The following is a 144,179-nucleotide window of genomic DNA, read 5'->3' on the forward strand; positions in this document are numbered from 1 at the left end:
GTAAGTACTGCAAATAAAGATAAGAATTAAGTAAGAATTTCAGGAAAATCAATATAATGGAATATGTAAATATATGGGAGTCGTTTTTTCATTCAATATTCCCAAATGCCCTTGATAGCAATTGTGTAGTAGAGAATGCTTTGTGGTTAACAGTGAATTGAAGTTGTGTCTAAGAGAATGCTAATTATCTCGCTCACATGGATATCAAAGGTCCTGCTTTGGGTGTAAATTACCCTAGAGTCTTAGCATTCTTCTGCTTTGTATTCATACAGCGGAAATACTTTCACAATAGATAACTCTTCTTCACATTCTGCTTTGGGTTGATATCCATGCTGTGCAAGCCTGACTTCAGTATTTCGTGGGACTAATTTGAAGGCATATGGCCATATGGTTTGAATATGTGAGGTATGCTTACAGTTCATGCTATTTCACCTGCTTGTAACTTCCTGAATCACCTTCCCTCACCACAATGTATTATTAATGAGCCCCATTTACCGCAATCCTATTTGATGGTCCTGAAGTGCGAACTGTGGTGCACCACCAGTTGAGGTAAAACAAATGCACCCCTTGTTTTCAGGTGTTTGTGGGATGGCCATCCTAAGACTGACGCTGAAGAGATGGAGAGCAAGTGGCAAGTGCAGTACAGTAAGTACATAGCCTTGTCCATGCCAGAACAGCCTATAAGCCAGCAGCCTATCTCCTGTTTCTGTAGCGTGAGGCAGCTTAATGCACAAGTATACCCTCTGGACAGGACGTTAGTGCAGTGAGTGCAGTGTGGTGCAACAAAATGGTGTTGATTTCTTTACTCTGTGTGGCATGGTCTGTTTGTCTCTGATAGCATATTCCATGTGGACTGAGTTGCAAGACTATAAACCAAAACGATAAAAATTATCAATATGAAGTAAGGAATCAATATTTAAAAAGAATTCATGCTTCAAGTTGGAGGTAGCTCCTTGTAGATGCATCATTAGCCTGCCTCTCAGAGTCTATACACATGTTTGAGGAAGAATAAGGGGAAAATAGAGGGAATATGATGGTTGATATGTGAATCTGAGAGCCAGGCTACTCTGATCCAATAGCCTTATAACTATCTCTTCGATAGGGTTTGCTCTTTATGAAAAGCATACTAATGTTTGAATCCAGGCTGACTCTTAGGATAGAGGATAGAAAACCTGTTTGACAAAATGGAGCCTATAGACATGGTTACCTTGTTCATGGCTCCTAAGCAACTTTGCAGATTTTTTTTTCTGGTGTGTTATTTCTCACATTATTAGCTCAGAACGTCCTTTGCACTATTACATACAGACGGAAATAACTTTTGGATATTAGAGTGGTGGTAACTCACCAGGATTTCAACCAGAAATACGAATTTCCTGAATTAGACCCTTTGTTCGTACCCCCCAAGGCAATTCCACTTATCCCAGAGACTGCTCCAAGTACAAGCATTTTGCTACACCCGCAATAACATCTGCTAAAAAGGTGTATGCGACCAATAAAATGTGATTTGATTTTGATCTACACTCAACATTCTTGACATCTATCCTGTCTACATCTTAGTGTATAGGTTGGTCGGTCAATCTACAAAACCCAACATTAGAGACTCTGTCCTTGAAACAAACTGTCCTGTAGTAGCAACACGTTGGAAGAGACAGTAATGAAATGTGATGACTGTGAGGAATCAGCTAAGTGACAGTCCATCATATCAGCTAAGTAATAATGACTTCTGTGAGTTCTGTCCCTCAGTACCTTTAAATAAAGTAGGATCACAGTATAATACACAGCTGTCAAGAAATTCTATTTGACAGGGAGAACATACACTGAGTGGACAAAACATTAAGGACACCTTCCTGATATTGAATAATAATAATAATAATAATAATAATAATAATAATAATAAGCTATTCCAAGACATTTAAATGTTTCCCTTTATTATTTTCTCTCTAGTGGTTTAAGGGGAAACATTTAAATGTCTTGGAATGGCCTAGTCAAAGCCCAGACTTCAATCCAACTGAGAATCTGTGATATGACTTAAAGTTAGATGGGTTCCACTGGTGTACAGCAAACTTGAAGGAGCTGGAGCAGGTGCCGCTTGCTTGGTGGTGCCCCTTGCTTAGTGGTGTTGCAGACTCTGGGGCATTTCAGAACAGGTGTACATATACTGAGATCATGTGACAGTTAGAATGCACACAGGTGGACTTTATTTAACTAATTATGTGACTTCTGAAGGTAATTGGTTGCACCAGATCTTATTTAGGGGCTTCATAGCAAAGGGGGTGAATTCACATGCACCACTTTTCCGTTATTTATTTTTTTGAATTTTTTGAAATAAGTTATTTTTTTCATTTGACCACCAATTTGGACTATTTTGTGTATGTCCATTACATGAAATCCAAATAAAAATCCATTTAAATTACAGGTTATAATGCAACAAAATAGGAAAAACGCCAAGGGGGATGAATACTTTTGCAAGGCATTGTATTTCCTGAATTTACTGTGTTTCCTTGGAATGGCAATTTCATCATGACCACCTCTCCCATCAACTGCAAATCATCAGTTCTCTTAGCTAAAGATTGTTATACCAGATAATGTGATCTAACCAAAGATGTTTGGTATCCATTTCTGGGAGTTACAGGATAGGTACTGTTTGGTGTAGCAAAGATAATTTTTGACCAATCTTTGTGATGCTGTCTTCGTCCTCGATTTGGGGAAACAGGAGTCTCATAAAATGTCTGTGTCCAGTTACATGGTGTCAGTTTGAATTTAGAAAATGTACCGTTATACTTTTTTGCTCCATAAAGTAATCCAACAATATGGGCGCCGCCATCGTGTCTATTTCAAGTCTTCTCACTCGTTGATCGAGACAGGTCTCTGTCATCATGACATGCAGCACTTTGGGGTGGACACTCACCTGTCTCGATCAATGAGAAAATACTTGAAATAGTCAAGATGTCGGCAAAAAACTTTGGATAAATCACATTATGTTTTATCCACATGTTACTTTTACCATATAACATTGTTGTTGAATACCCAGTTATCTTGCTAGCATTAAATAGTGTACACTCTCCTGTATTATAGATTTGGACAAATAAACAAACATTCTTTGGATATCTGAATGTCTAGCATCTGTTTGATAATACAAAACCCTGTACAGCTCATATACAGTTGAAGTCGGAAGTTTACATACACTTAGGTTGGAGTCATTAAAACTCGTTTTTCAACCATTCCACAAATGTCTTGTTAACAAACTATAGTTTTGGCAAGTCGGTTAGGACATCTACTTTGAGCATGACACAAGTAATCTTTCCAACAATTGTTTACAGACAGATTATTTGACTTATAATTCACTGTATCACAATTCCAGTGGGTCAGAAGTTTACATACACTAAGTTGACGGTGCCTTTAAACAGCTTGGAAAATTCCAGAAAATGATGTAATGGCTTTAGACGCTTCTGATAGGCTAATTGACATAATTTGAGTCAATTGGAGGTGTACCTGTGGATGTATTTCAAGGCCTACCTTCAAACTCAGTGCCTCTTTGCTTGACATCATGGGAAAATAAAAAGAAATCAGCCAAGACCTCAGAAAAAAAATTGTAGACCTCCACAAGTCTGGTTCATCCTTGGGAGCAATTTCCAAACGCCTGAAGGTACCACGTTCATCTGTACAAACAATGGTACGCAAGTATAAACACCATGGGACCACGCAGCTGTCATACCGCTCAGGAAGGAGACGTGTTCTGTCTCCTAGAGATTAACGTACTTTGGTGTGAAAAGCACAAATCAATCCCAGAACAACAGCAAAGGACCTTGTGAAGATGCTGGAGGAAACAGGTACAAAAGTATCTATATCCACAGTAAAACGAGTCCTATATCGACATAACCTGAAAGGCCGCTCAACAAGGAAGAAGCCACTGCTCCAAAACCGCCATAAAAAGCCAGACTACAGTTTGCAACTGCACATGGGGACAAAGATCATACTTTTTTTTAGAAATGTCCTCTGGTCTGATGAAACAAAAAATAGAACTGTTTGGCCGTAATGACCATCGTTATGTTTGGAGGAAAAAGGGGGTTCTTGCAAGCCGAAGAACACCATCCCAACCGTGAAGCACAGGGGTGGCAGCATCATGCTGTGGGGGTGCTTTGCTGCAGGAGGGACTGGTGCACTTCACAAAATAGATGGCATCATGAGGAAGGAAAATTATGTGGATATATTGAAGCAACATCTCAAGACATCAGTTAGGAAGTTAAAGCTTGGTCGCAAATGGGTCTTCCAAATGGACAATGACCCCAAGCATACTTCCAAAGTTGTGCCAAAATGGCTTAAGGACAACAAAGTCAAGGTATTGGAGTTGCCATCACAAAGCCCTGACCTCAATCCTATAGAAAATGTGTGGGCTGAACTGAAAAAGTGTGTGCGAGCAAGGAGGCCTACAAACCTGACTCAGTTACACCAGCTCTGTCAGGAGGAATGGTCCAAAATTCACCCAACTTATTGTGGGAAGCTTGTGGAAGGCTACCCAAAACGTTTGACCCAAGTTAAACAATTTAAAGGCAATGCTAACAAATACTAATTGAGTGTATGGAAACTTCTGACCCACTGGGAATGTGATGAAAGAAATTAAAGCTGAAATAAATCATTCTCTCTACTATTGTTCTCACATTTCACATTCTTAAAATAAAGTGGTGATCCTAACTGACCTAAGACAGGGAATTTTTACTAGGATTAAATGTCAGGAATTGTGAAAAACTGAGTTTAAGGGTATTTGGCCAAGGTGTATGTAAACTTCTGACTTCAACTGTAAATATCTTCTGTAAATCCATAAGGGCAGACAAATTTCGAAGATTGATAAAAAATATCCATATTTATTTTATAGTGGTTATACATCAGGGCTCTCCAACCCTGTTCCTGGAGAGCAACCATCCTGTAGGTTTTCACTCCAACCCTAATCTAGCACACCTGATTCTAATAATTAGCTGGTTGATAAACTGAACCAGGTTGGAGCAAAAACCTACAGGAGAGTAGCTCTCCAGGAACAGGGTTGGAGACCCCTGTTCTTCATGGTCTTATGCTGAGCCACACTGGCTGCGTTTACACAGGCAGCCCAATTCTGAACTTTTTTCCACTTATTGGTCTTAATCACATCAGATCTTTTTCAGAACTGATCTTATTGGTCAAAAGACCAATTAGTGAAAAAAAATATCAGAATTAGGCTGACTGTGTTAACACAGCCATAGTCCTTTATCTAGCTTTGGTACACTGGCAATGGTGGGCTGGGGAAGCTGAGACTCTTTGTGCTTATGGCAATGGGCTTGTCCTGTCTGCGTTGAATGGCCAGCTGGATAAGTAAAATCAAATCAAATCACATTTTATTTGTCATATGTGCCGAATACTACAGGTGTAGACTTTACTGTGAAATGCTTACTTACAAGCCCTTAACCAACAATGCAGTTTTAAGAAAAATAAGAGTTAAGAAAAATATTTTTTAAATAAACTATTTTGGACCCAGACTTGGCGTTCCCATACCGCTTGCCGTGCGGTAGCAGAGAGAACAGTCTATGACTAGGGTGGCTGGAGTCTTTGGCAATTTTTAGGGCCTTCCTCTGACACCACCTAGTATAGAGGTCCTGGATGGTAGGAAGCTTGGCACCAGTGATGTACTGGGCTGTACGCACTACCCTCTGTAGCGCCTTGCGGTCGGAGGCCGACCAGTTGCCATACCAGGCAGTGATGCAACCAGTCACGATGCTCTCGATGGTGCAGCTGTAGAACTTTCTGAGGATCTGAGGACCCATGCCAAATATTTTCTCTTGAGGGGGAATAGGCATTGTCGTGCCCTCTTCACGACTATATTGGTGTGTTTGGACCAATGGCAACCCGTCCAAAAAAATTTTTGGGGGGGCTTGCCTGTTTGGCATTAATACGTGTCACATATCAGTTTGCAAACAATGTAAAAATATATATATATATAATTAGGCTGAATTAACTGTTTCGCTGCCAGACAAGGCTCCGCTGATAGCCAGGTGTAGCAGTGGTAAGGTGTTGGGACTGCTGTTGGGACTCTGCTGTTGGGACAGCTTTATGCAGGCCCTAACAGTTTCTGGGCACTGTTTGTCACCATTATAGTGCAATTAATGTGTTGTTTAGTGTTGTGTAGTGGCTTTGCTGGCATGCATCCCACAATTTTTGTTTTAGCCCCACCAAGATTTACATGCCAAAATCGCCACTAGTTTGGACCATGATAGTTTATTGGTGATGTGGACACCAAGGAACTTGAAGCTCTCAACCTGCTCCACTACAGCCCCATCGATGAGAATGGGGGCGTGCTCGGCCCTCTTTTTCCTGTAGTCCACGATCAACTCCTTTGTCTTGATCACATTGAGGAAGAGGTTGTTGTCCTGGTACCACACTGACAGGTCTCTGACCTCCTCCCTATAGACTGTCTCATCGTTGTCAGTGATCAGGCCTACCACTCTTGTGTCATCGGTAAACTTAATGATGGTGTTGGAGTCTTGCTTGGCCATGCAGTCTTGGGTGAACAGGGAGTACAGGAGGGGACTAAGCACGAACCCCTGAGGGGCCCCAGTGTTGAGGATCAGCGTGGCAGATGTGTTGTTGCCTACCCTTACCACCTGCGTGCGGCCCATCAGGAAGTCCAGGATCCAGTTGCAGAGGGAGGTGTTTAGTCCCAGGGTCCTTAGCTTAGTGATGAGCTTTGAGGGCACTATGGTGTTGAACGCTGAGCTGCAGTCAATGAACAGCATTCTCACGTAGGTGTTCCTTTTGTCCAGGTGGGAAAGGGCAGTGTTGAGTGCAATAGAGATTACGTCACCTGTGGATCTGTTGGGGCGGTATGCAAATTGGAGGGGGTCTAGGGTTTCTGGAATTATTGTGTTGATGTGAGCCATGACCAGCCTTTCAAGGCACTTCATGGCTACAGGCATGAGTGCTACGGGTCGGTGGCCATTTAGGCAGGTTACCTTGAAGTTCTTGGGCACAGGGACTACGGTGGTCTGCTTGAAACATGTAGGTATTACAGACTCAGCCAGGGACAGGTTAAAAATGTCAGTGAAGACACTTGCCAGTTGGTCAGCGCATGCTCGCACTACACGTCCTGGTAATCCGTCTGGCCCTTCGGCCTTGTGAATATTGACCTGTTTAAAGGTCTTACTCACATCGGCTACGGCGAGCATGATCACACAGTTGTTCGGAACAGCTGGTGCTCTCCTGCATGCTTCAGTGTTGCTTGCCCCTAAAGCAGGAAGCACCAGTGACTCGCTCAATACAGAAGTGGTCAGATGACTCAGATGTTAAGCTACAGACTGGAATATGTTCTGTATACCACATCAGTCACCGGCTTCATCAATAAGTGCATCAATGACGTTGTCCCCACAGTGACCGTAGGTACCCCAACCAGAAGCCATGGATTACAGGCAACATCCGCACTGAGCTAAAGGTTGTTTAGCTCATCTGGTAGGCTTGTGTCACTGGGCAGCTCGTGGCTGGGCTTCCCTTTCAGTTCGTAATAGTTTGCAAGCCCTGCCACATCCGACGAGCGTTGTAGCCGGTGTAGTATGATTCAATCTTTGTCCTGTATTTATGCTTTGCCTGTTTGATGGTTCGTCTGAGGGCATAGCGGAATTTCTTATAAGCGTCCGGGTTAGAGTCCCACTTCTTGAAAGCGGCAGCTCTACCCTTTAGCTCAGTGCGGATGTTGCCTGTAACCCATGGCTTCTGGTTGGGGTACGTACGGTCACTGTGGGGACAACGTCATCGATGCACTTATTGATGATGCCGGTGACTGATGTGGTATACAGAACATATTCCAGTCTGTGCTAGCAAAACAGTCCTGTAGCTTAACATCTGGGTCATCTGACCACTTCTGTATTGAGCGAGTCACTGGTACTTCCTGCTTTAGTTTTTGATTGTAAGCAGCAATCAAGAGGATTGAATTATGGTCAGATTTGGCTAATGGAGGGCGAGAGAGAGCTTTGTACGTGTCTCTGTGTTTGGAGTATAGGTGATCTAGAGTTTTTATTCCTCTGGTTGCACATGTAACATGCTGGTAGAAATTAGGTAAAACAGATGTAAGTTTGCCTGCATTAAAGTCCCCGGCCACTAGGAACGCTGCCTCTGGATGAGCATTTTCTTGTTTACTTATGGCTTTATACAGCTCGTTGAGTGCGGTCTTAGTGCCAGCATCGGTTTGTGGTGGTAAAAAGACAGCTACAAAAAATATAGATGAAAACTCTCCTGGTAAATAGTGTGGTCTACAGCTTATCATGAGATACTCTACCTCAGGCGAGCAAAACCTTGAGACTTCCTTAATATTTGATTTTACGCACCAGCTGTTATTGACAAATAGACACAGACCGCCACCCATTGTCTTACTGGAGGCAGCTGTTCTGTCTTGCCGATGCACGTAAAAACCAGCCAACTGTATATTATGCATGTCGTCGTTCAGCCACGACTCTGTGAAACATAAGATATTACAGTTTTTAATGTCCCGTTGGTAGTATAGTCTTGAACGGAGCTCATCCAGTTTATTCTCCAATTATTGTAAGTTGGCCAATAGGACGGATGGTAGAGGCGGGTTACCCTCTCGCCGATTAATTCTCACAAGGCACCCGGACCTGTGTCCCCTGTATCGACGTCTTTCCTTCATGCGAATGACTGGGATTTGGGCCTGGTCCTGTATCTGGAGTAAATCCTTGGTGTCCAACTCGTTAAAGAAAAAGCTTTGTCCAGTTCGTGGTGAGTAATCGCTGTTCTGATATCCAGAAGCTCTTTTCGGTCATAAGAGATGGTGGCACAATTGGTTAGGAGCCCGTAAAACAGCAGCCATCTCCTCCGGCGCCATTCTAATCCTCTGTCCTCTGTCTAAAGTCTCTGCCGAAAGTGGTGTAGGGTTTCTTAACAACCAACTGTTTGGTCCTCTTGCAGAAGATTTGCTGGTACTGCGCATCTCTTGGAAAGACATGGTTGTGGTGTGGTGTTAGCATTTTGCACTTTTTGTGGATGGGATGTAGGGCAACACGCCTTTGTTGGTAAAGGTATCAACCGAATTGGACCGGCTAACGTATTGTTTAGGGACAATGAGGGGACATTGGGAGCTGCTTTTGAGAGGAAAGATCAGTCAACAAAGTGAAGGTGTGAAAAGTCTTAGGAAGGCACTTCTAAATGGCTGTGTATGGGAGATTGAGGAGAAATGGCAACTCAATCGCTCTCATACACAATACATTTACTGTCTAAGCACAACCCTGCACAACCAAAAACCCCTTCCTCATCTCAAAGTACTGTCTGTAAACCTCCCCCAGCCCATTGGCTTTGACAAATCATTCTTGTCAATAGTAGCCCTTTGAAGGGGAATTTTGTAGACATGTTTTGTATTGTGTTTTGAGAATCTGCAGAGAATAATAAGGTGGTTGTGTCATTGCTGTTGTAGTCTTGACTTTATACCTTTCAGTGATCCTTTCTGGTTTCTGTCCCACAATCTTGGTGTGCTCCATAACTCTCTCATGCTTGTGTACCCAAAATAACCCTGGTTTGGGATATTTTTCAGCAGGGCACTGTGGAATGACTCCAGTTAACCTGAGTTTTACAAAACTTAAAGGTCAAAAGAGAAGAGGGGTTGACTAAATTGATTACATGGTCTGGAAGGTACTCTGTGTACCTCAGGCTACCTCTAACCACCTGTAACCCAATAACACAAACACAAACGATACAAACACTACCCAATTCATGTTTATACCGTGCTTACTGTAAATTGAGCTACTTAGCCATCAACTTGTAAATATTTTGGCCAACTTACCGTCACCTTGTGCAGAGCTAGGAATTGGAAGCACATGTTGGTGGAATCAGATTCTGTTACACCTACAACAAAATATTTACATTTACATTTACATCATTTAGCAGACGCTCTTATCCAGAGCGACTTACAAATTGGTGCATTCAACTTATGATAGCCAGTGGGACAACCATTTTTATTTTTTTATTTTATTATATGGGGGGGTAGAAGGATTATTATTCCAGGTATTCCTTAAAGAGGTAGGGTTTCAAGTGTCTCTGGAAGGTGGTCAGTGACTCCACTGTCCTGGCGTCGTGGGGGAGCTTGTTCCACCATTGGGGTGCCAGAGCAGCGAATGGCTTTGACTGGGCTGAGCGGGAACTGTGCTTCCGTAGAGGTAGGGGGCTAGCGGGCCAGAGGTGGATGAACGTAGTGCCCTCGTTTGGGTGTAGGGTCTGATCAGAGCCTGAAGGTAAGGAGGTGCCGTTCCCCTCACAGCTCCGTAGGCAAGCACCATGGTCTTGTAGTAAATGCGAGCCTCAACTGGAAGCCAGTGGAGTGTGCGGAGGAGCGGGGTGACATGAGAGAACTTGGGAAAGTTGAACACCAGACGGGCTGCAGCGTTCTGGATAAGTTGTAGGGGTTTAATGGCACAGGCAGGGAGCCCAGCCAACAGCGAGTTGCAGTAATCCAGACGGGAGATGACAAGTGCCTGGATTAGGACCTGCGCTGCTTTCTGTGTAAGGTAGGGTCGTACTCTGCGAATGTTGTAGAGCATGAACCTGCAGGATCGGGTCACCGCTTTGATGTTAGCGGAGAACGACAGGGTGTTGTCCAGGGTCACGCCAAGGTTCTTTGCACTCTGGGAGGAGGACACAATGGAGTTGTCAACCGTGATGGCGAGATCATGGAGCGGGCAGTCCTTCCATGGGAGGAAGAGCATCTCCGTCTTGCTGAGGTTCAGCTTGAGGTGGTGATCCGATATCCACACTGATATGTCTGCCAGACATGCAGAGATGCGATTCACCACCTGGTTATCAGAAGGGGGAAAGGAGAAAATATATTGTGTGTCGTCTGCGTAGCAATTAAAGGAGAGACCATGTGAGGATATGACAGAGCCAAGTGACTTGGTGTATAGAGAGAATAGAAGAGGGCCTAGAACTGAGCCCTGGGGGACACCCGTGGTGAGAGCACGTGGTGCGGAGAAAGATTCTCGCCACGCCACCTGGTAGGAGCGACCTGTCAGGTAGGATGCAATCCAAGAGTGAGCAGCGCCGGAGATGCCCAACTCGTAGAGGGTGGAGAGGATGATCTGATGGTTCACAGTATCAAATGCAGCAGATAGGTCTAGAAAGATAAGAGCAGAGGAGAGAGAGTTAGCTTTAGCAGTGCAGAGAGCCTCCTTGACACAAAGAAGAGCAGTTTCAGTTGAATGACCTGTCTTGAAACCTGACTGGTTTGGATCGAGAAGGTCATTCTGAGAGAGATAGCAGGAGAGTTGGCTAGAGACGGCACGCTCAAGAGTTTTGGAGAGAAAAGAAAGAAGGGATACTGGTCTGTAGTTGTTGACATCGGAGGGATTTGTAGGTTTTTTGAGGAGGGGTGCAACTCTCGCTCTCTTGAAGACGGAAGGGACATGGCCAGCGGTCAAGGATGAGTTGATGAGCGAGGTGAGGTAAGGGAGAAGGTCTCCGGAAATGGTCTGGAGAAGAGAGGAGGGGATAGGGTCAAGCGGGCAGGTTGTTGGGCGGCCGGCCGTCACAAGTCGCAAGATTTCATCTGGAGAGAGAGGGGAGAAAGAAGTCAAAGCATAGGGTAGGGCAGTGTGAGCAGGACCAGCGGTGTCATTTGACTTAATAAATGAGGATCGGATGTCGTCAACCTTCTTTTCAAAATGGTTGACGAAGTCATCCACAGAGAGGGAGGAGGGAGGGGGAGGAGGAGGAGGATTCAGCAGGAAGGAGAAGGTGGCAAAGAACTTCCTAGGGTTAGAGGCAGAGGCTTGAAATTTAGAGTGGTAGAAAGTGGCTTTAGCAGCGGAAATGATGACAGGTCTGCAGGGAGTCTAGTTTTCCTCCATTTCCGCTCGGCTGCACGGAGCCCTCTTCTGTGAGCTCGCAATGAGTCATCAAGCCACGGAGCAGGAGTGGAGGACTGAGGCGGCCGGGAGGATAGGGGACATAGAGAGTCAAAAGATGCAGAAAGGGAGGAGAGGAGGTTTGAGGAGGCAGAATCAGGAGATCGGATGGAGAAGGATTTAGTAGAGGGAAGAGATGATAGGATGGAAGAGGAGAGAGTAGCGGGAGAGAGAGAGCGAAGGTTGCGACAGTACGTTACCATCTGAGCAGGGACAGAGTGAGTAGTGTCGAAGGAGAGCGATAGAGAAAAGGATACAAGGTAGTGGTCGGAGACTTGGAGGGGAGTTGCAGTGAGTTGAAGAACTCACTACCTTGTATCCTTTTCTCTATCGCTTGATGAGGTCAAGCGTATTGCCTGCCTTGTGAGTGGGGGGGAAGGGGGGGGGGGAGAGGGTGAGATCAAAAGAGGAAAGGAGTGGAAAGAAGGAGGCAGAGAGAAATTAGTCAAAGGCAGACGTAGGGAGGTTAAAGTCACCCAGAACTGTGAGGGGTGAGCCATCCTCAGGAAATGAACTTATCAAAGCATCAAGCTCATTGATGAACTCTCCAAGGGAACCTGGAGGGCGATAAATGACAAGGATGTTAAGCTTGAATGGGCTAGTGACTGTGACAGCATGGAATTCAAATGAGGAGATAGACAGATGGGTCAGGGGAAAAAGAGAGAATGTCCACTTGGGGGCGCTGACCAGATGCTCTCGGGGTATGTGAGAACACGTGATCAGACGAGGAAAGAGCAGTAGGAGTAGCAGTGTTTTCTGTGGTAATCCATGTTTCCGTCAACGCAAAGAAGTCGAGGGACTGGAGGGTAGCATAGGCTGAGATGAACTCTGCCTTGTTGGCCGCAGAACGGCAGTTCCAGAGGCTGCCGGAGACCTGGAACTCCACGTGGGTCATGCGCGCAGGGACCACTAGATTAGAGTGGCAGCAGCCACGCGGTGTGAAGCGTTTGTATGGCCTGTGCAGAGAGGAGAGAACAGGGATAGACAAGACACATAGTTGACAGGCTACAGAAAAGGCTACAATAATACAAAGGAGATTGGAATGAAATTAACTAAACATCTGGGAAAGCGAGAGAGCGGGGCCTCCCTCACTTAAGTTTCAATGAAACACTCAAATATAACTCTCTCAACTTCCACTTTAGAAATTATAATTGTTGTAAACTACAGCGGTTCAATGTTTTCTAGGAATAGACTTAGCTTATTCAGCTAGCTAACTTGGTACAGTATTCTTCCGTGAAAACCGCCCAGGGCACTGTATCCTATGACGCCATAGCTAACTAGCATGCTCGCTTCCAATAACACGGTTTAGCACCAATACTCGGTTACAACAAACTACCAATAGTGTGTTAACACACTAAACAGATCATTTGTGTCTGTGTCTAACGTTGTGTAAAGTTTTGGGGTTAGTTTTGACAATACACAATCTAACACAATTTAACCACCCCACTAATTGTATTGATCACTATTAGACTGGTTAGCTAAGCATACCTAACATGGACATTTCAATATTGTCAGCTTGATGTTAGCTAACGTCAGTCAAAGATAGAATGAACAAACAAACATGTTTACTCTGCTAAAGGTAGCTAGCTACCAGTCTAGCAGTGACTACCATGGCGGCATAGGCAAAATCGATTGACAGTGTGTATACCAAAAGATAGCTATATGATTTAGCTGATGGCTTTCAGAGTTCAATACAAAATACAGGACTGTAACATTAGCTAGCTAGCTAAATTACCCAGATAGGCTAGCAAGCGAGCTAACGTTAGGTTATCTCTAATTGTGAATCTTCCATTTTGTTGTGAAGGAAAAATAATCTATGGTATTGCATCACTTCTCAGCTGTCATCGAAATGGAATTCCCCTTCAATTCAGCCTGAAAATCCCTCTGATAATCTTTTGTCACCGCATCATTCTTGATAGCCGCAAGCAGCAGAATCGGGGTAAATCTCTGATAGGTAGAATGGTGAAAGATAACTCATTTTCACAGTTGTTGTTAATTAGCACCGGCAGGCACAGAACACCACACGGGCATGAAGACAAACAGTAAAAAACTACAAATTTCAAAAAAAATTTGCCTAGAGAAATTCGGAGATTACTGTGTGTTGGTTGTTCGAAGTTAACAATGCCATTATACAAGTTTATGGGCACGCCCCCTCTACCTAGCGGGCGATATCAGCATTTGCTATGAATGCCAGACTTTGTGGTTCACTATGAGCAGACGAATACACAGGGAGTCTACACTTCCCGATTCCACCAGTGATATTAAAATGTGCTAGTTCTAGCTTGTGGTTTGGATAATTGTGATGTTTATGATTAAAACTGAATGTTGTTAACATAGTAATGACTATATGCCGTGGCAGAGCCAGGGGGAAATTCCCCTTTAAAGATCTCACTTTAAAGACCACATCACTAAGAGGTTCAAAAGAGCACAGAATCTACTCTATGTATTGAACCTGCTTTGCCGCACATGCACTCTAATATACAGAGTTTCAGGTAAGCAAAGCGAATTTTGGCCCATGGTGAGTGGTGGTAGCAGGATACTTCAGATCTTTTCTCAGTGGTGCCAATTCACATTATTCATGTAACTCTCCCCCCCGCCCCCCGACTGAGTTTGCCCCCCAGCTCTGTAGGCAGCTGTGTGGTATGCCAGCCGGAGTCAGGGCTGGGGCCTTTCAGGCTGGAGAGAGCTTCAGTGGGGAAAAAAAGTATTTAGTCAGCCACCAATTGTGCAAGTTCTCCCACTTAAAAAGATGAGAGAGGCCTGTAATTTTCATCATAGGTACACGTCAACTATGACAGACAAATGGAGAAAAAAAATCCAGAAAATCACATTGTAGGATTTTTAATGAATTTATTTGCAAATTATAGTGGAAAATAAGTATTTGGTCACCTACAAACAAGCAAGATTTCTGGCTCTCACAGATCTGTAACTTATTCTTTAAGAGGCTCCTCTGTCCTCCACTCGTTTTTCTGCAAAGGGACCAGGACGACTGATCCGTGTAAAGGAAAGAATGAATGGGGCCATGTATCGTGAGATTTTGAGTGAAAACCTCCTTCCATCAGCAAGGGCATTGAAGATGAAACGTTGCTGGGTCTTTCAGCATGACAATGATCCCAAACACACCGCCCGGGCAACGAAGGAGTGGCTTCATAAGAAGCATTTCAAGGTCCTGGAGTGGCCTAGCCGGTCTCCAGATCTCAACCCCATAGAAAATCTTTGGAGGGAGTTGAAAGTCTGTGTTGCCCAGCGACAGCCCCAAAACATCACTGCTCTAGAGGAGATCTGCATGGAGGAATGGGCCAAAATACCAGCAACAGTGTGTGAAAACCTTGTGAAGACTTACAGAAAACGTTTGACCTGTGTCATTGACAACAAAGGGTATATAACAAAGTATTGAGAAACTTTTGTTATTGACCAAATACTTATTTTCCACTATAATTTGCAAATAAATTCATAAAAAATCCTACAATGTGATTTTCTGGATTTTTTTTCTCCATTTGTCTGTCATAGTTGACGTGTACCTATGATGAAAATTACAGGCCTCTCTCATCTTTTTAAGTGGGAGAACTTGCACAATTGGTGGCTGACTAAATACTTTTTTCCCCCACTGTATAGGGTCTGAGATAGCCCTCAGAGCTACAGTACAGTAGGGTCACCCTAGATCCTACAGTGGCTTTCTGACTTCTCATCTTCTGGCTCTTGAAGATGACAGCTTGGCAACAACCTGCCAACTTCGCCCTAATGGGAGGTTATAGCGAAAGCTCCCATCTGCTGTCAGCACTGGTGACATCCCTCACACTGATGTCAGTGACTCCTGACACTGAGCTACCGATGTGTGAAGAGACATGGGACACAATACTCAACACAACAGTGACATAGTCAAGGAGAAAGTGGTGGTTCGTCAGGCCATGCTTTGATCTAAACCATAAGGTGACAGGTTACACAAGCACTATGCACTGCATTAGCTACCTGCCAGCATGTATTCTAGAGATCTGTGGAGTTATAAGGAAAAATTGTGTGAAGATACCAACTGCCAGGCCGTGGGCAAGGAGAGCCCATGCCTGAATCAGACTTATTATGCAAATGTTCATCACAACTCCCTCCCTGCGTTTTGGGGTCAAGTGAATGACCTCAAAAATATATTTTTGGTCTGAAGTCTGACAAAACACCATCCATGAGTCAATGAGGAATAGAATACAAGAGAAATAAAATGGAAAGGATCAAAGTTGTGCTCTAAGCGTGAGAAACTGAGAGTCCAAACAGGAGAGTGCTGCTGCTAAACTGTCAGGAAATATCTATGCGTGGCCCCTTGACTTGAAAGGTTCATGTTTCAGTACCTTTTCACTCCCAGGGACAGAGATAGAGTGTATGTGGTGTATGTACTCTATGAAAGGGTCTCTGTGGGATCAGGCTGTTTAGACATGAATCGTTTTGGAGTCGCTGTGTTTTCTACGTTTGATGCCGGGGCTAGCTCCTGCTATGTCAGCAGAGGAATCCGTTACGTTGAGAGAGTCTCAATTGCATAATCCTCATGTCCTCTGTCCTCGCCTCCTTCTCAAAACCCATTGGAGGAGAAGGAGACGAGGAGAGCGGACGCAAGGAGTTTGCAATTGAGATCTTTCCAGTGGCTGCATTCCACTCGCCAGTTTTCATCAGTGTGTTTTTTGTTCCCCTTGCACATTTCAATTCCTAATGGGATCTGGATCCCCTTGCAAAGAATGGGGACAACAACAACAAAAATCAGCTTTCTCTGAAAAGACCTATCACAATAACCTGGTTATTTGCAGTCATGGAACATGGAGTGCAGTATATTATCGGTGATATTCACCCCCTGTTAGACAGCATCCATTGCCCCTGAATGTCACTTCTGAATTCTCAGAGACTTATGACCTACAGTAGGTTCTGATTCATGTCTGTAAGCAATGATGAATGTGTCACAGGGTCCATCCTTCACATGAGCTTGGTTCTGTGGCTCGTTTAGAACATAAAACGATTTCCGCCTACTCCTTCAGTGGAAAAGTCTGTTTTTGTCGCAATCCCAGACTCCAGAACTTGCAGGAGCAAAGCATTATGCAATACCATCCTGAGAGAAGCTTTGACCTTCAATTCCCAATGAAATATTTAGAGGTAGGCCGAGTTCATATGTAACTAGTTAGCGCAAAGCATGCATACTTATCATACCATATTATGGGGTGCAGGTCTGTCAGGGTCTATGGCCCCGCTCATCTGTTAGAGTCACGATAGCTTGCTCATTAAAGTAGCACTCCACTTTCTCCCGGAACCAAGAGATAGAAGTCAAATAAGAGCATTTTAAGCCTACAATCACAGTAAGTTATTGCTTGATTATGTCTTAAAGTGTTTCATGCAATGTTCTGTTTTCTGAGGAAAACCGAAGAGATATTATACAGAACTGATGAAAACACTGTCAGTAATAAACCTACTAAAATGTCCTCTGTACCCTCTTTGGATCTCTGACACCAATTAATTATTACAGGACTTTACCCCATCGCGCTCCGTTGACTGGAGTGTCAGCGGGAGTCATGAATAAATCACCCTTTTCCCTCTGTGAAATGAATTCCAACTCCTCGTGAGCTTAATGAACACATCCTCCACTCACTGTACTGGCCCTCACTAGCTCCCAATTACGCAAAGAGTTTGCCTGTTGAGAATCAAGAACCCTGGCTCTCCTAATTCTCAGGGCAAACTCCAACCTCATCCCCTTCATTAATTCAGAAGCGCTCAGTCAGGTCCTCTCCTTGGTCTCTGCACTCTCTGCACTCCAAGTGTGCACGTCTTCCAGTGCTGACACGAGGCTAAACTCTTTGAAAAAAAGGTGCTGTCTAAAACCTAAAAGAGTTATTTGGCTGTCCCTTTAGGAGAACCCTTTGAAGAACCCTTTTTGGTTCCAGGTAGAACCCTTTTGTTCCAGGTAGAACCCTTTTGGGGTCCATGTAGAAGCCTTTCCACAGAAGGTTCTACATGGAACTCAAAAGAGTTCTACCTGGAACCTAAAATAGTTATTCTATGGGGACTGTCGAAGAGTGTACAGCGTGAAGTCTTCTGCCAACTTGAGAGAGAAAATTGTGATGAAAGCGTTGTCGAGGAGATCAATTCAAAGAGACTGTTTTTGTGTCAGAACAGTGCCAGTTCATATCAGCAACTTGCACATGCACAGGCTGTCGAATCACCACCGCTGTCTGAGACTGTCCAAGTACCAAGACTCAGGCGAACAGGGTAGTCATGATTTTCAATCACAGCACCAGTTCTTTCATCATAGAAAGAACAATAATCTCAAAAGTTACAGTTAAGTTGTCACTGCTGAGACTGCTTAATTAGAGTTGTTTGTTTTATGGGGACCTCAAGCCTGAGACATAGCAATTACAGTACCAGTCAAAAGTTTGGACACACCTACTCATTCCAGAGTTTTACTTTATTTTTACTATTTTCCACATTGTAGAACAATAGTGAAGACATCAAAACGATGAAATAACACATATGGAATCATGTAGTAACCAAAAAAGTATTAAACAAAACAAAATATATTCTATATTTTAGATTCTTCAAAATAGCCACCCTTTGCCTTGATGACAACTTGGCACACTCTTGGCATTCTCTCAACCAGCTTTATGAGGAATGCTTTTCCAACATTCTTGAAGGAGTTCCCACATATGCTGAACACTTGTTGGCTGCTTTTCCTTCACTCTGCGTTCCAACTCATCCCAAACCATCTCAATTCGGTTGAGGTCGGGTGATTGTGGAGGCCAGGTCATCTGATGCAGCACTCCATCACTCTCCTTCTTGGTAAAATAGCCCTTACACAGCCTGGAGATGTGTTTTGGGTCATTGTCCTGTTGAAAAACTAATGATAGTCTCACTAAGCGCAAACCAGATGGGATGGTGTTTCACTGCAGAATGCTGTGGTAGCCATGCTGGTTAAGTGTGCCTTGAATTCTAAATAAATCACTGACTGTGTCACAAGCAAAGCACCCCCACACCATCACACCTCCTCCTCCATGCTTCACGGTGGGAACCACACATGCAGAGATCATCCGTTCACCTACTCTGGAACCAAAAATCTCACATTTGGACTCACCAGACCAAAGGACAGATTTCCACCCTTCTAGTGTCCATTGCTCATGTTTCTTGGCCCAAGAAGGTCTCTTCTTCTTATTGGTGTCCTTTAGTAGTGGTTTCTTTGCAGCAATTCGACCATGAAGGCCTGATTTACACAGTCTCCTCTGAACAGTTGATGTTGAGATGTGTCTGTTACTTGAACTCTTGAAGCATTTATTTGGGCTGCAATGTGAGGTGCAGTTAACTCTAATTAACTTATCCTCCTGTGGAGGTCCTCATGAGAGCCAGTTTCATCATAGCGCTTGATGGTTTTTGCGACTGAACTTGAAGAAACGTTCAAAGTTCTTGAAATTTTCCGGATTGACTGACCTTCATGTCTTAAAGTAATGATGGACTGTCGTTTCTCTGTGCTTATTTGAGCTGTTCTTGCCATCATATGGACTTGGTCTTTTACCAAATAGGGCTATCTTCTGTATACCACCTCTACATTGTCACAACACAACTGATTGGCTCAAACGCATTAAGAAGGAAATAAATTCCACAGATGAACTTTTAAGAAGGCACACCTGTTAATTGAAATGCATACCAGGTGACTACCTCATGAAGCTGGTTGAGAGAATGCCAAGAGTGTGCAAAGCTGTCATCAAGGCAAAGGGTGATTCCATATGTGTTATTTCAACATTTTGAATCTTCAAATCAAATCAAATCAAATTTTATTGGTCACATGCGCCGAATACAACAGGTGCAGACATCACAGTGAAATGCTTACTTACAGCCCTTAACCAACAGTGCATTTATTTTAAACAAAAAAAGTAAGACTAAAACAACAACAACAAAAAAGTGTTGAGAAAAAAAAGAGCAGAAGTAAAATAAAGTGACAGTAGGGAGGCTATATATACAGGGGGGTACCGTTGCAGAGTCAATGTGCGGGGGCACCGGCTAGTTGAGGTAGTTGAGGTAATATGTACATGTGGGTAGAGTTAAAGTGACTATGCATAAATACTTAACAGAGTAGCAGCAGCGCAAAAAGGATGTAGAAAATGTACAATGTAGAAAATAGTAAAAATAAAGAAGAACCCTGGAATGAGTAGGTGTGTCCAAACTTTTGACTGGTACTGTATCTATATTTCTTATTGTTTTGTGTTTGTCAGTGGGGACCAACTATGTGTCCCAACTGGAAAGCCAGGGGCCACAGTAGTTAGAATTCTGGCAGCAGAACTGTCACGAAAACTGTAAACACGGCTTTCTGCTAGAAATGCCATCTCTTACTATGTACAGTGGAGTCTTTTGAGAAACAGCGGGGAGTTGATTACTGTTGCGTGGGCTTTCAAAGTGTATTGAAACCGTGAAATGGGAGCTTATGTGTTGCTTTGGGCTTTTTGGCCCACACATACAAGGCTGAAACACAACTGTGGGAAGATAGTGTAAGCCCTGTTTAAGGGGCGGGGGGCGCAACAACAGATAGTCCCCCCCAAAAAATCTACTGGCACCAGGGGACCTTCAGACGAGTCCCAAGATCCTTGTGGGGGTCTTAGAGCAAAACTGAGAACCACATCGTGTTAGTGAGAGTCTCATCTTTCCATAGAGGTTTCATAATAGTTTGTAGGTCGTTCGGACGCTACAGACGATATTGTGAGAAGACCGATTTCTGGGATGTCTCTTGGTCTGACAAACATTGCTCTAGCTTTGTCACCTTTCACTGCAGATGCGGAAGTGAGACATAGGCAGATGCGGTGGATTGAGACCAGAGTATTTGAGCAGGAGTTGAGCGGTTGAAAATCTCGCTCAATGCTCATGGAGTGAGCTCCAGCACTCCATATCCTTTCCTACCACTTCAATAAAAACTGCTCCATGCTCACAGGAAAAAAAACTCCCACTCCAAATTCGCTCCTTTCATTAAAATCACAATTTAACCAACACTCATATATTTTTGTGACTACCTGGACCTACCAATTGTTTTTTAAGTATTGAAACTAAACCATATGGATTTGAATGAAAAGTATTTGAATACACATCAAAAGGTGAATGTAAGAAGCAAACATCATTTCAAATAGGCTACATGTCATATTGAACAGCATATAAACACTCTAAAAAGGTCAGGAGTCAGACAGGGAGCCTAAGAAGGAACGAAAATGAATTTCAAGGCTATAGCCTACAAATAAATACATTGTGAAGCATTTGCGAGTGCGACACAATAGGATGGTAGGGACATTAAGTGTGCAGCATTTAAACAACATTTTGTTGTATTAAATCATTATAGTCTATAAGTTGCACATATAGGCTGTGATTTACTTAGAATTAAATACACTTTTTTTTATGTGATGGTGCCTGGAGAGCTGGCCAGCAGCAGAGAATATCCTCTCCACACTTGCAGAGCCATTGGGGATGCTAAACCCCCTTTTGGCCACTCTTTCCAGGCAAGAGCCTTTAAGCCTTTAGGTAGGCTTAAAGGTTTTTAGGCAAAATAACCCAATCAAAACGGAAAGCTCCTTGAACGTGGAAATATGCCAGGCCTATTGGGCCAAAATCAATAATGGCCTATTGTATAGGTAATAGAACGAAAATGAATGAAACGTTTAAGAGATCTGATATTCAGTTTATAAATACTTTGCTACAATGACACACTTAGTTATCTACCCACCTCATTCCTTTCTTTTAGCATGTGCACATAGTAAGTACACCATCATACTTTTGGAATACGTGTCTTTTCAGATTTCACAATGATTCTTTAGTTGTGGACGCTACATCACCGCACTACCTCTCTTGCTCTTGGTCCTCATCTTTGTAAGTCACCTTGATTTAGCACCTGTGTGTTTTATCAGTTTCTTTATGAAAATATTTAGCGAATTCCATGACAGTAGCTAAAACAAGGGGCTATTAGCAGCACACAAGTAGACTACAAATGCATGCTGGGCCGGGCATGCCCTGACCTAGTGAAGTGAGAGCTACTGGAGTGAAATTGGAGCGAGAAGGCCTAGGCTCCAGCCTTTGGGAATCTCGCTCCATGCTCCAGTCGAATTGGGCACGTTCCACTTCACTCACATACTCTGATTGAGATGCATCCAATGCAAAAAAAACAGATACCTCTAGTTTTAGCTGATGGGTTTTTATTGGGATTTTTTTATTATGCTAATTCAATTTCTGTGGGGACGCGGACATCAACCTTAGGGGGATAAAGGTCAAGTCCTGAAAAAAGGCACTCAGCTATTTTGTTGAGAATAAGTCGGAAAAAGGTGGTCCTATTTAACCAAAATGCCCAACATTTTCTAATTGTGTTAGACATTATTTTTAAAGAGTTAGTTGAAATGGTGACACCATTCATAAACCAAGGAAAATGAAAACAATGATGAGCATAATGGTCCGAAAATGCTGAGCTTACATAAAGTTCTATACCCCAAGTCCATTCTGTCTTCTTTTACTCTTTCTGGGCATTATATAAGAAGATGCTGAAGACTCATTAAACATTTTATTTGCCAAAGAGAATATCAGAGGAAAAATGTAATAGATCTGCCTGAGACTTAAAATAATGATTCCAACTTCGACATTAACATGGAAATGGAGTGTCACTTTGGTCCAGAGGGGCTGTTCAAATTGCTACGCTGTTAGGATTAAGAATGTATTTCTTTAAAGTTATTTCAGTAATGTGTGGCTCAGTTGGTAGAGCATGACCCTTGCAACACCAGGGTTGTGGGTTCAATTCCCATGGGGGACCAGTATGAATATGTATGCAATCGTTACTGTAAGTATGGATAAGAGTGTCCGCTAAATGACTCAAATATAAGTATTAAAGATATCTCGTTTTTAGACGAGCACAATACAGGCATTTAAAATGTTGAAACTTATTAAAACCGAAAAATAGCTGAGTGATGATGTTATGCAAGCCACAATTTACATAAACACTAACCTTCGACCTTTGTTGTCATGAGTGAGATGCCCTTGTGAGTTATAGAGGCCTAGTCGGAACAGGCACGTTAAAGCTTAAAAAAATTATGTGTTGCAGCCTTTGTATGACTCTCTGGAATACTAAACTAGCCTTCAGTTGACTTTTTTAGCTGAGTGCAGTTGCCATACTCTGGAACACAGTGCAATGGTTTTGAACAAAGAAAAGTTTGTACATTGCCAGCTTTCAGAGATTCTAGGTCAAAGAGCAGTGCGTGTCTGCATGACACTCAGGACCTGGGGAAACTAGTGCTGGCAGATGTACACATGAAGATTAGCTAAGCTAGCCCTAGACATTCCGTCCTGTTGAGGTGTTTCATGTGAATGGAGCAGTTAAAGGATTTTCAAGGATCTCAAAAAGGCCTGGTGAGAAAAGGGTATGACAGAACAGAAAACGGGATAACTTTCACTATGATTGAATCAAAGCTGCATTTATGATTCATGTAACTCAACTCGGCTGTACCAAAGGAGGCATAACTGAAGTATTCTAAGATAACATGACCTGTGTCTCCCTAAAAAGTCTTAAACTCAAATGAAGCTTTTGATTGCAATTGATCAAGCAATTGATCAAACTGAAATAAAAAGTGCCAATTATTAACCTAGTTCCCTACCATCATTCTCTACATGAATTCTCACATTTATTCCCCAGTTATTACCTGACTTCATTTAATTTCAATCTCTCTGTATGTGATTTATGGAATGGGCCTGGACTTGACCTAGTATTATTTTTCAGACCTCTAGTATGAATTGTTTGTGGATTGATGACCTTGATTTTGCCAGGTTTCCAATTTCTATTCTAGAAATTGGTTTCTTTGTTGGATGTGTTCATAACACAACCTCCAAAAGGAAATAAATGTGTATTCAAAATACATTGTTTAGCAAACTGTCACAGAAGTCAATCAAACTTCTCAACTCGTCAAAATTATGAAATTACAGTGGGGGAAAAAGTATTTAGTCAGCCACCAATTGTGCAAGTTCTCCCACTTAAAAAGATGAGAGAGGCCTGTAATTTTCATCATAGGTACACGTCAACTATGACAGACAAAATGAGAAAGAAAAATCCAGAAAATCACATTGTAGGATTTTTTATGAATTTATTTGCAAATTAAAGTGGAAAATAAGTATTTGGTCAATAACAAAAGTTTCTCAATACTTTGTTATATACCCTTTGTTGGCAATGACACAGGTCAAACGTTTTCTGTAAATCTTCACAAGGTTTTCACACACTGTTGCTGGTATTTTGGCCCATTCCTCCATGCAGATCTCCTCTAGAGCAGTGATGTTTTGGGGCTGTCGCTGGGCAACACAGACTTTCAACTCCCTCCAAAGATTTTCTATGGGGTTGAGATCTGGAGACTGGCTAGGCCACTCCAGGACCTTGAAATGCTTCTTACGAAGCCACTCCTTCGTTGCCCGGGTGGTGTGTTTGGGATCATTGTCATGCTGAAAGACCCAGCCACGTTTCATCTTCAATGCCCTTGCTGATGGAAGGAGGTTTTCACTCAAAATCTCACGATACATGGCCCCATTCATTCTTTCCTTTACACGGATCAGTCGTCCTGGTCCCTTTGCAGAAAAACAGCCCCAAAGCATGATGTTTCCACCCCCATGCTTCACAGTAGGTATGGTGTTCTTTGGATGCAACTCAGCATTCTTTGTCCTCCAAACACGACGAGTTGAGTTTTTACCAAAAAGTTATATTTTGGTTTCATCTGACCATATGACATTCTCCCAATCCTCTTCTGGATCATCCAAATGCACTCTAGCAAACTTCAGACGGGCCTGGACATGTACTGGCTTAAGCAGGGGGACACGTCTGGCACTGCAGGATTTGAGTCCCTGGCGGCGTAGTGTGTTACTGATGGTAGGCTTTGTTACTTTGGTCCCAGCTCTCTGCAGGTCATTCACTAGGTCCCCCCCGTGTGGTTCTGGGATTTTTGCTCACCGTTCTTGTGATCATTTTGACCCCACGGGGTGAGATCTTGCGTGGAGCCCCAGATCGAGGGAGATTATCAGTGGTCTTGTATGTCTTCCATTTCCTAATAATTGCTCCCACAGTTGATTTCTTCAAACCAAGCTGCTTACCTATTGCAGATTCAGTCTTCCCAGCCTGGTGCAGGTCTACAATTTTGTTTCTGGTGTCCTTTGACAGCTCTTTGGTCTTGGCCATAGTGGAGTTTGGAGTGTGACTGTTTGAGGTTGTGGACAGGTGTCTTTTATACTGATAACAAGTTCAAACAGGTGCCATTAATACAGGTAACGAGTGGAGGACAGAGGAGCCTCTTAAAGAAGAAGTTACAGGTCTGTGAGAGCCAGAAATCTTGCTTGTTTGTAGGTGACCAAATACTTATTTTCCACCATAATTTTCAAATAAATTCATTAAAAATCCTACAATGTGATTTTCTGGCACACAGGGAAATATCCCGGCGATACAAAATACAGAGCTCCACTGAGCTTTACTAACCTCCACAATAAAAAATCACACACAAAGACAAGGGGGCAGAGGGAACACTTATACAGGTACTGATGAGGGGATATGAACCAGGTGTGTGTAATAAACAAGTCAAAACAAATGGAATGATGAGATGAGGAGCGGCAGTGGCTAGAAGGCTGGTGATGACGAACGCCAAAGCCTGCCCGAACAAGGAGAGGTGGCAGCTTCGGAGGAAGTTGTGACAGTACCCCCTCCACCCCCTTGACACGCAGCTCCAGCAGCGCGCCAACACCGGCCTCGGGGACGGCCAGGAGGACACGGAGCAGGGCGAGTCAGATGGCGATGGTAGAAATCCCGCAATAGGGAGGGATCGAGGATATCCCTCACCGGAACCCAGCACTGCTCCTCCGGACCGTACCCCTCCCACTCCACGAGGTACTGAAGGCCCCCCACCCGATGCCTCGAATCCAGGATTGAACGGACGGGAGTACACCAGGGCCCCCTCGATGTCCAGTGGGGGCGGAGGAACCTCCCGCACCTCAGACTCCTGGAGCGGAACAGCCACAACCGGCCTGAGGAGAGACACATGGAACGAGGGGTTAATGCGGTAATCTGGAGGGAGTAATAACCTACATGTAACCTCGTTTATCCTCCTCAGGACTTTGAACGGCCCCACAAACCACGGGCTCTGCTTCCGGCAGGGCAAGCGGAGGGGCAGATTCCGGGTCGAGAGCCAGACCCGATCACCCAGTATGAGACCGGGGCCTCACTGCGGTGGAGGTCAGCGTTGGCCTTCTGGCGACGCACGGCGCGCTGGAGGTGGACGTGAGCAGCGTTCCACATCTACTCCGCGTGCCGAAACCAGTCATCCACCGCAGGAGCTTCGGTCTGGCTCTGATGCCACGGTGCCAGAACCGGCTGATAACCTAAAACACATTGAAAGGGCGATAGGTTAGTGGAGGAGTGGCAGAGAGAGTTCTGGGCATATTCTGCCCATGGCAAAAACACTGGCCACTCCCCCGGCTGGTCCTGGCAGTAGGACCGCAGGAACCTACCCACATCCTGATTCACCCGTTCCACCTGCCCATTACTCTCGGGGTGAAAATCAAAGGTCAGACCCCCAAACGTTCCATGAACGCCTTCCAGACCCTGGATGTAAACTGGGGACCACGGTCAGACACTATATCCTCTGGCACCCTGTAGTCCTGGAAGACGTGAGTAAACAGGGCCTCCGCAGTCTGCAAGGCAGTGGGGAGACCGGGCAGAGGAATGAGGCGGCAGGCTTTTGAAATGTGGTACACAACGACCAGGATGGTGGTGTTACCCTTAGAGAGGGGAAGATCAGTGAGAAAGTCAATACACAGGTGGAACCATGGCCGTTGTGGAACTGGTAGGGGCTGTAACTTACCCGCTGAGAGGTGCCTAGGTGCCTTACTCTGGGCGCACACCGAGCAGGAGGAGACATACACCCTCATGTCCTTTGCCAAGGTAGGCCACCAGTAATTTCTGGTCAGGCAGCGCACTGTACGACCGATACCTGTGTGACCGGAGGAGGGGGACGTGTGTGCTCAATAGATCAGACGGTCACGGACAAGAGATGGCACGTACTGCAGCCCAGCGGGACACTGAGGTGGAGATGGCTCTGTGCATAATGCCCACTCTATGTCCGCGTCCATCGCCCATACTACCGGCGCCACAATACAGAAGGCTGGGAGTATGGGGGTGTTGTCTATGGGCCTCTCCTCTGTCGTACAGCCGTGACAGTGTGTCTGCCTTCACGTTCTTTGTACCTGGGATGTATGATAGTGTCAAATCAAACCGGGTGAAGAATAGGGCCCACCTGGCCTGGCGAGGGTTCAGCCTCCTCGCTGCCCGGATGTACTCCAGGTTACGGTGGTCCGTCCAGATGAGGAAAGGGTGTTTCGCCTCCTCGAGCCAGTGCTTCCACACGGTCAGGGCTCGGACAACAGCCAACATCTCCCGATCACCAACGTCGTAGTTCTGCTCCGCCGGGCTGAGCTTCTTGGAGAAGAAGGCAGAGGGGTGGAGCTTGGGTGGCATGCCCAAGTGTTGAGACAGGACAGCGCCTATCCCTACCTTGGACGCATCCACCTCCACTACGAACGGTAGTGATGGATCGGTATGGGCCAGTACCAGGGCTGAGGTGAACAGAACCCTCAGGTTACTGAAGGCCCGGTCAGCCTCAGCAGACCAGCGGAGCTGGGACGGCCCACCCTTCAACAGAGATGTGATGGGAGCTGCGACCTTGCTGAAGCCCTGGATAAACCTCAGAAAGTAGTTGGCAAAGCCAATAAAGCGCTGCACCTCCTTAACCGTGGTTGGAGTCGGCCAATTACGCACGGCTGAAATGCGATCTCCCTCCATCTCCACACCTGAGGGGGTAATGCGGTATCCAAGAAAGGAGACGGACTGTTGGAAAAACAGACACTTTTCTGCCTTGGCATAAAGGTCAAGTTCCAACAGTCGGGCCAGCACTTTGCGAACCAGGGACACATGCTCGGCGTACGTAGCGGAGTACACCAGAATGTCATCGATGTAAACCACTACACCACGACCAAGCATGTCCCGAAACACCTCGTTCACAAAGAACTGGAAGACTGATGGAGCATTCATCAAACCGTACGGCATCACCAGGTATTCGTAATGCCCCGTGGTTGTGCTAAATGCTATCTTCCACTCGTCTCCCTCTCGGACACGCACCAGGTTGTATGCACTACGGAGATCAAATGTTGTGAAGAAGCGCGCCCCATGCATTTACTCGATCACAGATGGAATGAGGGGTAGAGGATAACTATAACGTATTGTTCCCTTGTTCAGTGCTCGGTAATCAATGCAAGGGCGCAGACCTCCATCTTCTTCACAAAAAATTAACTAGAGGAGGAGAGCGAAGTGGAGGGACGTATGAACCCCTGACGCAGGGACTCGGAGCCGTATGTCTCCATCGCCTCCGTTTCAGCCTGCGACAGGGGATACACGTGACTCCTGGGAGGCACAGCATCTACCCGGAGGTTTATCGCGCAATCCCCCGCCCGATGAAGTGGTAATTTGGTAGCCTGAGTTTTGGAAAACGCGTGTCGCCAAATCGAGGTATTCCTGGGGAATGTGCATGGTGGAGGTAGTGTCTGGCCTTTCCACTGTGGTTGCACCAACGGAAACACCTAGACACCTACCCTGACACTCTCGCGACCACCCCGTGAGAACCCTCTGCGGCCATGAGAAAGTGGGGTTGTTTAGTGCTAACCAGGGAAGACCTAACTCAACAGGGAAATCAGGATACTCAATAATAAAAAAGGTGACTTGCACTCTATGGTTCTCGTGTGTAACCACAGTGACTGGTGCTGTAACTTCCCTAACGAACCCGGACCCTAGTGGTCGACTGTCAAGTGCTCTGATGGGGAGTGGAATGGATAGGGGAACCAATGTAATGCCTAGACTATGTGCAAATGACCTGTCCATAAAGTTCCCAGCTGCGCCTGAATCAACCAGCGCCTTACACTGGGAAACTACTGTGTTATCGGGAAAGTGGATGTGTAGGGTATAGTGCGCAGCAGAGGGCTCTGAACGAGTGTGGGTGTTCGATACCTGAGGTGACGCGAGAATGACCTGCCTGCCGCCTCCAGACCCAAAAGAATGCCGACAACAGCGTGCAGGAGAATGTCCTCTCGTGCCACTAGAGTGCCACTGGCGCTGTCGTCCTCCGCTCTCCCGGATCGCCGCTCCACCCAGCTCCATCAGCTCGTGATCCAGGTTGGGGGCCAGCAGGTTGTCCAACCGGATGGCCATGTCCACCAGTAGATTGAAGGACAACATGGTGTCCCGGCAGGCTAGCTCCCTTCAGATGTCCTCTCGTAGATGGCACCGGAAGTGGTCGATGAGGGCCCGCTCGTTTTACCCGGACCCAGCCGCTAGAGTCCGAAACTCCAGGGCGAAGTCCTAAGCGGTCCTCGTCCCCTGCCTCAGGTGGACCAGCCGCTCGCCCACCTCTCTACCGTCGGGCGGGTGATCGAAGACGGCCCAAAAGAGGCGAGCAAACTCCCCGTAGTTATCCAACGCGGCTAATCCTTCACTCCAGACCACGTTGGCCCACTCCAGGGCTTTCCCCATGAGGCAGCAGACGAGGGTGGACACCTTCTCCCACTCCGATGGAGCTGGGCTGATGTTCGAATAGTATAACTCCAGTGTTAGGAGGAATCCCTGGCAGAGAGCAGCTGTCCCGTCGAAATCCTGTGGTCGGGATATACAGTATGGATCCCTCTGGGTGCTGGGGTGTGGGTGGCTGAATCCGGTCGCTCAGCTGGTCCCGAAAGATCGGGGTCCTTTCCTCTCCAGGCATTGGATCCATCGCTTCTCCCAAGCTGGCTAGCATCGTCGAATTCTCCCGGACGCGTGCCATGACTCCAGGCATGTGCTCCTCTCCTGCTGACTCAATGGTGGGTGTGTGATTCTGTGATGAGGTGATGTCGAAGGAGTCAGGCGCAGGAGGGTAAATCACAGAATAACAGGCTTTATTCCACAAATACAGAGTTACGCAGAAATGCGGCAAAACACTCTAGTGCGCAAAACAGGCGCACTGGAAAATACAAGGCACAAAGGGAAATATCCCGGCGATACAAAATACGGAGCTCCACTGAGCTTTACTAACCTCCACAATAAACAATCACACACAAAGACAAGGGGGCAGAGGGAACACTTATACAGGTACTGATGAGGGGATATAAACCAGGTGTGTGTAATAAACAAGACAAAACAAATGGAATGATGAGATGAGGAGCGGCAGTGGCTAGAAGGCTGGTGATGACGAACGCCGAAGCCTGCACGAACAAGGAGAGGTGGCAGCTTCGGAGGAAGTCGTGACAAGAGGTGACAGACGGACTAAATAGAACAACCATCATTACTTAAAACGTCCCCAAAAAATGAGAAACGTGTCTGTATGCTGGTATTCAACTCTGACTTTGACAAACGAGGTCAAAAATAAATTACGACGTTTGGCATTTGCTTTCACCTGCTACTTGTTTCTCTTTTGATATATGGCAGACAATTAATTGTTTTGTTTTGTCTGAGTGAGCAAGTACTTTGAAATTGCAAAGGGCTCAAAGGCTAACATATTTGTAGTATGTCTCTGTCCTTCACGTGGTTCATTTCCCCTCTAACTAATTGGAGTATTTTCTAATCTGAATTCTCTTAGCCAGCATCAGTTTTAATGCCTTTCTCTGCCTTATGAAGACAGTCCTTATCTCTGCCTATTTATTAATGTGTGCTAAACTTCTCTATATGAAGACAGATAGAGGCAGTGTATCAGCCTACGACGACGCATCTAATGACTATGCAGAAGGTGACTTCATATGGCTGTAATCCCCAGTGGTTGGTTGCACCACACTTACTGTACATAGCAGCTCGTGTTATTATTGAGCATGTTCTAGTCCCAAGAGGAAGCAGCCACGCAAATATTTCCCTTGTTGTCTTCGGGGCCCACTTCTCTCTCTCTCTCTCTCTCTCTCTCTCTCTCTTGCTCTCTCTCTTTCTCTGTAGTCTGTTTCTCACCCTCTCTCTTTCTCTCTCTCTCTGTATCTCTCTGTGTCTTTCTGTATCTCTCTCACTGTCTCTCTTTTTCTCTACCTATGTGTAGCACAACACATGGCTGTTTGCAAAAAACATAACAATACATAAAGCTTAAATATTGTGGTATCTACCAGTTGTGACACACTTATTTAGCGCTGATGAATGTATTGTAAATGCTTTATGAGAGAGTTCATGCAAAGTGTACGTCCATGACATATGGGCAGGCCAATAACATTTCCTGACAGTGTAGCTATTTGCAGCAGATAGACAGACGGAGTGCTGGACTGAAGATGTAGAGACGAGTCCTTTCAGAGGACTGCATTATTTTATGTCACATCGTAGCAACTGCCTATATAAGACACACTAGAGTCCCTACAGTCCCTTGTGACTAGACAGGCAGGCTTTGAGCCAAAATACATAGTGAGTATCAGTGCATCAGAATTGCCTGGAGTTAGACTTTGTAGCTGTGTCCGTTATTAAATAAGGAGATGAATGAGTGGCGCAGTGGTCTAAGGCATGGCAGTGCTAACTGTGCCACTAGAGATCCTGGTTCGAATCCAGGCTCTGTCGCAGCCGGCCGCGACCGGGAGACTCATGGGCGGCGCACAATTGGCCCAGGGTAGGGGAGGGAATGGCCGGCAGGGTTGTAGCTCAGTTGATAGAGCATGGCGTTTGCAACGCCAGGTTTGTGGGTTCGTTTCCCACGGGGGGCCAGTATAATAAAATATGTATTCACTAACTGTAAGTCGCTCTGGATAAGAGCGTCTGCTAAATGACGTAAATGTAATGAATGTCAGTCAGGCTGGCAGATTGAACTGTTCAATAGAAAAATAGAGTGAGAAATAATGAAGATCTTTACATTATATTCCAGAAATCTCACATTTGGACTCATCAGGCCAAAGGACAGATTTCCACCGGGCTAATGTCCATTGCTCGTGTTTCTTGGCCCAAGCAAGTCTCTTCTTCTTATTGGTGTCCTTTAGCAGTGGTTTCTTTGCAGCAATTTGACCATGAAGGCCTGATTTACGCAGTCTCCTCTGAACAGTTGATGTTGAGATGTGTCTGTTACTTGAACTCTGTGAAGCATTTATTTGGGCTGGAATTTCTGAGGCTGGTAACTCTAATGAACTTATCCTCTGCAGCAGCAGAGGTAACTTTGGGTCTTCCTTTTGTGTGGCGGTCCTCATCAGAACCAGTTTCATCATAGTGCTAAATTGTTTTTGCTACTGCACTTGAAGAAACTTAAAGTAATGATGGACTGTCATTTTTCTTTGCTTATTTGAGCAGTTCTTGCCATAATATGGACTTGTTTTTTTACCAAATAGGGCTATCTTCTGTATACCACCCCTACCTTGTCACAACACAACTGATTGGCTCAAACACACAAATGTACTTTTAACAAGACACACCTGCTAACTGAAATGCATTCCAGTTGACTACCTCATGAAGCTGGTTGAGAGAATGCCAAGTGTTTGCAAAGCTGTCATCAAGGCAAAGGGTGGCTACTTTGAAGAATATAAAATGTATTTTGATTTGTTTAACACTTTATTGGTTACTACATTATTCCATATGTGTTATTTCATAGTTTTGATGTCTTCACTATTATTGTACAAAGTAGAAAATAGTAAAAATAAAGAAAAACCCTGGAATGAGTAGATGTGTCCAAACTTTTGACTGGTACTGTATATAAACAAATACAATTAAAAAAATATATAAATACATAAGGAGCTGATGCTTGAAATTAGAAGTTGCCTTGATAATTGTTTTGCATTCTACAGTTGTCATCTCATCAGCCCAAGTTAATAGAGGTTGTTGGTGGCAGTACCTAGCTTTAATGGCAGCCCGGTGGCGCTGTGGCCGGGTGTGAGCTGTTAGTGCCCATGGCCAGGGATGTAACTGGAGAAGACAGGCAGATTGATAGGAACACTGTTCTTCTCATGACAAGGACATTAAAACCCATGAGGTGTTTCTGATCATGGGTGCATTCTCTATATAGTACACTACTTAAGTTCTGACAAGAGTCCTATGGGACCTGGTCAAAAGTAGTGCATTACATAAGGAACAGGGTGCTATTAGGGGTGCAGCCCATCTTTGTCCTCTCTGTCCTTTACACCCCCTGGGAGATGGATGGATGTCATATATAGGCAATGGTTTCTTTCTCTCTTTTTTTCTTTATATTCTATTGGCTGATTGTGATTGATTTGACACAATCTGTAGGATCATATGCTTGTTCTGTCATGAACGTTTAATATGTGATTGTTCTATAGTGGGTTTGCAGTGCTGCATACATAACGGTCCTGACGGCATTATGTCATCTATATAAAAAATGGCACATATTAGCTCAACTACCTCCTTGGTAATATGTTTGCCTATTTGATTTCAGTTCAGTGTTTGCAAGTATTTGGGCTGCTTGATGTACTGTCATCAGTATAGTATCTGATGTGATGTCTGCAAAGCACAGTTACTGCAACAGTGGAGGAGCACATTTCTCGCACTCCCGAGTGGCGCAGTGGTCTAAGGCACTGCATCTCAGTGCTTGAGGTGTTACTACAGACACCCTGGTTCGATTCCAGGCTGTATCACAACCGGCCGTGATTGGGAGTCCCATAGGGTGGCGCACAATTGGCCCAGCGTCGTCCGGGTTTGGCCGGTGTAGGCCGTCATTGTAAATAAGAATTTGTTCTTAACTGACTTGCCTAGTTTAAAAAAAATACTGTTTAATGAAGTGAAGACTCACACCAAAATGTATTCTACTGTATGTTTTCTAATATTATATGCCAGTCATTGTATTTGTAGGCAAAGGCTACATGTAGGTGTTAACTTCAAATGAAATCCCAAGTTCAAGAAACATTAGGAAACTACAAAACGTTTCTTAAAAAAAGGACAAAAAGACTTCACTTCATTTCGCCGTTTTATTTTTGTCAGGACAGCCTAACGCGTTTCGGCAGCTATGCCTTCATCAGAGCATCAAGATGTGAAAAAGCCATTGTTTTTTTATATGCAGGTGCATTGGTGATAATTACAATTGCCCACACCTGTGGGAGGGCGGTACATAGTGGTAATAAAAACATTAGTGAACCAACAATTATAACAATTTACATACAGATACACATACAAATACACAGATCAGCAGAATAAACTTGATAAATAGCATTTAGGTATCATGATGAAGTGTAGGAAATTTGAGACATTTTTGGTGCATTTAGTTACTTCCTATTGCACAGTAAGCCTACAAAAATAGATGCTTGGGGGTATAAAAAAGACATCTGGATAGAAAGATTGTAATTGAATGCATGAAAATATACATATACATAAGCATTCAAAATACAGAGCATCCATATAATCTACATGTAGACATCTCTGTAATCCTATGGGATGGTAAAAGGCCTTTTACAGTAAGAGTGACATGGTAGAAAGCAATTGAAATCTTTAGAAAAACGCTTTATTCTATTCTCTAGAGAATACTTCCAGTTGCCTTACTAGTGTGTGTGTGTGTGTGTGTGTGTGTGTGTGTGTGTGTGTGTGTGTGTGTGTGTGTGTGTGTGTGTGTGTGTGTGTGTGCGCGCGTAAGTACATGTGTTTGTTAGCATGCTTAAGTATGTGTGTGTGTTTTTCGTTTTAGATGTGTGGGAAAAGTACAGCTGACTGGAGCAAGGTTCTCTCAAGAGGTTTTAGGCACGCACTGAACTTTTCAACTTTGTGGAAACACTCACCTGTACCCTTTTTTGAATGTAATGTGTTAATTCCTGGCATAGTTTGGTAAATAGGGCACTTTTATTTTCACATGAAATATGAATGCTGACCTTGTGATCCAAGACACCCACTACCTGTAAATGTTGGCATTGTCTCTCAATTCAGGTGTGAACAGATCATTGGTCATGTTAAACTTGTTTCACAACCTTTACTTGAACAACTTAAATTGCTGAACTTATGAATAAAGATAAACAACTTGCAGGCATCTCTATCATTGTCTAACATAATGCTATTTGGGACTCCTTAACATATATTTAAAGATGCAATAAGTCAGTGTCTTCAAAATATTTACACAAAATGTGTGTGATATCCATAGTTTGATCAATTAAAGGTAATGATATTTTTGCCAAGTTTTGGATAGCCTATACATCTCCTTAAAATATTTTATATCGAATTTTCCCCACCAATAGTCGGGCGACAATTCCACTGTCATTCAGATTTAAATAAGTCAGATATGTCTGCCAGAATATATAAACTCAAGATAACTGTGTCATTTTAGGACATAAATGCAGTTATGCTTTTTTTCAAAGGTTTAAGAACTAGCCCCGCCTTAATTTCCCCAGTCTGTATTTCTGCTCCTTATAGTTGGAGCGACAGTTCCACGGTCAGTGTTGAAGGTTACCTCGGGCGTAGTGCGTAAACTGTGCGGGGAGGAGACCGATATTCCGCTGCTCTCACATATATGCTACACTCCATCAACGGCGCTGAATGAAGATAGCCTGAATCTTACCTAAGGTCTAAAAAATATAAATAAATAAATGAACATGAGTAGGACATTGTAAAACAATGTTTTTGTGAAGAGCGTTCATAAGACCATATGGCAGTGCCTTTGGTGGAGCAACTTATCCTTTGCTTCTGAACAAACAGACTCGATGAACAATTTGAGAACTGTGAGCAAAATGTTCAAGTCAAACAGAGGACATCAAAAGCGGTGAATTGGGATATCTTTGGATTTAAAAGACGGAACCCTGCAAGAGCAGTGATTCAATCAAACTTATGGCGTGAAGGTAAGAGCATATCTTGCTCTGACATCTAAACACAGGTCTAATGGTCTAGAGGTGAAATTGACTCTGTGTCCACATTGAAGAGTAGACTACCCGATAACTGCACTATGAAGGAAAGTGTAGGTCCAGTTGCTTAAAGTGATATTTCAAGATCATAATATAGTTATTCGTTTTTTTTTCATGTAATTAATGATTCTCCCATTTTAGCTTTCAATTGGTAACAATTTGCGCACGCCTGAATTTGATAAATTGATGAGTTATTGAGTCATTAATTAAATTAGAGCATGTGCTGTAGGGCAGTGATGATTTCATGATAAACTAAATTATGTGCTCTAGGCTATGACATTTCACTTGTGTGTGTTTGCGTGCCTGCGCGCGCTTGTTTGCATCCATGCTCTCAGCATCAACGTGGATTTTTGTGGATTTAGAGATAATTTCTGTGTAATATGTCACAGTGATACAACATGAAAAGGTTGCATATTGGTCTTCTTCAAAGGCCTTGATGATAGGGCAAAGCAAACAGATGATTATGTACAAACACTCACCACTAGTAAGTAAAGACTTATTGAATGTTTATGGTCTGCTCTGCTCCAGTGATGCTGTATGTGATGGTGTATGTGTGTTTGTGATCCTATGAGGGAATTGCCTGTTCTTCTCATGCAGCTTCTTGTTCCTATCAACAGCCTCCGAGAATAGCAGCACCATCTTTAATATGTCTTAAATGTGTTGCCTTAGCATATAAACTACTAGTACATACATTATACAGTAGGCTATACCCAAATCAATGAGGGTTATACATATCCGTTTTATTTTTGTATTTGTATTTGTATTTATTATGGATCCCCATTAGCAGATACTCTTTCTGGGGTCCAGCAAAATTAAGGCAATTATACAATAATAAATAGAAAAATACAATATAAATTACAACATACATTTCACAACAGATATCACAAACCATTAAGTGTGTGCCCTCAGGCCACTACTCTACTACCACATATCTACAACACAAAATCCATGTGTATGTGTGTATAGTGCGTGTGTTATCGTGTCTGTGTGTGTCTGTGCCTGTGTGTGTCTCTTCACAGTCCCCGCTGTTCCATAAGGTGTATTTTAACTGTTTTTTTTTTAAGCTAAAACAGTGCTAAAACAGTGTTTGTTCCCTCACAAGTAAATTAATATATGAGCAATGATGAAAATAACAAGGTGGGATCCACAGCCGGCAGTCGTACTCATGACCAAAGATGATGATAATGATAATGATAATGATGATAATAATTGTAATTATCATCATTGCTCATATAATAATTTACTTGTGAGGGACCAAACACTGTTTTAGCAAAAAATGCCAGCAGGCTTTTGGTACATATTTAAAACAATTACACAATTACTGAGAAATACCAATTAGCCTGAATGGTGACAAAACTTTAAATGACTCAATACTCTCCAACTGCAGAGAAACAAACTTAAATGCAAACTGCGGAGAGAGAGGGGGAATAAATGTACAAATAGGCCACACTGTGTGCTATAATTATTTAAGCCACAGAAAATAACAACTGTTATTGCAACTGAATTGCAGTGATTTGTGGTCTGATCAAGCTATGTTATGCTACTTTTACGATTATTTCTGTTTGTGCTGTCCATTGCCTTGCTTACTGGCAGGTCGGGAGCCTATAGCCCCATACCATCTCAATACGATCCTCTCAGCTCTCTGGTTACTCTGTACTGTATCTCAGTCTTGTGCTGCTGATGGCAATCCAAGCTGCTGGAATTACCCTATAGATCAGGGTTTCCAAAACTTGGTAGACCTCCACAAGTCTGGTTCATCCTTGGGAGCAATTTCCAAATGCATGAAGGTACCACATTCATCTGTACAAACAATAGTATGCAAGTATAAACACCATGGGACCACGCAGCCGTCATACCACTCAGGAAGGAGACGCATTCTGTCTCCTAGAGATGAATGTACTTTGGTGCGAAAAGTGCAAATCAGTCCCAGAACAACAGCAAAGGACCTTGTGAAGATGCTGGAGGAAACAGGTACAAAAGTATCTATATCCACAGTAAAACGAGTCCTATATCGACATAACCTGAAAGTCCGCTCAGCAAGGAGAAGCCATTGCTCCAAACCGCCATAAAAAAGCCAGCCTACGGTTTGCAACTGCACATGGGGACAAAGATCGTACTTTTTGGAGAAATGTCCTCTGGTCTGATGAAACAAAAATAGAACTGTTTGGCCATAATGACCATCGTTATGTTTGGAGGAAAAAGGGGAATACTTGCAAGCCGAAGAACACCATCCCAACTGTGAAGCACGGGGGTGGCAGCATCATGCTGTAGGGGTGCTTTGCTGCAGGAGAGACTGGTGCATTTCACAAAATATATGGCATCATGAGGAAGGAAAATTATGTGGATATATTGAAGCAACATCTCAAGACATCAGTCAGGAAGTTAAAGCTTGGTCGCAAATGGGTCTTACAAATGGACAATGATCCCAAGCATACATCCAAAGTTGTGGCAAAATGGCATAAGGACAACAAAGTCAAGGTATTGGAGTGGCCATCACAATGCCCTGACCTCAATCCTATAGAACATTTGTGGGCAGAACTGAAAAAGCGTGTGCGAGCAAGGAGGCCTACAAACCTGATTCAGTTACACCAGCTCTGTCAGGAGGAATGGGCCAAAATTCACCCAACTAATTGTGGGAAGCTTGTGGAAGGCCACCCAAAACGTTTCACCCAAGTTAAACAATTTAAAGGCAATGCTACCAAATACTAATTGAGTGTATGTAAACTTATGACCCACTGGGAATGTGATGAAATAAATACAAGCTGAAATAAATCATTCTCTCTACTATTATTCTGACATTTCACATTCTTAAAATAAAGTGGTGATCCTAACTGACCTAAGACAGTGAATTTTTACTAGGATGAAATGTCAGGAATTGTGAAAAACTGAGTTTAAATGTATTTGGCTAAGGTGTATTTAAATTTCCGACTTCAACTGTAGATGTAGGCTTCAGCAGATGTCCCCCTTGCAGATAGCTAGCTGTCTCCCATTATTTATGAAGACCTCCATTGAATAGTTTAGACACCATCACACTTGTACTGTAGTCTGCCAATACATTATGGCTTATGTTTACATACCTTCAGTTTTGATAACAACAACCTTAAAATAATAACACATTAAAGGCATAGTTTTCTGGTGTGGGTAGTCGTTATGTGACATTGAGAGTTCATTACATTGGGGTTTTTCACATATCAATTATTTAATTGTATTGGTCTTTTGGAATTTGTAACCAACAACTGGACTGATATTCCCACTTCGAGTCCCTTTTTCAGAGTGTGTCATCTGCTGGACATCTCTTGCGAGCAATGCTCACTGAAAGGAGAGGAGATGGAGGAGGCAATTAAGTCCAAAAACCAATAAAGGATATGGTCTACTTATGATGGTGCAGGTTACAGTCATACACTGACACAGTGCATCTGTCTGGTCATCAAGGGGCTTTCGGGGTCAACATAATGGAGGGGTGTAAAGTGTCTGACCAGGAATGAGCATGTTATGTATTTTCGATGGTATTTTACAGCATGTGTGATATGTTCAGGAAAATCTGGGTTCAAATAGCATTTGTTTTCTTCCAAATTCAAATGCTGAGTGTTTGATGGTCTGGAGTGCCAGTTGGGCGGGTTTGCACTTTTAGGACTTATTCCATTGGGCGGCAGGTAGCTTAGTGGTTAAGAGCGTTGTGCCAGTAACTGAAAGGTCGCTGGTTCTAATCCCTGAGCCGACTAGGTGAAAAATCTGTCGACGTGCCCTTGAGCAAGGCACTTAACCCTAATTGCTCCTGTAAGTCGCTCTGGATAAGAGCGTCTGCTAAATGACTAAAAATGTAAAATGTAAATTCAAGCACAGCTCAATTATGTTTTATAGAAAATGTATACTATTTGAACCCAGGTCTAATATACAGTATCCCTAGTATTTGTTGCATCTAAAATACCATCTACTGTATACTGTCTGGATAACACCTCTTCTTATTGAAACACAGATTAATACATGTTTCCATAATAATATAGGGAAGATCTCAATTGCATACTCCTCACGTCCTCTCTCCTCATCTCCTTCTCAAAACCCATTGGAGGAGAAGGTCAGAGGGGAGGGACCTTTGGCTTTCTCGTACAATGGGTTTTGAGAAGGAGACGAGGAGAGAAGAGAGAGGACGCGAGGAGTATGCAATTGAGATCTTCCCATGATAACCTTCTCTACTGAGCAAATGCCCGTATAAACCTTCAGTTGGCCCTTAGACCCTTTGAACTCTTATCCTAAGCTGATCAAAACATCATACATCTGGCGTCACACTTGATTTAAATGTTTCCTGACAAACCTTATGTAAACAAATGGTCTATGGTGAAATCCTCACCTTATCGTAAGTAAGCAGTCTTGGTTATTTTGGGTGCTTAGAAGCGGAGATCCTTTCTCCCCCTCTATCTCTCTCTCATCCACTGCAGGATTATAAAGAGACAATGCTCCCCTGGAAGACATTTAACTCCTTTAGTCGCAGTCAGGCTAAATTGACTGCGACTAAAGGACAACCATGCACACAGGCATACACACACACACACATTCATATGGGTGTCCTCTATGGTTACTTCTGCATGGCATGATAAAGTATCACAGGTACAATAGCGGTGCGTGGGTAAAATCACTGTGGAAGCCAAGCCAGGAAAAAAAAACATATTACAACCTATGTGCTGTGATAATTGCATTGTTTGCTCTAAAACCTGTTAGTTCATATGCCGTGACACCGTGATATATAGGCCTAAGGCCGAGACAATAAGAAGACAGTGGCAGAATAAATTCAACCACACCTTTGTTTCATCACAAAACTGGAGAGCAACATCTGTCCAGTGAAGTCCACAAAACACATTGCATGTAACAAACAGTTACATGACCTACAGGATGGTCAAGCAAGTTCATGTTTCCGACATTTTCGGAGTACTAAACAACAATTTGATTTAGAACCAAGGAGAGTTAACGCAAGTTGCAAAGAAAACACTATTGCAGCCCCATTTAAACTTCAACATTTCAGTGACAACTAAAATATACCAAAAATGATTTAGTCCAATCAACGTAAGCTAAATATGATGTGGTTGTCCATGGTACTGATTTCTGTGTGTTTGTGTGTCCGTGCGTGCGTGCAAGCAGAAAAAACATGTTGACTCACCCTACTTGTAGAGAAATGCCAATGCCATCCTCTTCTCTTTCATGTTGCCTAAATGGTCTATGACTCTGTCATACAGTACATGCTTTTAGTTTTTGTTTGCTTGCTCGGTAAGCCTAACGTCCTTTCATGGGCAGTGATGCGCTAGGTCAGCTAGTTAACATTAGCCTACTACATCTAGCTACATGTTGAACTTCCAACCTCTCAGGCCGTTATAATCATTGGCCAGTATGGAGAATTAAGTGAAACCACAAGTCCAAATCCTTATCTCAATCCATGGTCAATTTAGGAAAGGGCCGATTTTAGCTAGCTAGCTAGCCACCGGAGGACTACGACACAACGAGATTCAAGATGCAAGTGTTTTCTGTCAATTACATTTAGCTTCTGATGTGATGTGATTGGTGTGAAGCAAAATCCCAACTGACACTTTTTTTGGTGCGCCAGGACCATTCAAAGCTGAGCTCACTCAGTTTAGCTTGCTTTTTAGGCCAAATGCTCGCTGGCTTCATTTGCATTCAAAGCTATGAACGGCAACAATGTCATACTCTTTTTGACCAAACAGCATCAGGTAGATGGGCTAAACATACTGAGACAGAGGGACGCGGTTTCGTTCACTTGGATGATTTCTCCGGTGAGATACATTCCGCCTCTTGCGAATTGAAGGAAATGTATGAAACAGAGATTATTCGTAAATTATTCGGGGAAGCCTGGCTTCTCATGGCATCTATGAATACACACCACTGCACAGGTAAAATAGAGATACAATTTAGGCTCCACAAGGAACTCCCTACTGGTTCGAGACAACAATTGCCCAAATGACTGACTATTGTGCACAGATTGACAAAGAGAGGGGGAAGAAAGGAAGAGAGAAAGAAAGGAGAAAAGTGCTTGAGAGACATGAAATCTCTCAACAATTATCATTCAAAGGACTATTAACTAGATCTCGGCTAGTCCCCTTAGACATTTAGTCAGAATGACTAGCTTTAGATGAAGCCTAGGTGCAAACAGATGGTTGGTGACATTGGCAGACCCCGAGGTGTGTAGGGAACAGGATTTACCCAGCTTTGAAGTAGCATGTACCCATTTAGACCATGGCCCTTAACCGCAACATCACAGGCATTCATTAACATCTTAAGGATCGGACCCTTTTTTTAAAATTTTCGCCTAAAATGACATACCCAAATCTAACTGCCTGTAGCTCAGGACCTGAAGCAAGGATATGCATATTCTTGATACCATTTGAAAGGAAACACTTTGAAGTTTGTGGAAATGTGAAATTAATGTAGGAGAATATAACACATTAGATTTGGTAAAAGATAATAAAGAATAAAAAAAGGAAGTTTTTTTTTAATCTTTTATTTTTTTAATCTTTGAAATGCAAGAGAAATGCCACAATATAATATTGCAGTTTAGGCGCAATTTAGATTTTGGCCACTAGAAAGCATCAGTGTGTGCAGAGTTTCAGATTGATCCAGTGAAGCTTTGCAATACTGGACTATTTTGTATCAAGTCTGCCCAAATATGCCGAATTGGTCAATTGATACATTTTCAAGTACACAACTATAGAGAACATACAAAATTGATATGGTAATACAAAATGTAAGTTTACACCTGTGTAGCTCAGTTGGTAGAGCATGGTGCTTGCAACGCCAGGGTTGTGGGTTCGATTCCCACAGGGGGCCAGAATGAAAAATGTATGCACTCACTAACTGTAAGTCGCTCTGGATAAGAGCGTCTGCTAAATGACTAAAATGTAAATGTACACACTCCCGGGAATTTCATACATAATGGATCATTAGCTTATATACTAACTTTCACACATCTAGATGGCTTGCCGGGGTGGGTGTGGAGCCAGAGACAGCAGGGGTTCAAACTGTAGAACCCAGTTCCTACATTTGAATATACAAATTGATTTTATCAAACAAAACTATATACAATTTTATCTCTGGGACCCTTAGGATGACAAATCATAGCAAGATTACTGAATGTAAGTACATTATTTACCTTCAGAGGTGAATGTATCAAACCAGTTGCCGTGATGTTTTTTGTTGTTGTGCACTCCTCAGACAATAGCATGGTATTCTTTCACTGTAATAGCTACTGTAAATTTGACAGTGCAGTTAGATTAACAAGAATTTAAGCTTTCTGCCCATATAAGCCATGTCTATGTCCTGGAAAGTTTGCTGTTACTTACAACAGTCATGCTAATCACATTAGCGCACGTTAGCTCAACCGTCCCGTATATGGAACACTGATCCCGTAGAGGTTAAAAGGTTTAGTGTCGATGGGCGGGCTTCGAAGCACGCTGTCAGTCATGCAGGGATGCTAGCTAGTAGCTACACCATGGAAGCCCTGTTCATGTGGAGAGTGGAGGTGGTTTGTGAATAAGAATGGTTTAATCAGGCTCTTGTGAATGAAGTAGAAGCATAGGCTACTCGTTATACGTAAAAAAATATCTCTCTCTCTCATGACCAAAAATATGTGGACACCTGCTCATCGAACATCTCATTCCAAAATCATGGGCATTAATATGGAGTTGGTCCCCCCTTTGCTGCTATAATAGCCTTCCACTAGATGTTGGGACATTGCTGTGGGGACTTGCTTCCATTCAGCCACAAGAGCATTAGAGAGGTCGGGCGCTGATGTTGGGCCATTAGCCCTGGTTCGCAGTCGGCGTTCCAATTAATCCCAAAGGTGTTTGATGGAGTTGAGGTCAGGGCTCTTTGCAGGCCAGTCAAGTTCTTCCACACCTATCTCGACAAACCATTTCTGTATGGACCTCACTTTGTGTACGGGGGCATTGTCATGCTGAAACAGGAAAGGGCCTTCCCCAAACTGTTGCCACAAAGTTTTCTATAATGTCATTGTATGCACAAGCACAGTGAAATGCCTTCCTTGCAAACTCAAAACCCAACAATGCAATAATCAATAACAATGTAATACTAGAAAAAAACACACACGAGAAATAAGAAATATGAAGATCACAATAAGTAAGTTAGTGCACAAGACACCCGTCTGATTCAACCTGTCCCTGACTGAGTCTGTAATACCAACATGTTTCAAGCAGACCACCATAGTCCCTGTGCCCAAGAACACTAAGGTAACCTGCCTAAATGACTACAGACCCGTAGCACTCATGTCTGTAGCCATGAAGTGCTTTGAAAGGCTGGTCATGGCTCACATCAACACCATTATCCCAGGCCCACTTCAATTTGCATACCGCCCCAACAGATCCACAGATGATGCAATCTCTATTGCACTCCACACTGCCCTTTCCCACCTGGACAAAAGGAACACCTACGTGAGAATGCTATTCATTGACTACAGCTCAGCATTCAACACCAAAGTGCCCTCAAAGCTCATCACTAAGCTAAGGACCCTGGGACTAAACATCTCCCTCTGCAACTGGATCCTGGACTTCCTGATGGGCCGCCTCCAGGTGGTAAGGGTAGGTAACAACACATCGCTGATCCTCAACACGGGGGCGTGCTCAGTCCCTTCCTGTACTCCCTGTTCACCCATGACTGCATGGCCAGGCACGACTCCAACACCATCCTTAAGTTTGCCGACGACACAACAGTGGTAGGCCTGATCACCGACAACGATGAGAGAGTCAATAGGGAGGAGGTCAGAGACCTGCCGTGTTGTGCCAGGATAACAACCTCTCCCTCAATGAGATCAAGACAAAGGAGATGATTGTGGACTACAGGAAAAGGAGGACCGAGCACGCCCACATTCTCATCGACGGGGCTGTAGTAGAGCAGGTTGAGAGCTTCAAGTTCCTTGGTGTCTACACACCAAGACAGTCGTGAAGAGGGCACGACAAAGCCTATTCCCCCTCAGGAATTTGGCATGGGTCCTCAGATCCTCAAAAAGTTATACAGCTGCACCATCGAGAGCATCCTGACTGGTTGCATCACTGCCTGGTATGGCAACTGCTCAGCCTCTGACCGCAAGGCACTACAGAGGGTGGTGCGTACGGCCCAGTACATCACTGGGGCCAAGCTTCCTGCCATCCAGGACCTCTATACCAGGCGGTGTCAGAGGAAGGCCCTACAACTTGTCAAAGATTCCAGCCACCCTAGTCATAGACTGTTCTCTCTGCTACCGCACAGCAAGCGTTACCGGAGCGCCAAGTCTAGGTCCAGAAGGCTTCTTAACAGCTTCTACCCCCAAGCCATAAGACCCCCGAACAGCTAATCAAATGGCCCTCACACATTGACTCTGTATTGGTACATCCTGTATGTAGCCTCGCTACTGTTATTTTACTGCTGCTCTTTAATTATTAGTTATTTATTTGTAATATTTTAATATTTTTACTGATTGATTTTTTACATAACACTTATTTTTCTTAAAACTGCATTGTTGGTTAAGGGCTTGTAAGTAAGCATTTCACTGGAAGGTCTACACCTGTTGTATTCGGCGCATGTGACAAATACAATTTGATTTGATTTGATTCACGCTTGTCTCAGTGGACTAATCCATTGCAGAGGCCACGGGGATGGCACAGTCCATTTCTCTAAGACAGGTCATACTGAAATTATGTATCCTTATATTATGTAAAAATAATGGTGCACCACTAATAAATCAAATATTATTTATGAACAAATGCGTTTTCTCCCACGTTGAATATGGTCGCTATCCGCAGTTCTAAAACATAATCTTCAGTGCGCTATAGAATTGGAGTCCCTATGTTGCTATGTGTATAATAGCAAAGTTAACCAGCATATTGGGATTGAGAACAATGTGGCGGAGGCAGCAGCAGCAGAGATGAGGAAACAGCCCTTGCTTTAGCCTAATTGTCTAAGAAGATTGAGGAGAGATGAAACCCCAATTTAATTAGGTCTATAATCAATAGCCGAACTGTTAAATGTGCCTGGCTTTATAAATCATCCATATATACAGTGAGGGAAAAAAGTATTTGATCCCCTGCTGATTTTGTACGTTTGCCCACTGACAAAGAAATGATCAGTCTATAATTTTAATGGTAGGTTTATTTGAACAGTGAGAGACAGAATAACAACAACAAATTACAGAAAAACGCATGTCAAAAATGTTATAAATTGATTTGCATTTTAATGAGGGAAATAAGTATTTGACCCCTCTCAATCAGAAAGATTTCTGGCTCCCAGGTGTCTTTTATACAGGTAACGACCTGAGATTAGGAGCACACTCTTAAAGGGAGTGCTCCTAATCTCAGCTTGTTACCTGTATAAAAGACACCTGTCCACAGAAGCAATCAATCAATCAGATTCCAAACTCTCCACCATGGCCAAGACCAAAGAGCTCTCCAAGGATGTCAGGGACAAGATTGTAGACCTACACAAGGCTGGAATTGGCTACAAGACCATTGCCAAGCAGCTTGGTGAGAAGGTGACAACAGTTGGTGCGATTATTTGCAAATGGAAGAAACAGAAAAGAACTGTCAATCTCCCTCGGCTTGGGGCTCCATGCAAGATCTCACCCCGTGGAGTTACAATGATCATGAGAACGGTGTGGAATCAGCCCAGAACTACACGGGAGGATCTTGTCAATGATCTCAAGGCAGCTAGGACCATAGTCACCAAGAAAACTATTGGTAACACACTACGCCGTGAAGGACTGAAATCCTGCAGCGCCCGCAAGGTCCCCCTGCTCAAGAAACCACATATACAGGCCCGTCTGAAGTTTGCCAATGAAGATCTGAATGATTCAGAGGAGAACTGGGTGAAAGTGTTGTGGTCAAATGAAACCAAAATCGAGCTCTTTGGCATCAACTCAACTCGCCGTGTTTGGAGGAGGAGGAATGCTGCCTATGACCCCAAGAACACCATCTCCACCATCAAACATGGAGGTGGAAACATTATGCTTTAGGGGTGTTTTTCTGCTAAGGGGACAGGACAACTTCACCGCATCAAAAGGACGATGGACGGGGCCATGTACCATCAAATCTTGGGTGAGAACTTCCTTCCCTCAGCCAGGGCATTGAAAATGGGTCGTGGATGGGTATTCCAGCATGACAATGACCCAAAACACACGGCCAAGGCAACAAAGGAGTGGCTCAAGAAGAAGCACATTAAGGTCCTGGAGTGGCCTAGCCAGTCTCCAGACCTTAATCCCATAGAAAAATCTGTGGAGGGAGCTGAAAGTTTGAGTTGCCGAACGTCAGCCTTGAAACCTTAATGACTTGGAGAAGATCTGCAAAGAGGAGCGGGACAAAATCCCTCCTGAGATGTGTGCAAACCTGGTGGCCAACTACAAGAAACGTCTGACCTCTGTAGGATTGCCAACAAGGGTTTTGCCACCAAGTACTAAGTCATGTTTTGCAGAGGGGTCAAATACTTATTTCCCTCATTAAATTGCAAATCAATTTATAACATTTTTGACATGCGTTTTTCTGGATTCTTTTGTTGTTATTCTGTATCTCACTGTTCAAATAAACCTACCATTAAAATTATAGACTGATCATGTCTTAATTAAGCAAATGTACAAAATCACCAGGGGATCAAATACTTTTTTCCCTCACTGTATATATACAGAAATAAGACAGATCTTGCTTCTGTTGCCTGTTTGAGTGTTTGTTTAATAGCCTACTGATTCCGTGAGCACCAAGCCTCATGCAACGACAAAATGTCGGATAAAGCAATTTCACAGATTCTGCAGTTTTTAATCTTTGCTATGCTGTAATATAGGCTTTACAATTTTTTTTCATTACAACAGACTGATATTCCTTATAATTGATTTAGTGTTGTTTACACTGTTACAAACAGGCAGAAAAACAATATTGTAATCTAACAGCACCTGTTTGTCACCCATAATATGCACGCCGCTCTCGCTCCTATACCCTCATTTTTCTAGATCTCCTTCTTATTGTTATTATTACAATTATTATTATGATCATCATTATAATAATAAGTAATGTCGTATGCACCATCGAACTGTAGGCCTAAGAGCACGTCCTGTTTAGTCTTAATGTTGTAACTTACATAGGCCTATATTTCAATAAATAGGCTACTGAATCAATCAATCAATCATTCATTCGTTCATGCCATCACACAGCATACGAGACATTCATGCTTTGAAATGCAATCAAGCATTTTAGTTTTCAAATTAAATAACAAAGGGAGCTTTGTATAATTACCCTAAACAATAAATAAACCGCAATTCACAAATGCATGCAACTTATTTAGTCTGCTGTAATAAAGGCTTTATATATTATTTTATTCTCGTTAGAACAGACTCTCTGGTACACTTATTTATTTGTTTACACAGTTTTTACACTGTTCCAAATGGTTAGAAAAAGTAATCCAATTGTAATATAACAGCACCTGTTTGGCACATATAATACTCACGCAACGCTTGCTCCTATACCCTCCTTTTTCTTGATCTCCAGTAGTTTCCACAACTAAGTAAAATGTCTTCCACAGATCTGACTTCCACTTTCCTTCCTGAGCAACCAGTAAACATTTGCCCGTTTCTTTTTCATGTCCTCTGCATCCATTTTGCTGTCACGCGTTATGGTGTTTGGAGTTTGTTATTACCAATGTATTGATGTGATTATGATAGGCTATAGGTCAGGCCCTATTGGTCACATGCATGCAATGCTTACGTGTTTCACATAAAGAGAGCCCTGGGTTGAGGGAATAGGGAATGTTTTTCCTAAACAATTTAGGGATTTTGGTAACAGAACTTTTCAGTCAGAAACAAGTACGAAACTAAATGGCAGAAATTATGTTGCAGCTTCAGCACAGACAGCGCAATAAACACTTGATGTGCTGTGGTGCCTTTTCACTGCAGTAGGGAGGAGAGTGAGACAATGTGCGGTAGTCTTTTTTTTAAACACTGTGTGACCATCGGGCTCTTTCTTGAGTCATTTGTGTGTCTCAATTATTTAATCAAACAGTGTGCTTAAAACATCAGACAAGCTCAGTGGATATGTAGTTGATTTTATTCAAAAACATAGGGTGTGTTTGTCTACAGTATATATGGAAAAATACGTTTAAACATTTTGACCAATCAATTGGTCGAAAGAACAGGACGACTCTCGGTCGACCAAGATTTATTTTAGTCGGGGACAGCCCTAATACAGGGTCAGTTCCAATACCATATTTACAATGTGCATGGATACTGGAGTGATGGGAGTAGATATGTATAGGGGTAAGGTGACTCGGCAACAGGATATAAGATAAACAGAGTAGCAGCAGCTTCTATGTGAGTTGGTGTGCGTGTCAGTATAAATGTACAGTGGCTTGCGAAAGTATTCACCCCCCTTGGCATTTTTCATATTTTGTGTTGCCTTACAACATGGAATTAAAATGGATTTTTTGTGGGTTTGTATCATTTTATTTACACAACATGCCTACCACTTTGTAGATGCAAAATATTTTTTATAGTGAAACAAACAAGAAATAAGACAAAAAAACTGAAAAATTGAGCATGCATAAATATTCACCTTTTGCAGCAATTACAGCTGCAAGTCTCTTGGGGTATGTCTCTATAAGCTTGACACATCTAGCCACTGGGATTTTTGCCCATTCTTCAAGGCAAAACTGCTCCAGCTCCTTCAAGTTGGATGGGTTCCTCTGGTGTACAGCAATGTTTAAGTCATACCACAGATTCTCAATTGGATTGAGGTCTGGGCTTTGACTAGGCCATTCCAAGACATTTAAATGTTTCCCCTTAAACCACTCAAGTGTTGCTTTAGCAGTATGCTTAGGGTCATTGTCCTGCTGGAAGGTGAACCTCTGTCCCAGTCTCAAATCTCTGGAAGACTGAAACAGGTTTCCCTCAAGAATTTCCCTGTATTTAGCGCCATCCATCATTCCTTCAATTCTGACCAGTTTACCAGTCCCTGCCGATGAAAAACATGGTGGTGTTCTCAGGGTGATGAGAGGTGTTGGGTTTGCGCCAGACATAGTGTTTTCCTTGATGGCCAAAAAGCTCAATTTTAGTCTCATCTGACCAGAGTACCTTCTTCCATCTGTTTGGGGAGTCTCCCACATGCTTTTTGGCGAAGACCAAAAGGCATGTTTGCTTATTTTTTTCATTAAGGAATTTCTTTTTTTCTGGCCACTCTTCCGTAAAGCCCAGCTCTGTGGAGTGTACGGCTTAAAGTGGTCCTATGGACAGATACTCCAATCTCCGCTGTGGAGCTTTGCAGCTCCTTCAGGGTTATCTTTGGTCTCTTTGTTGCCCCTCTGATTAATGCCCTCCTTGCCTGGTCCGTGAGTTTTGGTGGGCGGCCCTCTCTTGGCAGGTTGGTTGTGGTGCCATATTCTTAATGGTGCTCCGTGGGATGTTCAAAGTTTCGGATATTTTTTAATAACCCAACCCTGATCTGTACTTCTCCACAACTTTGTCCCTGACCTGTTTGGAGAGCTCCTTGGTCTTCATGGTGCCGCTTGCTTGGTGGTGCCCCTTGCTTAGTGGTGTTGCAGACTCTGGGGCCTTTCAGAACAGGTGTATATATACTGAGATCATGTGACACTTAGATTGCACACAGGTGGACTTTATTTAACTAATTATGTGACTTCTGAAGGTAATTGGTTGCACCAGATCTTATTTAGGGGCTTCATAGCAAAGGGGGTGAATACATATGCACGCACCACTTTTCCGTTATTTTTTTTGTTGTTGCATTTTTTAAAACAAATAATTATTTTCATTTCACTTCACCAATTTGGACTATTTTGTGTATGTCCATTACTTGAAATCCAAATAAAAATCAATTTTAAATTACAGGTTGTAATGCAACAAAATAGGAAAAATGCCAAGGGGGATGAATACTTTTGCAAGGCACTGTATGTTATTCACAAACCCATGGCAAACATCTAAACATCTCAAACAGGTTCAAGGCAGAATTCAATGGATTTTTCTGTCATTCTCTGTTGCTTGCTGCTTTCAGGTAGGGCTTTACCTACGAGCTTCACCTGGGTCTCCTATGCAGACAGCTGTGTAGGAAAGTAGGCAGAGAAGCTCACCAGAGACGTGGCTGGGTGTGAGGAAAGAGGTTCCCCACAACCTAATGAGGCCATTAGAGCCTTGTTAATGTCCCCCTTCTCTGCTTCCTCCAACAGGCAGATGCTACACAGCTTCCCACATGACTTTATTTGAGAAGCTAGTAGCTAAAATCAGCAGAACTAGTACCTGGTTTCTGTTATATTCTGATAGCATATCTGGGCATGTCTAAAGTTAGGAGGGTTTTTAGAAGGCTATTGGTTCCCAATGCTTACATTGCAGTTTATGGAATCCATGAGTCAGTTCAACTGGTGTGAACTTTGATCGTTGTCTTCTTGAACCCATCTGGAGGTTTGTAAATATTTCATTAGTAGGATTCTATCAAAGGTGCAAGCCTTTTATTCCTATGTTGTCCTCTCACGATATGGCCACAATTAAATGTTAGCTCTCAGTGTATTGGAATGAACAGGCCTTCACTGAACACATTTTGAATCAATCGTAAGAAGTGTAAATCATATCATTTTTCTTCATCAATGTTTGCAGCATTCACCAAAGTGTAAACAAACAATTTCCCGAGCTGTAAAATATGTGACCTGCAAATCTCCTCTGTAAACATTCATAGAGTGATGAAGTGCTACTCATGTTCCGCAGCAGGTCTCCAAGGTGAACAGCCTCTGGCATGTTAGAATAAGGTAGGTTTGGATTGGCTCTAAGGGCTGGGTCGGTCGGGCTGGGGTGCGAAGCGGGGCTCAAGCCCAGAATCAGTGGAAAAGCGCAAATTAAAGAAAGGAAAAGATGGGAACACATACACAAAGAAATAGCCTCTTACACTGACAAGGCTAGTTCGCTAACAAGGGCTGTAAACCCAGCAAGGGGACCGTAAAGAGGAGGGGGCCCAATACCGGAAAGGAACCACACTTGAGAGCAGATTAAAAGGCAAAACAGCAAGCACACCTATAAAGGAGAACACATAGAACACTGTACAGGCATTAAGGGAAAGAACAGCAATAACAGGCAAAAGGGAGTAGAAAATAGATGGCACGGGGCCACAGAAGAAGAGAGAGACTAGTCCCCTGTAGCTCAGTTGGTAGAGCATGGTGCTTCCAACGCCACGGTTGTGGGTTCGTTTCCCATGTGGGGCCAGTATGAAAATGTATGCACTCACTAACTGTAAAGTCGCTCTGGATAAGAGCCTCTGCTAAATGACTAAAATGTAAATGTTTAATGTTCAATGTATCAAACAGAGGTTTGTTGATGTTATGCAACTGTCATTTGAATCACCCCCTCAAACATCCCCTTGAAGGCTTCAAGAGTTACTCACCCATATCTGACCAGCTGTATTTGATTCACTAACCCCTCACAGGAATACCTATTGGATCCGAATCAATTTTACCTTGAAAGAGCCTCATTGCAGTTGCAGGTCGTACTTTAGTTGGAGCCTGAGAAATGTTGAATTAATATTACTGTGGAAACACTCCCCTGTCCTGGTGCAGATCGAGGCCCCACTGTTTTAGAAGATGATATAGTGAATTAATTTTGTTTCTGGAACAGAAACTTTTATTAGCGTAATCAATTCAATTTATTTCAAATTTTCTCGTTTACATTTTTTTTTATCTGGGAAAACTTCCAAACAGAAATAGATCCACATTTAGAGGGCAAGGATGGTAATTATTCTTTGTGATATAACTATTGAAGGAAATAATTGCACTAAGAAGATAAAGAAGAAGATAAATTGAAGAGATTGTAATTGCTACTGTATGCAGGCCAGGGAGGGCTTTTTCTTCTATGCACAGTAGAGGTACAATGACCCTGCTTAGTAAATGGCTAAATGATGACTACCTACCCAAAGCATGTCAGTATGTAGCCAGACTGAGGCAAAATGGGTATATAATGACTATCTTGGACAAGGGCGGACTGGGACCAGAAATCAGCCCAGGCATTTCTAACACACCGGACCATTTTATTACTTGAGGCCCCCACACTGTCCCATTTTTTTACTCGAGGCCCCCATCACTGGCCAAATAATGATCATTCAGCGCAAAAAAACAACAACATATTTTGCAGGCCCACCGGGCTAAAGATCAGCCCATCTGACATTTGCCCGAACTGCCCTACAGCCAATCCGTTTCTGTGAAAAAGACTGTGTTCTATGTTTGTCTATGCTGTACTGTGAACTTCAAATGGGCATGGGTCAAAGTGTGCGGAGGCTTCCCTCTCCACATTACCTACAATACTTATGTGTCAGTAGGTAGTTGGACTGTGACAACAGATGCCAACCGAGGATTCACAGCCTGTAGTTGGCTAGTTTCCATCAATGATTTCAACCAGGCATCTAAAAGGCCTACGGCAGATAGAAAACAAATTAAAATAGCTGCTATCACCGATTAAGTGCAAATACTTTTACTCCTTATTGACAGAGGTGGTATCTTCTGGTTTCTCCCAGTCTCAGACACTTGTATTCCATATAGACACACATATACACACACACACACACACACACACACACATTTCAATCATCATCTTCCATCTAGGCTTCAGTCAGCTGTGCTGCAATGGGAGTATGATGCTTGTGGCTAGATGGGGGTCGGTGAGTGTTCATCCAGGTCTACACTTCAGGGCAGGTCACCTGCTCATGGATGATGGAAGTCAGGGTTATGCGGTCAGCTTATGATTGGATATGGAGTCATTTGATGTCATACGATGCTGGAGAGAAGACACTAATAGCCTCTCAGTGAGCTGACAGACAGGGAGAAAATAGACTAATGTGTGTTTCTTGTAAAGGTTATCAGCAATATAATTCAATAGAATGTATGATATTGTATCTCTATGGTTTTCAGCCTGTGTTTTTTAATAATTCTGTAAATTCATGGATTGTCAATCAATGGCCATATCTGGCTTGGCTTATTCATTTGAGCTCCTAGTGGACCATAGGGCCTCAATATCTGGTTATATGTTGACACAATCCACTAGTTTCATCTGTATGACCTGCAGTAGCCCTCTGACTTCAACTTCTTAGCACACCCCGAGCTCCAAGTGTATCTGAAACTGTGTATGCGATTGGGAGATAGCCAGCCGTTGCTACTATCTCTCATCTTGGAATAAGCATTCATGATGCACTGCAGGTATAAGGATAAGGCTGAATGCTGGTATTGTCCCAGTGAGCACTGCAAGAACAACCATTTCAAACACAAGCTTTCAGGACAGCAGTGAGAACAATCTCACATAAATAAAGAATTGGAGCGGGCAAATAAATGAGATCAGACAACACAGGGCATCTGCAGGTTAAAGGCACAGGCCTGGGTCCCCGGGGCAATGCTTTCAGGTAGGCAGAAGGCAGGAGCACGTGAGAAAGGAAAAGCGAGAGGGATACAGAATCCCTGAGCCCACCTCCCGGCTGCTGAGTCTAAAGAAAGTTCCTCATGTACGGTGCACACCGTCGTACACACAGATGTGTGCATTCACACAGACACGAATGCATGCACACGCACGCATACTCACAAAAAAAATGCACACACGTAGAGAGAGAGATAAAGACAATCATGTAAATGCACAATCATCAACACACACAGAGCTCTTGTAATTAAAGCTGGATATGTAAATGATCTCTCTTTTTCTTTGTGTCTATTTCAGGGCCCGTTCTCGGCCTTCGTCACTCACAGCTAATGGATGTCCTCACACAGTATGCCTACAATGAGAGTTTCTGGGACAATGGGAATGGGAGCTTCAATGACACGGAGAGTGGGCAGAAGCACCCGTACAATTACTACGCCATGCTCCTTACACTGCTCATCCTCGTCATTGTCTTTGGCAATGTGTTGGTGTGCATGGCCGTGTCCAGGGAGAAGGCCCTCCAGTCCACCACCAATTACCTGATCGTCAGTCTGGCTGTGGCTGACCTGCTGGTGGCCACCTTGGTTATGCCCTGGGTGGTCTATCTGGAGGTAGGTTACCTACACACCCACGCATGCTCTTTCATTGGCAGAAAGGCTTGAAGCTAAAGATACAGTGTAGTTTTTTACCCTGTGGTTGCTGGAGGTAGGCTACCTGTACAGTCATGCACCTTTGTCATTGGCTAAAAGGCTTAAAGGTGCAGTGTAGTTTTCTTTCCCATGAGGTTGCACAGCAAATTCCGTACATAATCATAGCTGAAGCAAAACAAACGCACACAAACAAGAGGTTGTTTGATTACACTTATGCCAATCAGGGTACCTCTTTGGTTTTGCACTTGCATTGACTCTCCTACTCAGTCCTCCAAATTGAAAACAAACCATTAGGGCCACATTGTTGATCTGAAAAAGAATACATTCAAAGTGCTCCTTTATTAATGGTCTGGTTATGCAACAACTTTCCCAAGGTGTCTGTCATTGCAATTAGCATAATGCAAACAGAAGCCTGATTGTTCTGACAAGAAATTGCACATGAAAGAATAAAGGCAACAGCTACCATTGATGGAGTAATGTGAATGCAATGTGTGTCTGTTTTCATGGTGTATCTTCTCCACTGGTTAAAGATATTCATTTTAACTAAATGAATAATAAATACTTTTAAATATTCAAAATAAAATGTACTGCATGGCTTAAAAGTGGATGAGAAATAATAGCTCTGCTGTTTAAAAAAAAAAATACATAAACGTTATCGCGTTTCATGATGCCAATTTACCACACAATCAAATATTAAAGTTTAAATCCACCCAAAAAATGTCCCTGTCAACAAGAAAATATGTAAGTAATTATGGTTCCATGCAATGCAATCATGGAATTTAATAGATAAGAATTAAGATGGCATCAGCATTAAATTGGGGGAAATAGCATTGCATATTAGAACTGACAGTTTAATGAAAGTCACTCAATAAAAAAGTTCTCACTCTAGCAAATAGGCTGTAATGTTGATAAAATGTCTACTGTAGACAGGAGGTCAGATGATTAAGTTTGAGCAAAGTGAGGAAATTAATAAATTCAGATCATGAAAATAAATGGCACTGTACCTACAAAGCTAGCTGTAACGATCCCGGCAGTCTGAGTCGGGTCCTGTCTGTGGACTAGTTTTTATGTTCGTGATCTCCAGTTTCCCGAGGGTTCTGGAACGCTCCGGGGAGCTCTCTTGATTTCCGCACCTGCATCCCATCAGCAATCTGCACACCTGGTCCTGATCATCACCCTTCTTAGGCTCTGGCCTAACATCCATTCCCTGCCGGATCGTTAGCCATGAACATCATTCTCCCGGAACCTTCACCCAACCCCTGCCGTGCCATCGTTTAATCTGCCACTTCACCTCCACCTACTCATCTCCGCCACCCGCTCCGTCTCCTGGATTATTCTGCACCTTTTGAAGCTGTAATAAACACTCACCTTCGTTCAACTCTCCTTGTCCTGGTCTGCTTCTGGGTTCTGTCTTAGGGAACCGTGACAGAACGATCCGGCCATTAATGAACCCAGCGGATCTGGACTCTGTTCGCCATGCCATTTCCCATCAGGAGAAGATGTTGGGACAACATAGCACGGCACTACAGGAGATCGCGTTGTCAGTTCGGAACCTTTCTACCGGTCTGACGGAGGTCCAGAACCAACGCGAAGTTTCCGGTGGAGGATCCACTACCGGTTTCACCCATCTCGCCTGCCGCTTCTGGAGCTGTGTCCTTCCGTGAGCCCAAGGTTCCGACGCCGGATAAATATGAGGGGGGAGCTGGGAAGATGCCGTCCTTCCTTATGCAGTGTGGATTAGTGTTCGATCTACAGCCCTACTCTTATGCCACAGACAAGGCTAGGATAGCCTTTGTGATTGAGTTGCTGCGTGGTCGAGCGCTGGAGTGGGCTTCAGCCGTCTGGGAACGACAGGATCCCTGCATGGCTTCATACCAGGGGTTCACGGCCGAGATGAGGAAGCTCTTCGACCATTCCGTCCGAGGGAGGGACGCAGCTAGGCGCCTGTTTTCGCTTCGCCAAGGAACTCGCAGCGTGGCCGACTTCGTGATCGAGTTCAAGACGTTGGCTGTGGAGAGTGGGTGGAATGAGGAGTCTCTGCAAGCGGCCTTTTACCAGGGTCTGTCGGAGCAGCTCAAGGATGAGTTGATCTCCTATCCGGAGCCTAGTGACCTGGACAGCTTGGTAGCCTTGTCTATTCGGGTGGATAATCGAGTCCGAGAGCGAAGGAGGGAGAAGCAATGGGGTCCGTCCAATCGATCAGCTTCTCAGTTCCCAGTCGGGTCGGGTGGTGGACCAGAACACGTCGATCATTCTCCACCACAAAGGATTAGTGGAGAGGTTCTCTCTCCCGATTCTGAACCCATGCAAGTGGGGCGGCACGGGTTAACCAAGGAGGAGCGTCAACATAGACGTAAGACCAACTGTTGCCTCTACTGTGGTAGCTCGGGACATTACATCTCCACTTGTTCCCGGCGGTCGTCAAACTGCCCGGCTCGCTAAAGTTGGGAGGACTTTTAGCGAGCCAGTTTCAACCTCTCAGTACCTCTGTCAGACCCCGTTTCCCGGCTACCCTTGTGAACAGGAATCAGAGCTTAGCGATTAACGCTTTTGTCGATTCAGGTGCCGATGGAAGCTTTCTTGATGCCGAGTTGGTGGAACAGCTGGGGCTTTCCAAGGAGCAATTGCCGGAAGCCATTGAAGCGACCACTCTGAACGGCAGTAGTCTGGCACGTATCACGATGAGGACTGAACCGGTTAAGATGCTGTTGTCGGGGAATCATTCGGAGATGATTTCATTCTTCATTCTGCCGTCTTCCCATGTTCCTCTGGTCCTTGGATACCCCTGGCTGAAGGAACACAATCCCACGTTCGATTGGGTGACGGGCAAGGTAACGAGTTGGAGCCTTGATTGTCATGCTAACTGTCTCAAGACTGCCTGTCCCCATTCGGTTCCCAGTCAGGTGGTTGAGGCTAAACCCCCAGATTTGTCCCTGGTTCCCGAGACATATCACGATTTGGGGGAGGTGTTCAGTAAGCAGAAGGCTCTGTCACTCCCCTCCCCACCGACCATATGATTGTGCCATCAACCTGTTCCCTGGAGCTGTCTACCCCAAGGGAAGGTTATACAGTATCTCCCGACCTGAACGTGAGGCTTTGGAGACCTACATCAAGGAGTCCCTAGCGGCTGGTCTCGTTCGTCCCTCGTCATCACCCCTGGGGGGCAGGATTCTTCTTTGTGGGTAAGAAGGATGGCTCTCTTCGACCGTGTATTGATTATCGGGGGTTGAATGACATCACGGTCAAGAACAAGTATCCCCTGCCCTTGATGAGTTCTGCCTTCGACTCCTTACAGGGTGCTACGGTGTTCACCAAGCTAGACCTACGCAATGCGTATCACATGGTCCGGATCAGAGAGGGAGACGAGTGGTTGACGGGTTTCAATACACCGATGGGTCACTTCGAGTATCAGGTGATGCCGTTTGGACTGACCAATGCTCCAGCGGTATTCCAGAGTATGGTGAACGACGTCCTGAGAGATATGATCGGTCTCTTTGTGTTTGTTTATCTGGATGACATTCTGATCTTCTCGAAGGAACCTTCCGACCACGTCCAGCATGTCCGGCAGGTTCTGCAGCGATTGTTGGAGAATCGCCTGTTCGTGAAGGCCGAGAAGTGCGAGTTTCACGCCCACACAACATCCTTTCTCGGGTACATCATCTCCAGGGGAGAGATTAGGATGGACCAGGAGAAGGTTAGAGCGGTTCTGGAATGGGCCCAGCCCGGTACGAGATTGCAGCTCCAGAGATTTTTGGGGTTTGCGAATTTCTACCGCAGATTCATCCGGGATTACAGCCGTGTGGCCGCTCCGTTAACTGCCTTGACTTCCAGTATCAGGAGCTTCAAGTGGAATCCGGAGGCGGATCGAGCGTTTCTGGATTTGAAGAGGCGATTCACCAACGCACCGATTCTCTCTCAACCGGACACGGCCCGTCAGTTCGCCGTTGAAGTGGACGCGTCTGATGTGGGAGTTGGCGCCATCCTGTCGCAGCGATGCTCCACGGACAGTAAACTCCATCCCTGCGCCTACTACTCTCGTCGCCTTTCGCCTGCGGAGAGGAATTACGATGTGGGTAACCGGGAGCTTCGCGGTGAAACTTGCCTTGGAGGAGTGGCGCCACTGGTTGGAGGGGGCGGAGCAACCGTTTATTGTCTGGACTGACCACAAGAATCTTGCTTACGTGCAATCGGCTAGACGCTCTCAACTCCCGTCAGGCCAGGTGGTCGTTGTTTTTCGGACGATTCAATTTTTCCCTGACGTTCCGACCTGGATCTAAGAACGGCAAGGCGGACGCCTTGTCTCGGATGTTCTCCAAGACGGAGGAGAGTGGGTCCAAGACCGAGACAATTCTCCCCCGGAACTGCGTCGTGGGGAGCTGTTAGGTGGAAGATTGAGGAGGAGGTGATGGCGGCTCTTCGGACGCAGCCCGGTCCCGGTAACGGTCCACCCGGTCGGTTGTTTGTGCCTGAGTCGGTTCGTCCTGCGGTCCTCAAATGGTCCCACGCCAGCAAGATGGCTTGTCACCCTGGCGTGGCTCGGACGATGGCGTTTCTTCGCAGACGTTTTTGGTGGCCTGCCATGGCCGAGGATACTCGGGGGTTATGTTGCTGCCTGTCCAGTGTGTGCGCAGAATAAGAGTACCAATCGGCCCAGCTCTGGACTACTTCACCCCCTTCCTATTCCCCGCGACCATGGTCGCATCTGGCCCTGGACTTTGTCACTGGGTTGCCCGCTTCTGAGGGGAACACGGTCGTTCTGACTATCGTGGACAGATTCAGCAAGTTCGCCCACTTTGTGCCAATTGCCAAGCTTCCCTCTGCCTCGGAGACGTCCGAGATCCTGGTTAGGGAGGTTTTCAGGGTCCACGGGTTGCCCAGTGATATCGTTTCCGACCGTGGCCCTCAGTTTACCTCTGCTGTCTGGAAGTCCTTCTGTTTGGCCATTGAGCTACAGTCAGTCTCACATCTGGTTTTCACCCCCAATCTAATGGTCAGGCGGAGAGAGCCAACCAGAAGATGGAATCCACGCTACGCTGCCTGGCCTCTTCCAACCCCACCTCCTGGGTCTCTCAGTTGCCTTGGGTTGAGTATGCCCACAATACTCTCCCCTACATCTGCCACTGGGATGTCTCCCTTCCAGTGCCTGTATGGCTACCAACCTCCCTTGTTCCCTTCTCAGGAGAAGGAGCTCTCAGTGCCTTCTGTTCAGGTCCATATTCGTGTTGCCACCGGACCTGGCATCGGGCCAGAAAAGCACTCCTTAGAGTTTCAGACCGGTATCAGCTCCAGGCGAATCGTCGCCGGATCCCCGCTCCCACCTACACCATCGGAGATAGGGTCTGGTTGGCCACACGGGATCTTCCTTTACGGACTGAGTCTAGGGAAGTTGTTACCGAGTTCATTGGTCCGTTTGTGGTGGAGAAGGTGATCAATCCGGTGGCAGTTCGACTCAAACTCCCGAGGACGCTCAGAGTCCATCCCACCTTTCATGTCTCCTGCCTCAAGCCTGTTTTCCTCAGTCCTCTGTTGCCTCCTCCGCCTCCTCCTCCTCCTCCTCGGATGATCGGAGGTGGTCCTGCCACACGGTGCGTCGCATCATGGATTCCAGACGGCGGGGCCGGGGTTTCCAGTATCTCGTGGACTGGGAGGGGTATGGTCCTGAAGAGAGGAGTTGGATTCCGCGGCGACAGGTCCTAGATGCTGACCTCATCAGTGACTTCTACCGCCTCCATCCTGGCGCTCCGGGAGTCCGCCCGGTGGCGTTCGGCCGGAGGGGGGTACTGTAACGATCCCGGCAGTCTGAGTCGGGTCCTGTCTGTGGACTAGTTTTTATGTTCGTGATCTCCAGTTTCCCGAGGGTTCTGGAACGCTCCGGGGAGCTCTCTTGATTTCCGCACCTGCATCCCATCAGCAATCTGCACACCTGGTCCTGATCATCACCCTTCTTAGGCTCTGGCCTAACATCCATTCCCTGCCGGATCGTTAGCCATGAACATCATTCTCCCGGAACCTTCACCCAACCCCTGCCGTGCCATCGTTTAATCTGCCACTTCACCTCCACCTACTCATCTCCGCCACCCGCTCCGTCTCCTGGATTATTCTGCACCTTTTGAAGCTGTAATAAACACTCACCTTCGTTCAACTCTCCTTGTCCTGGTCTGCTTCTGGGTTCTGTCTTAGGGAACCGTGACACTAGCTTAGTATGTGGAGCATCAGCACTGCCAATGTCAAAATGTCAAACATATGTACTCATTCCCCAGCTATAGCTACAGTGGGGAAAAAAAGTATTTAGTCAGCCACCAATTGTGCAAGTTCTCCCACTTAAAAAGATGAGAGAGGCCTGTAATTTTCATCAACTATGACAGACAAATTGAGAAAAAAAATCCAGAAAATCACATTGTAGGATTTTTTATACATTTATTTGCAAATTATGGTGGAAAATAAGTATTTGGTCACCTACAAACAAGCAAGATTTCTGGCTCTCACAGACCTGTAACTTCTTCTTTAAGAGGCTCCTCTGTCCTCCACTCGTTACCTGTATTAATTGGCACCTGTTTGAACTTGTTATCAGTATAAAATACACCTGTCCACAACCTCAAACAGTCACACTCCAAACTCCACTATGGCCAAGACCAAAGAGCTGTCAAAGGACACCAGAAACAATATTGTAGACCTGCACCAGGCTGGGAAGACTGAATCTGCAATAGGTAAGCAGCTTGGTTTGAAGAAATCAACTGTGGGAGCAATTATTAGGAAATGGAAGACATACAAGACCACTGATAATCTCCCTCGATCTGGGGCTCTACGCAAGATCTCACCCCGTGGGGTCAAAATGATCACAAGAACGGTGAGCAAAAATCCCAGAACCACACGGGGGGACCTAGTGAATGACCTGCAGAGAGCTGGGACCAAAGTAACAAAGCCTACCATCAGTAACACACTACGCCGCCAGGGACTCAAATCCTGCAGTGCAAGACGTGTCCCCCTGCTTAATCCAGTACATGTCCAGGCCCGTCTGAAGTTTGCTAGAGTGCATTTAGATGATCCAGAAGAGGATTGGGAGAATGTCATATGGTCAGATGAAACCAAAATATAACTTTTTGGTAAAAACTCAACTCGTCGTGTTTGGAGGACAAAGAATGCTGAGTTGCATCCAAAGAACACCATACCTACTGTGAAGCATGGGGGTGGAAACATCATGCTTTGGGGCTGTTTTTTCTGCAAAGGGACCAGGACGACTGATCCGTGTAAAGGAAATAATTAATGGGGCCATGTATCGTGAGATTTTGAGTGAAAACCTCCTTCCATCAGCAAGGGCATTGAAGATGAAACGTGGCTGGGTCTTTCAGCATGACAATGATCCCAAACACACCGCCCGGGCAACGAAGGAGTGGCTTCGTAAGAAGCATTTCAAGGTCCTGGAGTGGCCTAGCCAGTCTCCAGATCTCAACCCCCATAGAAAATCTTTGGAGGGGAGTTGAAAGTCCGTGTTGCCCAGCGACAGCCCCAAAACATCACTGCTCTAGAGGAGATCTGCATGGAGGAATGGGCCAAAATACCAGCAACAGTGTGTGAAAACCTTGTGAAGACTTACAGAAAACGTTTGACCTGTGTCATTGCCAACAAAGGCTATATAACAAAGTTTTGAGAAACTTTTGTTATTGACCAAATACTTATTTTCCACCATAATTAGCAAATAAATTCATAAAAAATCCTACAATGTGATTTTCTGGATTTTTTTTCCTCATTTTGTCTGTCATAGTTGACGTGTACCTATGATGAAAATTACAGGCCTCTCTCATCTTTTTAAGTGGGAGAACTTGCACAATTGGTGGCTGACTAAATACTTTTTTTCCTCACTGTAGGTTAGACAACATCTGTGAATTATTATGTATTATTTTGTGATGTGACTTTTAAAACTGTCTTGTGTGATCTAGGTGTGTGCTGTGTAAACCATGTAAGGTTGAATCAATGCCCAGTGACATTTGCGACGTAAAGCAGCGGAACGGTAGCCTTGGGCAACAACACAATCAAGCTCATTTCAGCAAATCAACTGAGAGTAGGAAGTAGAACAGGTTTCGGAGAAAAAAAACCTCGCCTTACCTCGCTGTGCTAGGATGTTATTTTTCACTGTGGTCTTTGGCCAATGACGTGAGAGGCCATCCAAGACTGCAGCGAAATAATCCTCCTGTGTGTGTATCAATGAGACCGCCTGCTGATTACCAGGGCTATCAAATTACACTCTAAAATCTATAGTCTGTCGTGTGCTCTGGAGAAAAACTGTGACTTGATCTCTTGCTCTAGCATCCAAGAAAACCTCAATGATTCGCCTGTGTTTATATGGTCTACTTCCGTTTGAAAAATGGATCATTTAGCAGATGCTCTTATCCAGAGCGGTTTCCAGGAGCAATTAGGGTTACGTTCCTTGCTCAAGGGCACATTGACAGATTTTTCACCTAGTCGGCTTGGGGATTCAAACCAGTGACCTTTTGGTTACTGGCCCAATGCTCTAAACTGCTAGGCTACATCTGACTAAAGGTTGAGAAAAGCCACATACAGTAGGCTAACTCGTTACACAACCTTTCCACAGTGACCCTCAGCTCCCTTCAAACGGGCCTCTCAATTGTATTACAAAGGATACCAAGTTTAAAGTCATGTGTGGATTAGTACACGCTTAACAAGAAGTTAAGGATATACCGAATGAGCTTTGATGGTTTGTTTTTCACAAATCCCATTCAGTTTGTCTTACCGACTAATAGTAGAATAACCAGCCTTTACAATGCTTTGGAAATGGCACAAATTAAAATCAGTCTCTCTTACACAGTAGGCTGTAGCTTGGCAACATTACAAGGGCTTATTGTTAGCATGAGAATAAGCACTGCCTTCAAGTGAAACGGGTGGGTTTTTTTTGGGCAACGTCTTTGCGTTTGTTCGCATGATTCACACTCTTGAAACATTAGATTTCTAGAGGAGAAAAGAGATGTCATGTAGGATTATGCTTCAACACAACGAAAATAAGCACATTGATCTTTTGTTATTACAATGTCTGTCTGGATTATCGTCCCTCTCCCGGGAAAACATTGTACTTTGCTGCGAGACCATTGCCTATTTGTTTTCATTTTGTTCAGGTTCAGGTTAATTTATCTTCCTAGTCTAACAACAAGCTGTGGTAATGTGTTGGTCACAGTCTGCTGCAGGAGCACTGTTGCCCTTTCTTGCTAAATGCTACATTTGCATTAAACATGAATACGTTTCACCTTCATTCGACCATGCCAAATCTGGTATATTGAGAGCCTTTTCTTGACACATGCTAGATGAACTTAGGTCTTCAGATGTTTATTGGCTTTGATGAGAAGCTGGGAAAGATGCTTAACCTCTTTCCTCCCAGCCAGCCTCACAGTATTTTAACAATTTAACAAAGTGTCTGTGCAGATAGCAAATGAAATGTTGACATTTCTGAGAAAGTGCAATATCTAATGTACAATCCCAACGCAAAATGAGAAAAACAAAATATCAGGACCAAATGAGAAAATATGTATCGGGCTGCAGTCGACATTAACATAGCAATTGGATTTCTCGCTGCATTTCATTTACAATGTCACCGATGTCAGGGCAGTCCTCGACCAAATCAATTTTCAATAAGCCCTTACCATGATGTCTATGGGTGTTAATAATAGTGTTAAATAATCTCCATTCCCACCAGTTAGGGAGGAGTGTTAGTAGGCTGATGTGTGGAGCCTGGTATAAAGAGTATTTTATTAGTTTTGTCAGATCATTCTTTAATCACTGGCAGGGCTGCAATCAGACAACTAGGAGCAAAGACATAACCCTCTTCAAGCCTGAGCTTGGCATAATTAATAACACATTGCCTCAGGACAGAGATTAATCAGACAGGTCTCCGTGAGCCCAGCTTTGCAGCTCTGGCTGTTTAAAAAAAAAAAAAGGTGAGATGCAGATATCTCTGGGCTTGACGACTCCAATACGATTGAGTGAGAAACTGAGTGAGAAGCAAAGCACCACTCTCAGTAGTGATGTAGGGGAAAGGCTTAGGATCTGCCACGATGGGCGGGCTTCGAAGCGCACTGTCATGCAGGGATGTTAGCTAGTAGCTACACCATGGGATCCCTGTTCATGTGGAGAGTGGAGGTGGTTTGTGAATAAGAATGGGTTAATCAGGCTCTTAGGAAGGAAGTGGAAGCATAAACTACTCGTTATACATTGAAATCTCTCTCTCTCTCTCTCTCTCTCTCTCTCTCTCTCTCTCTCTCTCTCTCTCTCTCTCTCTCTCTCTCTCTCTCTCTCTCTCTGTGTGTCATGACCAAAAGTATGTGGACACCTGCTCGTCGAACATCTCATTCCATAATCATGGGTATTAATATGGAGTTCGTCCCCCCTTTGCTGCTATAACAGCCTCCACTCTTTGGGGAAGGCTTTCCACTAGATGTTGGAACGTTGCTGCGGGGACTTGCTTCCATTCAGCCAGAAGAGCATTAGTGAGGTCGGGCACTGATGTTGGGCGAGTAGGCCTGGCTTGCAGTCGTCGTTCCAATTCATCCCAAAGGTGTTCGATGGGGTTGAGGTCAGGGCTCTGTGCAGGCCAGTCAAGTTCTTCCACACCAACCATTTCTGTATGGACCTCACTTTGTGCACGGGGGCATTGTCATGCTGAAACAGGAAAGGGCCTTTCCCAAACTGTTGCCACAAAGTTGAAAGCACCGAATCGTCTACAATGTCATTGTACGCTGTAGCATTAAGATTTCCCTTCACTGGAACTAAGGGGCCTAGCCCGAATCATGAAAAACAGCCCCAGACCATTATTCCTGCTCCACCAAACTTTACAGTTGGCATTATGCATTCGGGCAGGTAGCGTTCTCATGGCTTCCGCCAAACCCAGATTTGTCCGTTGGACTGCCAGATGGTGAAGCTTGATTAATCACTCCAGAGAACGCGTTTCCACTGCTCCAGAGTCCACTGGCGGCGAGTTTTACACCACTCCAGCTGACGCTTGGCATTGCGCATGGTGATCTTAGGCTTGTGTGTGGCTATTTGGCCATGAAAACCCATTTCATGAAGCTCCTGACGAGCAGTTCTTGTGCTGATATTGCTTGGAACTCGGTAGTGAGTGTTGCAACCGAGGACAGACAATCTTTACGCACTACGTGCTTCAGTACTCGGCAGTCCTGTTCTGTGAGCTTGTGTGGCCGACCACTTCGCAGCTGAGCCATTGTTACTTCTAGACGTTTCTACTTCACAATAACAGCACATACAGTTGACCGGGCAGCTCAAGCAGGGCAGAAATTTTACGAACTGACTTGTTGGAAAGGTGGCATCCTATGACGGTGGCACATTGAAAGTCACTAAGCTCTTCAGTAAGGCCGTTCTACAGCCAATGTTTGTCTATGGAGATTGCATGGCTGTGTGCTCCTTTTTATACACCGTCAGCAACGGGTGTGGCTGAAATAGCCGAATCCACTAATTTGAAGGGGTGTCCACCTACTTTGGGCCATGTAGTATGTATGTGTATATATATATATATATATATTATATATATATACACTCAGTGGCCAGTTTATTAGCTACACCACCCCGTTCACAAAAATGGTTAGCTCCTATAGACAGTGAGTCACGTGGCTTGCTATATAAAGCAAGCAGACGCGCATCGAGGCATTCAGTTACTGTTCGATTGAACGTTAGAATGGGCAAAATTAATGACCTAAGTGACATTGAGCATGGTATGATTGTCTGTGCCAGCTGCGCCGGTTCTCAGAAACGGCCTAACTTCTGGGCTTTTCACGCACGACAATGTCTAGGGTTTACCAACAATGGTGCAAAAAACTGATAACATCCAGTCAGTGGCAGTCCTATGGGCCGAAAACAGCTCATTGAGAGAGGTTGACGGAGAATGGCAAGAATTGTGCAGGCTAACAGGCTGGCCACAGACAGGCAAATAATGGCGCAGTACAACAGTGGTGTGCAGAACGGCATCTCGGAACGCACAACTCGTCGGTCCTTGTCATAGATGGGCTATTGTAGCAGACGACCACACCGGGATCCACTGCTCCAGTGGGCATGAGATCACCAACACTGGATAATTGAGGAGTGGAAAAACATTGCCTGGTCTGACAAATCCCGGTTCCTGTGCGTCATGCTGATTGCAGAGTCAGGATTTTATGTAAGCAGCATGAATCCAAGGCCCCATCCTGCCTGATGTCAACGGTACATGCTGTTGGCAGTGGTATAATGGTGTGGGGAATGTTTTCCTGGCACACGTTAGGTTCCTTGATACCAAATGAGAAACATTTGAACGCCACAGCGTATCTGAAAATCCATGCTCCGAAGAATTAAGGCTGTTCAAATCATATCAAAATGTATTTGTCACGTGCTTCGTAAACAACAGGTGTAGACTAACAGTAAATGCTTACTTAAGGGCCCTTCCCAACAATAATATATATGTTTTTCTTAAATAGAAATAGTAGCAAAAAATAAAAAGACATAAATAAATAAAAAATAACATAAGGAATAAATAGAACAATTTACCAAACATTAGGAACACCTTCCTAATATTGAGTTGCACCCCCTTTTGCCCTCAGAACAGACTCAATTCGTCGGGGAATGAACTCTACAAGGTGTCAAAAGCATTCCACAGGGATGCTGGCCCATGTTGACTCCAATGCTTCCCACAGTTGTGTCAAGTTGGCTGGTAGTGGATAGCTCGTTCCATCTCATCCCACAGATGCTATTGAATTGAGATCTGGTGACTGGGCAGGCCACTGCAATAAGCTAAATTCACTGTCATGTTCGTGGAACCATTCCTGGACAATCCTAGCCTTGTGGCATGGGGCATTATCCTGCTGCAAATTTTTTATTTGCAGATGGGAACATCTGCTGCCATGAAGGGATGCACCTGATTGGCAGTGTTGTTCAGATATCCTGTGGCATTCAAACATTGCTCCACTTTTATCAAGGGGCCCAATGTGTGCCATAAAAACACACCCCACACCATCACACCACCACCACCAGCCAAGACTCTTACTAGAGCTGGCCACCCGGCCAAACTGAGCAATCTGGGTAGAAGGGCGTTGGTCAGGGAGGTGACCAAGAACCCGATGGTCCCTCTGACAGAGCTCCAGAGTTCCTCTGTGGAGATGGGAGAACCTTCCAGAAGGACAACCATCTCTGCAGCACTCCACCAATCAGGCCTTTATGGTAGAGTGGCCAGATGGAAGCCACACCTCAGTAAAATGCACATGACAGCCCACTTGGAGTTTGCCAAAAGGCACCTAAAGGACTCTCAGACCATGAGAAACAAGATTCTCTGGTCTGTAATCGCTGACAAAGGTGCTTCAACAAAGTACTGAGTAAAGTCTGAATACTTATGTAAATGTATGTTTATTTATTTATTTGTAATACATTTGCAAAAAATTCTAAAAACCTGTTTTTGCTTTGTCATTATGGGATATTGTGTGTAGATTGATGAAGGGGAAAAACCATTTAATCCATTTTAGAATAAGGCTGTAACGTAACAACATTTGGAAAAGGTAAAAGGGTCTGAATACTTTCCGAGTGTGCTGTATATAGTGTTGTCGTGGAAATTACACACAGGGACACTCAAAGTCAATCTTAAATGAATAATTGTTTATTATCAGCGCGCTGGAGAGGTTCCAACCAACTCAATGCACCAAGGACACATGTCGATCAGGAGCTCCACCCGGGGCAGTCCCGTTAGTTCTCTTACATACATACAAGTTATATTTGCATGATTTAGCTTATTCATCACTCATAATTAATTCATCATTAATGTTTGCTTCATGTGACCGACCAATACTGGGTCATGCATGTGACAGACCAATACCTCACAAGGCTTTTCACTAAGCTGCAACCTTGAAACTAAGATATCCCTTTCTCAAAACAAGGTTCTGGGCGTCCTGCCAAATTGCAGATACTGATAGTGAGGATTCGTTCAATCAGTCACTTGCAAGAACACAGAAATTGGTTATTAGAAAAGCACATGAATAGAGCACAGAAATTGGTTATTAGAAAAGCACAAACAATACAATTTTCCATCACAGTGTCTTTTGATTGATTCCGATATAAGTGACAGGGAACTTATGGTGAATGGAGCAGGCATTGGAAGATTCATGAGAACAGCTGAAAAGATAAGAATATCTATTGAGGAACATGTAGGGTGTGCTTTTTAATGTCTGACTGAACTGCAACTGAAAAACAGTCTGTGCTTGAGTCAGTGCTTGAGGGGGATAAAACAAATTGTTCTGTTGTCTCTAAATGTTGGAACATCTTTCTTTCAGGTGGTGGGAGAGTGGAGGTTTAGTAAAATCCACTGTGACATCTTTGTCACCCTTGATGTCATGATGTGCACTGCTAGCATCCTCAATCTCTGTGCCATCAGCATTGATCGGTAAGTGTGCTCTTGAAATTGTTGAATCTTGGCTGGAGGCAGGTGCCATTATGGATTTGCAGTGAAAAGCTTTAAGCAAATTCATTGGAGTCTGGGCCTAAAAGGCATAACCCAGCTGGTAGTTTCTATTGAATACCAATACAATTATTTATGGACTATGCAGGACGCCACTTTTCATTTTGAATGATTTTCCACTTCACTGATTTTCGTGTCACTCAAATGCATGTACAGAACACCTTGGTTATGTGAATACTTAACTCAGAGGTCATTTAAATATATATTGAAGTAATTTGTATTTTAATACAAAATGTCTGCACATTCAGCATGTGTGGAGAAAATCTTTGAGTTGTTTATACTGCTGATGCTTATTTTAGAGTAAGAGAAACATAGAGTAATTGGTTATATAGTCCTGTGATTAACAATTAGTCCTGGGATAGTCCTGTGATTAACAATTATTCCTGGGATAGTCCTGTGATCTGTGCTATTGAATAAAGAGTACCTTTAAAGCTAGAGTCCTTAATTGAAACAATAACCACTCTCAAATTCATAGACAGAGCTATGGATGCAAGGACTGTCCATCCATGATATCAATTGTATAGATTAACCATGATTTGAAGCTATGTAGTGTTTGTTTATATTTACATTGTTTACAAACATTGGAGTAAACAAGCTTCTATTTTGGGTTCTGATGGGGTACAGCAGTTGAACTAAGCTCATGAAGCATTTATAAGTTATATTCTTCAAGAATTAATAGGTATACACTACCGGTTAAATGTTTAAGAACACCTACTCATTCAAGGGTTCTTCTTTATTTTTTACTATTTTCTACATTGTAGAATAATAGTGAAGACATCAAAACTATGAAATAACACATATGGAATAATGTAGTAATTCAAAAAGTGTTAAACAAATCAAAATATATTTTATATTTGAGATTCTTCAAATAGCCACCCTTTGCTTTGATGACAGCTTTGCACACTCTTGGCATTCTCTCAACCAGCTTCATGAGGTAGTTACTTGGAATGCATTTCAATTAACAGGTGTGCCTTGTTAAAAGTTAATTTGTGGAATTTCTTTCCTTCTTAATGTGTTTGAGCCAATTAGTTTTGTTGTGACAAGGTAGGGGGGTATACAGAAGATAGCCCTATTTGGTAAAAGACCAAGTCCAAATTATGGCAAGAACAGCTCAAATAAGCAAAGAGAAATGACAGTCCATCATTACTTTAAGACATGAAGGTCAGTCAATCCGGAAAATTTCAAGAACTTTGAAAGTTTCTTCAAGTGCAGTCGCAAAACCCATCAAGCGCTATGATGAAACTGGCTCTCATGAGGACCGCCACAGGAATGGAAGACCCAGAGTTACCTCTGCTGCAGAGGATAAGTTCATTAGAGTTACCTCAGAAATTGCAGCCCAAATAAATGCTTCACAGAGTTCAAGTAACAGACACATCTCAACATCAACTGTTCAGAGGAGACTGTGTGAATCAGGCCTTCATGGTCGAATTGCTGCAAAGAAACCACTGCTAAAGGACACCAATAATAAGAAGAGACTTGCTTGGGCCAAGAAACACGAGCAATGGACATTAGACCGGTGGAAATGTGTCCTTTGGTCTGGAGTCCAAATTGGAGATTTTTGGTTCCAACCGCCGTGTCTTTGTGAGATGCAATGTGGGTGAACGGATGATCTCCGCATGTATATTTCCTACCGTAAAGCATGGAGGAGGACGTGTTATGGTGTGTGTTTTTTTTGCTGGTGACACTGTCTGTGATTAATTTAGAATTCAAGGCACTCTTAACCAGCATGGCTACCACAGCATTCTGCAGCGATACACCATCCCATCTGGTTTGGGCTTAAAAGGACTATAATTTGTTTTTCAACAGGACAATGACCCAAAACACACCTCCAGGCTGTGTAAGGGCTATTTGACCAAGAAGGAGAGTGATGGAGTGCTGCATCAGATGACCTGGCCTCCACAATCCCCCGACCTCAACCAAATTGAGATGGTTTGGGAAAAGCAGCCAAGAAGTGCTCAGCATATGTGGGAACTCCTTCAAGACTGTTGGAAAAGCATTCCAGGTGAAGCTGGTTGAGAGAATGCCAAGAGTGTGCAAAGCTATCATCAAGGCAAAGGGTGGCTATTTAAGAATATAGTTTGATTTGTTTAACACTTTTTGGGTTACAACATGATTCCATATGTGTTATTTCATAGTTTTGATGTCTTCACTATTATTCTACAATGTAGAAAATAGTAAAAATAAAGAAAAACCCTTGAATGAGTAGGTGTTCTAAAACCTTTGACCGGTAGTGTATATATGTATATCATTAATTTCTAAGTCCCAAAATGTATGTAACAACTAAGGATTCTAGCTTTAAGTGCTTGAGTCGCCTTGGTTCCCAACCAAATTGCAATGAAATCAATAAAGGAAGTCTGTAAGAGGATTTCTACTTCCTAAGATGTCAACTAACTCACTAATAAGGTCACACAGCAGGCTAGAGGTTAATTGATAAGGACCCCTACCAGAGATGTAGTGGAGGGTTACTGCATATAAACACATTTAATGCACATTAAGGGTTAATGCACATTAAGCACCTTTTTATTTCCTGAATAGCATTTACCTGTTACGCTAAATTAGCATTTTTTAGCGTTTTCTGTACGTTAGTCCTCCCATCATCTCAGAGTTTACCCACCTTTGTTTCTACCCCTACAGTCGTGGTCAATGGTTTTGAGAATGACACAAGTATTGGTTTTCACAAAGTTTGCTGCTTCAGTGTTTTTAGATATTTTTGTCAGATGTTACTATGGTATACTGAAGTATAATTACAAGCATTCCACAAGTGTCAAAGGCTTTTATTGACAATTACAAAGAGTCCATTTTTGCAGTGTTGACCCTTCTTTTTCAAGACCTCTGCAATCCGCCCTGGCATGCTGTCAATTAACTTCTGGGTCACATCCTGACTGATGGCAGCCCATTCTTGCATAATCAATGCTTGGAGTTTGTCAGAATTTATGGGTTTTTGTTTGTCAACCTGCCTGTTGAGGATTGACCACAAGTTCGCAATGGGATCAAGGTCTGGGGAGTTTCCTGGCCATGGACCCAACATTTCGATGTTTTGTTCCCTGAGCCACTTAGTTATCACTTTTGCCTTATGGCAAGGTGCTCCATCATGCTGGAAAAGGCATTGTTCGTCATCAAACTGTTCTTGGATGGTTGGGAGAAGTTGCTCTCGGAGGATGTGTTTGTACCATTCTTTATTCATGCTGTGTTCTTAGGCAAAATTGTGAGTGAGCCCACTCCCTTGGCTGAGAAGCAACCACACACATGAATGGTCTCAGGATGCTTTACTGTTGGCATGACACAGGACTGATGGTAGCGCTCACCTTGTCTTCTCTGGACAAGCTTTTTTCCGGATGCCCCAAACAATCGGAAAGGGGATTCATCAGAGAAAATGACTTTACCCCAGTCCTCAGCAGTCCAATCCCTGTACCTTTTGCAGAATATCAGTCTGTCCCTGATGTTTTTCCTGGAGAGAAGTGGCTTCCTCGCTGCCCTTCTTGACACCAGGCCATCCTCCAAAAGTATTTGCCTCACTGTGCATGCAGATGCACTTAAACCTGCCTGCTGCCATTCCTGAGCAAGCTCTGCACTGGTGGTGCCCCGATCCCGCAGCTAAATCTACTTTAGGAGACAGTCCTGGCGCTTGATGGACTTTCTTGGGTGCCCTGAAGCCTTCTTCACAACAATTGAACCTCTCTCCTTGAAGTTCTTGATGATCTGATAAATTGTTGATTTAGGTGCAATCTTACCAGCAGCAATATCCTTGCCTGTGAAGCCCTTTTTGTGCAAAGGAATGATGACGGCACGTGTTTCCTTGCAGGTAACCATGGTTAACAGAGGAAGAACAATGATTTCAAGCACCACCCTCCTTTTAAAGCTTCCAGTCTGTTATTCTAACTCAATCAGCATGACAGAGTGATCTCCAGCCTTGTCCTCGTCAACACTCTCACCTGTGTTAACGAGAGAATCACTGACATGATGTCATCTGGTCCTTTTGTGGCAGGGCTGAAATGCAGTGGAAATGTTTTTGGGGGATTAAGTTCATTTTCATGGCAAAGAGGGACTTTGCAATTAATTGCAATTCATCTGATCACTCTTCATAACATTCTGGAGTATATGCAAATTGCCATCATAAAAACTGAGTCAGCAGACTTTGTGAAAATTAATATTTGTGTCATTCTCAAAACCTTTGACCACGACTGTACAGCCCTGATGTCCCTACTAAGAGAAGATAGAGAAAGGTGTTTGCTGTCACTCCACCTGTAGTCTGCACAGTAGAAAAGCCATACTCAAACTTGGATCATGTCTGGCCCTACTGTGTTTTCCCCTTGTCTTTCCTTCCCTCTGCTTCCTTCCACAACAGATACACAGCAGTCGCCATGCCCATGCTGTACAACACACGCTACAGCTCCAGAAGACGAGTCACTGTTATGATCTCAGTGGTGTGGGTTCTGTCCTTTGCAATATCATGCCCCCTGTTGTTTGGCCTAAATAACACAGGTAATAGCAGGAACTCAGTATGACAATGATAGGTGATACTAAACTGTATGACTGCTGTGAATGGGGTAAACAGTGTGGTGGTTAGTTTGAATGCTCCTCTTTCATACACATAGTATATTCATCCAAAATGTTATGTATTTTGCACTGTATTGACCAACTCAGTTGCCTTGTGGTTAGAGTGTCCACCCTGAGATTGAAAGATTGCGAGACCGATCCTCGGCTGAGTCATACCAAAGCCTGTATAAATGGTACCCGATGCGTCTCAGCTTGGCACTCAGAATTAAGGAGATACATTGGGGATAAGGCTCTGCAATAGACTAGCGTCCTGTCCAGGGGTCGTACTTCTACATCATGCTACAAAGAATGGCTACTGCTCAAATGAGCTGTTCCTGCTCGCTCGTGCAAGGCTCCTTAATTACGTTTGACATGTATTGTTTTCTGACCGGCGTGTCATTTTGTTTTTCTCCCTAGCGACTCGCGACGAGTCCCTGTGCATCATCGCCAACCCGGCTTTTGTGGTGTACTCCTCCATTGTGTCCTTCTACATTCCCTTCATCATCACTCTGCTGGTCTACGTGCAGATTTATGTGGTGCTTCGCAAGCGGCGGAAACGGGTGAACACAAAGCGCTCGTGTCAAGGGACAGGCGACCACGACACAGTTGTCACGTTAAAGGTGACTAGGCTGCTAATCATGTTTTTCATAAATGAAGTGCTCAACACACTTAGTAGAGCCAATTCAATTAAATCCATTGTCAACAACGCGTCATGTGTTTTTGGAGAATGTAATCAAACATGAGGAAGCTAGATATTATAGTGTTTGCTATTCACAGACATGAGAGGACAAACACATAGATAATGATTTTGTTGGAGGGTCCAACAAAAACACACGAGATCGCATTCTAGCCCGGATTGAAAAGGGCAAACGCAATTATCCTAAGGCGTTTTATTTGAGCGTATTGAGATTATTAGCAACATATTCTGATGTAATTGGTCATTTCACATGACAAATCCCACTTGGCCATGTTACATTGGCCTACTATATTGGAAGGAGAGCTGAAATGCAACAGTAATTATGCCTTTAAGTGACATTTTCCTTTTCTGGATATTGATTTGAATTACATTAAAGCGGATCAATACAGGAAAAGAAGCCGTGTTTCTCTCAGACCTCTGCATTACTCATGTACATGCATGCCTTTGTCTTGTTGTGGGGAAGGGAGAAAGAAGAGAAAATACATTCACAAAGTATACTGTGAGTCAATAAACCATTTCTGAAACAATATTGTCAGTTTAACTCCATGGACTTTTTATTTCTGCCCTATTGAGTGTTATGGACGTAATGATTCGAATGGGAATCAAATAACGGCGTACGCTCAATAGAATTACAGTTTGTTTGGTTTATTGTTAATTGTTCTTTAGAATTGTGCCATCTCAAAGAGCGACTCTGAGAACATTTGGTGCCTGTGCAGTGACTGTGTGCCGGCTTCTCTCCCCTGTTGTTGTTTCAGGAGAAGTGCAGTCACCCAGGAGATGTGAGCCTATGCACTGTGATTGTGAAACCTAATGGGAGCTTTCCTGTCAACAAGAAAAAAGTGGTGTGTCAAGTATTTGTTGTGCTATTTTTACAGAGCAACTCTCATAAGGCAGTCTTTACTTTTAAAGGCAGTTAACAAGGTGTCACCTCTATTGTTCCCATTTCTCCCCGTAAGCAAGATATAGAAGTTACTGCTGCATTTACTACTACTACTACTACTACTACTACTACTACTACTACTACTACTACTACTATAACATCGTTGTTGATCTCTGTCAGCAGATCTTCATCAAAGAGGTGGCCCACGATGGGGATGACATGGAGTTGGACGAGATGATCAACTGCAACCCTCAGAAACAGAAGAATGTGGACAATGCCACCACCACGTCTGTCAGCCACCAGCTCCTCCCGCCAACCAAGGCCAACGTCAGCCTCACCTCCGTGCCCCCCTCCCTGCCTGAGGGCTCCCTTAAAGTGGAGAAGAACGGCGACTCGAAGGACATACTGGCGGAAGTGCCCAAAGTCGCTAAAGCGTTTCAGACCGAGGCCTTACCCAACGGCAAAACACAGACGTCTATCAAGCAGCAACCCACTCTCATGAGTAAGAGGAAGATCTCCCAACAGAAGGAAAAGAAAGCCACTCAAATGTTAGCCATAGTCCTGGGTAAGTTGTTAACGTGAATAACACTTTGAATGGGATACAAAAATTGGGGTAAAGTCTATTTTACTTTCACACGTCATAAACAATAAGACAACTCAATAAAATGTAGTTGATATCTTTATTTTACTAGCTGTAGTTTTCTGACGGCCTGTATAGGTATATTATATTCCCTTAGTAATCCTTAACTTGAAAAGAGCTTACAGGCAACCAGGCAGAAAATGATGCATCAAAAGGAAACAGATTTCATTTTCATCGAGGAGAAGGTTTCATTGTATAAAGTTTCACTTCATAACATGATTCAATGTCGACATTCATCCAGTATCACGGTACTAGCTGGTTTCTCCGATCTTTTCACATTTTGTCTTCTCTCTCTCTCTTTAGGTGTATTTATCATATGCTGGCTACCTTTTTTCATCACTCATATATTGAACACCCACTGCACCACATGCAAGGTTCCTGCAGAGATGTATAACGCTTTCACGTGGCTGGGGTATGTGAACAGTGCTGTGAACCCCATCATATACACCACTTTCAATATAGAGTTCAGAAAAGCTTTCATCAAGATCCTGCATTGCTAAGGTTGGCATTTGAGGAGGGAGCTGGAATGGAGAAAAGCATCACTTATAGCCTACTAAAATATACCTCATCCACGTGAGGACAGTGCACATGACCATAAGTTTCAGTGATGATCTTTGAGAAATGGAGAGACTGAGTAAATGCCACACATGAAGACTTGGGGATTTTTGTGGATTATTTTGTGGACTCATGTTCTCTCACCTGAATGTATATTGAGGAATCATGTCTTTATCAATTAACTGTTTATTGGAAATGTCATATTGGTCTTAACCATCGTGCTTGTCACTAAAGAGCAATCCATGTAAGGAAATTTAAAGAAAACACAAGAAGATGTGTTTAAAAACACTAAAGCAAGCAACCTATTTACTCTGTGTATATGATGTCTTTTTGATAATGGCTGAATCCCGCAAAGACCAACTAGATATCAACAAATCAGTGTTCATCTCAGTATTAAACCTGATAATATTAAACTGGTCATCTATGAGCTCTGCAGCTTTAAACCACCCACAGAATGGAATGTGTGTTACATAGAGATTAAACATTTTGACTCATGGTTTTCTCACTGGTCCACTTGGCAAGAGAGGCAGCCACATACACTGCCTTGCAAAAGTATTCATCCCCCTTGACTTTTTTCCTATTTTGTTGCATTACAACCTGTAATTTCAATTGATTTTTATTTGGATTTCACGTAATGGACATACCCAAAATAGTCCAAATTGGTGAAGTGAAATTAAAAAAATAACTTGTTTCAAAAAATTCAAAAAAATTAATACCGGAAAAGTGGTGCGTGCATATGTATTCACCCCCTTTGCTATGAAGCCCCTAAATAAGATATGGTGCAACCAATTACCTTCAGAAGTCACATAATTAGTTAAATAAAGTCCACCTGTGTGCAATCTAAGTGTCACATGATCTGTCACATGATCTCAGTATATATACACCTGTTCTGAAAGGCCCCAGAGTCTGCAACACCACTATGCAAGGGGCACCACCAAGCAAGCGGCACCATGAAGACCAAGGAGCTCTCCAAACAGGTCAGGGACAAAGTTGTGGAGAAGTATAGATCAGGGTTGGGTTACAAAAAGATATCCGGAACTTTGAACATCCCACGGAGCACCATTATGTATATTATTCAAAAATTGAAAGAATATGGCACCACAACAAACCTGCCAAGAGGGGGCTGCCCACCAAAACTCATGGACAAGGCAAGGAGGGCATTAATCAGAGAGGCAACAAAGAGACTGAGGATAACCCTGAAGGAGCTGCAAAGCTCCACAGCGGAGATTGGAGTATCTGTCCATAGGACCACTTTAAGCCGTACACTCCACAGAGCTGGGCTTTACAGAAGAGTGGCCAGAAAAAAGCCATTGCTTAAAGAAAAGAAAAAAAGAAAACACGTTTGGTCTTCGCCAAAAGCCATGTGGGAGACTCCCCAAACATATGGAAGAAGGTACTCTGGTCAGCTGAGACTAAAATTGAGCTTTTTGGTCATTAAGGAAAACGCTATATCTGGCGCAAACCCAACACCTCTCATCACCCCGAGAACACCATCCCCACAGTGAAGCATGGTGGTGGTAGCATCATGCTGTGGGGATGTTTTTCAACGGCAGGAACTGGGAAACTGGTCAGAATTGAAGGAATGATGGATGGCGCTAAATACAGGGAAATTCTTGAGGGAAACCTGTTTCAGTCTTCCAGAGATTTGAGACTGGGACGGAGGTTCACCTTCCAGCAGGACAATGACCCTAAGCATACTGCTAAAGCAACACTTGAGTGGTTTAAGGGGAAACATTTAAATCTTTTGGAATAGTCAAAGCCCAGGATGACTTAAACATTGCTGTACACCAGAGGAACCCATCCAACTTGAAGGAGCTGGAGCAGTTTTGCCTTGAAGAATGGGCAAAAATCCCAGTGGCTAGATGTGCCAAGCTTATAGAGACATACCCCAAGAGACTTGCAGCTGTAATTGCTGCAGAAGGTGGCTCTACAAAGTATTGACTTTGGGGGGGTAAATAGTTATGCATGCTCAAGTTTTCCATTTTTTTTGTCTTATTTCTTGTTTGTTTCACAATAAAAAATATTTTGCAACTTCAAAGTGGTAGGCATGTTGTGTAAATCAAATGAAACAAACCCCCAAAAAATCTATTTTAATTCCTGGTTGTAAGGCAACAAAATAGGAAAAATGCCAAGGGGGGTGAATACTTTCGCAAGCCACTGTATTTGTGATAAATTGAATTATTATTATTATTAATAATATGAATCTTATACTTATGCTTATTATTGTTATTATTATACAAAAACCCTCTACAGCCACCACTGGTCCATTGTTCCTATCTGTCTCGGAAGGACCATGAATAAGGTTTTTGTGCAGTTATTATTTAAATTAGCTGTACATGCTTTTTATAAACACATTCTATGTGATTGTATGCCTGCAATGAAAATGTGATGCATGTTACATTGCTCCTTTACATCGATTCTCATGAAATGTAAGTTTGACCAAAAAAACTGAATATGTCCAATAAATGAAGTTATGAGACGTGCTGTGCCATGTAAATGTCTTATTCTTTGATACTCTACATACTGTTTATATACTGTAATACTGTATAAATAACTAATACAATAGTACAATGCAAAACGTTATACCACTACTAGGCTGAATACTCTATTATAATTGGTTGAGAGGGTGTTGATTATTTTCATGTTAATACACTGCAAAAACTAATATGGTAATGAAGTGAAAAAAAGTTGGAAAAAAAGTGGCTCACACTATTCCATATCAATGTTTTCTGCAGATTATGCTAATGTTCTCTGTGCAGGAAACCACAGTGGGGCACACAAAACATGTTTGAAATATCTATCCATTTCAAAAAGACAAATCAACAAGTCTTTAGTGTGATGCCCCCTAGGCCCTGTCTATGGTTTATGTGGCATGACACAGCTTGATGTACAGGCCCCATCTCGTAGGATATTATAATGTCATTAGCCCCATGGTAACCATTATCAGAGGCTGTGGTTAGTCTCTCTACAGAAAATCAAAGCCACAGGTACTGATGACAGAGCAGAAATATTTGTATTCAGTGTAAAAGGGATGCCACATACCCTATTCATATATAATCTTGAACACTCTCCATTGATTTTCTTCCCACTAGCTACCTGTCTTGACATATCTAGTCCCTCATCTCTATCCCATGAGATGGCTCCCCACTTTACTGAAAGTACAGTGCATTCGGACAGTGTTTGACATCAGAGTATCAATCAATCACGATAGAGACATCCATAATGATATGTACCCATAAATGGATAATCATAGCCATTTTCTCAGTTCTTGGAGGGTATCCAAAGCAATCCATCCAAACATATATTACTGTGTGATAAATGTATTGTACAGTACTGTAGGTTTGGGGACTGCAATCAGGCCGGATGACAAAAAAAAACTGTCTGAATTAAAACCCATAAGAGTCTAAACTCTGTCTAAGCCAGGGGAGGGGGGGAATACTACTAAGCTACAGTGCATTCGGAAAGTATTCAGACCCCTTGACTTTTTCCACATTTTGTTACGTTACAGCCTTATTCTAAAATTGATTGAAAGATTTTTTTTCTCATCAATCTACACACAATACCTCATAATGACAAAGCAAAAACAGGGTTTTAGAAAATTTTGCAAATGTATTGCAAAAAAAACATTGATATCACTTTTACATAAGTATTCAGACCCTTTACTCAGTACTTTGTTGAAACACCTTTGGCAGCGATTACAGCCTTGAGTATTCTTGGGTATGAAGCTACAAGCTTGGCACACCTGTATTTGGGGAGTTTCTACCATTCTTCTCTGCAGATACTCTCAAGCTCTGTAAGGTTGGATGGGGAGCGTCGCTGCACAGCTATTTTCAGGTCGCTCCAGAGATGTTAGATCGGGTTCAAGTCCGGGCTCTGGCTGGGCCACTCAAGAACATTCAGAGACTTGTCCAGAAGCCACTTCTGCGTTGTCTTGGCTGTGTGCTTAGGGTCATTGTCCTGTTGGAAGGTGAACCTTTGCCCCAGTCTGAGGTCCTGAGCGCTCTGGAGCAGGTTTTCATCAAGGATCTCTCTGTACTTTGCTCTGTTCATCTTTCCCTCAATCCTGACTAGTTTCCCAGTCCCTGCTGCTGAAGAACATCCACACAGCATGATGCTGCCACTACCATGCTTCACTGTAGGGATGGTGCCAGGTTTCCTCCAGATGTGACGCTTGGCATTCAGGCCAAAGAGTTCAATCTTGGTTTCATCAGACCAGAGAATCTTGTTTCTCATAGTCTGAGAGTCCTTTAGGTGCCTTATGGCAAACTCCAAGCAGGCTGACATGTGCCTTTTACTGAGGAGTGGCTTCTGTCTGGCCACTCTACCATAAAGACCTGATTGGTGGAGTGCTGCAGAGATGTTTGTCCTTCTGGAAGGTTCTCCCATCTCCACAGAGGAACTCTGGAGCTTTGTCAGAGTGACCATCAGGTTCTTGGTCACCTCCCTGACCAAGGCCCTTCTCCCCCGATTGTTCAGTTTGGCCAGGCGGCCAGCTCTAGGAAGAGTCTTGGTGGTTCCAAACTTCTTCCATTTAAGAATGATGGAGGCCAGTGTGTTCTTGGGGACCTTTAATGCTACATACATTTTTTGGTACCCTTCCCCAAATCTGTGCCTTGACACAGTCCTGTCTTGGGGCTCTACGGACAATTCCTTTGACCTCATGACTTGGTATTTGCTCTGACATGCACTGTCAACTGTGGGACCTTATGTAAACAGGTGTGTGCCTTTCCAAATCATGTCCAATCAATTGAATTTACCACAGGTGGACTCCAATCTTGTTGTAGAAACATCTCAAGGATGATCAATGGAAACAAGATGCACCTGAGCTCAATTTCGAGTCTCATAGCAAATGGTCTGAATAATTATGTAAATACGTTTTTTCTGTTTTTTAGTTGTAATAAATTTGAAAAAATGTCTAAAAATCTGTTTTTGCTTTGTCATTATGGGCTATGGTGTGTAGATTGATGAGGAAATGTTTTTATTTCATCTATTTTCGAATAAGGCTGTAATGTAACCAAATGTGGAAAAGGGGAAGGGGTCTGAATACTTTCTGAATGCACTGTATACCCTGACTGTCTGGCCTAATATCGCCAATAATAGCAAATAATACAGCTATAGTAGCTTTCAGACACAGAACCGCAATTTGTGCTGGTAAGATAGCATGGCACTTACAAGATGCTTTTTAAAAATCCAAATTGATTTACAGTACTATGAGTGCATACACTTTTAGAACGTCTATGTCATCCCTGTGGGACTTAAACCCACAACCTTGTCGTTGTTGTTTATTTCTGACCAAGTGATGTGCTTTTGTATACCTTGTCTAAATAAAAAAAATAAAAAAAACTAGTTTCCTACAACCAGCATCCAGCCCCTGGCCCTGTGTCACAATTTAAGGAGGTCCCCAGGGCCCCAATTCAAACAGCACCCTGAGTCTTCAAAATCCTGTTCTTCAGATGCTATATCACCTTCAATGACCCCAATACCAACCATACGTGTACTATCTCCAGTCACTGTCAATCTGAATGTCCTCCCCTCCATCCGTGATGATGACACAGTCAGGCCCCCACAGTGTTGTCTATGCTTTACGCAACCGTCTGTGACAGTGATTCTCCTCAAGTTTCATTCATATCAACGGCAACTTTTGACAAGCACTTACCTCGAGGGAGAACTGGAAACACTGTATAATCTCTGCACCGCCCTAATACAAACCATCAGGGGAGGACAAGGATAGGCCTCCCTTAGCCTCGAAAGTGTCTGCCTCCTTCCAGTGTATATCCCTCTTCCTCTGAAGCGAGTTGTCTCCTTTTCCTCACCGCTATCACCCTAAGGCTTGCCTGAACTCCGGTGATTGGCATGTTCGAATAAAGTAGTAGTGGTGGTGTGTGTTCCAACACTGGGCCCTTTAATGAACTGAGTCAAGATGGCTTGCCAGGCAGTGCATTATTGAAAGGTTTCCACACCCGAGCTGTGATCAGGCGGCCTGAAAGCCTCTTAATGGACTTTGTGTCAGAGCTTTCCATGTGATTGCCAGATCATCAGCCATTGCCATTTACATCCAGCGTGAGCTGTGAAGTCGTGCCGCTCCAATGAGTGATTGCTGTGCTGCAGGGAGCATGCTGGATGGAGGATTGCCTCTCAGAGACGAAGCATCCTGGGTACTGCCTTGTGGAAATCAAACCAAACAGGATGTTTTGAACTGCAACTGATTTCACCTCTCTGTCTCTTCTCTCCTCATTAACTGAAGAGCACATATCTACATCTATGCAGTTAGATCGAGTTTAGACCAGTTCATCAGTAATGATGGACTAGACATGACTTTGCAATGACAGGGCTAGACAGGGTTAACTGAAATATTACAGTAAATATAGAGACACACTACCATTCAAAAGTTTGGGGTCACTTTGAAATGTCCTTGTTTTTGAAAGAAAATCAATTTTTTTGTCCATTAAAATAACATCAAATTGATCAGAATTACAGAATACAGTGTAGACATTGTTAATGTTGTAAATGGCTATTGTAGCTGGAAACTGCTGATTTTTTATGGAATATCTACATAGGCGTACAGAGGCCCATTATCAGCAACCATCAGTCCTGTGTTCCAATTGCACGTTGTGTTTGCTAATCCAAGTTTATCATTTTAAAAGCCTAATTGATCATTAGAAAACCCTTTTGCAATTATGTTACTTTTTCTTTGCAACTCTGCCTAGAAGGTCAGCATCCCGGAGTCGCCTCTTCACTGTTAACGTTGAGACTGGTGTTTTGCGGGTACTATTTAATGAAGCTGCCAGTTGAGGACTTGTGAGGCGTCTGTTTCTCAAACTAGACACGCTAATGTGTTTGTCCTCTTGCTTAGTTGTGCACCGGGGCCTCCCACTCCTCTTTCTTTTCTGATTAGAGCCAGTTTGCGCTGTTCTGTGAAGGGAGTAGTACACAGCATTGTACGAGATCTTCAGTTTCTTGGCAATTTCTCGCATGGAATAGCCTTCATTTCTCAGAACAAGAATAGACTGACGAGTTTCAGAAGAAGGTTCTTTGTTTCTGGCCATTTTGATCCTGTAATCGAACCCACAATTGCCGATGCTCCAGATACTCAACTAGTCTCAAGAAGGCCAGTTTTATTGCTTCTTTAATCAGCACAACCGTTTTCAGCTGTGCTAACATAATTGCAAAAGGGTTTTCTAATGATCAATTAGCCTTTTTAAATGATAAACTTGGATTAGCAAACACAACGTACCATTGGAACACTGGACTGATGGTTGCTGATAATGGGCCTCTGTATGCCTATATAGATGTTACATAATAAATCAGCCGTTTCCAGCTACAATAGCCATTTACAACATTAACAATGTCTACACTGTATTTCTGATCAATTTGATGTTATTTTAATGGACAACAAAATTGCTTTTCTTTCGAAAACAAGGACATTTCTAAGTGACCCCAAACTTTTGAACGGTAAAGGATATCAAAGGTATAGGCCCAGCTCACTCTTCAGAAAAACGCTAAAGATTACTAAAGGCTACTGTGCATTGCAAGTGACAAAAATTGAGTAGATATATTTCTCATCACACTGTACATATCAATCACAGTCGGCCAGGATCCCAGAACATCCTCTTGGGAATGTTTTTATCTCTGTTTTCTATCAGTAATAATAAATGTTGTTTACTACCTGGACTTAAAGGATTGTTATTGTACTATCTTCTTGACAAAGATGGCACAGACTAAAACTAAATAAAAATAACAGAGATATTAGAGACAGAAAATACTGCATTATATAAATACAGAAATTCTGAGGCTTTGTTTTTCTTTTCCCAAAACCCTTCCCTCTGCTGCTATATGCATTCACATTGTACTGAGTCATGGCATAAGCCGCATTGAATATTTATTTAAAATACAATATTTTACTACAAATTGCATGGTGGAGACAAAAGAAAACGAGAGGTGATATATAAAGTTGCTGATGCAACAGAACTGTAATGATATAGCCCTGCACATTTTGGCTCTTTGAGAGTTTTCAGAGTCTGAGGGGGTTGGACCAAGGTGGTTGAAATGCCATTAGGAGGAATACTGTAGCAGTTCATCCAGAAATCCAGAAATCATTTTACTGGATACAGACATCCTGAGAGAGGTGAAATCAACATCGTGTTCGTGAGAATCTCCCCTTTCCACAGTGGGGGTCACATTAGTTCGTAGCCCAAACGGTTTGGACGCTACAAACAGACGTTGGCACATCGACGGTACCGTCTTCAGACGAGTCCCCTGACCCTTGTGACTGATTTTCGAAATGTCTCATGGTCTGACAAACACTACTCTAGCTCTGCTACCTTTCACCGCAGATGCGGAAGTGCGACACTGGCGGATGTGGTGGATTGAGACGCAACTGATATCTCTAGGTGCGTCAATCGACTCTAAGGGGTTATTAGATAAGCATACTATTGTCCTAAAAATCTGCATATGTAAGGCGTTGGTAGATAAGCATGGAGGACAGATTTTGTGGCTGATAGACAATACTGGCAACTTGTCCCTAAGCCTTCGAAGCTCGACCTTACAGTGGGGAAAAAAAGTATTTAGTCAGCCACCAATTGTGCAAGTTCTCCCACTTAAAAAGATGAGAGAGGCCTGTAATTTTCATCATAGGTGTCACGATCGCCTATGAAACACGACCAAAGCGCAGCGTTGGGAGTGAACATGACTTTAATGTTGAAATAACGACAAAACAAAACACGATCCGTAACGTCCTCAGTACATAGACTGAACATAGAACACTGGAACAAAAACCCACAAACAAACAGTGAAACACAACAGTATATATATGGCTCCCAATCAGAGATAACGAGCCGACAGCTGACACTCGTTACCTCCGATTGGGAGTCATTGACCAATCACCACTAAACACAAACAAAATGAAACTCACCCAACCCCAACACCACCAAATGAGATACACCCTGGCTCTAACACACAGTCCTGGAGCCAGAGTGTGACAGTACCCCCCCCCCTAAAGGTGCGAACTCCGGGCGCACCAGCATACAGTCTAGGGGAGGGTCTGGGTGGGCGTCTGTCCACGGTGGCGGTTCTGCCCCTGGTCGTGGTCCCCATCCCACCTTAGTCACCACCCGCTTCCCTAGCCTCCTCCACATGACCACCCCCCAACTAAACCCCACTGGGTTAAGGGCGGCACCGGACTAAGGGGCAGCACCGGACTAGAGGGCAGTACCGGACTAAGGGGCAGTACCGGACTAAGGGGCAGTACCAGGCTGAATGGCGGATACTGGCTGGACGGCTCTGGTGGCTCCCGGCTGGTCGGCTCTGGCGGATCCCGGCTGGACGGCTCTGGCGGATCCCGGCTGGACGGCTCTGGCGGATCCCGGCTGGACGGCTCTGGCGGATCCCGGCTGGCGGCTCTGGCGGGTCCCGGCTGGACGGCACTGGCGGGTCCCGGCTGGACGGCTCTGGCGGGTCCCGGCTGGACGGCTCTGGCGGATCCCGGCTGGACGGCTCTGGCGGATCCCGGCTGGACGGCTCTGGCGGATCCCGGCTGGACGGCTCTGGCGGATCCCGGCTGGACTGGCTCTGGCGGATCCCGGCTGGCTGGCTCTGGCGGATCCCGGCTGGGACGGCTCTGGCGGATCCCGGCTGGACGGCTCTGGCGGATCCTGGCTGGACGGCTCTGGCGGATCCCGGCTGGACGGCTCTGGCGGATCTCGGCTGGACGGCTCTAGCGGATCCCGGCTGGACGGCTCTGGCGGATCTCGGCTGGACGGCTCTGGCGGATCCCGATGGGCGGCTCTGGCGAATCTCGGCTGGACGGCTCTGGCGGATCCCGGCTGGGCGGCTCTGGCGGATCCCGGCTGGGCGGCTCTGGCGGATCCCGGCTGGGCGGCTCTGGCGGATCCCGGCTGGGCGGCTCTGGCGGATCCCTGCTGGACGGCTCTGGCGGATCCCGGCTGGACGGCTCTGGCGGATCCTGTCTGGCGGAAGGCTCTGGCTGATCCTGTCTGGCGGAAGGCTCTGGCTGATCCTGTCTGGCGGAAGGCTCTGGCTGATCCTGTCTGGCGGAAGGCTCTGGCTGATCCTGTCTGGACGGCTCTGGCGGATCCTGGCTCGACGGCTCTGGCGGATCCTGGCTGAATGACGGATCTGGCTGCTCATGGCTGGCTGACGGATCTGGCTGCTCATGGCTGGCTGACGGATCTGGCTGCTCATGGCTGGCTGACGGATCTGGCTGCTCATGGCTGGCTGACGGATCTGGCTGCTCATGGCTAGCTGACGGATCTGGCTGCTCGCGGCTGGCTGACGGATCTGGCTGCTCGTGGCTGGCTGACGGATATGGCTGCTCATGGCTGGCTGACGGATCTGGCTGCTCATGGCTGGCTGACGGATCTGGCTGCTCATGGCTGGCTGACGGATCTGGCTGCTCATGGCTGGCTGACGGATCTGGCTGCTCATGGCTGGCTGACGGATCTGGCTGCTCGTGGCTAGCTGACGGATCTGGCTGCTCGTGGCTGGCTGACGGATCTGGCTGCTCATGGCTGGCTGACGGATCTGGCTGCTCGTGGCTGGCTGACGGATCTGGCTGCTCGTGGCTGGCTGACGGATCTGGCTGCTCATGGCTGGCTGACGGATCTGGCTGCTCATGGCTGGCTGACGGATCTGGCTGCTCATGGCTGGCTGACGGGTCTGGCTGCTCATGGCTGGCTGACGGGTCTGGCTGCTCATGGCTGGCTGACGGGTCTGGCTGCTCATGGCTGGCTGACGGGTCTGGCTGCTCATGGCTGGCTGACGGGTCTGGCTGCTCATGGCTGGTTGACAGATCTGGCTGCTCATGGCTGGCTGATGGTGCTGGCTGGGAGGCTGGCGGTGGAGGCGGACCCCAGCCTCGGATTGCAGTCATCACCTCCAGCAGGGCGGCTCCCATCTGCAGGAGCTGCTCTTTCTGGTCCCGAACCCGAGCTTCCAGTCTAGCATGGGCTGCGTCGGCTCCTGCTGATTCCATAGCAGGTGTATGATTCTGTCTGGCGGAAGGCTCTAGCGGCTCCTGTCTGGCGGAAGGCACTAGCGGCTCCGATCTGGCGGACGGCTCTGAAGGCTCATGGCAGACGGGCGGCTTTGCAGGCTCAGTACAGACGGGCGGCTTATGCAGCGCTTGACAGACGGGCAGTTCAGACGCCATAGGGCCGACGGGCAGTTCAGGCGCCGTTGGGCAGACGGCAGACTCTGGCCGACTGGTGACGCACCCCGTAGGATTCGTGCGTGGAGCAGGAACAGGCCGGGCTGGGCTGGCGACACGCACCTTATCCCTGGTGCGAGTGACCGGAACAGGCCGGGCCGGGCTGGCGACGCACATCGTGGACCTGGTGCGTGGAGTAGGAACAGACCGGTCCGTACCGGGAACACCCACCACTGGCCTTAACTGGGGATCAAGAACGGACCGGACCAGACTGGTAACACACTTCAGTCTCTCATGCCGTGCCACAACAACTTCCCTCCTTCCACTCGCCAATGGCTCCCGTACTCCGTTAGCCTTCACTCCTTTTCTCCCTGTGGCAGCCTCCTGCTGCCCAGCTGCCCAAGCCATGTGCCCCCCCCAAAAAATTTCTTGGGGTTGCCTCTCTTCCACGGGCTTCCAGCCTCGCCTTCGCGCTGCCTCCTCGTACCACCTCCTCTCGGCTTTGGCTGCCTCCAGCTCTTCACGAGGGAGGCGATATTCTCCCGGTTGTGCCCAAGGATCCTTTCCGTCCAATAACTCTTCCCATGTCCAGACCTTAGGAGGCGTCCATAACTCCTGTGTAGGTAGGTCCTGTTGCCGCTTGTTACGCTGCTTGGTCCTTTTGTGGTGGGTTTTTCTGTCACGATCGCCTATGAAACACGACCAAAGCGCAGCGTTGGGAGTGAACATGACTTTAATGTTGAAATAACGACAAAACAAAACACGATCCGTAACGTCCTCAGTACATAGACTGAACATAGAACACTGGAACAAAAACCCACAAACAAACAGTGAAACACAACAGTATATATATGGCTCCCAATCAGAGATAACGAGCCGACAGCTGACACTCGTTACCTCCGATTGGGAGTCATTGACCAATCACCACTAAACACAAACAAAATGAAACTCACCCAACCCCAACACCACCAAATGAGATACACCCTGGCTCTAACACACAGTCCTGGAGCCAGAGTGTGACAATAGGTACACGTCAACTATGACAGACAAATTGAGAAAAAGAAATCCAGAAAATCACATTGTAGAATTTTTTATGAATTTATTTGCAAATTATGGTGGAAAATAAGTATTTGGTCACCTACAAACAATCAAGATTTCTGGCTCTCACAGACCTGTAACTTCTTCTTTAAGAGGCTCCTCTGTCCTCCACTCGTTACCTGTATTAATGGCACCTGTTTGAACTTGTTATCAGTATAAAAGACACCTGTCCACAACCTCAAACAGTCACACTCCAAACACCACTATGGCCAAGACCAAAGAGCTGTCAAAGGACACCAGAAACAAAATTGTAGACCTGCACCAGGCTGGGAAGACTGAATCTGCAATAGGTAAGCAGCTTGGTTTGAAGAAATCAACTGTGGGAGCAATTATTAGGAAATGGAAGACATACAAGACCACTGATAATCTCCCTCGATCTGGGGCTCCACGCAAGATCTCACCCCGTGGGGTCAAAATGATCACAAGAACGGTGAGCAAAAATCCCAGAACCACACGGGGGGACCTAGTGAATGACCTGCAGAGAGCTGGGACCAAAGTAACAAAGCCTACCATCATTAACACACTACGCCGCCAGGGACTCAAATCCTGCAGTGCCAGACGTGTCCCCCTGCTTAAGCCAGTACATGTCCAGGCCCGTCTGAAGTTTGCTAGAGTGCATTTGGATGATCCAGAAGAGGATTGGGAGAATGTCATATGGTCAGATGAAACCAAAATAGAACTTTTCTGGTAAAAACTCAACTCGTCGTGTTTGGAGGACAAAGAATGCTGAGTTGCATCCAAAGAACACCATACCTACTGTGAAGCATGGGGGTGGAAACATCATGCTTTGGGGCTGTTTTTCTGCAAAGGGACCAGGACGACTGATCCGTGTAAAGGAAAGAATGAATGGGGCCATGTATTGTGAGATTTTGAGTGAAAACCTCCTTCCATCAGCAAGGGCATTGAAGATGAAACGTGGCTGGGTCTTTCAGCATGACAGTGATCCCAAACACACCGCCCGGGCAACGAAGGAGTGGCTTCGTAAGAAGCATTTCAAGGTCCTGGAGTGGCCTAGCCAGTCTCCAGATCTCAACCCCATAGAAAATCTTTGGAGGGAGTTGAAAGTCTGTGTTGCCCAGCGACAGCCCCAAAACATCACTGCTCTAGAGGAGATCTGCATGGAGGAATGGGCCAAAATACCAGCAACAGTGTGTGAAAACCTTGTGAAGACTTATAGAAAACTTTTGACCTGTGTCATTGCCAACAAAGGGTATATAACAAAGTATTGAGAAACTTTTGTTATTGACCAAATACTTATTTTCCACCATAATTTGCAAATAAATTCATAAAAAATCCTACAATGTGATTTTCTGGATTTTTTTTCCTCATTTTGTCTGTCATAGTTGACATGTACCTATGATGAAAATTACAGGCCTCTCTCATCTTTTTAAGTGGGAAAACTTGCACAATTGGTGGCTGACTAAATACTTTTTTCCCCCACTGTACTTAAAAGGAAACATTTTCTTCAATCCACACAATTATTTTCACCTGGCACTTCTCGCTCTTTCCATTTCACTAATGGCTGTGGAGTCAGGGCGGAGTCGTTTGTAATCAGTTATCCCTACCAGGCACTGTATCAATCTAAAGCTTGGTACAATTTATCGCATTTGAGGCTGGGGATTGCAAGAGGAGCTGTGGAGCCTGTTGTCAATTGTGTTGGGAGTGTGGTGGAAGATTGGAGAGCTCCCACGGCGTCGCGGCCATAATCACATGCTTGAAACAAGCCGAAAACCATCTCCTCCCTCCTCCAGGGTTAGGGTGATGGCGAGAATAAGGCTGCCACAGCTGAGCCACTGGCAGATGTTGTGTTTGTTTTTCTAATGTGTTAATAAGACTTCTAGCCGGGCCCCAGCCAGACACTATGCCCTCTGCCTATTCACTAGAGCCGGCTGGTTGATTCCCTTTATGCATTCATTTTTCACACATATAAATCAATACTGTCAAGTACCTGGTCTGGGCTGTGTACGAGGTGCAGCCTCTGTTGTTTACTGAGGCTGGGGATAAAAGCTCTGCCCCAGTCTGCCATCCCCTGGAAATAGCTATATTTAAGTGGCACCAGCTGCGACAAGTGTGTCATCTCCATCCCAGATTTTCGCTCTTATTCCAATAATTTCCCTAGAGATTTGATCATGTTTGAGGAATCTTATTACAATTCTACATCATCAGTGACTGTGAGATAAATAAAAAGGTGGAAACATTCCAAATATCTGATGAATAGTTCAAATTGTAATCCACTTCAGACATTCAATTATTCACTGCAACGGGAATTGTCTTTTGGACTGATCACAATTGATTAATTAACATATAGTTCATTATCATGTCTTGCTCAGTCACATTCACAAATGTGTTTCTGAGAAAGAATTGATGGTTTCACTTTCACATGAGGAAATCTTTTGAAGTCACTTTTTTGTTCCTTGAAAGGCCTCAAAACCGCTATTCCATCTTCCACATCAATCAAAACAATTTTGAGGACAATCAATGGTAGCTAACTAATATTGAGGACGATCAATCATATCTAAGGGGATGTCTGAGTATGTCTGAAAGTTTCAGGCTGCTCCAGCATCCAAAAGCCTTCCATAACCCATAATTTGCACTTATAGGCCTATAGCTATCTAGTTATCTATGTATTGATTCATTTTACGGTTACATTACACTATAGGCCTACAGTAAAATAGCTGGGCAAAGCAATCCGGCAAGTTCATCGGATCTTATCGTAAAAATTTTCCATTCCTCCTGCAAAATACTATTTTGTAACTTGCTGAATGATTTCTGGGAATTACATGACAATAAAAAAAAAAAAAGCTATTGTTGGAGAAGTAGAATGGAAGGTCTTTGGGGTTAATATGCAGTGAGGGAAAAAAGTATTTGATCTCCTGCTGATTTTGTACGTTTGCCCACTGACAAAGAAATGATCAGTCTATAATTTTAATGGTAGGTTTATTTGAACAGTGAGAGACAGAATAACAACAAAAAAATCCAGAAAAACGCATGTTAAAAACGTATAAATTGATTTGCATTTTAATGAGGGAAATAAGTATTTGACCCCCTCTCAATCAGAAAGATTTCTGGCTCCCAGGTGTCTTTTATACAAGTAACGAGCTGAGATTAGGAGCACACTCTTAAAGGGAGTGCTCCTAATCTCATCTTGTTACCTGTATAAAAGACACCTGTCCACAGAAGCAATCAATCAATCAGATTCCAAACTCTCCACCATGGCCAAGAACAAAGAGCTCTCCAAGGATGTCAGGGACAAGATTGTAGACCTACACAAGGCTGGAATGGGCTACAAGACCATCGCCAAGCAGCTTGGTGAGAATGTGACAACAGTTGGTGCGATTATTCGCAAATGGAAGAAACACAAAATAACTGTCAATCTTCCTCGGCCTGGGGCTCCATGCAAGATCTCTGGAGTTGCAATGATAATGAGAACGGTGAGGAATCAGCCCAGAACTACACGGGAGGATCTTGTCAATGATTTCAAGGCAGCTGGGACCACAGTCACCAAGAAAACAATTGGTAACACACTACGTCGCGAAGGACTGAAATGGACGCAATGCAATGGACGCAATGCAATACAACATTAATCTTAGTTCAGTTGTCATTTAGTCCCCCAACAAACAGGCCTACATACTTACAGTGAGGGGAAAAAGTATTTGATCCCCTGCTGATTTTGTACGTTTGCCCACTGACAAATAAATGATCAGTCTATAATTTTAATGGTAGGTTTATTTGAACAGTGAGAGACAGAATAACAACAAAAAAATCCAGAAAAAACGCATGTCAAAAATGTTATAAATTGATTTGCATTTTAATGAGGGAAATAAGTATTTGACTCCTCTGCAAAACATGACTTAGTACTTGGTGGCAAAACCCTTGTTGGCAATCACAGAGGTCAGACGTTTCTTGTAGTTGGCCACCAGGTTTGCACACATCTCAGGAGGGATTTTGTCCCACTCCTCTTTGCAGATCTTCTCCAAGTCATTAAGGTTTCGAGGCTGACGTTTGGCAACTCGAACCTTCAGCTCCCTCCACAGATTTTCTATGGGATTAAGGTCTGGAGACTGGCTAGGCCACTCCAGGACCTTAATGTGCTTCTTCTTGATTCACTCCTTTGTTGCCTTGGCCGTGTGTTTTGGGTCATTGTCATGCTGGAATACCCATCCACGACCCATTTTCAATGCCCTGGCTGAGGGAAGGAGGTTCTCACCCAAGATTTGATGGTACATGGCCCCGTCCATCGTCCCTTTGATGCGGTGAAGTTGTCCTGTCCCCTTAGCAGAAAAACTCCCCCAAAGCATAATGTTTCCACCTCCATGTTTGACGGTGGGGATGGTGTTCTTGGGGTCATAGGCAGCATTCCTCCTCCTCCAAACACGGCGAGTTGAGTTGATGCCAAAGAGCTCGATTTTGGTCTCATCTGACCACAACACTTTCACCCAGTTCTCCTCTGAATCATTCAGATGTTCATTGGCAAACATCAGACGGGCCTGTATATGTGCTTTCTTGAGCAGGGGGACCTTGTGGGCACTGCAGGATTTCAGTCCTTCACGGCGTAGTGTGTTACCAATAGTTTTCTTGGTGACTATGGTCCCAGCTGCCTTGAGATCATTGACAAGATCCTCCCGTGTAGTTCTGGGCTGATTCACCGTTCTCATGATCATTGCAACTCCACGAGGTGAGATCTTGCATGGAGCCCCAGGCCGAGGAAGATTGACAGTTATTTTGTGTTTCTTCCATTTACGAATAATCGCACCAACTGTTGTCACCTTCTCACCAAGCTGCTTGGCGATGGTCTTATAGCCCATTCCAGCCTTGTGTAGTTCTACAATCTTGTCCCTGACATCCTTGGAGAGCTCTTTGGTCTTGGCCATGGTGGAGAGTTTTTAATCTGATTGATTGATTGCTTCTGTGGACATGTGTCTTTTATACAGGTAATAAACTGAGATTAGGAGCACTCCCTTTAAGAGTGTGCTCCTAATCTCAGCTCGTTACCTGTATAAAAGACACCTGGGAACCAGAAATCTTTCTGTTTGAGAGGGGGTCAAAGACTTATTTCCCTCATTAAAATGCAAATCAATTTATAACATTTTTGACATTTTCGTCTGTGGATCTATAGGGGCGATAACCAAATTGAAGTGGGTCTAGGGCAGTCCTTCTCAAATAGTGGGGCGCGCCCCCCTGGTGGGGCTCGGAGCAATGCCAGGGGGGGCGCGTGTGACCCCGTGGAACGTGCTTTTTTCCCCCCAGGTAGTATGGTTTTTTTGCACCGAACAAGAGCACACAGCACAGAGCAGGAGATATGAAGTGCAGATAACAAACCCTTAAGAGACACGATGGAAAAATATTTAACAGGGATGAAAAGAAAGGCGGAGAGAGACGGAGATAATGAGACAAACGTGAGTCTCCCGAAAGCTAAGACGAGGAAATATGACGAAGCGTATGTAGCGCTTGGCTTCACTGTGACTACGGTGGGAGACGAGGAAAGACCGGTATGTTTACTGTGTCTAAAAATGTTGGCAGCGGACAGCATGAAGCCAAATAAATTAAGGCGTCACTTAAAGACATTACACCCCAATCACGCTGATAAGCCGCTTGAGTTTTTTCAGCGAAAACGTGCCGAATATTGCCAACAATCATCCCGCTTTGTGAATGCTACTTCAGTAAACCAGCGAGCACTGTTAGCATCATATAAGGTGGCGTACCAAATTGCTCAGTGCAAAAACCCCACTCCATAGCAGAGGAGCTGATACTGCCTGCAGCATTAGACATGGTCTCTGTCATGCTGGATGACGCAAGTGCTGCAAAAATAAAAACTATCCCTCTGTCCAATGACACTGTCGCCAGACGTATAAATGACATTGCTAACGATCTTAAAGAACAGCTGGTAGATAAACTCAAAGACAAACGTTTTGCCTTACAGTTCGATGAAGCAACTGACAGCAACAAAGACTGTTTGTTTATCGCTTATGTATCGTTTTGACATGACAAACTCCCTGTGTGAGGATCTACTTTTTTGTAAATATGTCAGAGACAGAGCCACAGCTGAAGAGCTATTCAAAATGCTGGACTGCTTCCTGACTGAGAATGGGCTAAAGTGGGAGAACTGCATTGGTGTTTGCAGTGATGGTGCACAGACCATGGCAGGGATGAGAAAAGGACTTCGGGCACTCATCAAGAAGGCCTCACCTAATGCTGAGTGGACACACTGTGTTATACACAGAGAAGCACTGGCTTCAAGGCACCTTTCCTCTGAATTAAGTGAGGTTATGACTGACATTGTAGGTGTAGTCAATTTTATAAAGACCAGACCACTAAAAACAAGAGTCTTCTCTGCTATCTGTGAGGAGATGGGAGCTGAACATCAAGCTGTGCTGTTTCACAGTGAAGCAAGGTGGCTGTCACGAGGAAAAGTCTTGTCCCGAGTTTTTGAGCTCAGAGAGCAGATAAGAATGTTTTCGGAGCAGGAGCACAAGTATGACCTCGCAAAAAATTTTTGTGATGAGAACTTCCTGGCAAAACTGGCCTACCTGAGTGACATATTTGGAAAGCTAAATGAACTAAATCTACAGCTTCAAGGGAAAGATAAACACCTCCCTCAGGTCACAGACAAGGTCAGCTCTTTCACTCGAAAGCTTGCAATGTGGGGCAGGCGACTTGATGAAGGACATACTGATTCATTCGAGAACCTGCATGAATTTGTTGACACTACTGACTATGATGCCACCTCAGTGATTCCATATATTAAGGAGCATATTTCATCACTGATGGGATTCTTTAAAAAGTACTTCCCTGAAAACAGTTCCCAATATGACTGGGTGAGAGATCCTTTCAATGCACCAGCTCCAACTGGTTTCAGCTCTGCAGAGGAGGACCAGTTCATTGATATGACGTCTGACTCCACATTGAGACTGAGGTTCACATCACAGACACTGAGTGAATTCTGGCTGAGTGTAGAGAGGCAGTATCCACTCTTAGGGCAGAGAGCCATGGGCATTCTTCTTCCTTTTGCAACATCTTATCTTTGTGAGACTGGCTTCTCTGCTGTTGCTGCACTGAAGACCAAGTACAGGTCCCAGCTAAACATTGAGCAGGAGCTGAGAGTTGCAGTATCATGCTTCAAACCCCGTTTCGAAAAGCTGTGCACTGCAAAACGTGCTCATTGTAGCCATTAATCCTGACTTCCTCATTTTGATTTTTTAAAAATCAGCACAAATTGTTTTATTCATTTTTGTTTTATAGGTCAAAGTGTTTCATATATTGTGCTCCTGAGTTAATGTTGCTGATCAATTTGAATTTATTATTATTTATTGATTATATTTAATTTTATTTTTCAGTATCAAATGAATTATTTTCTTAATTTCAGGCAAATTGATGCACTTTAAGTATTTTCTGTTACAGACTAAAAAACAATGTTAATAAAGTTATTCTTTGTTGTAAGTTGATCTGTATTTAATGTTAATAAGGATACAATGTTATGCAGAGTTGTACTTATAACAATTTTATAGACAAATGATACTATTTACAGTCGCAGCGGAGAGTTGGGGGGCGCGAAATGTTTACTTCTTCCTAGGGGGGGCATAACAGAAAATAATTGAGAAGCACTGGTCTAGGGTGACAGATAAAGTAGAGGTGATATGATCCTTGACTAGTCTCTCAAAGCACTTCATGATGACAGAGGTGAGTGCTACGGGGCGATAGTCATTTAGTTCAGTTACCTTTGCTTTCTTGGGTACAGGAACAATGGTGGACATCTTGAACCATGTGGGGACAGCAGACTGGGATAGGGAGAGATTGAATATGTCCGTAAACACACCAGCCAGCTGGTCTGCGCATGCTCTGAGGACGCGGCTAGGGTTGCCGTCTGGGCCGGCAGCCTTGTGGGGGTTAACATGCTTAAATGTCTTACACACGTCAGCCACGGAGAAGGAGAGCCCACAGTCCTTGGTAGTGGGGCGCGTTGGTGGCACTGTTTTATTCTCAAAGCGGGCAAAGAAGGTGTTTAGCTTGTCCGGAAGCAATACGTCGGTGTCGGCGACGTGGCTGGTTTTACTTTTGTAGTCCGTGATTGTCTGTAGACCCTGCCACATACGTCTCGTGTCTGAGCCGTTGAATTGCGACTCCACTTTGTCTCTATACTGATGTTTTGCCTGTTTAATTGCCTTGCGGAGTGAGTAGCTACACTGTTTGTATTCTGCCATATTCCCAGTCACCTTGCCATGGTTAAATGCGGTGGATCGCGCTTTCAGTTTTGCGTGAATGCTGCCATCTATCCACGGTTTCTGGATAGGGTAGGTTTTAATAGTCACAACATCTCCTATACACTTCCTGATAAAATCACAGTTTCAGTGTATTCATCTAAATTATTTTCGCAAGCTACCCGGAACAAATCCCAGTCCGCGTGATCAAAACAATTGAAGCATGGATTCCGATTGGTCAGACCAGTGTTGAATAGTCCTTAGCACAGGTACTTCCTGTTTGAGTTTCTGCCTATAGGAAGGGAGGAGCAAAATGGAGTCGTGGTCAGATTTGCCGAAAGGAGGGCGGGGGAGGGCCTTATAACCATCCCGGAAGTTTGAATAGCAATGGCCGAGAATTTTAGCAGCCCGTGTACAACAGTTGATATGTTGATAGAACTTAGGCAGCCTAGTCCTCAATTTTGCTTTGTTAAAATCCCCGGCTACAATAAATGCAGCCTCAGGATATGTGGTTTCGAGTTTGCATAAAGTCCAGTGAAGTTCTTTGAGGGCCATCGTGGTATCGGCTTGAGGGGGGATATACACGGCCGTGACTATAACCAAATAAAATTATCTTGGGAGATAATACGGTCAGCATTTGATTGTGAGATATTCTAGGTCGGGTGAACAAAAGGACTTGAGTTCCTGTATGTTATTACAATTACACCATGAGTCGTTAATCATGAAACACACACCTCCACCCTTCTGCTTCCCGGAGAGATTTATTTCTGTCTGCGCGATGAACTGAGTACCCATCTGGCTGGACCGATTTCGACAGAATATCCCAAGAGAGCCATGTTTCCATGAAACAAACTATGTTACAGGCCCTGATGTCTCTCTGGAAAGAAATCCTTGCCCTGAGCTCTTCGACCTTGTTATCCAAAGACCTTGTTATCCATACTTGGAAGTGGTGGGTGGTGTGTCCTAAGTCAAACCAGCAGGCCGCTCCGAGTGCCTCTCCTCCACCGGCGGGTCAGCTGCTGGAACCAGTTCAATTGCCCTGGGGTGAGCAAACAATGGATCTGCTTCGGGAAAGTCATATTCCTGGTCGTAATGCTGGTGAGTTACAGCCATTCTGATATCCAATAGTTTTTCCCGGCTGTATGTAATGATACAAAACACTTTCTGAGCAAATAATGTAAAAAATAATACAGAAAAAAACAAAATACCGCAAAGCTTCCTAAGAAACTCGTTGGCGCCAGGTATATACCCACTGTATATACCGAGGCTATATACAGGGGGTACTGGTACCGAGGTTAGTCGAGGTAATTTGTACATGTAGGTAGGGGTAAAGTGACTATCGCGCCTTCTTCACGGCTGTGCGCTTGTGTGTGGGTATCATATGTACTCTGTGGTGTATTTGTGGGATTAGAAGGTTCAGGTTGTCATAACAGGTAAAGTACACATTCATTATGTTATTTTCTTTATTATAATCTGGGATGGCACCCCTATGGTAAACCCCAGTCAGTGAGCTTGACCTACACTGAGTGTACAAAACATCAGGAACACCTGCTCTTTCCATGACATAGACAGACCAGGTGAATACAGCTATGATCCCTTATTGATGTCACCTGTTAAATCCACTTCAACCAGTGTAGATGAAGGGAAGGAGACAGGTTACATTTTTAAGCCTTGAGACAATTGAGACATGGATTGTGTATGTGTGCCATTCAGAGGGTGAATGGGAAAGACAAAATATTTAAGTCCCTTTGAACAGGGTATGGTAGTAGGTGCCAGGCGCACCGGTTTGAGTGTGTCAAGAACTGCAACGCTGCTGGGTTTTTCACACTCAACAGTTTCCCGTGTGTATCAAGAATGGTTAACCACCCAAAGGATATCCAACCAACTTGACACAACTGTGGGAAGCATTGGAGTCAACATGGGCCAGCATCCTTTCGACACCTTGTAGACCATGCCCCAACGTATTGAGGCTGTTTTGAGGGCAAAAGGGAGTGAAACTCAATATTAGGAAGGAGTTCCTAATGTTTTGTACACTCAGTGTATAGCTGATCTGTTTTTGTAAACTCAACCAAGTTAACCCAGATGGTACACTTTTTGGCGGAAAGTGCTAGCAGCAACACTGAATGGAGAATTATTTGTAACAAGCATTTGTTGTTACATCTCTGTAATGACAGACTGCAATTACTACCAGTTACATGTTGTTATTACAGTGTAACTATGAGTTATTACAATGAACTACAATACTAATTACACATGTAATTACACTGTAATAAGGATACCTTAAGCTTAAGTGTTACCGGATTTTTCTATTCCGTTTAGATTTTCTAGTTGAAATGAACTAGCCCAAATCTTTGCTGCTGCAAACCTCACAACTGTAATGATATTACCTACTGCTGACAATTAGGTTTACAATTGACAACTGATTGTTAAAAGGCAGCCCAACCTAATTTTTTCCCATCCTAATTGATTTGCCATTGATTTCTGGAGCCTCTAATCTTCAGCTTCCTATTCTCCATTCCTAATGCTTCTCACATGTGCAAGTAAGAATTAAAACACATTCATATTTGAGTTGGTTACAAACATTTCCACATGACAGTCAGCAGAAAAACTCCCCTTCAACTAGTTACCAGGATGTATTGCCTCTACTATAAACATGTCTTAAGTTGTCATGCCATCTTCCCATATAGTACTCTAGTGTGACATCAAAGAGCTCCAAGTTCTATACAGTCCTGTGAAATCCACAAGCCTTCCAGATCCAGACTACAAGGAATGTCTGATTGCCATCGCGCGAGGACCCACTCAATGTGTGTGAATTGTGACGGGACTGTGAGCGGAAGATTTGTAGAAGGGTTGTGGATGTGATTTTTAAAGGGAATTGGCCGGCCGTGAGGAAAACCATCCCATTCATCTCCCATTATGGTGCTATCTGCGCTGAAGCCTGAAGGACAAAGAGGAGAGACAGAGGAAATGAAACAGATACATATCTGTGTGTTGTTTAAATGTTCAGAAGAGACTTGACAGAGACAGAGAAATGAGTTTCACTTCAATATAGCCTATGTACTTCACTGTACAACAAACATGTCATTATAGGCCATTTGCTGGATAAAATGTTGACCAATGTCAGTGGGAAAACATAAAGAGTCACGCGTTACCTTGTACAGTATGTGCATGTGTGCATGCGTTACGTCCATATGTGTGCACACGTGTGAGTGTGCGTGCATGTCTGACATGTTACGTTCCCCAATAAGAAACCAAAAAGCATCACTCAACAGAAAAAGGGAACTAACAAATGAGCCACTGACAACCAGAGTGAAACAGGTGATGTTTTCAAATGGGTTCTGAAAGGCATCCATGGGGGACCTACTGAGTGCTGGCCAAGCAACTCCAGCTGGGTCTTAAAATATCTTCTTCCAATTGAAGCACTGGGCCAGCAGCCCTTAAATATCAGCTGTGTTAGCACAGGGGAAACACCTTCTGACTAAAGAGGACAACAGGTGTAACACATCCTGGTCAATGAAGATGATTCCAACAGGTGGCAGTGTTTCCGTTTTTTTGGGGGGCTTACCAAGCGAGGAGTTTTTGTATAGAGGTCAATGAGAGAGTGTCGAATTTGGTTAACAAAAAATGTAATGGCTTTTTAGCTACGTCTGACTTATTCGATCGAATAGAAGTTTCGTAATGATTAGGTTTTAAAGAGTGTACTGATTTAAGTTGGACACGTGACATCTTTGAGAAAAAAAACACTAGTTACCACAGTCACAAAGGTAGAAACCCAGTCTATTTCTATAATGTATCTTCTTAAAATGTGATTTTAAACATAATCTTAACCTTAACCACACTTCTAACCCCTAACCTTAAATTAAAACCAAAAAGCTCATGTTTGTTTTCATGAATTTTTTATAGACAACTTTGTGGCTGTGGCAACTAGTGGAAACAGTTGACTGTCACACGTGTATCTGTATTGGTTAGAATGGTCCCACCTGCTCTTGCCTCCTCCCCACTGCCTTCCATTTTTTAAGACATTTATTTTCATTGTTAGAGCGGCCACTAGGGTATCTGGTCAATATAATGGCTAATCTGTGGCAACACCCAAAGAGAACCGACCTCGAAATTGAGAGAAAAACCCAAGTCTGTAATACACTTATCAGAGGAGATGATGGTAAACCCATGTGTTGGCTCTATTTTTACTGTACAGTAAGATGTCAAATGTATGCCAGAATGGACAGTAAAACAAACAACAGAAGAAAATAGAAACCGGAATGATAATGGAAACGTTGCCAATAGGCCTATTGTTTAGTAAGTTTCTATATGTTGGATCCATTTAAATGGCTTTCATATAATACATCCTAATGTCATGTTATGACTTGTATTATCTCTATCATAAATAGACATGGAAATAAAACTTCGGAATATAAGAGTGCACATTTTTTTTTAAAGAGGTTTTTTTACCTTTATTTTAACAGGTAAATTGACTGAGAACACGTTGTCATTTACAGCAACGACCTGGGGTATAGTTACAGGGGAGAGGAGGGGGGATGAATGAGACAATTGGAAGCTATCCATGCGTGCACTGGTAAATACACCATTTAGCAATCAACTTCCTGAAATGTAACAGTGCATAATAGCCTAATTGTCTTGGGCTGTAAAGCAATTCTATGTGAGGTATAAAAAAATAATTAAAAAATAAGCTTAATATAATATGAGAAAATAATGTTTGTTTCCCAGTGTTGAAAATTCAACTAGCATAGTTGCTAACTAAAATGCTATTTGATACCTAAAATTCGATTTGAATGTTTGTGGCTATTGAGCCTATGCTGAGAGAGCCAGTGAACCAAAGTGTCCCCTCCATCCACCTGCAAGTGGAAAGCAAATGTATATTTTATTAAGGTCCGAATTTTCACTTGTGTAGAAAGTCAGGGTAGGGATTCGTCAAAGGATCCAATTCTGGGGAGCTCTCCCCGCTATCACCACTGAATTTGAGTTTAATTGTTGCTATTCCACTAACATATCGTATAAGAGGAAATGGTCCTCAGTGCATGGTAGCCACTGAAGCTTTAGCTCATACAGTACATACACGTCTCTCGTCGCACAAAACAGGCCGACCTACTCAGAAAATGCCAGGAAATAGTAAATATCATGACTTTAGATTGATAAGGGGTATAATTGGATGGGTAAAACCATCACAGATATATAGTAGAGAGAGAGAGGAAGAGAAATAGAGAGAAAGTAGGGGGCTGTACACTGTGTTGAGGAGATAGCAGTAAGCTGAAATGTTAATCATCTTAAAGGGACATTTATGATGACAAGAAGACTAAGGGAAAGGAGAAGGCAATACGATACTGTATATGGAAAAGTAGCTTTGAGTAATGTGAGAATTAGGGGCTTGCTTGGTAGAATAATGAAGTTATGCAGTATCTATGCAAGTGGATGTCTTGTGAAAGTATTTCAAACTCAACAGCCTATAACATAGTTGTGGCTTTAACCTGTGTCTATACTGACTGGTTTGAAGTCTGCTAGAAGACAGACTGAATGATAATTGCCCAAATAGTAACGTTAGCGGCAAAGGGATTAAACTCAGGGGTGTTTTTTTAGTACATGTATACTGAGAGGCCGAGTGGTGGCTAACATGGCATGGAAAGACGTTTTCCATATCATCACCCTGGACACTTGAGAGATCACTCACCGTCAATTACCTGGGCAAGACCAGAAGTGCCCTGGCAGAGGAGACTTTCTTGGGGGGCTGCTGAGGCGGCACACCTGGGTCAGGAGCTGGATCGGGGCTGCATTAGTCATGTTTGCAGTTGCTAAGCACCACAGGCCTCTGTGGATCATTTAACCTTAAGACAGGCTGTCTAAACTCAAAGATATCCCTCTAGCCTGCTGGGGAGTTAAATACACCACCGCTTAGATCTTTAGCTCTCGCAGCGTATGTTAATGTCTATGGTTTATTTATGTAAAAAATAAATAAACATGCTCCTTTTTTTAGCATTTTGTTTTAGAGAATGGTTCATCATTTTGGTATCACAGAATTGTGCATGCATTCTCCACCATAGGTGACGATTCGTTAGCATAATGCCATTGTAATTGCAGTTTGGTCTACAATTAATATCCATAGACTGTGTAAACATATTGTATTCATTAATAATGCAATATTTTGTCTGAAAGTAGTAGACCTACAAGGAATGTCCCATGGAAATAGGATGACAGCAAGCATTCCTTCTTCTATCTAAACTCCTGTTGTTGACTAGCATCCCTTGCTGTGACGCAATGCCCTTAGCGGCTTGCACAATCGAACTGGCATTAGCTGCTGTTCCACGTCATCTCCTGACCTTCCTCAGAAATTGCGTTAGGCATTTGCAAACTGAATTATAGCATGATGGAAACCGTCAAATGTGTCACTGTGGTTGTAAAAGGTTGTGCCGGAGCCATTGATTCAGGCTAACTTTGATTAGATGGTTAAGATGAGTTCACATTTTCAGGGGGTCTGCTGTCAACATATGTAGATGGGAGTAGCACGCACTCTTTTATGAATGAGGAGTGTTTATCAAATCCTGCAGATCAGGGATCAAATCCTGCAGAAAGAGATCATCATGCTGTTTGGGGAGAGAGAAATGCTGTCAAACCAGTTATCTTCTCAGGGAGAGGGTGGTAGTGAGAGTGATTAGAATGCTTCACATTGATGTCATTCCTCTCTGGTGAGATAAACATTGTGGGAAGGTTTAATAACATAGCACACAGGTTTCGCTTCACTTCCAGCTGTCAGTGAAGCATTAAGTACAGTACCAGTCAAAGGTTTGGACACACCTACTCATTCAAGGGTTTTTCTTTATTTTTACTATTTTCTACATTATAGAATAATAGTGAAGACATCAAAACCATGAACTAACAGGTGTGCCTTCTTAAAAGTTCATTTGTGGAATTTTTTTCCTTCTTAATGCGTTTGAGCCAATCAGTTGTGTTGTGACAAGGTAGGGGGGGTATACAGAAGATTGCCCTATTTGGTAAAAGTCCATATTATGGCAAGAAAGCTCAAATAAGCAAAGAGAAACGACAGTACCTTCATTACTTTAAGACATGAAGGTCAGTCAATCTGGATTTTTTGGGGGGTTACTACATGATTCCATATGTGTTATTTCATGGTTTTGATGTCTTCACTATTATTCTACAATGTAGAAAATAGTAAAAATAAAGAAAAACCCTTGAATGAGTAGGTGTGTCCAAACTTTTGACAGGTACTGTAGGTCAAACAGATCTGAAATGGTATGAGTACTAGCTGACTGCGTTTGTTTTTCTGTGATAACGACTCATGGGATATGTCACAGTACAGCCATGGCTACTATGCTAGAGTATTTCTAAAGGGAGTTAGTTTAGTCACCTGTGCCATGGCCATGAGAACAGAAGTATGTGTACATATAGTCCTCTTGGTTGGTCACCACAGTGCGGAGAATGATAAACCACTTTTTGCCAGCTAATGAAAAATGATTTCATAATCCACTCATGGTCAGAGTCATAATTACATATTTATAGATGTCGACAACATACAGTAAGGTCATCCTTGAGCACTGGAACAATAACTGAACCATTTAAATTAACATAACAATATAACTTTGAGCATTCAGAATAACATTCCGAACTACAGCATTGACACCGTAGAGACATACATCAGTAGAGAGAATCAATCCACTCTTCCCAACAGTGATGGACTGTACTTCTTAGTCACTACGCCTGACATCAGTGTTACCCTGTCCAGAGTTATATTTCAACATAGCTTTCTAGTACCCTTTTTACACTATCTTGCCAACCCGAACAAAATTGTACTGACTCGGATAGTTTCTTCTCACATCATTATTTTTAGCACGGTTCCAGCAACAATGGTGGATATGTAACCAGGCCAGCTCAGTACATCTTTGTTTGACTCGGTTAAGATCAGTACAACTTGGTAGGGCTCGGCTCGGTTTGGCTCAGTAGTGTGAAAGGCTCACTAACTGTCCTCCAGTAGCTGCACTACCTCCTCTTTCTGACACTTCCTGGCCAGGGATTGGGCTGTGCAACCTGTCGAATCCTTCCTACTACTCTCTGCCCCATTCAATAACAGGGCATTGATAATGGGAATGCTGCCATTCTGGGCAGCCAGGTGTAACGGGGTGGCCTGGCTCTTGTTCTGAGCATTGACGTTGGCCCGATGCGAGATGAGCTGGAGCACACTGACGAAAAACCCGCCGTTACACGCCAAGTGGAGCGCCGTCCAGCCGCTATCCTCTGCCACGTTGGGATCGGCCTTGGCCTCCAGTAGCTTGGACACCACTTCCTCCTGCCCGTGGTGGCAGGCCAAGTGGAGGGGCGTCCAGCCGCCCTTCCCTGGCGGGTCCACAGAGCCCTGGTGGGCTTCCAGTTCCAGCACGGTGGCCACGTGGCCCTTCAGCGCAGCCAAGTGCATGGGCGTCCAACCCTGGAGGGTCGTGGGGTCAGGATTCGCCCCGTTGCCCAACAGCAGCCTGCAGATGCCCGTGTGTCCCTTGAGGGCGGCGAAGTGTAAAGGGGTGTAGTGCCGGCTGTCCAGGGAGTTGACATCAGCGCCAGCTGTTACCAGCTGCCTGGCCACCCTGTTGTGGCCCTCCTCGGCTGCCAGGTGTAGAGCGGTGGTCAGGGAGTGGTCCGTCCCGTTGGGGTCAACTCCCTTACTTAGCAGGAGCTTGGCGATGGCGAGGTGGCCGTATGCACTTGCCACGTGGAGCGCCGTCCTCCCAAGGAGCTCCTCGCGCTCGTCGGCGCTCCCCAGCCGCGTCAGGAAGAGACGCACAACGTCCTCGTGGCCGTTCTGAGCAGCCAGGTGAAGCGGCGTCCACCCGGCTTTCTCCTTAGCGCTAGGCTGGGCGCCACTGTCCAGTAGCAGACGGACCAATCTGTTGTCGCCGCTTTGAGCAGCGAAGTGCAGAGGAGTCCACTGGTCCCCATCTCCGAGTTTAACATCCGCCTCGTGCTCCATCAGTAAGGAGCATATCTCGTGGAACTTGTGGAGCGCAGCCACGATGAGAGGGGTGTATCCTCTGACGCTCTGTGAGTTTACCTCCGCACCAAGGCTCAAGACATGCTTCACACTCTCCGTGTCACCACTAACCACTGTGTAGTGGAGGAGAGTGTTGTTGTCTTTGAAGAGCATAGACACATGCTCCTTCCTAAGCGCCTGTCTGAAATTTTCAAACTCTTTCCTTGATAGAAGATTGAGAATGTCATCGCTGGTGTTGCTCATGTCTGTGAATGTAGAAATGCAACATAAACCAGATAAGACACAGAGGCAGAGGTACTGACATTGCAAAAAAGTTGCAAATCAATCTGATACAGTATAGCAATATGTCTGCTGCCACATTTGAGTATGGCGGTAGCCATGGTTTATTGAAGTGTGCATGAATTTGCATACAAGTACTTTATCTAAAGAGACAAGGCTTTCCTCCTATGCATTATTCATTTTGTACAGTTGTTGTTTCGTCCCACGTCTAAGAGCCAGAGCTAAATAAGCATTTTGTCACATGATCCATAGGGACAGCTTTTTGTCAATTTCTCTAATTAGTACCGCATTTCCTTCTCCAGTTCCATATGTGAAAAACACTTGGTAGAATTGCATTTTAAATGTCAGCCCTAGTGGCACTGCGACACATTGAACATGAGTTAACATGTTTTCCCTATGTACTCACCTGGAGGGTTGGCGAGTGAGCACGTGGATTTCTGAATGGAGATATAATGAAAATGAAGTGTTAATAGTAGTCATCATAAGAGCAGCACATCAACAAGTTAATGTTGTTATTAAACGAGTTGTTATTTATCACCTTGATATGTAACAGTTAGCTATTGATATTCAGCAAAACATTTTCTGTCCCATATATTGGAGATGCACCAGATGAACATGTGATCGGCGCTAAGGAGAACTGTTTATAAGATGCATACATTATACAACCATACAGTTGGCATTATCAAGGTTTTCTTTTACATTCACATGGGAGAGCAAACCATGAGAGACAGGGAGAGAGAGAGAGAGAGAGAGAGAGAGAGAGAGAGAGAGAGAGAGAGAGAGAGAGAGAGAGAGAGAGAGAGAGAGAGAGAGAGAGAGAGAGAGAGAGAGAGAGAGAGAGAGAGAGAGAGAGAGAGCTTTGAATCTGTTATCTCAACATTGATGGTGGATTCTGGATCTGTTATCTCAACATTGATGGAGGATGCAGCACTGAGCACTTACTCTTCTGCAGCTGGGCGACAGCATGGTATAATCAGGTTTGTGTGTCTCACCCCCGTTGCTACATCCACCTATTCCCAGGACGTCGCTCAGAGCTTCTGTTTTTCGAACAGTGTCTGGAAGTAAACAAACAGACAAAGAGGTTTGGTCATTGATAACATAATCTCAAATTCAGAGGGATTTGATTTATGCACTACATGCATCCGTCATACTCAAAATGTTAACTAGATGTGTACAAGTGTGAAGTTATTCATTTAGAATTCTGTTCAAACATTAGTGTTTTTGATCTTGGGAAAAACAGATTGTAAAAACCATGAGGACTAGTTTTATGAAAACTTTTCATAATGTACAATAACTGCTGTAGCCAACACAATATTCAAGGGAACTGAAGATGAAGAAAAATCCAACTGAAACAAACGCACACTTTTGTTCATACAGATTTAAGGTGTCCATTTTATGACGTGAAGTAGAAGGCAAATAACCTATTCTTATGCTTAATAATGCTGTAATATGGAAAATATAGGCCTACTGGCTCAATAGAGGAGGGGATGATAATGCAGCTAATCAAATTGTGGTTGAAACAAAGTTTGATGCATAAATCAAATCCCACCGATATGCTTACACGACTGGACAATTGCTTAGTGATGTTGCTAATTTCGATGTGGTAGTGTATGCATACATATGGTGTTTATTAGTGTTCATTAACATGGCACTTTAATCCTTTGCCTTAATTGCTTGCCTAACTAAGTGACCTGCAGCTCCTGTAAATGATCCAATCGTATCCGAGTTTATTTTAGAATATTACAATAAGGCATCTCACATCAGTAAGCATTACACTGAGCAGAGCATGTGTTCTCTGAGTCTCTCTGAGTCTCCTCAAAGTCTAAGATCAGAAAGCTGACAGTCTACAAGCCCTGGACGGGATAATTATGATCTTTAACACAGATGCAGAGTTACTGATTGCTGTGCAATTCAGGTCCAAGTGATGTCTGAGTACTTGGTAAATAAACTACCGGTAATTTACCAAAGTTACCATATTTTTCTGTAATTTTGGTAATTAACAGGTAATCTATGGCAATCTATGGTAATTTTGGTCATTTATACTTGATTAACTTTTTAAAAAACGTATTCATATAAAGTATTCATTTTTCTAATATCTGTGTCCATATTGTCCATGAGTTTTTAGGGAATAGACCATATGGTTAAAGAGAAAATAGCCTAATTAATGAAAAAAGCATCTAATCAACAATGGCATTATTTTCAATTAACTCTGCAACTCTTCCAACTATTGACTTTTTTCACAACAACCAGTTTGGCCCCAAAACATTTACAACAAAGACATATTGACATAGTCAAATAAATAAAAGTGTGTAAAAATATAAAGGATATTTAATACTGAAACACACCAATGGTATTTACTAAGTTGATGGGTTAAATTTAGGCTAATGTTTTACAGCTTTGTCGTTCCATTTTCTACCTTAAAATCATCTTATTTAATTTTGTTTTATATTTCATATATATGAAAATGTAGATAAATAGGCAGAATCTACCCCACACCCAAAACCGAATAGTTGTCACGATCGTCGTATGGAGTAGACCAAGGCGCAGCGTGATGAACGAACATATTGAATCTTTATTATCTATAGTGATAATATACACAACAAAACAACAAAACGAAACGTGCAGTCCTACGGTTTAATATAACCAACAAGGAACAAACCAAAACGGAAACAAGATCCCACAAATACAAAGGGAAAACAGACAGTTTAAATATGGCTCCCAATCAGAGACAACCAGCCACAGCTGACACTCGTTGCCTCTGATTGGGAGCCACTCTGGCCAACATAGAAACGCAACAACCAGAACTCCCGACATAGAAATACAACACATAGAATGAACACACCCTGGCTCAACATATAGAGTCCCAGAGCCAGGGTGTGACAGTACCCCCCCCTAAAGGCGCGGACTGCGACCGCGCCTCAACTAGAACCAAACAGGGGAGGGCTGGGTGGGCATTCCTCCTCGGCGGCGGTTCTGGCTCCGGGCTTGCCCACCACCCTCCAATAATCCCCCCATAGCGCCCCTGGTCCGGTCTGGCACGCTGGCTGGAGCTGAACTGGACATCGTAGGAGCGGGTAGCTTCAGCTCCGTTGTGGAGCAGCTGACCGGTACCTGATCAGGCACCGGTGACCCAGGCACGGGTTGTGCCGGACTGACGACGCGCACCCCTGGCTTGGTGCGTGGAACAGGAACGGACCGGACCGGGCTGACGATACGCACCCCTGGCTTGGTGCGTAGAGCAGGAACGGTCCTTACCAGACTGACGACTCGCACCCCTGGCTTGGTGCGTGGAGCTGCAACGGGCCTTACCAGGCGGACGACTCGCACCCCTGGCTTGGTGCGAGTAGCAGGAACGGGCTGGACCAGGCTGACGACTCGCACCCCTGGCTTGGTGCGTGGAGCCGGAACGGGCCTCACCGGACTGACGACTCGCACCCCTGGCTTGGTGCGTGGAGCAGCAACGGGCCGGACCGGGCTGACGATGCGCACCCCTGGCTTGGTGCGTGGAGCAGCAACGGGCCGGACCGGGCTGACGATGCGCACCCCTGGCTTGGTGCGTGGAGCCGGAACGGGCCTTACCGGGCTGACGACTCGCACCCCTGGCTTGGTGCGTGGAGCCGGAACGGGCTTTACCGGGCTGACGACTCGCACCCCTGGCTTGGTGCGAGTGGCAGGAACAGGCCGGGCCGGGCTGGGCTGGCAACGCGCACCGTAGGCTTGGTGCGAATGGCAGGAACAGGCCGGGCCGGGCTGGCGACGCGCACCGTAGGCTTGGTGCGAGTAGCAGGAACAGGCCGGGCCGGGCTGGCGACGCGCACCGTAGGCTTGGTGCGAGTGGCAGGAACAGACCGGGCCGGGCTGGCGATGCGCACCGTAGGCTTGGTGCGAAGGGCAGGAACAGGCCGGGCCGGGCTGGCGACGCGCACTGTAGGCTTGGTGCGAGTAGCAGGAACAGGCCGGGCCGGGCTGGCGACGCACACCGTAGGCTTGGTGCGAGGGGCAGGAACAGGCCGGGCTGGCGATGCGCACCGGAGGCTTGGTGCGAGGAGCAGGAACAGGCCGGGCCGGGCTGTGGAGACGGATAGGAGACCTGGAGTGAAGAGCGGCCACAACCCGTCCTGGCTGAATGCCTACCTTCACACACTCTGTGTGAGGCATCCGCACAGGACGTACAGGGCTGTGTACCCGTACTGGCATAACAGCATGTGACACTGGCGCAGGATATCCGGGACTGAGGAGAGGCACTGGAGACCACGAGCGCTGAGCCGGCACACTCCGTCCTGGCTGCATGCCCACCTTCGCACGACACGTGCGGGGTGCTCGCACAGGACGTACCGGACTATGCCGGACCACTCGTGGCACAGTACGCAGCTCCGCATACCGCGGAACCTGCCCAGTCCCATGCTGCCATGCCTGAGTACGGGTAGTTGGCTCTGCTCTCCATCCAGGCTCCACCAACCTGCCTTCTGGCCCCCCAAACCCGGTGGCCTCCTCTCCAAATCTCCCAAATCGCCCTGTGGCAGCCTCCTGCTGCCCAGTCGCCCATGCCGTGTGCCCCCCCCTAAAAAAATTTTTGGGTTGCCTCTCGTCCGTCCGACGCCGACACTGCTGACGCCGCTGCTCATCTCTCGCCAGGGCCTTAATCCTAGCCCATGGCCCTTTTCCCCCGAGCATGTCCTCCCAGGACCACACTTTGCCCACCTGGGCCATCGCCAACCTCTCCAGCTCCTTTCCTGGCGCTTCCTCCCATGTCCAGGCAGCCTGCTCCTGGACACGCTGCTTGGTCCTTGTATGGTGGGATCTTCTGTCACGATCGTCGTATGGAGTAGACCAAGGCGCAGCGTGATGAACGAACATATTGAATCTTTATTATCTATAGTGATAATATACACAACAAAACAACAAAACGAAACGTGCAGTCCTACGGTTTAATATAACCAACAAGGAACAAACCAAAACGGAAACAAGATCCCACAAATACAAAGGGAAAACAGACAGTTTAAATATGGCTCCCAATCAGAGACAACCAGCCACAGCTGACACTCGTTGCCTCTGATTGGGAGCCACTCTGGCCAACATAGAAACACAACAACCAGAACTCCCGACATAGAAATACAACACATAGAATGAACACACCCTGGCTCAACATATAGAGTCCCAGAGCCAGGGTGTGACAATAGTGAAGGTGCTGGAGGCAAAATACATAACTGAAGAAACAGGAAAAAGTATCCGCAAACTTCCAGTCACAAATTCATTTTAATAGAGACTAAGCTTTCGGTCAATCGACCTTCATCAGAGCATATCTCCACAAACAATATGTAACGATCCCGGCAGTCTGAGTCGGGTCCTGTCTGTGGACTAGTTTTTCTGCTCGTGATCTCCAGTTTCCCGAGGGTTCTGGAACGCTCCGGGGAGCTCTCTTGATTTCCGCACCTGCATCCCATCAGCAATCTGCACACCTGGTCCTGATCATCACCCTTCTTAGGCTCTGGCCTAACATCCATTCCCTGCCGGATCGTTAGCCATGAACAGTAGGTTTACCAGAGTATCAGTCTTAGAGCTTCTAGCGTTAGTTTTGTTGTTTTGCACCTTGTTGGGTTGTTGTTTACTTACCTCCGTTTTGTTCCATCTGCAGTCACTCGTCCGGAACCTTCATCCAACCTCTGCCTGGTGGTCGGCGGCTGCCGAGCCATGATTGGATCAACCACTGCACCCCCAACAACTAACCAACGCCGCCCGCTCTGTTCCCTGGATTATTCAGCATCACTCTTGAATTTGTAAATAAACACTCACCTTCGTTTCAACTAACCTTGTCCTGGTCTGCTTCTGGGTTCTGGCTTTGTAACTCGTGACACAATAGTGGGACAGGTAAGGCCACACAGTGGGCCAGAGATAATTACAGACGCCTGTGATAATCTGAAGTACCCAAAAAGCCTGATCCCAGATCTTTGCGTATGTCTGGCATTGATGACAATGACAATAGGAGTTGGTTGGAGGTAGGTAGCCCAGAAGCCGGGCGATGGAAAAGTGTGGACTGAATTTGCTACTGGAGGGCTGCTGGTGTCAGATTATTACCATTGTGCCATTGAGTAAACCCCCAAAATATCTCTCCATCTTGCACTGCACCGTGGCTGACCCTGTGCCTCTCAACGTGTGGCTGTGTCTGGGGTTGGGAAAAAGGCAGAAGACTAATTTCCTTTCTAACCAAATGAACAATAACCTATCTATTCTATTCTACAGTATTTTACAACACAAACAGATCTGGAATCAGGTGAAGTGTTACCTGAGAAGTCCGGCCTCTCTCTGGGATCCTGATCCCAGCACTGTTGCATTATTGTGATCATCTGCTCACATTCGTGTGGCTTGTCATCAGGGATCTTTTCCACGCCTGGCCTTCTACCTGATGACACCTTCATCAGCACTGTTGTTGTACTGCTTCCTGTGTCACAGGAAGTTATATGTTCATTCAGATGAGAAATTATTTAAAAAATGAACTCAATGTAAAAAGTGATTATTAGCTTGTATAGTTTAACTACCTGAACTTTGTCAAACACTACTGTGTCTCTGATTCATTTAAAAATAAATCAGATACACGAATCAGATTGCATTACCGCTACTCACGTTTCCCACCTTGATAAGGTTTCTTCTGGGTCAGGATTTCCCACATCACAATAGAGAAGCTATATTAAAACAAGGAACACGTAAGACCACTAATCGGACAGGATAATTTTTATGTGGTTCTTTCCCCATGTGTCTAATGACAGTGAAGAAAAATATAAACGCAACATGCAACAATTTCAAAGATTTTACTCAGTTACAGTTCATATAAAGAAATCAGTCAATTGAAATACATTCATTAGGCCCTAATCTACGGATTTCACATGACTGGGAATACAGATATGCATCTGTTGATCACAGAGAACTTTTTTTTGAAGGTTTTGGCGTGGATCTGAAAACCAGTCAGTATCAGGTGTGACCACCATTTGCCTAATGCAGCGAAACACATCTCCTTTGCATAGTTGATCAGGATGTTGATTGTAGCCTGTGGAATGTTGTCCCACTCCTCTTCGATGGCTGTGCGAAGTTGCTGGATATTGGTGGAACTGGAACACGCTGTCGTACACGTCGATCCAGAGTATCCCAAACATGCTCAATGGGTGGCATGTCTGGTGAGCATGCAGGCCATGGAAGAACTGGGACATTTTCAGCTTCCAGGAATTGTGTACAGGTCTTTGCGACATGGGTGATGGCGGCGGATGAATGACATGACAATGGGCCTCAGGATCTAGTCACGGTATCTCTGTGCATTCAAATTCCCATCGATAAAATGCAACTGTGTTTGTTGTCCGTAGCTTATGCCTGCCCATACCATAACTTCACCGCCATCAGCAAACCACTCACCACACGACGCCATACACACTGTCTACCATCTGCCCGGTACAGTTGAAATCAAGATTAATCTGTGAAAAGCCCACTTCTCCAGCGTGCCAGTGGCCATCAAAGGTGAGCATTTGCCCATAGTTTCATCAGATGTCCGGGTGGCTCAGACGATCCTGCAGGTGAAGAAGCCGGATGTGGAGGTCCTGGACTGGCGTGGTTACACGGGGTCTGTGGTTGTGATGTCAGTTGGACGTACTGCCAATTTCTCTAAAATGATGTTGGAGGTGGCTTATGGTAGAGAAATAAACATTCAATTATCTGGCAACAGCTCTGGTGGACATTCCTGCAGTCAATATGCAAATTGCACGATCCCTCAACACTTGAGACATATGTGGCATTGTGTTGTGTGACAAAACTGCACATTTTAGAGTGGCCTTTTATTGTCCCCAGCACAAGGTGCACCTGTGTAATGATCATGCAGTTTAATCAGCTTCTTGATATGCCACACCTGCAGGTGGATGGATTATCTTGGCAAAGAAGAAATGCTCACTAACAGGGATGTAAACAAATTTGTGCACAAAATTTGAGAGAAATAAGCTTTTTGTGCGTATGGACATTTTCTGGGATCTTTTATTTCAGCGCATGAAACATGGGACCAACACTTTACATGTTGTGTTTATATTTTTGTTCAGTGTACATTAAATCTAAATTATATGATCAAAGATTATACCTCAATAGAAACGATATTGAAAAAATCTATGACTTTAGGAACGAAGACTGAATAAATTATTGATATATCTAGTTAGTAACTCATAATGTTTGTATTACTTCATACACTATGGAATCTGTCTGCAGAGAGAGGGAAAACTAGCCTATTGACACAGTTCTATAGTGGGCCTATGTATGAGTTTGTAGGAATTTGCCCTTGGCAACTACCTCACCTGTAAACATCGAACTTGGTTCCCGGATGCTCAGGGCACAGGGTGAAAGTCTCTGGAGGTATGTAGCAAATGTTTCCTCTTGCCGTCAAATTCTCAATGAATTCCTTCTTGCTCCCAGCCTCCTCCCACTTAATTAAGCCAAAATCTGAAATCTTTGGAGGGACATTTTCTTCAGACAGATAATCATTAGCATGTACCACTGAAATCTTATTGAAATATAACCCTACACTTTTTAATGTTTGCATGCCTAATTAAAAAGAATCAAGTGATCATTAAATGTTTTAAACAGTAATAGCTGCTTTAACAGCATATCAGTGTCTCTGAGGAGCTATCCTCACCTTGATGTGGAGGTGATCGTCTAGAAGGATGTTTGAAGGCTTGAGGTTCAGGTGGAGAAGAGGAGGGTTCATGCTGTGAAGGAAGTTCATGCCCATGGTGGCCTCGTGAATCATCTGGAACTTCTTGGGCCACATCAACACGTGGCTGGTGAGGAGACGATCCAGGGAGCCATTACTCATGTACTCCATCACCACAGCGGGAGGGTCATTACACACCCCGTAGATGGATACAATGTACTTGAATTTAACTTTCTCCATCTTGGATGCCTCCTCTATCATTCTCCTACAAAGAAAGAAAATACAAGTGTAAGGGGGAGTTGACAGATTTCTTCCACACCTGAGCAGCCTCAGCAAAAAGGTTTCTGTTGTCAGTTTCAACCTTTCTAATCGAACACATGTATTTCCCCAGTATTTCGACCACTACTGCAAACTGCTACTTATCCAAACACCCAAATGTGCTCTCTTTTAGTGATTGTTATTCTATTCAAAACGGACAATTAAATTATGTTATAGAGTATATCTTCTAGGCCTGTAATAAAGCCACATTAACCATACCTGTAGAAACTGGTGGCAGTGAGGGTGGTATCGAAGCTTTTTAGGGCACACTTTTCCATCCAAAGCTTGAGTTTCACTCTGTAGACCTGGCCAAAGCTGCGTTCCGTCAACTTAATCCAGTCAGCCTCAAAGTCATCCTTCTTGAAGATCCTGAACTTCTCCAGGCCCTCGTCAACACGATCCATGGGGGCAGATCACCTCCTGTGTGTCTCTAATCTCACACAAACCCAGATGAATTTCTCCGTGGGGTCTCCTTTGTCCATGAAGTGTGTAGACAACTACTGAGGAGGCGAGGCAGCAAACAAGTGTCTAAGACTCCAATGTGGTGAACTGTGGGTCGTAGGAGGAGCCATTTCACTACTTGTTTGCATAGCAATGTAACATGACCGGTTTCCACTGCACTGCCTGCCAAGAAAATTGCGTAGGTTCCCATCAGAGAGCAGGAAGGAAACCTGAAAAACCAGGTAGCTCTGATACCTGGAATGCTGTAGTGTTTATACTCACTCAAGTGCTATGATGAGCTTTTGTGCATGAGTGTTTGACATCAGAGTATCAATCAATCACAATAGAGACATCCATAATGATATGTACCCATAAATGGATAATCATAGCCATTTCTTGGAGGGTATCCAAAGCAATCCATCCAAACAGATATTAATGTGTGATAAATGTATTGTACAGTACTGTAGGTTTGGGGACTGCAATCAGGCCGGATGACAAAAAAAAACTGTCTGAATTAAAACCCATAAGAGTCTAAGCTTTGTCTAAGCCAGGGGAGGGGGGGGGGGAATACTACTAAGCTACAGTGCATTCGGAAAGTATTAAGACCCCTTTGACTTTTTCAACATTTTGTTACGTTACAGTCTTATTCTTAAATGGATTCAATAGTTATTTTCCCCTCATCAATCTACACACAATACCCCATAATGACAAAGCAAAAACTGTTTTTTGAATTGTTTGCAAATGTATTAAAAATTTAAAACGGAATACACATTTACATAAATATTCAGACCCTGTACTCAGTACATTGTTGAAGCACCTTTGGCAGCGATTACAGCCTCAAGTCTTCTTGGGTATGACGCTACAAGCTTGGTACACCTGTATTTGGGGAGTTTCACCCATTCTTCTCTGCAGATCCACTGAAGCTCTGTCAGGTTGGATGGGGAGCGTCGCTGCACAGCTATTTTCAGGTCTCTCCAGAGATGTTCGATCAGGTTCAAGTCCAGGCTCTGGCTGGGCCACTCAAGGACATTCAGAAACTTGTCCCGAAGCCACTCCTGCGTTGTCTTGGCTGTGTGCTTAGGGTCGTTGTCCTGTTGGACTGTGAACCTTTGCCCCAGTCTGAGGTCCTGAGTGCTCTGGATCAGGTTTTCATCAAGGATCTCTCTGTACTTTGCTCCGTTCATCTTTCTCTCGATCCTGACTAGTCTCCCAGCCCCTGCCACTGAAAAACATCCCCACAGCATGATGCTGCCACCACCATGCTTCACCGTAAGGATGGTGCCAGGTTTCCTCCAGACGTGACGCTTGTCATTCAGGGCAAAGAGTTCAATCTTGGTTTCATCATTTACTGAGGAGGTGCTTCCGTCTGACCACTCTACCATAAAGGCCTGATAGGTGGAGTGCTGCAGAGATGGTTGTCTTTCTGAAAGGTTCTCCCATATCCACAGAGGAACTGGAGTTCTGTCAGAGTGACCATCAGGTTTTTGGTCACCTCCCTGACCAAGGCCCTTCTCCTCCGATTGCTCAGTTTGGCTGGGCGGCTAGCTCTAGGAAGAGTCTTGGTGGTTCCAAAATTCTTCCATTTAAGAATGATGGAGGCCACTGTGTTCTTGGGGAACTTCAATGCTGCAGAAATTTGTTGGTACCCTTCCCCAGATCTGTGCCTTGACACAATCGTGTCTCGGAGCTCTACGGACAATTCCTTCGACCTCATGGCTTGGTTTTTGCTCTGACATGCACTGTAAACTGTGGGACCTTATATAGACAAGTGTTTCAAAAAATAAAAATAAAAACACTTGTTTTGTAATTATGGGGTATTGTGTGTACATTGAAGATACTTTTTTATTTATTTATTTAAGGCTGTAACGTAACAAAATGTGGAACAAGGGAAGGGGTCTGAATACTTTCCGAATGCACTATATTTAACCCCTTATTTTTGTCACTAAACAGTCTCCATAAATACTTCCATAAAATGTTTTGACTGGTACCGGGGACCTTCAGATGAGTCTTGTGAGACCTGTGGGCGTGCTAGAGCAAAACCGACATGTACGTGTTTGTGAGAGTCTCATCTTTCCATAGATGGGTCATAATAGTTTGTAGGCCAAACAATTCGGACAGAAGATTTTGTGAGAAGACAGATTTTCGGGATGTCTAATGGTCTGACAAACATCGCTCTAGCTCTGTCACCTTTCACTGCAGATGTGGAAGTGTTACTACATAGGCAGATGCGGTGGATTGAGACGCATCCAATGCAAAAAAAAACAGATATAGTATCTCTATCTTAAATTGACAGATTTTTATGGGGATTTTTTTATTATGATAAAACATTTCCACGGGGGCGCGGACATCGACCTTAGGGAGATTATTAAGGGAAATTGAGTGCACAGATGAAAAAATTTACCTGACTTGACACTTGATTGCCAGCAATACTCTACTTTATGATTATGGAAATTGAATAATTTTTAATGTTCTGCATGTTGACACAGCATTAAAGGGACATTACACTCCAAAATCATCTGTTTCACCTGAAAATTGGTCCAATGTTAAGATGAATTCACATCATCCTCCATTAGTTGTGTAGATCCAGCAATGGAAAAGATCTGGAAATTATATGGCGATTATCTTTTCCACCAATTTTGGATTGTGTTATATAGCTGGATCTACAAAACAGATAGCCTCAGACGTCATTTCATCAGAAGAACAGGTTTGAAGTCTGAAAACATTTGATCAAACTTTGATTTTTTATTGTAATGTCACATTAACTACTTCCTGAAGAGTCAGCTTCTTGGATAAACTGAAAACAACTTTCAAAAACCTGCTCATTATAATTTTTTTAGACCCTGCGGGACACCGAAACATTATCTCATATTATCCTCTAATTTCTCTTCAGACTTAACATGCATAGTCGTCCTTGATAGCAGGGGCCTCTTCTGCACAATGTAAAAAACAATGTCTCATTGTGTAACTTCTCCCGTCTGGAATCCTCCTAGAGAGAAGCATTTCATTTGTATGACACTTGTCTTCTCTGTGCTCAGAGGAACTGCACTCAGAGTCAAAAGAAAAGTCCCCACGCAAGCTGTATGCACACGCCTTGTAAATAATTAGATGACAGCAGACACAGTGCTGGGCAAATCGATTAGCTTTGTGCTTTGCAGATTCAGACTCTTGGGTGATGCAGCAGTGGCTGTCACAGGAGGATTGCACCGGCGCCAGTCTCCTATCATATCAATGCCTCCTTGGCTGATACTAATTATAAATATCTGTGTGCGTCCCAAATGGCACCCTATTCCCTAGATAGAGCACAACTTTTGACCAGGGCTCAAAAGTATTGCACTAAATAGGGAATAGAGTGACATTTGGCACAAACCACCTGTCTTCACTTTTCTGCTCCATTAGTGTAGTGGTAGACTATCTTTCAGGAAAGGTGTGAAGCAATTTCCTTTATGAGCGGCCTTGCGGCATGTGAAGTCAATTCAGGAAGATTAGAAAAAAAGATATCCTCCTCGAGCTATCCTTTTATCACCCCTGTTGTTCTGCTTATGGCTTGCGGATTTATATCATACTTACACTCTTGTAACCTTTAACAACCTATATTTGTCTGAGACAGAGTGGGCCTAGGTGAACAATTTAGAAATGTAACATTGATAGGCCTATCTTATGAATATTTTATGTGTATGGGGGAGAGGTTTGCTTAGAGGCCTTTACATTGTGGTACTGTACACCATGACCTCCTGTGCTTTTTATTCACACGTTGTTAACAAAAAATATATATAATTAGTTAAGCTTCAGGATATTTCAGAACTACTGAAAGAGCATTCCAAATCTCTGCCACTCAAATTCTTCTCAGCTTCCCTTCCGTCTCTCTTTGGCATCTGTCTCCTTCCCTGCAGTGCAGTTTTGAGGAGCTTTCGTATTAACGGCTCACTGATTAATTTGGACTCGGGCCCATGAGTCTCATAATGCCCGGAGGTTGGGATTCTGAGACTATTCTCCTTTTATGCTTCCAGCTGCGCACGCTTTGTTCACACTTTCAACTACACAGATTTTTTTTATTAACAAATCCTCTTCAACACAATTTCCCCTTGCCTCATAAATCTGCTCAGTCTCTTCTCCCTCTGGGCTGTCTGCGCTGGTCTCCCTGCATGTGCGTGTGTGCGTGCATGCGCTGTGTGTGATCTGTGATTTACATATGGAGTTATCTTAAAGGCGACGTTTGCCTGTTGGCTGATTTTCATTTATACATTTGCCTGTGTCCAGGGAGGGAGTAAACACATCATAGTGGTGCTTTACGTAATTCTGGCTCAATACTTTATCTCACAACGGGACGCTATAGATCATGGCAGACAGGCTGAGCTGTTCATTTGAAAGGGGTGTATGCATGAGAGACAGATACAATGTGATCCATCTTTATTAATAGACAAAATAATGAAGAGTGATAGGCCTATCATTAAACAACTCAATGAGAAAACGCATAGCTTTTCTGTGGGATATGTACTGCTACTTCCGGGCCTTTTTGTCTATTGGTAGGTAATACAAGTCCAAACTCAAACTCCTATATATCTTTTATTACATTTTGCCAATACTCCACAAATGAACTCTCCAGCCTTATATCTATTCCCAAGGTTAATCGAGACACACATTTAGCTCAAATTGGCAACTACAGTAAGCAACATTTCCTTTCATAGGATAGCCTGAGGCAAAGTTGTTATTATCCTTCAGGTGATTGGTTGAGCCCTCTTGGGTGCGTGACATCACTACGATCCCTTACCAAACAATGGTGGACAATTTCTCTCCCCTCGGATCTAGAATCAGTAGTGAACACGAACTTCAAGAACAGTTATCTTAAATTTAAAAGACATATCTAATATTCCAGTAACCCAATAACATTGTCGTAGAGGAGGGCTTGTTAGCTAGCTAAATGGTTTGAGTCACCTCAGCCGTTTTCTTATAAAACAACTCAGTTAGCAACGCTAGCTAGTTAACGTTAGCTAGACTGCGTCTAGACCCGGGAGCTCATGGGCACATAGACATGTCACATAGGCTTCAGGAGCCAGCTGGTTAGATACAGTAGTTCGTTTTCACCAAAATATGTTCAACTCATAGCTATTTTATCTAGTGAACACCGCATGTAGAAAGATAGATATGGACTGAAATGTCCTGTTCCTCTAATAAAGTAAAATAGAGCACTAGAAACCACTTCCCTCCCATTTTCTCCCCACACTACACCACCCAAACCCCAACCCCGTCAAGCCTTTCACACAATCTCTCCTTATCTACATCATACAGTTCACAAAATATCAACACATTCTCCACCGTTTCCTCCACTAAACACTCATCACATAGACCTGTAGTCATAGTCTACTCCACACAACTTCTTCTCTCCTACATCCCATAGTCCCCACCTCTTCCTTAACTGACCAGTCGGTGCATGCGATAAAATTGCCTCCCCTTAATATACTAGCATCCCACTCCCTTTGCGAAAGATCGAGCCCTTTTTCCAGGATCAAGAACTTAACCTTCCTGCAGCCCAATGGGACCTGAATATCTACCCCCTCTCTCCTCACCGCACTCTTAACCACCACATCAGCCTTCTCATTACCCTCCACACCCATATGGGCTGGAACCCAGCAAAAGCTTACCACCACTCCCATCCTCTCCAATCCCATTAACAGCACCATCGTCTCCACAAACAAGTCTCCCCTATCCGACCTGGCAGTCTTCACACTACTCAACACTGCAGCCGAATCAGAGTAGTTCACCACTCAGAGTGGTTTCACCTCATCCACCCATCTCAAACCTATAATCATGGCCATCAACTCGGCCGCATACACTGACACATAATCAGTTAACCGCTTACATACTCTAACATTAAAATCTGGGAAATACACCCCTGCCCCCTCCCTACAACTGACTGGATCCTTTGAGCCATCTGTATATATCCTTAAAAACTAATAAAACCGATTATATCTCTCCGCACACCGTCTCACCCCATTCTCTCCTACCCTCAATCATATCCACATCTACACTTGGTTTCGGAAACAGCCACAGAGGAACATTCCTCAATGCAATTGCCGTTCCTATCTCTCTCTTCCCCAGCCCATATTACATTTACATTTACATCATTTAGCAGACGCTCTTATCCAGAGCGACTTACAAATTGGTGCATTCAACTTATGATAGACAGTGGGACAACCACTTTTTTTTAATTCATGTATTTATGGGGGGTGGGGGAAGAAGGATTAGTTTTATACTATTCCAGGTATTCCTTAAAGAGGTAGGGTTTCAAGTGTCTCCGGAAGGGGGTCAGTGACTCCGCTGTCCTGGCGTCGTGGGGGAGCTTGTTCCACCATTGGGGTGCCAGAGCAGCTTTGACTGGGCTGAGCGGGAACTGTGCATCCGTAGAGGTAGGGGAGCTAGCAGGCCAGAGGTGGATGAACGTAGTGCCCTCGTTTGGGTGTAGGGTCTGATCAGAGCCTGAAGGTAAGGAGGTGCCATTCCCCTCACAGCTCCGTAGGCAAGCACTATGGTCTTGTAGTAGATGCAAGCCTCAACTGGAAGCCAGTGGAGTGTGCGGAGGAGCAGAGTGACATGAGAGAACTTGGGAAGGTTGAACACTAGACGGGCTGCAGCGTTCTGGATAAGTTGTAGGGGTTTAATGGCACAGGCAGGGAGCCCAGCCAACAGCGAGTTGCAGTAATCCAGATGGGAGATGACAAGTGCCTGGATTAGGACCTGTGAAGCTTTCTGTGTAAGGTAGGGTTGTACTCTGCGAATGTTGTAGAGCATGAACCTGCAGGATCGGGTCACCGCTTTGATGTTAGCGGAGAACGACAGGGTGTTGTCCAGGGTCACGCCAAGGTTCTTTGCACTCTGGGAGGAGGACACAATGGAGTTGTCAACCATGATGGCGAGATCATGGAGCGGGCAGTCCTTCCCCGGGAGGAAGAGCAGCTCCGTCTGGCCGAGGTTCAGCTTGAGGTGGTGATCCGACATCCACGCTGATATCTCTGCCAGACATGCAGAGATGCGATTCACCACCTGGTTATCAGAAGGGGGAAAGGAGAAAATGAATTGTGTGTCATCTGCGTGTATAGAGAGAATAGGAGAGGGCCTAGAACTGAGCCCTGGGGGACACCAGTGGTGAGAGCACGTGGTGCGGAGACAGATTCTCGCCACGCCACCTGGTAGGAGCGACCTGTCAGGTAGGACGCAATACAAGAGTGAGCAGCGCCGGAGATGCCCAACTCGGAGAGTTTGGAGAGGAGGATCTGATGGTTCACAGTATCAAAGGCAGCAGATAGGTCTAGAAGGATAAGAGCAGAGGAGAGAGAGTTAGCTTTAGCAGTGCGGAGAGCCTCCGTGACACAGAGAAGAGCAGTCTCAGGTTGTTGGGCGACCGGCCGTCACAAGTCGCAAGATTTCATCTGGAGAAAGAGGGGAGAAAGAAGTCAAAGCATAGGTTAGGGCAGTGTGAGCAGGACCAGCGGTGTCATTTGACTTAATAAATGAGGATCGGATGTGGTCAACCTTCTTTTCAAAATGGTTGACGAAGTCATCCACAGAGAGGGAGGGAGGGGGAGGAGGAGGAGGATTCAGCAGGGAGGAGAAGGTGGCAAAGAGCTTCCTAGGGTTAGGAAGTGGTAGAGTGGTATAAAGTGGCTTTATCAGCAGAAACAGAGGAAGATAATGTAGAGAGGAGAGAGTGAAAAGATGACAGGTCCGCAGGGAGTCTAGTTTTCCTCCATTTCCGCTCGGCTGCCTCTTCTGTGAGCTCGCAATGAGTCGTTAAGCCACGGAGCAGGAGGGGAGGACCGAGCCGGCCGGGAGGATTGGGGACATAGAGAGTCAAAAGATGCAGAAAGGGAGGAGAGGAGGGTTGAGGAGGCAGAATCAGGTGATCGGAGGGAGAAGGATTTAGCAGAGGGAAGAGATGATAGGATGGAAGAGGAAAGAGTAGCGGGAGAGAGAGAGCGAAGGTTGCAATGGCACATTACCATCTGAGTAGGGGCAGAGTGAGTAGTGTTGGAGGAGAGCGCAAGAGAAAAGGATACAAAGTAGTGGTCGGAGACTTGGAGGGGAGTTGCAGTGAGATTAGTAGAAGAACAGCATCTAGTAAAAATGAGGTCAAGCGTATTGCCTGCCTTGTGAGTAGTGGGGGACGGTGAGAGGGCGAGGTCAAAAGAGGAAAGGAGTGGAAAGAAGGAGGCAGAGAGAAATGAGTCAAAGGCAGACGTAGGGAGGTTAAAGTCACCCAGAACTGTGAGGGGTGAGCCATCCTCAGGAAAGGAACTTATCAAGGCGTCAAGCTCATTGATGAACTCTCCAAGGGAACCTGGAGGGCGATAAATGACAAGGATGATAAGCTTGAATGGGCTAGTGACTGTGACAGCATGGAATTCAAATGAGGAGATAGACTGATAAGGGGAAAAAGAGAGAATGTCCACTTGGGAGAGATGAGGATTCCTGTGCCACCGCCGCGCTGACCAGATGCTCTTGGGGTATGCGAGAACACATGGTCAGATGAGGAAAGAGCAGTAGGAGTAGCAGTGTTTTCTGTGGTAATCCATGTTTCCGTCAGCGCCAAGAAGTCGAGGGACTGGAGGGTAGCATAGGCTGAGATTAACTCTGCCTTGTTGGCCGCAGAATGGCAGTTCCAGGGGCTGCCGGAGACCTGGAACTCCACGTGGGTCGTGCGCGCAAGGACCACCAGATTAGAGTGGCAGCAGCCATGCGGTGTGAAGCGTTTGTATGGCCTGTGCAGAGAGGAGAGAACAGGGATAGACAGACACACAATTGACAGGCTATCGAAAAAGGCTACAATAATGCAAAGGAGATCGGAATGAAATGAACTAAACATCTGGGAAAGCGAGAGAGCGTGGCCTCCCTGTAACGATCCCGGCAGTCTGAGTCGGGTCCTGTCTGTGGACTAGTTTTTCTGTTCGTGATCTCCAGTTTCCCGAGGGTTCGGGAACGCTCCGGGGAGCTCTCTTGATTTCCGCACCTGCATCCCATCAGCAATCTGCACACCTGGTCCTGATCATCACCCTTCTTAGGCTCTGGCCTAACATCCATTCCCTGCCGGATCGTTAGCCATGAACAGTAGGTTTACCAGAGTATCAGTCTTAGAGCCTAGCGTTAGTTTTGTTGTTTTTGCACCTTGTTGGTTTGTTGCTTACTTACCCCCGTTTTGTTCCATCTGCAGTCACCCGTCCGGAACCTTCATCCAACCTCTGCCTGGTGGTCGGCGGCTGCCGACCCAGGATGGGATCAACCACTGCACCCCCAACAACTGATCAACGCCGCCCGCTCTGTTCCCTGGATTATTCAGCATCACTCTTGAATTTGTAATAAACACTCACCTTCGTTTCAACTTACCTTGTCCTGGTCTGCTTCTGGGTTCTGGCTTAGCAACTCGTGACAGAACGATCCGGCCAGTAATGAACCCAGCGGACCTGGACTCTGTTCGCCATGCCATTACCCATCAGGAGAAGATGTTGGGCCATCATAGCACGGTACTACAGGAGATCGCGTTGTCAGTTCGGAACCTTTCTACCGGTCTGACGGAGGTCCAGAACCAACGCAAGTTTCCGGTGGAGGATCCACTACCGGTTTCACCCATCTCGCCTGCCGCTTCTGGAGCTGTGTCCTTCCGTGAGCCCAAGGTTCCGACGCCGGATAAATATGAGGGGGAGCTGGGAAGATGCCGTTCCTTCCTTATGCAGTGTGGATTAGTGTTCGATCTACAGCCCTACTCTTATGCCACAGACAAGGCTAGGATAGCCTTTGTGATTGCGTTGCTGCGTGGTCGAGCGCTGGAGTGGGCTTCAGCCGTTTGGGAACGACAAGACCCCTGCATGGCTTCATACCAGGGGTTCACGGCCGAGATGAGGAAGCTCTTCGACCATTCCGTCCGAGGGAGGGACGCAGCTAGGCGCCTGTTTTCGCTTCACCAAGGAACTCGCAGCGTGGCCGACTTCGTGATCGAGTTCAAGACGTTGGCTGTGGAGAGTGGGTGGAACGAGGAGTCTCTGCAAGCGGCCTTTTACCAGGGTCTGTCGGAGCAGCTCAAGGATGAGTTGATCTCCTATCCGGAGCCTAGTGACCTGGACAGCTTGGTAGCCTTGTCTATTCGGGTGGATAATCGAGTCCGAGAGCGAAGGAGGGAGAAGCAATGGGGTCCGTCCAATCGATCAGCTTCTCAGTTCCCAGTCGGGTCGGGTGGTGGACCAGAACACGTCGATCATTCTCCACCACAAAGGATTAGTGGAGAGGTCCTCTCTCCCGATTCTGAACCCATGCAAGTGGGGCGGCACGGGGTTAACCAAGGAGGAGCGTCAACATAGACGTAAGACCAACTGCTGCCTCTACTGTGGTAGCTCGGGACATTACATCTCCACTTGTTCCCGGCGGTCGTCAAACTGCCCGGCTCGCTAAAGTTGGGAGGACTTTTAGCGAGCCAGTTTCAACCTCTCAGTACCTCTGTCAGACCCCGTTTCCCGGCTACCCTTGTGAACAGGAATCAGAGCTTAGCGATTAACGCTTTTATCGATTCAGGTGCCGATGGAAGCTTTCTTGATGCTGAGTTGGTGGAACAGCTGGGGCTTTCCAAGGAGCAATTGCCGGAAGCCATTGAAGCGACCACTCTGAACGGCAGTAGTCTGGCACGTATCACGATGAGGACTGAACCGGTTAAGATGCGGTTGTCGGGGAATCATTCTGAGATGATTTCATTCTTCATTCTGCCGTCTTCCCATGTTCCTCTGGTCCTTGGATACCCCTGGCTGAAGGAACACAATCCCACGTTCGATTGGGTGACGGGCAAGGTAACGAGTTGGAGCCTTGATTGTCATGCTAACTGTCTCAAGACTGCCTGCCCCCATTCGGTTCCCAGTCAGGTGATTGAGGCTAAACCCCCAGATTTGTCCCTGGTTCCCGAGACATATCACGATTTGGGGGAAGTTTTCAGTAAGCAGAAGGCTCTGTCACTCCCTCCCCACCGACCATATGATTGTGCCATCAACCTGTTCCCTGGAGCTGTCTACCCCAAGGGAAGGTTATACAGTATCTCCCGACCTGAACGTGAGGCTCTGGAGACCTACATCAAGGAGTCCCTAGCTGCTGGTCTCGTTCGTCCCTCGTCATCACCCCTGGGGGCAGGATTCTTCTTTGTGGGTAAGAAGGATGGCTCTCTTCGACCGTGTATTGATTATCGGGGGTTGAATGACATCACGGTCAAGAACAAGTATCCCCTGCCCTTGATGAGTTCTGCCTTCGACTCCTTACAGGGTGCTACGGTGTTCACCAAGCTAGACCCTACGCAATGCGTATCACATGGTCCGGATCAGAGAGGGGGACGAGTGGTTGACGGGTTTCAATACACCGATGGGTCACTTCGAGTATCAGGTGATGCCGTTTGGACTGACCAATGCTCCAGCGGTATTCCAGAGTATGGTGAACGACGTCCTGAGAGATATGATCGGTCTCTTTGTGTTTGTTTACCTGGATGACATTCTGATCTTCTCGAAGGAACCTTCCGACCACGTCCAGCATGTCCGGCAGGTTCTGCAGCGATTGTTGGAGAATCGCCTGTTCGTGAAGGCCGAGAAGTGCGAGTTTCACGCCCACACGACATCCTTTCTCGGGTACATCATCTCCAGGGGAGAGATTAGGATGGACCAGGAGAAGGTTAGAGCGGTTCTGGAATGGGCCCAGCCCGGTACGAGATTGCAGCTCCAGAGATTTTTGGGGTTTGCGAATTTCTACCGCAGATTCATCCGGGATTACAGCCGTGTGGCCGCTCCGTTAACTGCCTTGACTTCCAGTATCAGGACCTTCAAGTGGAATCCAGAGGCGGATCGAGCGTTTCTGGATTTGAAGAGGCGATTCACCAACGCACCGATTCTCTCTCAACCGGACACGGCCCGTCAGTTCGTCGTTGAAGTGGACGCGTCTGATGTGGGTGTTGGCGCCATCCTGTCGCAGCGATGCTCCACGGACAGTAAACTCCATCCCTGCGCCTACTACTCCGTCGCCTTTCGCCTGCGGAGAGGAATTACGATGTGGGTAACCGGGAGCTTCTCGCGGTGAAACTTGCCTTGGAGGAGTGGCGCCACTGGTTGGAGGGGGCGGAGCAACCGTTTATTGTCTGGACTGACCACAAGAATCTTGCTTACGTGCAATCGGCTAAACGTCTCAACTCCCCGTCAGGCCAGGTGGGCGTTGTTTTTCGGACGATTCAAGTTTTCCCTGACGTTCCGACCTGGATCTAAGAACGGCAAGGCGGACGCCTTGTCCCGGATGTTCTCCAAGACGGAGGAGAGTGGGTCCAAGACCGAGACAATTCTCCCCCCGGAACTGCGTCGTGGGAGCAGTTATGTGGAAGATTGAGGAGGAGGTGCTGGCGGCCCTTCGGACTCAGCCCGGTCCCGGTAACGGTCCACCCGGTCGGTTGTTTGTGCCTGAGTCGGTTCGTCCTGCTGTCCTCAAATGGTCCCACGCCAGCAAGATGGCTTGTCACCCTGGTGTGGCTCGGACAATGGCGTTTCTTCGCAGACGTTTTTGGTGGCCTGCCATGGCCGAGGATACTCGGGGTTTTGTTGCTGCCTGTCCAGTGTGTGCGCAGAATAAGAGTACCAATCGGCCCAGCTCTGGACTACTTCACCCCCTTCCTATTCCCCGCGACCATGGTCGCATCTGGCCCTGGACTTCGTCACTGGGTTGCCCGCTTCTGAGGGGAACACGGTCGTTCTGACTATCGTGGACAGATTCAGCAAGTTCGCCCACTTTGTGCCAATTGCCAAGCTTCCCTCTGCCTCGGAGACGTCCGAGATCCTGGTTAGGGGAGGTTTTCAGGGTCCACGGTTTGCCCAGTGATATCGTTCCCGACCGTGGCCCTCAGTTTACCTCTGCTGTCTGGAAGTCCTTCTGTTTGGCCATTGGAGCTACAGTCAGTCTCACATCTGGTTTTCACCCCCAATCCAATGGTCAGGCGGAGAGAGCCAACCAGAAGATGGAATCCACGCTACGCTGTCTGGTCTCTTCCAACCCCACCTCCTGGGTCTCTCAGTTGCCTTGGGTTGAGTATGCCCACAATACTCTCCCCTACATCTGCCACTGGGATGTCTCCCTTCCAGTGCCTGTATGGCTACCAACCTCCCCTGTTCCCTTCTCAGGAGAAGGAGCTCTCAGTGCCTTCTGTTCAGGCCCATATTCGTCGTTGCCACCGGACCTGGCATCGGGCCAGAAAGGCACTCCTTAGAGTTTCGGACCGGTATCAGCTCCAGGCGAATCGTCGCCGGATCCCCGCTCCCACCTATACCATCGGAGATAGGGTTTGGTTGGCCACACGGGATCTTCCGTTACGGACTGAGTCTAGGAAGTTGTTACCGAAGTTCATTGGTCCGTTTGTGGTGGAGAAGGTGATCAATCCAGTGGCAGTTCGACTCAAACTACCGAGGACGCTCAGAGTCCATCCCACCTTTCATGTCTCCTGCCTCAAGCCTGTTTTCCTCAGTCCTCTGTTGCCTCCTCCGCCTCCCCCTCCTCCTCCTCGGATGATCGGAGGTGGTCCTGCCTACACGGTGCGACGCATCATGGATTCCAGACGGCGGGGCCGGGGTTCCAGTATCTCGTGGACTGGGAGGGGTATGGTCCTGAAGAGAGGAGTTGGATTCCGCGGCGACAGATCCTAGATGCTGACCTCATCCGTGACTTCTACCGCCTCCATCCTGGCGCTCCGGGAGTCCGCCCGGTGGCGTTCGCCGGAGGGGGGGTACTGTAACGATCCCGGCAGTCTGAGTCGGGTCCTGTCTGTGGACTAGTTTTTCTGTTCGTGATCTCCAGTTTCCCGAGGGTTCGGGAACGCTTCGGGGAGCTCTCTTGATTTCCGCACCTGCATCCCATCAGCAATCTGCACACCTGGTCCTGATCATCACCCTTCTTAGGCTCTGGCCTAACATCCATTCCCTGCCGGATCGTTAGCCATGAACAGTAGGTTTACCAGAGTATCAGTCTTAGAGCCTAGCGTTAGTTTTGTTGTTTTTGCACCTTGTTGGTTTGTTGCTTACTTACCCCCGTTTTGTTCCATCTGCAGTCACCCGTCCGGAACCTTCATCCAACCTCTGCCTGGTGGTCGGCGGCTGCCGACCCAGGATGGGATCAACCACTGCACCCCCAACAACTGATCAACGCCGCCCGCTCTGTTCCCTGGATTATTCAGCATCACTCTTGAATTTGTAATAAACACTCACCTTCGTTTCAACTTACCTTGTCCTGGTCTGCTTCTGGGTTCTGGCTTAGCAACTCGTGACACTCCCTCACGTTTCACTGAAACACTCAAATATAACTCTCTCAACTTACACTTTAGAAATTATAATTGTTGTAAACTACAGCGGATCAATGTTTTCTAGGAATAGACTCTAACTTAGTTTATTCAGCTAGCTAACTTGGTACAGTATTCTTCCGTGAAAACCGCCCAGGGCACCGTATCCTATGACGCCATAGCTAACTAGCATGCTAGCTTCCAATAACATGGTTTAGTACCAATACTCGGTTACAACAAACTACCAATAGTGTGTTACCACGCTAAACAGATCATTTGTGTCTAACGTTGTGTAAAGTTTTGGGATTAGTTTTGACAGTTTGAGTGAGTACGTCGTCAACTTATTCAGCCAGTTAGTTAGCTAGCTAGAATAGTTCGCATATTAGCTAGCCATTGCTCTCTGTCAACGAACCAACCCCTCCTCCCACGGTATGAAACACACAGAGAGAGCCAAGCTAACGTTAACTAGTCACCCATGTCTTGAATTCCTTTTGAATGACTCTGGTTACCAGTATGTAAAAATAAAATAAATGTAGGTTATAACTTACCCTTAGTAGCTACTGTTAGCTAGTTAAGTGTAAAGCTAGCTACTGAATCGATTTAGCCAGTTCACATCTGTCCCAACAGAGAGAAAGCGTCTCCAAACATTACAGCTAGGTCGTTCCAGCTATTGTTTATTCTACCACTTTCTGCCCAACTGTCGGCCCGTACGCCCTCTGCTTACCCACTCCTCGCTCCCAGCATTCCCCAGTTGCCGTGACTGCAGGATGTCCTTCTGAACTCCCTTTTAACCTTGTTCAGTACGCTAATGCAAGTTTGTCCCGCCTTACCCTCAGTGGCAGTTCCCCACTATCCACCTGCAATGCCTCAACAGGTGTCGTCCTGAAGGCACCCACACACAATCTCAGGGCCCTTGACTGTATCCTATCCAGGTGCTGTACTACCGTTTTGGCTGCCGATCCATATACAAAGCACCCATAATCAAAAAATGACCTGATCAATGCCTGATGCATACACAACAGTGTTTGTCTATCCGACCCCAATCATATCCTGCCACTGTCCTCATGAGGTTCAGCACCTTCCTACACTTATTTTCATTATACTCAACATGTCTCTTCCATGTAAGCCTCTCATCAAACCACATACCTAAATACTTAAACTCAGACACCCTACCTATATCCTGACCGTATATTTGCAGCCTAACATCTTTAACCTTCCTCCTAGAAAACACCATAAAGCCGGACTTGGCCACAGACATCCTAAATCCCCATGTTAGAGACCAATCTTCCACAACTCTCACAGCTTCTTGAATTCTCCTCATCACATATTTCACATTCCAACCTCTCTTCCATACAGACCCATCATCAGCATACAAGGCCACACCCACTCCCTGTCCCACATCCTTAAATATGTAATCTATCATCAGGGTGAACAACCTTTCCTGAGGAGTACCATTGTCCACTTCAAACCACATTGACAATTCTGACCCCACCATCACCCGTATGACACGATCGAACAAGACATCCATGATCTAGTTATACAGTCGTCCCCCAATGCCCAATTCACTCAACTTGATCAACAACCCATCCCTCCAACTGGTTTCGTAAGCTTTCTCAATGTCAAAATACACAACACTCATCACCTCTTTTATGGTCAGGACCTTGGCTATCTCTATACTAACTGTCACCAGGGCATCCATGGCAGACCTCCCTCTGACCACCAACTTTGCCTCCGGCTATCCAACAAAAGGACATTTCGGCTACAGTACAGCTTGCTAACACACTATTGGGATAGACTTCTGAATAGATCCACCAATGGGATCTGCCAATGATGATTCCAATCTCTGCAGAAAGCAGAGTCGTAAGAGGCATACCTGAGGGGTGTATCCATAGATACAAACCTCAGTCAATCACTAAAACAAGCTCTTTCATGCAGGTAGATTTGATTGGGTAAGGCCTCTGGCTTCTATTACTCCTTTGCACTGTTTTATTTTAATTTTTTTGTCATTTAGCAGCACTCTAATTTGTTTGTTGAGAGTTGGGTACCTGTATCTCATCTACATGGTGTGCACAGGGACAACTCCGTTTACATTCCCAAACACAATTAAGGAGTGATGAATTATGTACCAACACGTTTTATATTCTGTTGGCAATGCTACAGTAAACACTGTATATGAGCTTTACATACAAGGACATTCATTAGCATTCATTAATTCATGTGTATGAAAGGACCAGTCATCCATACATCTATCTGAGCATTGTGGAAGTTGTTTAATCAGTTATTTTTGTTGCAAATCAGGAACAAATTATTGTAGCATTTTAGGTAAAATGGTGCATGATGAAGTAATGCAGACAGAGATGTTAATGAAACGTCAGTGTCATTTGTGTCTTAGTTAGAGTAGCCAGTGATCTGTATTGTTGTTAAGAGCAATTTGTCAGAATTGGTCTGATGATATGGGTCATGCTTGAGATGATGATTGAGAATCATTGAGAGGAGAAGAAACTTTTTAACAAACAATTATTTCCAGATTTGCTATTATACAAACGTGTACAGTAAAAGGTTTAGAGGACTTAGTAAAAGAGACTAGCAATACTAATATGGTGTTTACACAATACGCACATCATGTTTAAATTCACATGATCATAAAACATCCTTTATCATCAATTCATCTTAAATCATTGTGCACAGTGGTTTGGTGTATTAAGTATTGTTGCCATGCAAAAAAATAAGAATCAACCATCAGGTAATCTATTCTGTACACATGTTTCTGTGTCATATTACTTCAGTGTAAAGGTAAAACATTCACTGCATCAGTGAAGGGAGTGATAAATTGGACTCCAGAAGCTGTGACCGGGTGTCACGTATGAGAGGAGTGAATTGGATTGATTCTGGTCAGGGTCTGGTCTGCTGGCTGACGTTATTGACCATTGTCTCCTACTTGTTCATGGTAGGATCAGGTCTCCTCTACGCAGGCAGCCGCAACACGCTCTGGACTCTGGGTAAACCATCCAAATCGGCCCTACGCCGTCTATAGGCCATCCAGAGAAGCAGCAGCGTCCCCGACTGCTCTTCTCTGTGTCAAGGAGGCTCTCCGCATGGCTAAAGCTAACTCTCTCTCCTCAGCTCTTGTCCTTCTAGACCTGTCTGCTGCCTTTGATACTGTGAACCATCAGATCCTCCTCTCCAACCTCTCCGAGTTGGGCATCTCCGGCGCGGCTCACTCTTGGATTGCGTCCTACCTGACCGGTCGCTCCAACCAAGTGGCGTGGCGAGAATCTGTCTCCGCACCATGTGCTCTCACCACTGGTGTCCCCCAGGGCTCAGTTCTAGGCCCTCTCCTATTCTCGCTATACACCAAGTCACTTGGCTCTGTCATATCCTCACATGGCCTCTCCTATCATTGCTACGCAGACGACACACAACTCATCTTCTCCTTTCTCCCTTCTGATAACCAGGTGGCGAATCGCATCTCTGCATGTCTGGCAGACATATCAGTGTGGATGACGGATCACCACCTCAAGCTGAACCTCGGCAAGACGGAGCTGCTCTTCCTCCCGGGGAAGGACTGCCCGTTCCATGATCTCGCCATCACGGTTGACAACTCCGTTGTGTCCTCCTCCCAGAGTGTGAAGAGCCTTGGCGTGACTCTGGACAACACCCTGTCGTTCTTCGCTAACATCAAGGCGGTGACCCGATCCTGTAGGTTCATGCTCTACAACATTCGGAGAGTACGACCCTGCCTTACACAGGAAGCGGCACAGGTCCTAATCCAGGCACTTGTCATCTCTCGTCTGGATTACTGCAACTCGCTGTTGGCTGGGCTCCCTGCCTGTGCCATTAAACCCCTACAACTCATCCAGAATGCCGCAGCCCGTCTGGTGTTCAACCTTCCCAAGTTCTCTCACGTCACCCCGCTCCTCCGAACACTCCACTGGCTTCCAGTTGAAGCTCGCATCTGCTACAAGACCATGGTGCTTGCCTACGGAGCTGTGAGGGGAACGGCACCTCCGTACCTTCAGGCTCTGATCAGTCCCTACACCCAAACGAGGGCATTGCGTTCATCCACCTCTGGCCTGCTGGCCCCCCTACCTCTGCGGAAGCACAGTTCCCGCTCAGCCCAGTCAAAACTGTTCGCTGCTCTGGCACCCCAATGGTGGAACAAGCTCCCTCACGACACCAGGACAGCGGAGTCACTCACCACCTTCCGGAGACACTTGAAACCCCACCTCTTTAAGGAATACCTGGGATATGATAAAGTAATCCTTCTACCCCCCCTTACCCCACCCCAAAGAAAAAAAAAAAACATATTGTAAAGTGGTTATCCCACTGGCTATAAGGTGAATGCACCAATTTGTAAGTCGCTCTGGATAAGAGCGTCTGCTAAATGACGTAAATGTAATGTAATTGTCATCAGCGAACGCCCCACCACCATGCCCAGTATGACAAGCATCATCTCCATCTCAGCTGCTGTATCTGAAATTCATAGAGTAAGACAAGTTGCGTCCCAAATGACACCCTATTCCCTATATAGTGCACTACTTTTGACCAGGGCCCATAGGGAATAGGGTGCCATTTGGGATGCACCCCACAGTCTACAAACATCAGGCACTAATTTCCTCTCAGATAAGGATCTTTTGAGCGTATTATCAAAGACTGATCACATTTTGTTATTTAGTCACGCTAATAATTACCCATCTCCCCTGGGAGAGAAGAATTCTCTGCTCCTTTCAACATGGGACCAAAGGATATGTGGTTCCTCAGATTGGTGGAGATAGCCTCTTGACCCTCCTCGGAGAAGATATCTCTGTGCTGAAGACACTGCTGCAGTTAGAAAAGAGAAAAACATGGCTTGTGTGTACCGGAGATAACCGGTACAGTGTGTATTGTACATCATCCCTCTGTTATTAATACGCGTCAAACATGTTGCCTCAGTTGTTGTTGTTTGATATCAAAGTCACTGGAAGGAAATAATTTTATACAACACATACAGTGCATTCAGAAAGTATTCAGACCCCTTGACTTTTTCCACATTCTGTTACATTACAGCCTTATTCTAAAATTGATTCTAAAAAAATTACAAAATCCCTCATCAATCTACAGACAATACACCATAATGACAAAGCAAAAACAGGTTTTTAGAATTTATTGCTAAAAGAAATAAAAAATAAACTGAAATATCACATTTACATAAATATTCAGACCCTTAGCATTCAGACTCAGTACTTTGTTGAAGCACCTTTGGCAGCGATTATAGCCTTGAGTCTTCTTGGGTATGACGCTACAAGCTTGGCACACCTGTATTAGGGGAGTTTCTCCGAATTCTTCTCTGCAGATCCTCTCAAGCTCTGTCAGGTTGGATGGGGAGCGTCGCTGCACAGCTATTTTCAGGTCTCTCTCCAGAGATGTTTGATCAGGTTGAAGTCCGGGCTCTGGTTGGGCCACTCAAGGACATTCAGAGACTTGTCCCGAAGCTACTCCTGCGTTGTCTTGGCTGTGTGCTTAGGGTCATTGTCCTGTTGGAAGGTGAACCTTCGCCCCAGTCTGAGGTCCTGAGCACTCTGGAGCAGGTTTTCATTAAGGATCTCTCTGTACTTTGCTCCGTTCATCTTTCCCTCTGCCCTGACTAGTTTCCCAGTAACTGCCGCTGAAAACAAATCCCACAGCATAATGCTGCCACCACCATGCTTCACCGTAGGGATGGTGCCAGGTTTCTACCAGATGTGACGCTTGGCATTGAGGCCAAAGAGTTCAATATTGGTTTCATCAGACCAGAGAATTTCGTTTCTCATGGTCTGAGACTCTTTAGGTGCCTTTTGGCAAACTCCAAGCGGCCTGTCATTTGCCTTTTACTGAGGAGTGGCTTCCGGCTGGCCAATTTACCACAAAGGCCTGATTGGTGGAGTGCTGCAGAGATGGTTGTCCTTCTGGAAGGTTCTCCCATCTCCACAGAGGAACTCTGGAGCTCTGTCAGAGTGACCATCGGGTTCTTGGTGACCTCCCTGACCAAGGCCCTTCTCCCCCGATTGCTCAGTTTGGCCAGGCGGCCAGCACTAGGAAGAGTCTTGGTGGTTCCAAACTTCTTCCATTTAAGAGTGATGGAGGCCACTGTGTTCTTTCGGACATTCAATGCTGCAGAAATGTTTTGGTGCCCTTGCCCAGATCTGTGCCTCGACACAATCCTGTCTCGGAGCTCTACGGACAATTCCTTTGACCTCATGGCTTGGTTTATGCTGACATGCACTGTCAACTGTGAGACCTTATATAGGCAGGTATGTGCCTTTCCAAAATCATGTCCAATCAATTGAATTTACCACAGGTGGACTCCAAGTTGTAGAAACATTGAGGATGATCAATGGAAACAGGATGCACCTGAGCTCAATTTCGAGTCTCATAGCAAAGGGTCTGAATACTTATGTAAATAAGGTATTTCTGTTTTTTGTTTTTAATACTTTTGCAAACATTTCTAAAAACCTGTTTTCGCTTTGTCATTATGGGGTATTGATGAGGATACATTTTTATTTAATACATTTTAGAATAAGGCTGTAATGTAGGAAAATGTGGAAAAGTCAAGGGGTCTGAATGCTTTCCGAATGCACTGTAATTCATCTTCTAACAATAGTGAGATTTCAGCTTGAAGGCTACATGCAAGGATATATACCCTAAACAAAACATAGCCCTTTTTTCAGCTTGAAGGCAGCACGCTAGGCTTCAAATCAAATCAAATTTTATTTTCCACATGCGCTGAATACAACAGGTGTAGACATTACTGTGAAATGCTTACTTACAGCCCTTAACCAACAATGCATTTATTTTTTTATAAAAAAGTAAAATAAAACAACATCAACAGAAGTGTTGAGAAAAAAAGAGCAGAAGTAAAATAAAATAACAGTAGGGAGTCTATATACAGGGGGGTACCGGTGCAGAGTCAATGTGCGGGGGCACCGGCTAGTTGAGGTAGTTGAGGTAATATGTACATGTGGGTAGAGTTAAAGTGACTATGCATAAATAATTAACAGAGTAGCAGCAGCGTAAAAAGATGGGGTGGGGGTGGGGGGGCAGTGCAAATAGTCTGGGTAGCCATGATTAGCTGTTCAGGAGTCTTATGGCTTGGGGGTAGAAGCTGTTGAGAAGCCTTTTGGACCTAGACTTGGCGCTCCGGTACCGCTTGCCGTGCGGTAGCAAAGAGAACAGTCTATGATTAGGGGGGTTGCTGGAGTCTTTGACAATTTTGAGGGCCTTTCTCTGACACCGCCTGGTATAGAGGTCCTGGATGGCAGGAAGCTTGGCCCCAGTGATGTACTGGGCCGTACGCACTACACTCTGTAGTGCCTTGCGGTCGGAGGCCGAGCAGTTGCCATACCAGGCGGTGATGCAACCAGTCAGGATGCTCTCGATGGTGCAGCTGTAGAACCTTTTGAGGATCTGAGGACCCATGCCAAATCTTTTCAGTCTCCTGAGGGGGAATAGGCTTTGTCGTGCCCTCTTCACGACTGTCTTGGGGTGTTTGGACCATGATAGTTCGTTGGTGATGTGGACACCAAGGAACTTGAAGCTCTCAACCTGTTCCACTACAGCTCCGTCAATGAGAATGGGGGCGTGCTCAGTCCTATTTTTTTTCCTGTAGTCCACAATCATCTCCATTGTCTTGGTCACGCTGAGGGAGAGGTTGTTATCCTGACACCACACGGCCAGGTCTCTGACCTCCTCCCTATAGGCTGTCTCATCGTTGTCGGTGATCAGGCCTACCACTGTTGTGTCGTCTGCAAACTTAATGATGGTGTTGGAGTCGTGCCTGGCCATGCAGTCATGGGTGAACAGGGACTACAGGAGGGGACTGAGCACGCACCCCTGAGGGACCCCCATGTTGACGATCAGCGTGGCAGATGTGTTGTTACCTACCCTTACCACCTGGGGGCGGCCCGTCAGGAAGTCCAGGATCCAGTTGCAGAGGGGGGTGTTTAGTCCCAGGATCCTTAGCTTAGTGATGAGCTTTGAGGGCACTATGGTGTTGAACGCTGAGCTGTAGTCAATGAATAGCATTCTCACGTAGGTGTTCCTCTTGTCCAGGTGGGAAAGGACAGTGTGGAGTGCAATAGAGATTGCATCATCTGTGGATCTGTTGGGGTGGTATGCAAATTGGAGTGGGTCTAGGGTTTCTGGGATAATGGTGTTGATGTGAGAAATGACCAGCCTTTCAAAGCACTTCATGGCTACAGACGTCAGTGCTACGGGTCGGTAGTCATTTAGGCAGGTTATCTTAGTGTCCTTGGGCACGGGGACTATGGTGGTCTGCTTGAAACATGTTGGTATTACAGACTCAGTCAGGGACATGTTGAAAATGTCAGTGAAGACACTTGCCAGCTGGTCAGCACATGCTCGGAGTACATGTCCTGGTAATCCGTCTGGCCCTGCGGCCTTGTGAATGTTGACCTGCTTAAAAGTCTTACTCACATCGGCTACGCAGAGCGTGATCACATAGTCATCCGGAACAGCTGGTGCTCTCATGCATGCTTCAGTGTTGCTTGCCTTGAAGCGAGCATAGAAGTGGTTTAGCTCGTCTGGTAGGCTTGTGTCACTGGGCTGCTCGCGGCTGTGCTTCCCTTTGTAGTCTGTAATAGATTTCAAGCCCTGCCACATCCGACGAGCGCCAGAGCCGGTGTAGTACGATTCAATCTTAGTCCTGGCTACATGCTAGGCTACATGCTAAACAACACATATAGGCCTGTTTTCAGCTTGAAGGCAGCACACTAGGCCACATGCTAGGCTACATGCTAAACAACACATAAAGGCCTATTTTCAGCTTGAAGGCGGCACGCTAGGCTAGGCTGCACGCTAAACAACAGAAATTGAGAGAAATGTAGCATCATGAGCTTGTTCCATCTCCAGCTATTCCACTGGCTGGGATGTCTCCATCTCAGTATCTCAGTAAGAGTTTCCTTGTGTCCCTCAATGGCTCAGTCCCAGTCGCACCCTCTCACACTCGATATGGTTCCTGAGGCAGATGCTCAGATCACAGTGAAGGTATGCCATGGAGTAATTCATCATCTGGAAGAGACTGATGGTGAAGCTGACACGTTTTGACAGGATGCTGGGTAACAGCCTAATTCCTTGTGGGTCCAGCGTTAACCTGGAAGTTACCACAACTAATCACAACAACTGTGGGACTGAGAGGGGGGTTGAGTATCGGTTGGCAGCAGCAGCAGCAAAAACATTCACAGGACATGTGATAGGAACAACACAACTTTGTTTTGAAGTAAATTTGATAGTTAGATCATTCAAATAGCAGGGGTCACAAATGTTTCCATTTAAAGAAGACATGACATGTCAACACTTTTCCCTGTAAATAGAACTTCCCTGTTCAGATATAGGCAGAAGTGGTAGTCGACAGCTAAAGAGCTTATTCACTGTTGGCAGATATTAGGGTTTGTGCTTTTTCTCTTTTTTTTTTTTTTACTATGTGCTGTCTAAGTGTTTAAGTGTTGCCTGATAACCTGGATCAAGTGGGATTGATTTGATTCCTGTCACGGTTTACTAAGCCAGAACCCAGAAGCAGACCAGGACAAGGTACTTTGAGACAAAGGTGAGTGTTTATTTAACCGACTCCCGAGTGAGGCTGAATAATCCAGGGAACAGAGCGGGTGGCGTGGATGGGTTGTTGAGGGTGCAGTGGTAGGTCCAGAAATGGCTCGGCAGCCGCCGACCATCAGGCAGAGGTTGGGTGAAGGTTCCGGGTGAGAGACTGCAGACAGAACAAAACGGAGGTAAGTACACGGCAAGCCAACAGGGTGCAAAACAACAAAACTAACGCTAGAAACTCCAAGACTGATACACTGACAAACATACTGTTCATGGCTAACGATCCGGCAGGAACTGGATGTTAGGCCAGAGCCTAAGAAGGGTGATGATCAGGACCAGGTGTGCAGATTGCTGATGGGATGCAGGTGCGGAAAACAAGAGATCTCCCCGGAGCGTTCCCGAACCCTCGGGAAACTGGAGATCACGAACAGGAAAAACTAGTCACCAGACAGGACCCGACTCAGACTGCCGGGATCGTTACAGTACCCCCCCTCCCGACCAACGCCACCGGGCGGACTCCCGGAGCGCCAGGATGGAGGCGGTAGAAGTCACTGATGAGGTCAGCATCTAGGACCTGTCGCCGCGGAATCCAACTCCTCTCTTCAGGGCCATACCCCTCCCAGTCCACGAGATACTGGAAACCCCGGCCCCGCCGTCTGGAATCCATGATGCGACGCACCGTGTAGGCAGGACCACCTCCGATCATCCGAGGAGGAGGAGGAGGAGGCGGAGGAGGCAACAGAGGACTGAGGAAGACAGGCTTGAGGCAGGAGACATGAAAGGTGGGATGGACTCTGAGCGTCCTCGGTAGTTTGAGTCGAACTGCCACTGGATTGATCACCTTCTCCACCACAAACGGACCAATGAACTTCGGTAACAACTTCCTAGACTCAGTCCGTAACGGAAGATCCCGTGTGGCCAACCAAACCCTATCTCCGATGGTATAGGTGGGAGCGGGGATCCGGCGACGATTCGCCTGGAGCTGATACCGGTCCGAAACTCTAAGGAGTGCCTTTCTGGCCTGATGCCAGGTCCGGTGGCAACAGCGAATATGGGCCTGAACAGAAGGCACTGAGAGCTCCTTCTCCTGAGAAGGGAACAGGGGAGGTTGGTAGCCATACAGGCACTGGAAGGGAGACATCCCAGTGGCAGATGTAGGGGAGAGTATTGTGGGCATACTCAACCCAAGGCAACTGAGAGACCCAGGAGGTGGGGTTGGAAGAGACCAGACAGCGTAGCGTGGATTCCATCTTCTGGTTGGCTCTCTCCGCCTGACCATTGGATTGGGGGTGAAAACCAGATGTGAGACTGACTGTAGCTCCAATGGCCAAACAGAAGGACTTCCAGACAGCAGAGGTAAACTGAGGGCCACGGTCGGAAACGATATCACTGGGCAAACCGTGGACCCTGAAAACCTCCCTAACCAGGATCTCGGACGTCTCCGAGGCAGAGGGAAGCTTGGCAATAGGCACAAAGTGGGCGAACTTGCTGAATCTGTCCACGATAGTCAGAACGACCGTGTTCCCCTCAGAAGCGGGCAACCCAGTGACGAAGTCCAGGGCCAGATGCGACCATGGTCGCCGGGGAATAGGAAGGGGGTGAAGTAGTCCAGAGCAGGGCCGATTGGTACTCTTATTCTGCGCACACACTGGACAGGCAGCAACAAAACCCCGAGTATCCTCGGCCATGGCAGGCCACCAAAAACGTCTGCGAAGAAACGCCATTGTCCGAGCCACGCCAGGGTGACAAGCCATCTTGCTGGCGTGGGACCATTTGAGGACAGCAGGACGAACCGACTCAGGCACAAACAACCGACCGGGTGGACCGTTACCGGGACCGGGCTGAGTCCGAAGGGCCGCCAGCACCTCCTCCTCAATCTTCCACCTAACTGCTCCCACGACGCAGTTCCGGGGGAGAATTGTCTCGGTCTTGGACCCACTCTCCTCCGTCTTGGAGAACATCCGGGACAAGGCGTCCGCCTTGCCGTTCTTAGATCCAGGTCGGAACGTCAGGGAAAACTTGAATCGTCCGAAAAACAACGCCCACCTGGCCTGGCCGGGAGTTGAGACGTTTAGCCGATTGCACGTAAGCAAGATTCTTGTGGTCAGTCCAGACAATAAACGGTTGCTCCGCCCCCTCCAACCAGTGGCGCCACTCCTCCAAGGCAAGTTTCACCGCGAGAAGCTCCCGGTTACCCACATCGTAATTCCTCTCCGCAGGCGACAGGCGACGAGAGTAGTAGGCGCAGGGATGGAGTTTACTGTCCGTGGAGCATCGCTGCGACAGGATGGCGCCAACTCCCACATCAGACGCGTCCACTTCAACGACGAACTGACGGGCCGTGTCCGGTTGAGAGAGAATCGGTGCGTTGGTGAATCGCCTCTTCAAATCCAGAAACGCTCGATCCGCCTCCGGATTCCACTTGAAGGTCCTGATACTGGAAGTCAAGGCAGTTAACGGAGCGGCCACACGGCTGTAATCCCGGATGAATCTGCGGTAGAAATTCGCAAACCCCAAAAATCTCTGGAGCTGCAATCTCGTACCGGGCTGGGCCCATTCCAGAACCGCTCTAACCTTCTCCTGGTCCATCCTAATCTCTCCCCTGGAGATGATGTACCCGAGAAAGGATGTCGTGTGGGCGTGAAACTCGCACTTCTCGGCCTTCACGAACAGGCGATTCTCCAACAATCGCTGCAGAACCTGCCGGACGTGCTGGACGTGGTCGGTGGGTTCCTTCGAGAAGATCAGAATGTCATCCAGGTAAACAAACACAAAGAGACCGATCATATCTCTCAGGACGTCGTTCACCATACTCTGGAATACCGCTGGAGCATTGGTCAGTCCAAACGGCATCACCTGATACTCGAAGTGACCCATCGGTGTATTGAAACCCGTCAACCACTCGTCCCCCTCTCTGATCCGGACCATGTGATACGCATTGCGTAGGTCTAGCTTGGTGAATACCGTAGCACCCTGTAAGGAGTCGAAGGCAGAACTCATCAAGGGCAGGGGATACTTGTTCTTGACCGTGATGTCATTCCACCCCCGATAATCAATACACGGTCGAAGAGAGCCATCCTTCTTACCCACAAAGAAGAATCCTGCCCCCAGGGGTGATGACGAGGGACGAACGAGACCAGCAGCTAGGGACTCCTTGATGTAGGTCTCCAACGCCCTCACGTTCAGGTCGGGAGATACTGTATAACCTTCCCTTGGGGTAGACAGCTCCAGGGATCAGGTTGATGGCACAATCATATGGTCGGTGGGGAGGGAGTGACAGAGCCTTCTGCTTACTGAAAACTTCCCCAAATCGTGATATGTCTCGGGAACCAGGGACAAATCTGGGGGTTTAACCTCAATCACCTGACTGGGAACCGAATGGGGGCAGGCAGTCTTGAGACAGTTAGCATGACAATCAAGGCTCCAACTCGTTACCTTGCCCGTCACCCAATCGAACGTGGGATTGTGTTCCTTCAGCCAGGGGTATCCAAGGACCAGAGGAACATGGGAAGACGGCAGAATGAAGAATGAAATCATCTCAGAATGATTCCCCGACAACCGCATCTTAACCGGTTCAGTCCTCATCGTGATACGTGCCAGCCTACTGCCGTTCAGAGTGGTCGCTTCAATGGCTTCCGGCAATTGCTCCTTGGAAAGCCCCAGCTGTTCCACCAACTCGGCATCAAGAAAGCTTCCATCGGCACCTGAATCGATAAAAGCGTTAATCGCTAAGCTCTGATTCCTGTTCACAAGGGTAGCCGGAAACGGGGTCTGACAGAGGTACTGAGAGGTTGAAACTGGCTCGCTAAAAGTCCTCCCAACTTTAGCGAGCCGGGCAGTTTGACGACCGCCGGAAACAAGTGGAGATGTAATGTCCCGAGCTACCACAGTAGAGGCAGCAGTTGGTCTTACGTCTATGTTGACGCTCCTCCTTGGTTAACCCGTGCCGCCCCACTTGCATGGGTTCAGAATCGGAAGAGAGGACCTCTCCACTAATCCTTTGTGGTGGAGAATGATCGACGTGTTCTGGTCCACCACCCGACCCGACTGGGAACCGAGAAGCTGATCGATTGGACGGACCCCATTGCTTCTCTCTCCTTCGCTCTCGGACTCGATTATCCACCCGAATAGACAAGGCTACCAAGCTGTCCAGGTCACTAGGCTCCGGATAGGAGATCAACTCATCCTTGAGCTGCTCCGACAGACCCTGGTAAAAGGCCGCTTGCAGAGACTCCTCGTTCCACCCACTCTCCACAGCCAACGTCTTGAACTCGATCACGAAGTCGGCCACGCTGCGAGTTCCTTGGTGAAGTGAAAACAGGCGCCTAGCTGCGTCCCTCCCTCGGACGGAATGGTCGAAGAGCTTCCTCATCTCGGCCGTGAACCCCTGGTATGAAGCCATGCAGGGGTCTTGTCGTTCCCAAACGGCTGAAGCCCACTCCAGCGCTCGACCACGCAGCAACGCAATCACA

General features: G+C 45.3%; 2 protein-coding genes across 4 annotated transcripts; one reads left to right on the forward strand and one right to left on the reverse strand.

The window, feature by feature from the left end:
• The first annotated feature begins 35,329 nt into the window (after positions 1–35,329).
• Positions 35,330–77,222, forward strand: LOC121568229 (D(2)-like dopamine receptor). Of its 2 annotated transcripts, none has more exons than XM_041878783.1 (8): positions 35,330–35,708; positions 54,484–54,794; positions 69,140–69,249; positions 73,670–73,806; positions 74,278–74,480; positions 75,313–75,399; positions 75,618–76,002; positions 76,381–77,222. In XM_041878783.1, the coding sequence occupies exons 2-8, from the start codon at positions 54,516–54,518 to the stop codon at positions 76,575–76,577; spliced, it is 1,398 nt and encodes a 465-aa protein (XP_041734717.1). In that variant the 5' UTR covers positions 35,330–35,708; positions 54,484–54,515; the 3' UTR covers positions 76,578–77,222. The 2 variants fall into 2 exon arrangements, with proteins under 2 accessions (XP_041734717.1, XP_041734718.1); XM_041878784.1 differs by having other exon boundaries at positions 75,621–76,002.
• A 27,385-nt stretch (positions 77,223–104,607) lies between these two features.
• On the reverse strand, positions 104,608–115,875 carry LOC121568228 (ankyrin repeat and protein kinase domain-containing protein 1-like). Of its 2 annotated transcripts, none has more exons than XM_045220956.1 (8): positions 115,590–115,875; positions 115,035–115,317; positions 114,697–114,848; positions 113,006–113,055; positions 112,659–112,814; positions 107,318–107,430; positions 106,782–106,812; positions 104,608–106,341 (listed from the first exon to the last, which is right to left on the reverse strand). In XM_045220956.1, the coding sequence occupies exons 1-8, from the start codon at positions 115,772–115,774 to the stop codon at positions 105,071–105,073; spliced, it is 2,241 nt and encodes a 746-aa protein (XP_045076891.1). In that variant the 5' UTR covers positions 115,775–115,875; the 3' UTR covers positions 104,608–105,070. The 2 variants fall into 2 exon arrangements, with proteins under 2 accessions (XP_045076891.1, XP_041734716.2); XM_041878782.2 differs by having other exon boundaries at positions 112,997–113,055.
• Between the last annotated feature and the right edge of the window lie 28,304 nt (positions 115,876–144,179).

The sequence above is a fragment of the Coregonus clupeaformis genome, chromosome 6 (assembly GCF_020615455.1).
Source record: "Coregonus clupeaformis isolate EN_2021a chromosome 6, ASM2061545v1, whole genome shotgun sequence".
In the NCBI taxonomy this organism is placed as follows: Eukaryota; Metazoa; Chordata; class Actinopteri; order Salmoniformes; family Salmonidae; genus Coregonus; species Coregonus clupeaformis.

Bases quoted from the DNA above. Each gene is read 5' to 3' on its own strand.
- LOC121568229 (XM_041878783.1), top strand. From the start codon at position 54,516: ATGGATGTCCTCACACAGTATGCCTACAATGAGAGTTTCTGGGACAAT. The intron at 74,481-75,312 runs GTGACTAGGCTG...TTGTTGTTTCAG, and splicing joins ACACAGTTGTCACGTTAAAG to GAGAAGTGCAGTCACCCAGG. The intron at 75,400-75,617 runs GTGTGTCAAGTA...GATCTCTGTCAG, and splicing joins CTGTCAACAAGAAAAAAGTG to CAGATCTTCATCAAAGAGGT.
- LOC121568228 (XM_041878782.2), bottom strand. From the start codon at position 115,774: ATGGATCGTGTTGACGAGGGCCTGGAGAAGTTCAGGATCTTCAAGAAG. The intron at 113,056-114,696 runs GTGAGGTAGTTG...GTTTTAATATAG, and splicing joins ACCAAGTTCGATGTTTACAG to CTTCTCTATTGTGATGTGGG. The intron at 107,431-112,658 runs GTAACACTTCAC...GTTTACTTCCAG, and splicing joins AGAGAGGCCGGACTTCTCAG to ACACTGTTCGAAAAACAGAA.